Source organism: Lepisma saccharinum, chromosome 1 (genome assembly GCF_977018435.1).
Source record: "Lepisma saccharinum chromosome 1, izLepSacc3.1, whole genome shotgun sequence".
NCBI lineage: Eukaryota > Metazoa > Arthropoda > Insecta > Zygentoma > Lepismatidae > Lepisma > Lepisma saccharinum.
In genome coordinates, this window is record NC_139229.1 from 43,560,453 (window position 1) to 43,704,631 (window position 144,179).

The 144,179-nt window shown below is 39.0% G+C and overlaps 1 long non-coding RNA gene across 1 annotated transcript; it reads left to right on the forward strand.

Annotated features, from left to right (window-relative positions):
• The first annotated feature begins 24,289 nt into the window (after nucleotides 1–24,289).
• LOC145994860 (uncharacterized) lies at nucleotides 24,290–115,662 on the forward strand. Its single transcript, XR_014442398.1, has 4 exons — nucleotides 24,290–24,385; nucleotides 83,376–83,405; nucleotides 108,848–108,993; nucleotides 113,488–115,662. It is a non-coding gene; the product is annotated as an uncharacterized LOC145994860 (long non-coding RNA).
• Nucleotides 115,663–144,179: the final 28,517 nt, after the last annotated feature.

Genomic DNA, 144,179 nt, shown 5'->3' on the forward strand with positions numbered 1-144,179 from the left:
CGTCATTATTATTATTATTGATTATTATTATTATTATTCAACGTCACTTTATGCACGAGTCGGCTATTCGTCGGGCGTAAAAACCGATCCGGTCACACGTACCCTGGAATGAAAACCGTTAGCTGGGCCCGACACCTAGGAAGGGGACTTCGGTCTCCGGACTAAGTGTCAAACAGGGGTCATGTACCAAAGGTCCCGGTGAGAAAGACCTCACAGATCAGACCACTTTCTGCGCTTTCCAGAATCCACCTGTGGACGCGCTGGTGCACCGCTGATGCACGCTTTGGCTTTCCGTATTTCACAGGGGCGCACCAAAGCTTTCACCAGGTTAAACCATGACGTCATCAATTTACACCAGCCTCAAGAGCTGGTGCGGCTGGTGAATCAAAATGGCGTCGTCTGCACTGAAGCTTCTTCTGATTCGTGATATACGTTCTGTACAGGCACATATCCAGAAATTCTTTTTGGGGGGCTAAACATATTTTTTTTACAGGGGTATAGATAGAACCTCGCAAGGTTTAAGGTCGATGGTGGCGATTCAGTTCCAAAACGGAGGGGGCAAGAAAAGTTTACTTTCTCTTGGTAGACAAAGGTTAGCATTAAAAAGCCTACTGCTGGGCCAAAAACTGGCAACTGTCTCCTAAATCTGCCACTGTCTAAGCTGCTGTTTTTTTCTTCTTTTCTTTTTTCTTCTTCTTTCAGAACGTGATATCGGGACATTTTTTATCACTCGACTCTTCTGTTGCAATTAGTGTTGCCCACGGGACGAGACGGGACAGGCTTTTAAAAATTCGAGACGAGACGAGATTGACCATGTGTCATAAGACAAACGAATATTTTCGAGACGAGACAGCATTTCCACGAGACTCCACGAGACGAGACAGGCCAAAGTCTCGTCTCGTGGGCAACACTAGTTGCAATGTACGAACGTTGTGTTTGTGCCGAAACGATCTCAGTATATGTATGTGTGTCCGCTTCACGAAGCTGTTATGCAATGGACAATCCATTCGAATGTGTTCTCCCAGGTTTAGATATGATGCTTTATGGTGTTGTCGCCTGCCTTCGAAACGTAACCTTAACAAAAATCCTAATTTTCCATCCTTGTGACTTGGATCTTCAAGATTTAGGAAGAATTCAGAATCAACTGTCACACTTACTCGTGAAGTCTTATTGAATTATTCTGTTGTACAGACCAACTGTGAAATTGAATCCGCGTGTTTATATCCATATTCTATTCTGGAATGTTCCGCACTTTTTTTTGTAGTAATGCAATCGCCCGACTCATGGCGCTACCTTCAACAGTGCTTTGTTGTGCAACTTTCAAATGCTGACAAATCTTTAATACTCAAGTTCGTTGCGACAACACCGAAAGAGCAAGAAAAGTTTACCATACAATATTATCAATAACAGGGTTATCCTTCAGGGTTCTAGAACATTCTCCGCCTTTTCTCGATAATTATATTTCTCCTTAAATTATAATCACAATATTTTATTTCATACACACAAGCCAAAAACATCATTTTATCTAGTGTAAATCTAAAAATTTCGGGGGAGGTTCGAGCCCCCTGAGCCCCCTCTGGATACGTGCCTGGTTCTGTAGGCAATAGTACGGAATGTCACGCCGATTTTGTTGCACGGAGGGCGAATAAACTGGATGCAGACATAAACTGTCGACATTTTAAACACTAATTACTACTCCTTCACTCCCACGCAAAGTGAAATAAAGTATGCCGATGCATTAAAACATGCGTCCATCTTCTGCTGCTACATGCAGGAAATCATCCATTTGCGAAATTCGATATCATTACAAAAGAATACCACTTAAATTCGTACTGCACATGCAAAATAAGATGTTGTAAAATGAAAATATGTACTATTTATGAAATACATTCTGTGATTTAGTCACAATCAGTGATTTTCCCTATTAAACGTGAATGTGCGCGTGCATTTTGAATCTAGCTTTCACTTGCTGCAGCATGAAGCTAATGAAGCTTTCCTATATCACCGAAATTGACGTCATTTTTGGTGCACCAGTCTGATGCACGCTAGTGAAATTTGGAAAGCGCGGTTCGGATTGTACAGGTAACAGTGGCACCAGAAATTTTGCTTTGTTTAGAGCTTTGAAAAATCACCATGGACTTGGATTAAGGGAAATCGACAGAGAGTACGGCTCTGTCCGAAAGGTACAGACTTGAAGTATGGTCTTGGCGGAAGTGACGTCACCTAATACAGTTCGAAAGCGCCAAGAACAGAAGTACGCAAGTGCACAGCTCGCAGTGCAGATGGTTGGTGACTAGGTCACGTGGTTTCCACCAGTGGCGGCCGGCGGCAAGTATGATGGGTAGTGCCAACGTGATCAAGAAATCGAAAAAATAAAATCTCCGCAATGCCCCCGCTCCCTCCTTGAGGTTGCCCCACTGGCCAAGATGTTTATCCTCGTTTGGTAACGTGGAAAACAGAGTGGGTTTAAGTAATAACACACTAATACGATTCATCTTCACTCACTAACCTATCTTTATACACTACAGGACACTTCACTAAAAACACAATTACAAGAGGAAGGGAAAACAAATCTTCTCACCTTCTCCTCCTCCATGCACACGTATTCCAACTGGAAAATGAAAATATTCTAGACATTTGATGTAAAAAGAAATTGTCGAAATGCCAAAGAAAACTCGCATCACCATAGGATCTCTTACTTTTATATTTTTAAAAAGTCTGGATGGCCCTCTAGGCGCATCTATCTATTATCACTTAACTTTGGAAAAATACTAGGTTCGTTTCTCCAAAAGTTGGCAGAAAAGTTGATAGTACAGTGGGATCCATGAGTAATACCGTGCAAATTGTCCATGACTATTTTCATTAATTTTTCTCTTGCATCCTATGTGTTTTTAAGCGACGGATTTTTATGTATGCTGGTGCAGAAGTTGTCAACAGTTTGTTTTCAGTTTTCTTTAAATTCTTGAAGCTCTTATTGGGTCAAATAAAGAGTGCGAACATGGTGATGGACAATTTGCAGGGTAATACTCATGGATCCCACTGTACCTTTTTCAAGAATTTCTTCCCAAACGGGTCTTACAAATCCGTCGTATTTAGCGACTTATCTCTGAAGATGGCAACTGTATCAACACTGCGAAAGTTCCCTCGCTGTGCCAAAGCGAAAACGGGCACGGGGGGGGGTGTCTTATGGGCTAACCCCATTGGGTAACACCACCCCCTGTCACCTTCTTTCCGGCTCATGGTGGAAATGTTACTCGCTGAGACTTCTCACGTGTTTCAACTTGGTTAAAGCCCCTATCACACGGAACTGGATTTCTAGTTAGAATGCCCTAGTTGGCGATGAACTGACTTTCTGGGTAGTAATCATGGCCGCCTGGCTGACTGCTTGACTGATTTTGAGGAATAGGACATGTTCTAATTGCTACTAACTTCTTCGACTAGATTCTGTGGAACAGCCAATCAGAGCAAAGTTTGGCCATGTGAAGATAATCTGTGAGTTTGCAAAGTAGCCTTTTTTTGTCTGTGGCTTCCGAGTGCATACAACACGAAAGGCATGTTTAAAAGCTAAAATATTCTTCCATACGTGTATAGTAAACGTTGTAAAGTATGTATTTTATCAGCGCCGTTCTTCTCTACCTAAACCATTTAATGCGATGCGATATTCCTCTCGGTTGGATAGTTATCGTATTTTAAAAGTGTGAAGTGATACGTTGTTTACATCTCGCGCGGCCGCCATTATGGGAACGAAAGACTATCGACAAGTACGGTAGCTATAACAAGTACCGTGTGAGGCGACAACTAGCAAATGGGTAGCCAGTCCAGAATCAACTAGAGCATTCCAACTAGAAATCCAGTTCCGTGTGATAGGGGCTTAATCCAGCTCTTGAGTGGCGCGGACCCCTGCCTCACCGAGGGTACGAAACAGCTGGCGATGCAGTGAGGAGGTTGGGGCTGTTCATACCTAGTCTGTGGTTGGGGCGGTCGTCACGTCAGCTTGACCGATTGCAAGATTCGAATCTCCATGTCTGTAAACTATCAATGTATTAATTTAACAATACTTGGGATATGTATGCATTTCTTCTGAGGTTAGTGCCATGGCACGGCGTCTCTCCCCCTTGAGCCGCCGCTGGTTTCCACACTCGTTGTTCATTTGTTTAAAATCACGGAGGTAGAAAGCCAGCGACACAGGTAGATATACGTTATGGGCCAGCAAGTTGTTGGTTATAGTTCTTCTAATGTGTGGAAATGTATATGTACGAACATTTGAAAATGCTATGTGATTTCTATGGTGAAAATAAGTGTTTAAAACGCAAGGAAAGCAACGAGTACTCAGGTTTATCTCCTGATCGTATTTGGCGCTGCAGTCGAAGTGCAATTCGAAAGACATGTACTTCCAGTCCACGACTTGAAGACCGCACTCCAAGATGATACTCGGAGGATGCTCGCTTCAAGTACGGTCTTGCTCCTTTCGGACACGGCCTACGTTTCAAACACGTTTGTCATTGAATTTTTCGTGACCAAACTAAAGGAAGTATGCCGACCAAGGGACAAGCTTTTACATCCTTTTGTTTTTATCTTTTCGTTATCCTCCCCGATTTAACAAGTGAGGAATATTTTCTAAAATGAAATCGGTAGATAGTAAAGGGACAGAAATAAAACAAACGAACGCCGTTAACAGTCGTCTAATATTCTTCAACTTTTTTCAAGAACTTTAGAGAACCCATTTTAGTGAATTGTCGAAATTCCTAATGTTGCTTAACTAATGTATAATAAACAATCAACAACGCAGTTCACCACTCGAAAATAGCTGCGAATAGCGTGGACCTCAGCTTCGAGGTGAAATAAGCGTCACCGAGCTATGCTTCATTTACTGTCAACGTGCCATGCGTCTGGGACTTGTTTAAGCTCCCCGTTAGGTGAAGGCAAGCGTAGTGGTGAGTGTCACGTTTTTTCACACCCGACGCGACTGGAGCGCCGCCAATTGCTTTTCATATCGTTCAATGTGTGCTTTTCCTCTTAAGAAGTGAAAATAGCAGACATTCGAGACTTCGAGTGGTGTGCCCAGGATTTTCGAAGGGGAAGGGGTTACGTGTACTTTTTAGTAGTCATTCCTGAATTCCTCATTTTGCCATTTTTCCTGCCTTTTCTTCCATTTTTTTTAAAAGACTATTGAGCCTAAGCAGGGATTATGATCCTTACCAACCCTCCTTGAGCACGCCACTGGACACTCGGAAGAATGTTGATGACTCCAGAGAAACCTTGCCGTGGCTTTAAACATGAGGATGGGGGCTGAAAAAAAGGCCTATTATGACTGTAACCACCTTAAAACAAAAGAAAGATAGATACAAATGGTAACTACACTAGATAGCAAAGTATGGCAGTGGACCCATGAATATTTTACCAGATGTCTTGTTGTTTCATTAATTAAAACATGTATTTAATTTTGGATTATCTGCTTGTTTATTGCAAATATGATTAAATAATTGAGCCATAATTTTATTTACATTCCTTATGTATCATCATAATTTAACACAACTCAACGTATTCATTTACCTACAGACAAATAAAGTACAACCCATATAACCAACCTAGAATATATGTGTGCACTCTGCGGCTGCTCAGGAAGGAAGAACTCCGTAACAGGCGGAGCCTTTTCTCGCCGAGCAGAGAACGTTACGTGATCAAACAAAAGACAATCTATTACACGATAGTACCAGATCCTTTCATTATATTACCTCGTAACGAGTATGTTACATGACCCAGACCTTCAAGAGTGTGGGAAAGTACAGGTCGTTGGTTGGACCTTGTAGGGTGTCTGTCTGTTCGGAAGCGCTCGGTTGTTCTCGGCACCGGCAGAGACAAGAGAGATTCGCACCATTCTGCGATGAGCTGGGCCGTCGAACACGATTGCCTTCAATAAGAAATTTGGCGGGAGGGTTCGGCGCGAGGGGTAGTACTGGGGCCTCATTTCGATGCGCTAAGATTAGAGAATCTCTTGCGTATTTCGAGCTGTTTCATGCTGTCGCTTGGCTTATTTCGCACAAATATGCGAGTATTCTTTTATTTCTTCTCTAAAATACAATATTTTTATTAATTTGCTTGGTCATCGCCGCATCTCCCGATGACCGGACGCCTCGCCTCTGATAATAATAATTGTATAATAATAATGGACCCTAGCATAATTTTATCGCATTTAGAATAATTTAAGAGTTGAAACAGCACTTTTCTCTTATCAGGAGGTTGGTATTGGCAAAGCTGTTCTCAATCCATACACGACAGATAGGGATGGACGGCCTGCAGGCAGCTAACATTCATTATAAATGCAATGGCTAGTACAAGGTACACATACAGTCGATACGTGCGATTGTGCAATTGAGCGAATATTCCAAAACTTTCCTCAGTCTGTTTACCATAACTTCCTACACCCAAGAAAATCCACGAGTCGCTACTGAGCAACAGGCTGTATTCTGCTATTTTCAAATAGCCACTCGCTTCTGTTCACTCGGCCTTCCCGCGTACATTCGGGGAGAGATAGTCCCATGAAGGGTGAAGCGACTTGCACCCCTAGCTGGCAACCACATGGAAAGGCAGCCTTTGGTTTGGGTTTCCACTGCTATCGTGACAGTGGCGATCAAAATATTTGGGGGCGTTGTTTTCCACCTCCAAATTTAAAAGTTGTTTCATGGGCACAACGGTCAATTTAGTTTTCGCAGCAATTTTCATTAACAAGTATATTGAAGTGAAAATATTCTTAATAAATGAATGTCCATTGCGCGTCAATTGAGCATTCCAAAACCAACAGCGTTCAAAGTGTTGATGACCTTGAAGAAGCGTGCATATCATTGTAGCTGTTACACCAATTGAATCTAGAAGAATTTGTGGACCGTATGACAATGTGAATCGATTTGTTGGATTCTGTGGAGACTTATGATTTAATAAGCAATGTGCTATTCAGCGATGAAGCGTCATTCCATGTAAGTCGACCTGTAAACCTCCATAACTGTCGCATTTAGGCCGACAAACCTTCAACAACGGATGGCACTGAGTACATCAGAGATGGCGCAGTGGTAGCATCGTCGCTTTGTAATCAAGGGATCCGGGTTCGATACCCGATGGAGGCACATTGTGGTTCGGATCCCACTTTAAACTGTAGGTCCAGTTCCGATTAGCCTTACTGTGCATAAAGTGGACTTAAAACAACAATCAATCAATCAATCAAGATATCAGAGATAGCCTTTGGGCTGTGTGGTTGGGAATCAGGCAGACACAGATCTATGGGCTTGTTATTTGGATATGCTGGTAGAATTTCTGAAATCGTTCTCGCAGGGGAACACCCTGTAGACTCCATGTTACAACGGCAACACGTTCAGCAATGGTGAAAATTATGCCTGGTAATCACCCTGCAAAAGAAGGAAAAAGAATGAAAGTCCTACGTTGGCTGAAACACGAAAACAGTTACTTATTTTGTGGACACCCGTCCGAAATGGAACATGCCATTGAAAATCAAGCCTTACCAAATTAATTTACTGATATTGGCCAGAGGAAGCTAGAATATTCCATCAGGCCATGTCGTTTTCAACTAATGTAAACCAAATTTTATGTTTGTCACAAGCCTAGACATAATCGAACCAACACTCTCTATGATGCCATAATTTATTTATTAATATTAAATTTCAAGGGTACATATTAATTAACGTACCTGTACGTTAAAAAGAAAACAGAAAGCCATTTACGATTGTTGCGATCGGGGCATCGCCTCTAAAAGGACGAATATATCGGGCCCCAGGGTCACGAAGGTAGAGAACCATTGCATGTCTGTCGTTAGAAATTTTTATAGAGGGTCAGGCCAATGATATGAAACTTAAACAGTAGAAATAATAACTATAATAAAAATACCAGTACAGTCAAAAATAAGCGGAACTTTTATAGTAATATTTATTGCACATATAATACACCCTTTTATATCGCGTTTGTTAGAACCTATCCCGTTTCCCGCGCTAGCGATGAGTCAACAGTTTCGGTGCCAATGAGAAAAGAAGAAAAAGGCGTCTGCTGGGCAGCGAGGAGCGAATGGAAGCCAGAAAAGAGTCGCTTACGTAGGCGCTGTTGCCACGTTGCGGTCTAACTCCCACGTGTTTCGTTTGTATCTTGTTGAAGATGCTGGTTTTGTAAGCGTGATGCTGATTAGTGTGCGTTTCAAAACATCCAGGATGGAATTTATTCTGATGATATTAGCTTGTGTCCTTTTTGTGTTTAGTGTCATTTTAGCTTGAATATTCAGGAAGGGGAATTGTGTATATTTGTGCATTTCTGCGTATTTTATTCAAAGCCTGGCTTCGGCTTTCCCCAGCATGCAGTTCACGCGGTCTGCAGCGGCAATGCCGCGTGTTTCTGCTAGAAAAGCCAGCAATCAGCAAGCGCGGGATGCGGGACAGGTTGTATCAAACGCAGTTTAGAGACCACCACCACAGAGAAGATAATTAACTTCTCTGTGCCACCACCCTCAAAGTAATGACCTTGGGTAGTGACGCACTTCTGCCAGCGTTCATACCACTTGTCAAAACAGCACTGGAGGCCATCTATGGTCACCTCCTTCAGAGGGCGCGTAGCATATGTATTGACTTCGTCAGCTGAAGTGAATCTCCGCCCTTTGAGCAACTATTTCATCTTCGGAAAGAGGCAGTAATCAGTTGGGGCCAGATCAGGGAAATATGGAGGCTGCGGAAGGAGAGGAATGTCTTACCCAGCTTAACACAAAATTTGATGTTCACTCGCTGCTCTTGAAGCAACACAAGATAGCCTTCAACAATATTGAAATTATAAATCGGTATTTCTATGTTTTGACTCATTTTTGTCAAGTTATCGGAAGCTGAATTTTGTATAGCATAATAACATCACTCTTCTCGTCATTGGCGGGAAAATCTCCGAGGTATATCAAATTTGTAAACAAATCTTATTTTAAAAATTTTCCATGAAATATAACTCTACCATAGCCTCATTTTCAGTGAAAGGTGGTCATAACTTGGGTTGCCAATACATTTAGCATCATTATGTACACAAAAACGGGTGTGAGTATTTGAGAGGGGTGATAACACTCCTGGACGCGAGGCTAAAGTGCACACCCATAGAGCCAGACCAACAGCCGCCACTGCTGCTATGTTTGTATGCGTTTCTGTTTAAGTTTCAAGTGGAATGCGAATCACTGTGCAATGTGCTCCCACCTTGTATCGAACCCGGGACCCCAAGTAACCACAATCGTTGAGCCAACTGCAGTCTTTACATGGGAAAGGTTGGTTTTACGTTAGGCCGACGGTGGTTGCCAACGCTTGTCCAACCATGGGAAAGTTAGTCAAAAAAATCAGTTTTAAAAAATACTTTCTCCTGTTGAGACAACTTTCAAGAGCATGTTGTAAATTTTAGAGTGTGAAATAAATGACATGGAACAGTGTTTCTTTTCAAATATTTCAGTCACAGCACATACTGCAAATATAATATTTTGCTAATGAAAGTAGAAGCTACTCGTAACTTGCAAGTCAGTGATGTGCGTCTACGTGTAAACAACAAAAGTCTACATTCAACGCGTAGACAATTTTATACACAATATAACATAATCTATGTAAACAACATGGCAGAAGGCGCTAGCCTACTGTAGAAGCAAAACAGAATTGTACAACGTATCAATCGTTGAGGTGTGAGAAGTAACTTGTATAGCCTACTCTTCGTTACAATTACGAACAATTTCTCAATGACGAAAAAACGCAACATGTGAAATATTATAGTGGTTTATTGTGAAAACATTAATTTTGCCTCACGACTGCCATCTGCTGTTTGAATACAATTTAGCTTTTTTCCTACAGTTGAGAATGGAAATAACTTTTTTGTTGTAAATAGGGTCCTTGTCAGCTCGATAGGAACAAATGTAATTACAAATGTCACTTTCCTTTCACAAATGACTTGAAAATTATTTTTTTAGTGTGGTTTAAATTGTCTACGTCGTCTATGTAAACTGAAGTCAATGTAGACAACGTATGTAGATGTAAACTTATAGTCTACAGCACATCACTGCTTGCAGTCACTCACCAGTCCTTTTGTCAGCCGCCATGGATGAAAGATGTGTTGGGAATTGCTTATTGTTTGTATCTTTTGCTGTAGCTGAACAAGAACATTCTTACATATATTCTTGTGAAAGTGGTTAAACAATGTTGTGTGCAGATTAAATTCTATGAAAGGTCGAACTAAGTAAAGTCTGGTAAGTCTTTTTCTACCACTTGAAGGTACCTTGAAAACAATCATACCATATGAATGAGAAAGTGCTGCGTATTTTTTTTTTTATTTTACACAAATAATTTATACTGGAGTTTAATTTGGCCTCACAATAAATTACATATATCAGAACACAAAGCTATCTATACTTTAGTTTTCAGAACGTTGGAAGCACGGACAAAATTACCGTTGCCTAAGGGATGTTCTTATATTTGGCCAATCATTTTCAGTACTGTTGGGCCAACCACTTTTGGTTACTTGGGATCCCTTGCAAGCCGACGACGTTACCACTACGCCACCAGGGAGGTATTTTAGCAGAGCAGAATAACTTTGCTCATATTCCATGATACTAATTATCATTAAGCCTCATCCATAAAAATTAAACTGGAAAGATTTTTCATGATGAAATCTTTGGTCACAAAGAAAAGCAGTTTTCGAGAAAATCTGTTCCTGTTTATCACAAATGGTAAAAAAAACAAACGTTAAGGATCAATGGTGCCTTGGAAAGTCACAAGGGCTTGAGCGTCTTTTGTTTCCTTTGGACGTATTTGGCAACAGTGAGAAGCCCCACCAAATATTTCAATTGGAAAACATTTGAATGCAGCTGAGTGTGTATGCGTTGATGCGACATCCGGTCGTCCACGGTGGAAAGAGAAAAGAATCCTGACGTCAGGTGTTTTAGATGTCCCGCGTGTCACAGCAGAAAGGGAGCAGTGTGTAGAATATAAATCGACTCGCATCTGAGTAGAAGCTCACACTCCTTGCGTGCAATGCACTGGTCTCGCTAGACATTTCCACATTCTACCCCTGCAACAATGATAGGAAGGGACAGTCAGTTTGCGAATTAACGGGGGGATGCCTGGGATCCCCCCGGCAAAATAATTTTATTTTTATCCCTGCCAATGACATTTTTATCCCCCCCCCAAAACAAAATGACACTATGCTACCATTTCTTAATTTAGATTCTATCATTATTGATTGATTTAGTTTATTTTACTTCGCGTTTTGTGCCTCTTGGCTAATTTGCGAAGATGGGGATGACATGATGAAATTGATGAATGGACATTCACAAACAACCAAGTCCGAGCGGGATTCTAACCCGGGACCCTTGGCGTCGCAGCATGATGTGCTAACCACTTTTTTTTGTATAAAGGAAATACCCCCTACACGGAGGTATCCCCCCACACCATTCACACTTTTACACTTTTCAATTGTTACACTTTCTCAGTTTCTTATCATCTGGACAAACACAAATACCCATGCCTTACCCGGGATTCGAACCTGGAACCACCACTCGGCCTCAGGGTCCGGCCTATCATTATTGATATTTGTATCCATAAAAGGTCCAATCATTAAAAATATAACTGCCGAAAAGTATGCATGAAGCTTTGTGGATTATAAAAGGACACCATTCTGCAACTGACCAACCTGTTTTCCAAGGCTTTTTTCCAATTAAGTTTTCATGGCTAGTGCTGATATTTTACATAATATATACAAAATGTTGACAAGAAACATGTAGGTAGGTTAGGTTAGATGGACATTAAATTTCAGGTTAGGCAATAGAAATTTGGTCAAGTTTTCTCAGTGTTGAGTTCAATAGCTCTTTTTGTGTATGCGTGTGGGTTTTCTTAGAATGTAAATATAGGTGGGTTTCATGTGACATCAGGTTTCGCACCACCGCCATGTTTGCGACAAAGCTGCTTGTCGTCTGCAAGGAAATACCCACCACGCAGCGTTCGTCACACCTGCGCCAAGTGCATGTTTGTTGTTAGTATTGTGTAAAATGTCGGTAACATTGCATAAAAGTGCAACGAAAAGGCCAACTCTAGTTAACCTGTGTTTATTTACTTGAACCAGCTACATGGAATCAGTTTATCTTCGCATTTATTAGTGGTTCGGATTCTGCTTGAAATATTTACATCCAGTAAGCAACCTGTTTCCCGCTCTGTGTGGGAGAAAGTACAGATAAACTGAAAATTCCAAGACTCAGCCATTATTTTCTATGTTTCCTTTTAACGTTTGTTCAAGCGCAGTAATTTGAAATATTGAGTTGTTCAAAAACAGTAATTTCACTCCATGCTTTAACAATTTGGGATATGCAGACTTCAGTGACGGAGCGGTTAGCACAACGCACTACGATGATAGGGGTCCCGGATTCGAATCTCGACCTGGGCTAGTCAAATATAGCAGAAAAACGAAGTAAAATAAACCAAATAAATCAATCAATTTGAGATACTGTGATATATCATTAACATCATGCAGTGCTTTTTTCTGACAGTACGCAAAACGTACTACCAGCACATTTTTCCTGAATAGGATAACAATTAATAACAGTTTGTGTTAATGAATGGAATATAAAATAATCAAGTACAAGCGTGCAATTATCAAGATGAATTTAACTTTGAATGTTATCATTTTTATCGTCAAACGTATCAACACCTTTCTACCAAATAAAACAATAACAAGGAAACGCTATTTGCAAGTATGATAAAAAACACCTATAAATCTATGAGAAAGGGGATTGGCCACAAGATTTCACGGAGACTGTTTTGGTACCTCTGCAGAAGAAAAGCAATGCCAGAAAATGTTCTGAGTACAGGACAATCAGCTTGATATCTCACTCGGCAAAAATTCTTCTAAGAATTCTGAACAGACGCCTATACTCGAAGGTCAGTGGCGAGTTAGAGGAAGAACAGTTTGGTTTCAGGAAAGAAAGAGGTACAAGGGATGCAATTGGTTTACTGAGGACCATTGGGGAAAGATATTTAGAGAAAGGAAAGGAGGTGTTTGTAGTATTTGTAGACCTGGAGAAAGCCTTTGATAGAGTGAATTGGGTTAAACTTTTAGAAATTCTGAAGAAAATTGGTGTAGATTGGAAAGAGAGAAGACTTCTAAGCAACTTATACATGAATCAACGAGTTAAAGTGAGAACAGGAGATGAAATGACAGAAGGCTGTGAAATTGGAAGAGGAGTACGACAAGGATGCTGCCTATCGCCTACTTTGTTTAATATCTATTTAGAAGATATAGTGAAAACTTGTTTCCAGGGCACAGGAGGTGTCAAATTGGGAGGAAGAAGAATAAACTGCATAAGATTTGCTGATGACATGGCATTATTCGCTGAGGATGAAATAACCATAAATAGTATGTTAGAAGAGTTAAACAGCAGATGTGAGCAGTATGGAATGAAGATTAATGTAAAGAAGACAAAGGCAATGGTTATAGGACGGAAACCAAGGAATATTAATGTGAGAGCAAACAGTGAAAGAATCCAGCAAGTGGATAGCTTCAAGTACCTCGGATGCACTATAAGCAGTGACATGAGCTGCAACCAAGAAGTGAAAATGAGAATCGCAATAGCAAAAGAAGCTTTTAACAGAAGAAAAAATGTTTTTTGTGGACCCATGGACATAAGTCTAAGGAAGAGATTAGTGAAATGTTTTGTGTGGAGTGTAGCACTATATGGTGCAGAAACCTGGACGTTGAGAAGAAATGAAGAGAAACGACTCGAAGCTTTTGAAATGTGGACATGGCGAAAAATGGAGCGTGTAAAATGGACAGACAAGGTAAGAAACGAAGCCGTACTGAAAAGAGTTGGTGAAAAAAGATCTATACTGGAGACCATCAAGAAGAGGAAAAGAAACTGGTTAGGACACTGTCTAAGAAGAAACTGCCTGCTAAGAGATGCCTTGGAGGGAATGGTTGAAGGAAGAAAAGTCCGTGGAAGAAAGAGATATCAGCTTATGGATGATATTAAATTAACTGGGTCGTATGCTATTACGAAGCGTAAGGCAGAGAACAGGGAAAGCTGGAGATTGCAGTGAAAAACCTGCCAATTAGGCAGAAAACAATGAATGAATGAATGAATATGAACTTACCTGAAAAGAAATGTTCACCCCACCGTTCTGTACTGTTTGTTTTGTTCATTAATGTTGGCAAGATTTATTCTCGCCATGATGGCGTATTCTAATCAACAATCTGAAAATTCTGTGCCGTGAATTGCACCTTCTGTTCTTTCTCGGAAAATTCGGATAAACGTGAGTGCCTGTTAGACCTAACAACCTAATATTGCACGAAGTATACCATCGTAAAAAAGGTTCTAATCTCCCGCCCGCCCGCTTGAATTCAGAATGTTTACAAGAAGCCGCCACAATCATGGCTGCTCGATCCCACAATGCAACCGTTTGTGACGTAGGTGAAACTCACTAGTGTTTTAAATGACCTGCGAAGCTTTCATAAGATATAATGACCAAGTTAGAACCACTCTTCTAATATAGTACGTAGAACCGTAAGGCAGTAGTTTCAGTTATTGACTGGTGATATACAAACTTGCATATCACGAAAACGTACCTCACCGAAAATTAAAATACAAATACATCCCCCGAAGCAAAAAGCTTAATTCGCACAGTGGGGAGAAAATAATTTTTTAGCAGATGCTGATGCAGTGCCAGGGTGCAAAATCGTTGGCGGGCATGGGGGATTTATCCCCACCAACAATCCTGTAAAAAAAAAATTACCCTACCAAAAATTTCCGGGCGGAGAATTTTTGTTACATTTTTAGGTTCTAAAAATTGTTCCTAAAATAGGCTCTAAAAATCCTGTAGTAGGTTCTAAAAATCTTAAACTAGGTTCGAAAAATTCTGAAATAGGTTCCAGAAAACTTAACTGGCTTGAAAAATACTTGAAAAAAGAAAAAAAAAGAAAATGTCTCAACTATCTCTGGAGCAAGGCTGCGGACAGCGTCAGAGAAGCGGGGTGGAATCTAGTAGCCAGAGCGAAGCAGTACTCCCCTTTCACGCAATCCCGTTCCCTCTCACGTGATTACTTGTCACTACTTGCGCAGAGACTTGTTTTCGTTCGCCTGTTCCAGAGATTGATGGGACAGGGTATAGTCAACATTAAGTGGTGTTTTACATCGCTTAGATTTGATTTTGTTTATTTTACTTCGCATTTCTTCCACTTCTGTCAAATCGCGGAGATGAAGATGAGTGATAATATAATGAAATTGATGAAGACACACAAAAAACATCCATGCCCAGGCCGAGATTCGAATCTTGGTGCCGCAGCAACATCGCTTAGAGTAGGTGATTATTATCAACAAAATTTGCTAAATATGTAAATACATATTTGGTTACCAAAATATGGAGATAAATAGATATGGATTAAAAATTGTAAAAAAAAATACCTTTTTAATGCACGATATGCATAAAATACAGTACGCTTACACTGACATTAATAAATAAAACAACACAAAATGTGTTTTCATTTTTTGTTTCCAAAACAATGTGTATAACATAATTTTGTTGTAAGTGTTCGAACATGATTCACATTGACTAAAACTGCGTTCAGTATTGCAAGAAGTAATGGTAGTGTATTTGAAGTTTGTCAGTTATTCGCAAGAAATTAACCCAACACTTTCGATCACATAGGAAAATGTAGCCTATTTAACTTATTGTGCGAATATGGAGTACCTATTAGTTGAGAAATGTTCTAAAATAAGGAAATAACATGTAAAAATAACTAAAATACGTAGAATATGAGCCAAAACCTAATATGTGTACAAATATGGAAAAGAAAACTGAATTTTTCGATTCTACGATTCTTTACGTATGAAAGTATTAAAAATAATATGTGCTAATGAAAGTGAATAAAAAAAGACGTGCTACAAGAAAAAGGTCCACGGCAATCGTACTAAAATGCGAAAACTTTAAAAAAGACATATCGAGCCAGTATACAATTTCCAAATCGTCTTACGTACAGTTATTTTAGAATGTGGAATAAGACCCATTTGGACGTATTCTTAGAGCCTTTTATTCTAGGAATGTTGGCTGGAAATGACGTGGACGCTTGTGAACGATTCCGTTGCGAGGCAGACCTTCTCCTCTGCAATTAGCACGTGGGTGAAAATTCCTTTAACAGTCGCATGACTCCTGGGTACCTTCCAAGAGAAGCTGCTGGCTACACAATCAGACGTCCTTACTCTCATCATAATCTGCACAACCGGAATGGAACAACCTAATCATCATTTTGATTTTGGATAAACTGAAAAGCTGGTCAACATATTCGCTGTCACTTAGTACGTCTCTTTCGTTGGTGCTAATTAAGCTTTTGGCTTTTGGGGAGGGGGGATGCCCATTCAGTGGCGTATTTGTGATTTCATTATCAGGGGTAGGTTCTTTGGGTATACAAATTTGTAGTACCAGTAAACTAAATTATTGCTTTGTAGTTCTAAGTACCTTACAACAGTGGTTCTTACCTAGGACATTAATCTTGTGATAATATTTACACGTAATTTAGAAACACTTAGTACATTTACATTCTAAGAAAACGCATACACTCATGGGCGTCTGGAAAGGTGGGGGTGGGCGTACCCCACCTGGAAAATTAATGTTACCATATATACAGCACACATGCAAATAACATCCATGCCCAGGCCGGGATTCGATCCCAGGACCCCTGGCATCCGCCCCGGAGGTCTTCCCTTCTTATATATTTCCCGGTGTGTAAGGGGTGCTCCTTCCACGTAGTGCACCCAGTCAGAATATTTTATGATTTTAGTTATGCAACGTTAGAGTTGTTATGTGTAACGATAAGGAGCTGGACCCCGTATAATGTGACGGGTGCAAAATAGCCTTAGTGCTGACGCACCCAAAATTTTAAATTCAAATTCAAATTTTATATTTCCCTTTTCATTTCTCTCTTTTTCGTTCCTTCTTTTGCTTATCTTCTTAATTTCACAGATGAACCTTAGTCTCTTTCTTACTGTTATTGTGTGTTTCCCACTTTCTTACTATAAAACATCCAAACATCGTGAAATAATATTAAAATATTAATCAGTACTGAGAATATATTTCTCTTGCGCAGCCGTAGTAATCATCTCATCAATGTATCAAACATGCAAATCCCCAGAATTGGGCTGTTTTCAGTTTCCAAAGCGCCCCTGCATATCCTCTTAGTCCCCAGTCGGTACCTTGCATATCATAATTATGAAGAAACTGCATTATGCTTCTAAGCAATAAATGTAAGGTTCATAGGCGTACGCACGGGGGGTGGGAAAGGAGAGGGCACTTGCCCACCCTAATCATGGGCGTCCGCAATTTCTTTACACGCCAGGCCGATAATAGTGTTGCCCCTCAAAAAACACCACTTGAATTTGAAATTATCGCATTAATATAAATGAAATTATACGTGTGAAAAATAAACCTATCGGTCTATCGGTTGACATTCGATTTTTTACATTAGTGTGCTTTCACCTAGAAATTTAGTGGAGAGGAATCTTATCGCGGTTATTAAACGATTAAGCATTTTCAAGCCGATTAAAGTTCAAAGCAACTACGACGATGTGACATTGTCCCTCCCCAACCTTGGACGAAAATCAATTCTAAAGGGGCAAGGGGGGCAAACATTTAGGTAAAAACAGCAAGACTAGTAGAATCTAAGAGTAGCAGGACAAAAGGATTCTTAAGATGAAATTAGTTTTCGCGTCTTTTTTGCATTATTTCTTCCAGACTGGCAAGAGCACCTGCAGGGGGACACAAAGGGGCAATTGGCCCCCTCGATATCAAATTTTATACAACTAAAAATACATTCCGTAAAATGTTCTTGCTTGCTTCGCTCGCAACACCTGCTTTTTTTTTTTTACAGTCATATCAACTTCAGATCCGTAGCTAGAGGGCGTCGGAAGTTGGCCCTGGGCGCCGAACGACCTAAAAGAAAAGAAATGTAGAAGAGAATGCCATGGCGCCCCATGAAATTTTTTTGTCATATTAAATCAAATGTTGTTTTCAGTTAGCAAACATTTGGATCCAAAAATTTTCTTGCTCCCTTCGCTTGCAATTTTTTTGTTTTCTGTAATGCATTGTAAATTACCAGAGAAGTTACAACTACTAAGCACTTCAGATTCTTCTTGCTAAACCGTTTTGTATGAACAGAATTGTTTGGAGGAAAATTTCAGAGACAATTTATTTATTCGTTATGCTGCAAGCAATGAAACTAAAACAGTGATAAAATTATGTTTTTCTTTCCCTACTGAAATTTCATCAAAGCTTGTGCCCCCTCCCCCCTAATCAGAGGGTCTGCGCACGCCTATGGTAAGGTTTACAGTAAGACCAAGGTCGCGAGCGAAACGAGCGTGAACATTTTTAGATCTACAAAATTTTCTATGCAAAATAACAATACTATTAATTTAAAAGGTACTATCAGTTTCAAAAATAACTATTTTCCCAAATGATATTTTAGTGGTGTTTGTTCCACAGTTCCTTAACTGTATAACTTAACTGTACTTAATGGTGTATGGGTTCAATTTCATTTTCTTTGTAGAGGGGGGAGGGGGATAAAACATCTCTGGCAGCGATTAAAATAGTTTTCTTCGGCTGGGGATGAAAATTTGTGTGTGGGGGGGGGTGGGGGGATCGCCGGCATGTCCCCGTTAATTTACACACTGTTAAGAAAGAAGGAGAAAACGAACTCTGCTCATGTAATCAGTGTGGTGATTGGGCTACAAACCGAGGGGGGGGGGGTAAGGTGTCAAAACTAGGGGGGCAAGGAGAGTTTGCTTTCTCTTGGTAGAAAAGGTTTAGCATAGTGCGGGAGCAAAAGTGGCCAAAAGTTTGGGTGTCAACTACCCCCTACGCCTTCCTAATCACCGTCACTGTGTGGATGTATCTTTCCGACAATTTATTCACTAAACTACGTACATCCATATGACTGTGATGCAGTGGCGTAGCATGGACATTTCTGGTGGGAACGCCAAGTCCGAAGGAAGGGTCGGCCCTTTCTTGCTTAATAACTTACTTATGGTATTAGTCGCCACAGGTATTGTTTATTTGCCTGAAGTCAGCTGGGTTTTCAATAAAACATCATCCATGCATGTTTTAGCTAGACAATTAGATGTCTCACTATGCCACAAATGTTTTGAACTCTGGTGTTTTATACCTTTCTGCATGACGCAAGTCATTAGAAAACCTACCTGAATCACAAGCGCCTTTGAACAACAGCAGACGTCATTGTTGTGGTTGATTTGGTTTATTTTACTTCGCTTTTCTACCACTTTTGGTTAATCGCGAATATGAATATGAGTGATGATATTGATGAAGGGACACTGACAAAGAACACCCGTGCTCACGCTGGGATTTGAACCAGGGATCTCTGTCGTCTTGGCGCACTGTGCAAAGCAGAGTGGATGATCCAAATATTGTACACTCTACTGACGTAACAGTGCCGATTAGTAATTCAGACCACTGTTTATTACATCTTGAGAATGCTGATAAACATTTTAAAATAATTTTCTCCAGAGACCATTCGATGTTAAGAGTTTTCAAATGAATGCTAAACATTTCCATTGACACAATATTAAGCAGTTAGATAATAACGAAAAAAATACAATAAAAGAAAATAATAGTTTTGCGGGTTAAGTGGTAGAGCAGCAACACGCTGAATTTCTACCACGAGGACTTCACCAACTTACTTCACAAAAACTGTGTTGATCTTTTAGTTTCTAATGCACATCGCTGTTCGTGCGATAAATCATACAATGCAGTGACCATTAAGAAGCAGTATATTTGAGATTGGTAAAGTTACGTCAGTCAATATTGCGTATTGTAGCATCACATAGCACGAGTTGCATGAGAGCGAAGAACCGGGTAGGAATGCTACCGCTGTCGTCTGCTTCAGAAGGCAGGAAGGGTCACATGAACCAATCACGGTAGACCTCTCGTTCGCCAGCGTAAGAGAGTCCATTTACGCGCGTGCTGTAGAAATGGAAGCTTTCCCTCCATAAAGGCAGCAAGGAATATAGGAGTCCTGTAAGCCGAACCTGCTCGGCGTCCGGCCGGGAAAGGCATTGAAAAGAGATGCTGGAACGAGTGTTGAGAGTGGAGCGTTGCAAGCGGATCGCGAAAAATAGCTATTATAATGCCATGAAGGTCAAACATATTTGAAATTAGTCACGTTTTACTTTATAATCACAGCATTTTAGCATTTTTGAAATTTTAAATCTGGGAACGCCGGGCGTACTATAACGCTACGCCACTGCTGTGATGTTACATGCAACATCTTGTTTCATTGACAAAAATATAGGAAAAACATTAAAAGAAAATGCACCTGGGGTAAAAGGGGGTGACCCTTGCTCGAGACACGCAAATGTCAACCTCACTTTCATGTAATACACCCTGGACTGCATTTTGCAAAACTTATGAGGTTCTGGCGTATGGACCCATGGTCAGTATAATCCTCTGTGAGAATTGTGATGTGTGCTGTCTATATGTGTTTGTAAATTGGTTGAGTTGGTGTTTTAAGTCCACTTTATGCACAGTAACGCTAATCGAGACTGGACCTACAGTTTAAAGTGGAATCCAAGCCACTACGTGCCTCCACCGGGTATCGAACCCGTGATGTGTTTGTAATTGTCCCTTCATCTATTTCATCTTAGCACCATTCATCCTCATCCTCGCATTTAGCCAGAAGTAGAGACGCAAAGTAAAATAAATCATGTCAATAAAAAATGCACCCAAATTAACGCCAGAACAGGCTGAGACTGAATAGACATAATGGACTTTTAAAACTTTTATTTGTGCTTCTTTACAGGCAAATAAAGATACCAAGGTATTTGCATAATTCTTATTTTTCGTCGCTTTGGTTCCACTTTTGGCTATTTGCAACAACATAGACAATTGATTTTATTGATTTGTTTATTTTACCTCGCTTTTCTGCCACTTTTGGATAAGCGAGAATATCAGAATGGGTGATGAATTGATGAAATTGATGAAAGGGGACACTCACAAAAACATCCATGCCCAGGCAGAAAAATGTACGTACCCGGGACGCCTGGCGTCGTAGCACTTCGTGTTAACCTTTTCGCCATGAAAGTCGGTGACAATATGGATGAATGATAATTAATGAAATTGATGAAGTGATAAAAAGGGGGGAACCCACAAAATATGTCCCGCATACTTTCGGACGTATGCGCTTATGCCCTGGTACCTGAAAATTATCCCAGGGCGTCAGTTACGCGAATTATTTACAGTTTCTCCCGCTAATCTTTGATTTATCCTTTATTCTTCTATAGCTTTTTTACAGTAATTCACTGTGACATTGACATGAATGCCCCAATGTGAACAACCAGATTTGTTCGGTTTTCCTGAACAAAGTTGGTTTTACAGCATTCTACAAGGAAATAAGTAAGATTGAAGTAAAAGTTAGTAAGAGTAGGACGTAAATGTATGTTAGTGGTTAATATTAAAAATATTTATGAATACAGATACAAAATTACACAAATGCGTAGTTGTTAACAAGTGACACAGAGAAACACCAATTTCTAGGTCGCGGTTCGAACCCGAAATATTCGGTGGAGAGGGAACGAATGGAGCTGTCAACCTCTAACAGCCACCGAAGCGGCAAGGGAGAATGCAAATGACAAATTGCATGCTATTATATTGGCCCCTGGCTCTTCCACATGAACAGACTGTAGGCTTCCCCGATGGCGCAATGGTAGCGCCGTCGCCTTGTAATCAAGGTCCCCCCGGCTTCGATACCCGATGGAGGCACATAGTGGCTCGGATCGCACTTCAAACTGTAGGTCCAGTCCCGATTAGCCTTACTGAGCATAATGTTGACTTAAAACACCAACTCCATGAACAGACAGTAGGAATAAAATTGCTGGTGCACTTATTTATATACTGATAAAACTGATTGCAGCCACAAGAACTTGCGAAATCAGGAAATTACTCCTCATCCACTGATGATATCAGATGGAATCAGGAGGCGGTTCCACATCCAATCAGTCATTCAGCTCCTGAAACCAGGCTTGATAAAGTCCCAGGAATTAAATTACATTTTTTTTAAAAAATCCGGTCCAGGAGAAAAAATCGGCAAGTTTAAATAAGTTCTGGACCGCAAAGAACCTTTTTATCTGCAAAATATTTCAATCCGGTCCAGGGACCCTTTTTCAATGAAATAATACGCAACTTGGACCGAATTTAAGTTGTGGGAGAGAAAAAAAGTTCCGCTCCTGCAGCGGAACCTAATAGAACCCATTAGAATTTATGAGTTCTCGGACCGTTAACAACCCTGCCTGAAACAGACAAGTGTAACTCGGGGCTTGAAAAGAAACCAGAGCGCGCTACGACGCCAGGAATCCCGGGTTCGAATCTCGCCTAGAACATGAATCCCTACATCAATTTTATCATATCATTCATCCTCATCTTCGCGACTAGCCAAAAGTGGCAGCAAAGTGGAGCAAAACAAACCAAATCAATCAGTCAATCAATTGAAAATAAATGTGAGAACGTTTGCCAAAATACGAACTTGAAATGTGATATCCACCTTCTCGATCCTGGTGGCCTGACTGGCCTCTTTCTTATGGCGTGAAGCAGCGGCGGCGCCAGGATTAATCATCCAGGGGTGCTGAGGGGGTGCGGAAACAAATTTAGGCGGTGCGATGTTAAAAATAAAGAAAACATGAAACACGCATGCAACTACATAAAGTACGAATCAACTTTTAGTAGGCATCTAGGATATGCGAATGAAGCTGAAGAATACTTCAGTGTTTTTACTTGATTTTAGCACAACAACGACATGTCTTTGGAAATTTGAAAGGAACAGCTTGTTCACGGGAGGCTAATGGCATACATGGTCGTATGGAGAATTTTTGCGGGGGGGGGGGGGGGTCAAGCATTTCCTCCTCTCTAATACTGTTACCCTTTAGAATAAAAACTCCTTCAGTTTGAAGCTATATGTTCTTGTGATAATTAACATAAATTACTGGCTGAATTGAAACTATATGTATGAAATACATACGTTTATAGGTTAACATCGATTTTCAATGGGAGACTGTGCCCTTTTCCCCTTCTCCCCATCTGGATGTCCATGATGACATAGAATACTACGTCTTACACTCCAAGGAAGTGGTCATACATGTATAGTGTAAACATTCAGACACACGTTACAGTATTATCTATGTAGCAAAATATAAAATAAAATCACTAGGGCTGAGCCGATACCGATGCCGATGTATCGGCATCGGTATGGGAAAGTATCGGTTGGAATTCATCTACCGATACAGCCGATACTTTTCCGGCATATTGGTCTTTCACGGGGTTCGCCAAAATGCCGCCCGCCACTTGCGCGGGTTGCAGTTATTCTGGAAGTTATGCAAAATTCAAACTTTTTTTTTTGCACTAATTTTGCACGAAAAACTATATTTTGCGATTACATATCTATTTTAATATTCTGATGTAAGCCTTGAATATGCTAAAGCAATTTCTTGGTAAATTGATGCATATAATTGGAGAAGAATATTTACGCACCTATATTGATCAGTATTTTGAACAAATTTAATTATTGCTATCGTTATCGGTATCGGTGGGAATCGGTAAGTGTATCGGCATCGATATCGGTTCAAGGGAGTATCGGCTCAGCCCTAAAAATCACCCTTGTCTTTAAACACAGAATGTTTGCAATACAACCAATGCAGGTATCAGATATTAAATACATTATGCAAGCGACAAGAACTGCTGAGTGCTCACTTTGTGTGCATTGAGTAAAAGAAAAATTCGCTACCCAATCTGAAGTTCTGCTATCTACTAGGGATTGAAAGGGGGGAGATGAAGAGGTGCAGAAGAAAATTAAGGAGTGAGCAAGCACCCCTTCGCACCCTGGTGTGAAGTGATGCAATAAGGTCCTGAACCATTCTATGTGATGTTACTGTACGCTGAAAATGGAAACATATCGTTAATGAAAGTACTATAACAACGTCGTCATGGCTGTGGTTTTTCAATTTTGGTACGCAGTTGTTAAGGCACATAATGTCAAGTGGCTTCAATTTCATTGCGATTCGAGATAAAAACGACGACCTACTCCACACTCCGCATTCCATCGCCAACCCTTTTTCAACACAAAGGGAGAGAAGACCACCACACCCGTGGATGGTGACACTATGGGTTGTTGGACAGTGTGCACACGTCATCAAGTCAGGTGTCTGACGCGAAGTTCTTCGCTGGTGTTGACTGCTAACAGGCCACAGTGGTGGTCGAGGCGGTGAGAAGCAAGGACAGTTCTTTGCTGCTACGAAGGAATTTTAACGCAGCGATTGTTCTTCGGCAAGGGAAATGGAAGCCACAACACGGTAAGTACGGCTGTTTTTCATTCTGTAGACAACACCCACGCTTGATTATTACGTGCTTTTCTTCGTGTTTTAAGATCCAAAGAGATTGCGAACGAACACCACAGGAATGTGCACACAGGCAGCATGTTACAAATGCATCATACTACAGTGGCGGCGATTGGGTTCCAAAACTGGGGGGGGGGGGGGGAAGGGCCGTTTGCTTTCCCTTGGTAGATAAGTGTTAGCACAGTGCGGGAGCAAAAGTGGCAAAAAGTGGGAGGGGGGCAACTGCTCCCCCTCTACACCCCTAATCGCCGCCACTGATCATACAAATGATGTAATCAGGATACGAAATCATTGAAGACTGGTGGTGGAGGAAGATCTTAATCTACACACAAATATATACGATATGGATATTTATTATTATATATATATATTAAATATAAAAGTCAATTAATTACTAAATATTTAAAGAAACATTATTATTAAAGTGATTGCTGCTACAACTGTTTTAAGCATTGCCATTGGCTGGTAGGTTTGTGGGGTCTCACTTATTGCACACAACTTAAATACACATGGTAGTTAGGTTATGCTTATTGGGTTTGGTTCTTTTAGAGGAAGAAGACAACGAAAAAAAGTTGTAGAAGCGATACTACAGACCATTATTTAATACACATGAAGGAATATTAATTCATTTTTTTACATATATCAGATATTTGTAAAGTAGCAAACTAACTAACTGATTGAGGATGCCAATAAATTACGAAATAGTTTTATTATGTGTTTAGTTTTTGCTCTCTATTAATATAAAACTATTAGAATTTATAATTATATTTGACTTGCATTCTTCTTATACTTTACTTGTTATTGGTTCATCTGTTAACGGACCGTAGAGAGCGAGAGAGAGAGAGAGAGAGAGAGAGAGAGAGAGATCATTTAACGCTCACAACCACACTACTTTGTGTGTGTTTTCGATATTATCCTTAGTAAAGTATATTTGACATCAAAATTAATTGCTTATATTTTGTTGTTACTACAAAAACTCTTCCCCCCCCCCCGGGAAATTCTTGGTGGTGGAGATTTTTAAGGCCAAGATTGTTAGTGGGGGAAATCGCACACTGGAACGAACACTACAGGAATAACACAAGAAGCGTGTTACAAATGCATCATACAAATGACATAACTAGGCACATGTCTATAAATATGTCTCCGGGAGGTCCGACCCAGTGTCTTAATAATAATAATAATAATAATAATAATAATGCCTACATTAAAATAATTACGTTAAATCAAATTAATACTAATTACAATATATACATTAATATTATTATTTTATTATTACATGAATAGGGAAATAGACGGTATAACAATAGAGATGTAACAGCGCAAATTCATTATGTAGCTTGCCTGTGGTTAAGATCGGAATAATTTATAAGCAAGTGCCCTGAAATTAATGTCAAATACATGAAGAATTGAATATTTATTGAATAACAAAAATTATGTTAGGTGGAGTTGGAAAAAAGGAAAGTTTGTGATTAATATTTCATGCATATTATTATGAGTAGTGGTGTGCATAAATCTTCTTTGTAATGTCATTCAAAGCCGTATGATCCCAATATAATCCTTTCCTTCCAATAAGTTCAGAGGAAATTAATGCGGCGATGACAAAGCAGAATAATAAAAATATTGCTTTTTAAATATTTTAGGGATGAAGAAAAAATTAATCAGAATATTCGCATATTTGAGCGAAATTAGTCAAGTAACACCATTAAACAGCTAGAAATACGCAAGAGATTCGCCAAGTTTAGAGCAACGAAAGGAGAGCCCAGTTCTACACCCACCTCCCCCCGTGTCCAACCGTCCCGCTGCGTTTCCGTTGAGTGCAATGGTGTCAGGTGGGCCAGCTCATCGCAGCAGGTAACAGTGGCACCAGACATTTTACATTGTTTAAAACTTTGAAAAATCACCATGGACGTGGAGGAAGTGAAATCGACAAAGAGTACGTTTCAAACATGTTTTATCAATGAATTTTTTTGTGACCAAACAAAGCAAATGTTTGTGTGACATAAAAATACTGTAAAACCTTTAAAAATATATAAAAACCTAAAAAAATGGCTTGATTAAGGCGCATAAACATAAAATAGGTTCTAACAAGCAAAAGTTTTTTAGGCACTATAAAACTTCACCATAACTTATTATTTCTTACATACCTGTAAAGGAAAAGATAGGTGTTTTTAACCATAACTAAAATCCAAGGTCTATGCAATATTGGATCACGTAGAACACTATCACCAGGTTCAACTATTTCGAATTTTTCTCTTCACGTTACTGCACTATTCGCGATTAAAATTAACCGATATGCCATCTGCCGGGATTTTCAGGAAGTACTCTAAGTAGGATACGTTGTGTTGAAGTCATGGTGAATATGCGAGAAAGTAAGGTCTACTGTTCAGGTTTTTGTTGTTGTTTTTTTTTGCTCTAAATAGTTTTATTGGTCAGAACAAATTAAAAGTTTTCATGTGTTTCCACCCCGTGGAATCAACAAAATGAAATTTGTTAATAAATCAGGGAAAACGTAATTGACAGAAGATTGGTATGGGGGATATAACATTGTAATTCGGCAAGGAAATTACGAAGAATGCACGAGTCTGCTTACGTTATTTATCGAGAGATAAATATATATTTCCATGAAAGTAAAGTTTTAAATTGTACTTTATAAATAAAGCTTTTTTTCCGAAAAATCATGAAGCGTCTTAACCAAATCGTCCATGTATTACCGGTGTTACGTATGTGTGAAATTTGGAACAGGTGCAAGTCGATTAAGAGGGAAGATGAAAATAGTTTGAGAATGAATTAATGTCAAATGTAACCAGAAAAAAAGTGGATATGCTAATGTTACTGTTTCATTCAGTACGATGTCCTTTTTCAGTGAGTATAGCCCGGTCATGAAATCGTGAATATTATTATTAAACCAGCCTTTCTCTTTCGAGAAAGAACTGCAACGATATGTTCGCAATTTTCTCCTGTCCCAGCTTTTCAAGTACAGGTCAATTTCAATTCCTTTATTTTCAAATAATTTCCGAGAACCCCAGTTACAACATGACGTGCAGATGATACAGCACTGCTTTGGACAACCAGAGCGTATACATAGTTTCGTCTGCATTTTTCGTGTTATTTTTGCCTATCATAATTAAATGCTTCGTTCTCAGTACAGCTTCACGTTTGTTAGAGTACCTGGAATTCACATCGCATTCGCAATATTTAAAAATAATGCGTAATTTAAACGTTTTCTACCATACCAGTCATGACAACACGCTGCTCTTTTGTACTACTGCTGAATGTAAACAAAGATCTATCCTACTTAGAGCGGCCATATTGGAAGCGACACTAGCGCTCAGGTGGTAATTTTAATCGCGAATAGGTACAGCTAACAGGTTCAATCACGTCATTCGGACAGTCTAAATGACATATTAACGTCATTTGTTGAATTAACCATGTAACTACTTGGAAACAGCAAATAGGCCATATTGGATACTAGGCCATTTTTGGTTCAGTTACCTTATGATCTGAAAGCATAAGGTTGGAAATGGAATCGGAACACATGCTGCATTACAACCAATGACGTCTCGGTAGTTTGATGGAGGTTTGCATCTACCCCTTTTCATTTTGGCTTGTGTATTCTGGGCACCCTTCTGGCTACATCAATATTAGTGCGTACGTTTATGATGGGCACTGAGATGACGCAGCAACTTTTGTCTGGATGTCGACCGAGACAGGGGGAAGCAGTATCGAGAAATGACACGTAAGCCTGACACGGGAGATTTCTGAGAATCGTCACATTAGCAGTCAACTTCGTATCTTCTGCTTCCCAGATTACTACACTGACCTACATTTACGAGATTCAGATGCGTAACATTCCATTGCGTGTCTTTCTTTCTCATAGTCACTGTTGGTTACGACGATGATAATGCACTTTAATCAAGAGTTAATTTTAATCAAAACACTTTGTGTGTGTGTTTTATTAGTGACACCTGGCCTATTTTTTAACGTGAGTAGAGAAATAGCTTCAGAGCTGACCATTCTGAATTATAACCCCGGTCTGCATGGGTTTAGATGTCTCGCAGATGACTGTTGTCTCTGAATAATTTCAGCATGTTGATTCCAAAAATGAAATCCATTTTTACCCATTACGTCTAGTTTCTTCAGAAAACAGCAACGTATTAACTGCCTTCATTTCACAATAAAATGTGTAGTTCCATCATGTTCCCAATAGATGGCTCTGTTTAGATGGTGGTAAAATGTTGGTTTTCTACATACAATCCTCCAATCTTGAACTATAAATTGCACATAGAATAGTAAGCATTTAATACACCTTCCACCTTCACAGGATACATTGGCATGAAAATTGTATGAATTTTGATTACGTAAGTTTTATTTTCTAAATCCCTCATAAAAATTTCCTTCACGAAATGTCCAAAACTCAATATTATAATGTGGTGGGTTGATTGAACTTACTGACGTGCAGAAAAATCCTGACGTGATCAGCATTGATGACGATTTAGTGATTGATTTCCTTTATTTTACTTCGCTTTTTGTGCCACTTTTGGCTATTTTGCGAAGATGGGGATGAGTGGTGATATGAATGAAATTGATGAATGGACACACAAACAACCATGATCTGGCCGGGATTCGAACTCGGGACCCCTGACGTCGTAGCACGATGTGATAACCACTCCACAACGGCGGCCGGCATGTGACCAGCATTCAAAATACTTTCAGAATCACCTATTGGTTTGTAAACAACCGAAATTTCACGTGTATAAATTTCCTTTGTTGGGTTCTGTAATAGTTGTAATGGAATGGCGAATATGAGAATTTTGATTGAAATTATGAAAAATCCTAACGTGAAGGGAAGAAAATGATCACCATTCAATATACTTCCAGAATCACCTATTGATTAAAATCATCCATCTTTTTTTTTTTCAAAAGTGCAGGGCCGTGTAATTTAATCAACTATACTTCTACGTACATTTAGACGCAACCTTATATCTTTATACTTTATACTGATTGATTGATTTGATTTATTTTACTTCGTTTGTCTGCCACTTTTGGCTAATCGTGAAGATAAGGATGAATGATGATAAGATGAAATGATGAAAGGACAATCACAAACACATATAGACAGCAAAGATCACAAGTCCCGCAGACGATTATACTGGTTGTGAGATCAGACACAAGAGCCTCGTTAATCTCAAAATGCAGTCCAGGATCTGCTAGGTGGATGTAGTGATGACATTTTCGTGAAGATCTGATTGTTGGTTTGTGCTTTCAACATTTCCGGACACAGAATCGAGAAATTTTACCGGTAAGTAAGTCGAATTTTATATAATATTTGGAAGCAGAAAAATTTTAGATAAGCATATGATAGTTAAATGAATATAACGTTTCTGCCAAACAGGCCACTCCGAGAACCTGCCGATGAGAGTTTAACTTTCAGTAATCCTCCATCCACAAAAAACAACTTCACCCTGCAATTGTTTCTTAACACGGCCACCAGAGTCCGCTGGTGCTTGGAAGATCTGGACTCGAAGGGAATGGAGTAGGGATCAAAATCAGTGTTGCCAAGTTGGCCCTTTTGGGGCCAGAACTGGCCCTTTAGAGTACGTACTCAGCCCCAAAATTCAGCAAAAGCCCGAAGGGGCTTTTTAGCCCTACACAGAGAAATCTTGCTACAAATCTAGCCCTTTCAGTAATGAAATGTCTTTTTGGTATTTCAGTAAACTGCAAAGAAGAATTCACTTAACCGACCCTCCTCTGCACCTGCAAGCTCGTCCTGCGACCCCTTCTGGGGAGCAGGTAGCAAGTGCACATTGTCACTTTATCCCCTTGTTTCTGGTTTTGGTATGCTGTGTAGCCCGAGGCGAATTACGGATAGCTTCGATTCCAGAAAATGCGAATCTTCGTTCAGTTGCATTGCATTTGGTCCTTGAAAGTTCACAGAAGTGCGGTGCGGAATCGACGAATCGTTCGTAACAGTGAGGCTCACCCAAAGACTAGTTCGTGCGTGCGGCCGTGTGTGTGTGTGTGTAAGTGTACGTGTGCCTGCATATATACGAAGCAAGAATATTCCGAAAATGTGTAATGCTTTTGTGTAATCTACTGCACCACAATTTAAGGGAGAAATAAATTATTTAAGTTAAGAAAATTTAATTTGCTTGAGCGTATGCCCCTCATCTTGACAGTTGATTAGTTGTGGTTCTTGAGTTTCAGAAATTTTGCACCAAAACACCCAAGAATTAAGAACCAGATTTTTTTTCAGTGCGCAGCCGCACCTTTGTAAATCTAGCCCCTTGGATGTGAATTTTAGCTCCATTTTGGGTGCGATTTAGCCCGTTTTTCTCTCGTGCTGTTGGCAACACTGATCAAAATGTACTTCGCAGTGTATGGCCCGGCAAACCAGCGTAGCGTACTTGCGTAAATACGCAGCACATTTACGTCGCGTATTTGCACGTTAGTATTTGGGCCTCTTTATCACGTGTCATATATCTCTTTACCTTGGGAGCCTCGTGGTGCACAGGGAACTCACACTACTATTCTATAACATATATGTTACGTGAAGAGTGGCCAAATTTTTGCAGATGGTTCGGAAAAATCTTATTTAGTGATGCTGTTATTGTTGCAATTAATACAAACAATTTAAAAAACGTGGATCAAATTAATAGATGTATGGCTCACAGCATATTAGGTAATTCTTGTTTCAAAGCATTGTTATTGTTTTTTCAATCATTGTTATTGTTTTTAAGTATTGTTAATGTTTTTTTCTGAGTATTGTTATTGTTTTTTTTCTGATCATTGAGTCTCTTGTTATTTGTAACATGACTCTGCCGTATACTCTTATATCGATAACGTTCGAGGAGCTGGCCAGCAATAATTCAAGGTCAAACGAACAATCGAAAAAACTTAACACAGTTCATGACGAAAAAAGTTTTTTGTTTACTTGTCAGATTTATGTGAAATTTAAAGGCAAAAATATATGTAACAGAAGTTAATGTACGTACATGTCGGGTACCGCGTCATAAGTACTGGACTAGTAAAGAAGTTAAGAAATCCGGTTAATGCTACAATGTGAATTTTAAAAGATCCTAGTTTACGGAATTTACGTGGCTGTGCTCCTCGACAATTCTGCAGAAATTGTTTTGTTGGCCATGCTTGCTTTTTACCAATAAAAATATAACGTCTGGAATAAAGACAGGCAATGGGAGAGGAAAGAAGAGTTTGCAGGATTCTTGTTGGGAAACCTGATGGTAAGAGACCTGTAAGAGAACCACACGAGAGGGATAACGTTCAGATGGATCTAAAGGAAATCGGTAAGGATGGAAAAGATTAGATTGATCTTGACCCGGATATTGACAGATGGAAGACTTGTGTTGCTGCAGCCATAAACCTTCGTGTTTAAGAAGGCTAGAGAGTTAGTTATCTGGAATAGAGAAGGATTCGCTGACTTCCTGAATATAACGTGACCACTATACAAACATTCACATTCTACTTAACATTTTAAAATAAGCATGTGTAAACTACTGATCTATTTGTTTTCTATTACCCCATTTTTTCCTAGTAGCCCTTCACCTACTTTAGAGCCACCAGCCGCCGCTGAATTTTTGTGGCCACATTCTAACCAGTCTCCTCGGAATGCGTCTTATTTTCGTGACTAGTAAGTCCTGTACTACAGGGCGTCCACAAAATCATTCTAATATTACAAAGGTTTATTACAAAGAAACTATTGCAGCTAGATGCATGGCTCGAGGCAAAATAAAGAGAAACTCATGAATTCATGAAAGCACACTTCTGGTCTCCACAAACTTGTCATTCGACGCAAAAATGCTTTTGTAATTACGTGGTGGTCGTACATATTCCCTCCTAAAATTTCACTGACCACTCACCTCACTTAGTACTCCGGAAGTTTGTTTCTTTATACAGCATATTCGCAGAAGATACAATTCAACATACAAGTGTATCAATATACGCTGTATAAAAAACAACTTATTACTAACTTCGTTGACTGTACAGGAATCGGTGGCTTGGGTCATGATACCATAAAACACATTGAGCTTTCTTCTGCACTGGCCGCGCCCGAAAAGTGCAAGACCGTGCTTCAAGCGAAACCCTCCGAGAATGTTCTTGCAGTTCGATCTTAAGAGTCGTGGACTGGAAGTGAAAGTCTTTCGAATTGCACTTCGACTGCAGCGCCAAATAGATAAAACTGAGGACACGTTGTTTTCCCCGCGTTTTAAACAATTATTTTTTACCATAGAAATCACATAACATTTTCAAATGTTCTTACACATACATTTCCACACTTTAGAAGAACTTCAACCAACAATTTGCTGGCTTTCTACCTCCGTGATTTCAAACAAATGAACGAGTGCAGCAGTCACGTGATCAAACCTGCAACGATGTGTGCCCCGCTCTGTGGTCTCTATTGTTCGTGTACGTGGAGCTTTCGAACTGCACTTGGTGACGTCAGTTCCGTCAAGATTATACTTCAAATCTGTTCTTTGTAGCAGCCTAGACGCCATTTTCAGTCCCAGCGATTGCAATCCTCCTGTACCAATTCAGCCTCTATCATGACACAGGCCATGCATTTGTAACTGTAATAGTTTCTTTGTGATAACCCTTTGTAATGTTGGAAAGACTTTGTATTTTAGTCACATTCGTTATTAAAGATTTTCAAATCAATGCTACATTCCATGTACGATTTCTCTTTCAAAAAGTCTTCGTTGATATGGAAAACACGAATTTTTCTGTCTTTGTGGTCCTATTTGGTATTCTCAGGGTGATGTGTTACATGCTTCCCTTCTTCTTCCCTTCTTGGCATGACTTGTCGCTGAGTAGTGCACGAAGAGGCATTCTTTCGTCTGATACCACGAAGTTCTTGGAATAGGTTCCAAACAGCAGTAGCGTACGCAGGATTTCATCAAGGGGGGTGTTATTTCGAAAACTTTCTACAAATTCAGATTACCATTGTTTTATTATAATACTTTATTTAATTAATTAATTAATTAATTAATAATAAATTAATTAATACTTATTATAATTAATTAATTAATTAATTAAATTACTAATAATAATTATTACTAATGCAGCTGCTATTTATGAAAGAAATAGAACAAAATTACATTTCTTTTGTTTCTTTGTTACAAAATACCTGGTAATTGTCTAGTCAACGGTTATTTGTATATGATAAGTCATACATTTTAAGTGTGAAGAAAATCCATAAAAACAAGCAAATATATTAAATTTATTGAAATAATCGAAATATGAAACTAATTCAAGGAGCCGCGCTGGTCTAGTCTGACAACTTCGTGGGATATCCGGGTTCGATTCCCGGAATTGGTTGGAATTTATCCAGCCTTGTCTCCGCACCCAGCCTCATAGCAATGGGTACCTGAGAGCAACCCTGGGGGATGAAGGCTGCCGGAGCATGGTGCTGATCACATCACCTGCAAAATAGTTCGAGATCGAGAATCTTTGGGGCCCACCACACCACTACGTGTGCCTTCATGGCACGGTGCTATATGCACGGGGGAATTTACATTACCTTTACCTATGGAACTCGCCCAGGATGATGATGAAGCGCGAGAATACATGTTGCTAAATTCCACTGAGTCTATGTTTTAGTTGAAAAGTAAGTTTATAGACATTCCAACACATTTATCACTTCTAGGTGATTCACAAAGCACTTCTTCAACATTATTTAATGATGTGGATGTAGACTCAGCATCACTTGAGAGTTCACAAGGGGATGCAAAATCAGTACCGGGAAGAACGTTTGCAATAAGGTCGGCAGAATGCGACGAAGCAAGGAATTTTCACAATTCTCGCGAGAGTCACTGCGCGACTTTTTGCAAAAAAAATTGCAAAATTGAACTTTGCGGCCGCTTAGATTGTGTTTGGAATGTTGTGTTTTTCTTCATGCTGCATGGGAATAATAATTCAAATTATTATTATTATTACTGTCGCAGATCTTTGACTGTGATAAATTAGCCATTTTTAATTTTTTTCTACAGCATTTTCCATAATATTTCAAAAACTCAAGGGGGGGTTAAACCCGGTAACCCCCCCCTTGCGTACGCCACTGCCAAACAGTGATCGAATTGGACCGGTATGAGCCGGTATGGCATACCGGTAGAAAATTAAGATGCCAAAAAGCACACCGTCAGTATTTTTTTTAAAATTGGTGCTTATTTATTGGAGCTGATCGCACAAGTAGTTACACAATGGCCAAAAATGGACTCGCTCATTTCTCTCTCTCTCCCTCTCTCTCTCTCTCTCAAGCACGTTTAAGTAGTACCGTACAGCAGAGGTTCCCAGCCATTTTCGTTTCACGGTGCCCTTAGTGTTTCAAAATTTTTCCGCGGCGCCCAAGTCAGAATGTAGGCCAATCTAACACTTGCAACGCTCAGTTAGTGTGGTTAGGTTGCTTGTTTGTCCCTTTAACAATTATTTAGTGGTCAAAAAAAATAATTAAAATTATGATAAATGTTATACGCATCCGGCATATAATCATACTTATCGTAACTGCCCACGCGAATTTTCAGTTCATCTCGATTCTTGTGGTCGTGGATTGAAGTGTAAAAACAAACGCTTTAAGTTGTTACTGTATAAAATATTTGTCTTTCAGTCACGGGTTGACTTGTGCGACATACTCATTTTGATTGTGAGTGCCACAAGTGAAAAACGGGTTTAGTTTTGTGACTAAAACGAACATCTTCCATCAAACGCGATACAACTGAAGTTGAACTTCAAAGTGCTGAAAACCTAAGTACTGAAAAAAATCTGACAATTCGTGCGTGCCACAAATAAAAAGGGAGCACAATTTGTGGTGATAAAAGAGAGAGAATGAGAATCTATGCATTTTTTAAGGAGCAAAAAGAAAGAAGATTTATTTTTTCAAAGAACAGGTCTGTGCATGCGTGCATACCGGCAGTAATTTATTTCCAATTCGGTCACTGGTTCCAAATCTTCGCGACTGGTGAACCCCATGTTTGTAGTTTCTTACTGTGGTAGCTTTTCTCATGAAACTAGATGAATACACTTTTCCAGAAGGAAATTTCCATCATTTTTTTGTTAGCTATGGTGGGTCTTGCTCAGGGTTGGTAAGGTAATTTACTCGTTACATTTTTTACGTAAGTTACGCGTCATTTACTACTAATTCACTTCACGTAGAAAACCAGTTTTTTACTCAGATGTAAAAAAATCATTTTCTTTCGAAAATTAGTAATACAAAATCTACTTTTATTAAATTACATTTTGGACTTTAATTTTCTTACATATTTCAGCTAAAAAAATCATTATTTTCTGAAGATAGTTTATTCAGCCACTTCACGCCCACCTCCTCACCAGTGACGGCGCCAGCCTAAAATAATAAAATAACCACACCAAGAAACTACGATAAGGTACGTCTGTTTTTATGAGCATCTACAACCTTGTTTAAATCCAAAGATTTTACAAGCTCTTTCTCAAAGCACAAAATAGATATAGCATTCAACCTCTCATTACCATTTCGATTATGAAGGCAACACTTGATTTGCCGTAAGCAGTTGTTGATGCGGGTGGGCACATTTCAATATCACAAAGCTTATAAAGTTCGTAAATGGCAATTTTAAATATTTCAACCATTGCAAGCAGCTGCTGAAGGGTCTTTATTTTGAGTTCCTTCCTGCCTCAGTGTGCCATAACTCTAAACTGTCCAAATTACAACAGTAGGGAGCGGCGAAAGTTTGTAGCTTTTCGTACATGAGAATAGTGCGGTTGGAAAGCAAGAAAAAATGGAAGAATATTTCACTTCCGACGGAGAACTTGCCCTTTAGGGGGCAGATACCACATTAATTCCAAAACCTAAAACGCTCCAGACCCCAAGTTTTTAAGCTCTCGTTTGTCTGTAATGACGTCTTCAAAACGAAGACGAAGATTCTATACGTGAAACCTGTTAGTTTATGCAGTTATTTATCACCATGCCAATATGGCTGCTAGAAGTCTAAAAATAACCCTTTCAGCTATTTGATCATGCTTTGGATCAAACCTCATGCTTTGGATGTGCTAGAATTCTACGGTAGCATCCAAAATAGTGTCAGATTAAGCCCATGAATAAGAATAGTTCATTTTTTTACAATCTGTATATGTACGGGGTGTTTCAAAAGTCTGACACCATAGGACAACTGCGTTATTAGTCCAGATGACGAAAAATGGAAAGAGGGGAGTTGTTGGAAACATGAGGTTTTCAATATAATGTGCTTGAATTTTCAACGTTGAGACTGTTCGCTGGTACGAGCCTCAATGAGAACTGACATTGCCTTGTTGCCACATACTTCGTCCTTAAGAGGGCATTTACGTTATCGCAACACCGTACTGTACTCGGAAAATTGAGAATGATGACGCAAAATTAGAGGCAAAGTATGAAGTGTGTTTGGCGCACACATACGCACAAGCACACAACTACAAAATCTGTAATTGTGGCTAATGTTATCTGAAATAGAAGTTGTTCATTAGGGCATAATGATCCGAGGATAACATTTCGTAACGAAAGGGGTGTCAATTTTTTTCTTCTAATCGGGGCAGATCACCACTAAAATATATTTGCGCTCAGACAACATCTTCTGTTGGCGCAAACCGGATATGCCAACAATAATGACGATTAAGAGGGCAACGGTTCACGCAGACTTCGCCTTCGGTGGTCTAGGTTAGCCGTATCGACTAAGCTGTGTGTCTCAATGAATAAGGAAATACATCTAATACCGTTCATCAAAAGAAAGGAAGCAGTGGAGTGGACCAAAACCAGCAGAAAAAAAATATTAAAAAAATGTAATAATTCGTGTGTTACTGGTTGCTATCTTCCGTCATCACGCTGCTTCTCCTCCAGACAGTCAAATGGCCAGTGGCACGCATGGAGGGCGTCGATATCCATATCTAATTTTTAGTCCCATTTTTGGAAATACTCTGGCCAACTGGAGACCTTAACCTTTGCTGGTCACGTTGTTTTTCCTTGTCACCACACCTTGCTTCTCTGAACTAGAGAAAGAAGCATGGGATTGCTGTAGTCTTCATGCTCTTGAATGAATCAGTCCATCGAAAAATAGGTACCTCGTTTTCCTTCGGAAAAGTCAAGTAAATGTTGATAATATTGTTTTGAATATGCCACTGGTTTATATAATCAGGATTAGTAATTTTTTACATGTACCTGTAAACATGTGTGTGCTACTTTATACTGCACTGATGTGGCTGAAAGTTGCAGTATTACATATTTATACCAAATCAAAGAGTTGATTTTGTGTAGACAAAAAATAATTGAAGTTACTGCTGCATGGCATAATAAGTATATTGCAAAACCATGTAGAAATTTAAGCTAAGAGACTTCTGTTATTTTTATATCAACATACGTTAAATGAATTCTTTGACATGAAGGCATTGAAATAATAAGCCTATTATTTGCTGAAGAGGTTTTCTCGGGATATCAACCACGTGATTTCGTCCTTTTCATAGTTCGTCTCCGGGAAAGCTTCAAAAATTATTTCAAGGCTATTATTTATCGTCGTTACGATACGACTCGGTGCTGGCCTTGAAATGGTGACGATCAAATCTCGGGGAGATTTTCTATCGATTTAGCATGTACAGGGTGACCCAGAGATGTATACCAATTTTGGAATGAACATTACACAGTTAATTGTACATCAAAACTCTATTATTTTTGTTGTATAATGTGTGTGATCTATTGCCATTTATTTATTTATTTATTGCAGTTACCATGGGGTCGTGGTCGGTGGAACATCACGTGTTCATGTATGATGCCTATGTTGCAGCTCAGAGGTTCAGCACCTGGTGGTGTTTTTGGAGTTACAGTGCCTGTGGTTCGAAACTGCTTAACCCATTTTAAGATTGTTTTGCACGTTGGAACTGATCCATGCCGCCTTACGTGGAAGTGCCGGCGGAATAACCTCTGAGCTGCAACCACTGAGTCGCCGTTTCTCACATAGGCATCGTACGTGAACACGCGATGTTCCACCGACAACGACTCCATGGTGACTGCAATAAATAAATAAATAAATGTAAAATAAATTACAATATATCACACACATTATACAACAAAAATAATAGAGTTTGGTGTACAATTAACTGTGTAATGTTCATTCCAAAATGGGTATACATCTCTGGGTCACCCGTTACAACATAGTTCTTTCTTTATAAGCATATAGTTTTGTAAACCTCTAGCCCGAACACCCTATATATATATATATTTGTGTGTGTATGTAAACAAACCTTACCCTCCCGCAAAATGGAAGAAATCTGAATTTGTGCTCTTTTAGCTTAGCCCCCCAAATCTCGGAAGAAATCGGCGCCTATGATCGTTGCACTTGTTTTGATCCCATTTCGAGCCATTTTCCTTAGTTATTCGTTTAAAATCTGAGCTTTTCAGCGATATAATTATTTTTTGTGATGATGCACGTTGCGAATTTCTACAGTACAGTACGTTCATGCATCGATGTGTACATTTGAATCTTTTCCTTTTAATCCGAACTCCAAGGGTATACGAAAAATGTTTGAATTATCCAAAATTTGAATTAACGGAACCGTGTATCATTAAAGATGAATTTAAGGGCTATAAACATTTGTTGGAATTACCAAATAATTCGAACTATCAATTTCCTATTAAAAATAATCCACTCTATATTTAAATTTTATTTTTGTGGATAAATTGATGTAGTTTAAACTTTAGCGAAACAACCTGACACTTGTTCTTTTGATATCTTTGTTGGTAATAAATAGACCTCAGATTTTAGGTTTTTAACTTATAAAGTTATGTCAGCGTTTCGTTCATAAACGCAACAACTGATGAAGTTTTATAGTGCCTAAAGAAAGCTATTTTGCTTGTTAGAACCTATTTTAGGTTTATGCGCCTAAATCAAGCCTTTTAAAAGTGTTTTATATATTTTTAAAGGTTTTACAGGATTCTTATGTCACACACAGGCATTTGATTAGTTTGGGCACGAAAAAAAATCAATGGACATGTTTGAAACGTCTGTCGATTTCCCTTCCTCCAAGTCCATGGTGATTTTTGAAAGCTCTAAACAAAGCAAAATGTCTGGTGTACAGTCCAAAGTGCAAACGTCTGATCTACATGGTCTTGCTCACTTTTTTTTCGCGCCACTTCGGTGCTTTGTGGCATTCACACCTTGCAAACTAACATTTCAGCATTGAAGTTTGCAGCACTCGCTATGTTTTTGTTGTGCGGAGTTGGACTGTGGATAACATGAAAAACGATTGTTGCCTAACTATACGGCGAAGAGTGGATTTTAGTAGCAAATTTCCAATGGTAAGTTCTGCCGTCACCGCAGGTTAGGCACACACATAACGTTATGTAAGATAGTGTGTATTTCAGGACAGAACCTACTTCAGGATCTTTCGAGCCTAACTTAAAGATTTTTAGGACCTATTTTAGGATTTTAAGAGCCTATTTTAAGAACCTAAAAGCACACATTTAGAACCTAAAAATCCGAGGTTTAGTAATAAATCTCTCTTGAATTTTTTACACCTACTTTTAATAGACCCTGTATAAAGAACGTGCATTTCAATTCAGCCTATACTGTAATAGAAAATTGCCACCGCGCTATTAGTGATCCCAGTCCGGCCCTGCTTTGATCCAGAAATGTATGGCATCTCTCTCGTTACCCCCAAAAGGAAACGTGATTTCTACTAACGTTTGCATGCATTTTGCATTACCCAGATTACACATAGGAACGCTTGTAAAATTTCTCTGCCCCAAATGCTTTAAACAAACGGTAATCGTCACGTGACAGCTTACTAACGCAACGTGAAAATTGCGTCAGCTCTTCGTCGAACACGTTGGAAAACAAGGCGTTCTGGGAGGCGGCCAGAGGGAAGCAGGCTCTAGTGAATAAGAAGCGGGGAGCTAGAATGCAAGGCACTCAGTAGGTCGCCACAGTAGCGGCTGCTGCCTATTCGCGCACTCGCAAGTGCAGACCCAAATAAATGTGCAATGTAATTGATTTTTATTATATTTATTCATTGAAAGCCATTTCTTCAAAACAGCAAATGTTCCCGGGCCACATTACCTTCCTTACGTCAGCTTTTCTATCTGAGTAACTCGCGTCGGATGAGCCGCATGAACACAATTGGGAAGTGCACACAGCTGCACCTGGCTGCACATTGAAATGGCGCTGTGTTCGACGGTGGGTAGAGGAAGCAGAAAGGCGCTTATGGCTTGGATCAAGGGCTTTTGGTACAGCGCCTTGAATAACTTGGGGTGCGTTCCGAAAGTCTTAACGAAACGAACGCATTCAACGAAAATAACTGGGCTCGTGAATCTGGTGAAACCAGTTATTTTACGGACTTATGGGACACTCTAGGCGAAAGCGCAGGCGCAGCGTTTTGTTTAGAGAAAGTTTCCGCATGGCGTCAGCGGAAGGAATGTCCTTATGGCAAAAATAAAGTCTATTATGGCCACTGTTACTCATTTTAATCACATTCAAAGAACGGTCAAGGCATGCTTATCTTGTGCATGTTGCTTCATATCGCTATCTGTTAAAATTATAATAATAATAAAAAAGACTTTTTCAACTAGTGCAGTTTGAATCCATCAGCACGCGCTTTGTCTGCAAGGAGCAGACGATTTTCACGGAACAAACCAGCATCCTGGCCCGTGCGTTTGGTGAATCTCGTTCTTGCACGAAACGCACGGAATGCGACTTTTGGGACAGCATAATGAAACTCACGAAACGCACGGAAGCACTTATGGAACGGTCAGTTACCATAACTCGTTTAACGCGTTAAACTCGTGCGACTTTCGGAACGGGCCCTTGGACTCGCTTCGCACATAGAATTGTGATATAGTAGCAACGGACATGCGCTGTTCCCTCTTCGTCATGTAGTGTTGCAATCTTTCCACTTCTTGCCGTATGACGGAGTCGAGAACAACCCATGCATCATTGCAAATTGAGGGATTTTTTTTTCTCAGTAAGGGAAATTTTGATCTCTCTCACCTCACGCGGTTCTGAGCAACGCATTGAAATCCGAATAAGGGGAGGGCGTAAGTGTCTCGAATAACACGCATTTGAAGATGGCGTCAGAAGTGCATTTTGCCTCCTATTTACATTACGTTTATGTTTTTATGAACAAAGCTAATAGCTATAGAATATTCAGAATACCTTAGGGAACAATGCAATTTACGTATTTTTAATTTTTAATAAAAGTTTTCGCAGTTGAAAAATTGAAAATATAGAGGTGGTAGGCCTGACAACTCCCCTCTCCTAGGGTATGCTAGGGTTAAAAGGATTCTAATGAGGCACGTATTAGAAATTTATTTGGGGGGATCCAATTCAATTGCCCCAGAGATAATTATAATAATAAAATAAAAATAATAATAATACGAATTTTTAAATTAAAGTAATTAAATTATTATTAATTAAAATATGTTCATTTATTATTTCATTTTTATTAGTAAATGAATACGTAAAATATAGTATTATAATATAGATATAACAGCACATATTTATCATCTAGTTTGCGTGTACTTATGATCGCAGAAATTTGTATGAAAACAAAGGAATTAATGTCAAATAGATAAAGAATTGAATATTTTTTGAATGATAAAAAAGGATGTTAGATCCAGTTGACGAAAAGTAAAGTTCCTGATTAATATTTTATGCATACTTTTATAACTAGTAGTGTAGATAAATCTTCTTTGGTACTGTCCTTTAAAGCACTATGATATCCACGTAATAATCCTTACCTTCCAACTTCAGGGAAAATAAATAACCATCGATTATACTGCAAGTGCTAAACAAGTACATTTTCATTATTTTATTTTATACTTGGTACGTATTTCCGGGGTCCGAACCCCCTGGACCCCTAAATACGTCCTTGGTTCTGATCCCTCGATAACCATTTTCTTCAGCTCAGCAGTTGATTTTATATTTTGTCCCATCATCTGCCATCGGGTTGAAACTTACGAAACGCTCTTCTTTCGAATCTTTCAATTCTTTCATTATTTCTATAGTTTTCATTTGTTTCTCCCTTGTTTGTTTTCCTCAGTTCGTTCTTCAATAAATCTTCACCTCTTAAATATTATTCTTGCAATTATATTTCCTGTTACTTTGTCTGAATTCCTCTATGTATTTATTTATTACCCATGAATTTATTTATTTACTTTACTTCGCTTTTCTGCCACTTTTGGCTAATCTCGAAGATGATGATGAGTGATGATATGATGAAATTGATGAAGGGACACTCACAAATAACCCCCATGCCAAGGCCAGGATTCGTAGCGCGACGTGCTAACCACTCCGCCACGGAGGCCATCTTTTAATTTTGTCATTTTTATAATACCATGTATTTTGTTTTTATAAGCCTCCTTCCCTAGTCAAACTATTAAGTTATACACGCAAAACTTTTATTGACAGTGCTTTTTAATTGTAATGCAGCACAGAAAGAAAGACTCTCTCTCTCTCTCACTCCCTATATATACAGGGTGAGTCACCTAAAATTACCACCGGAAATATTTCGTGAACAACAATAAATATTGAAAAACTGCTTTCGCGGATATAAAGGTATGAGAGGGGCTTATGAAATTAGTGGACACAATACGTTCAACTACGTAAGGAAGTATGATTTTGAACACAATCTTAGTTTTTTTAAAATGGAAACCCCATTTTATTTTTAGCTCATTTGAAAGTACGGAAAAATTCATTAAGAATGGCGTTTGTTGCATTGTAATACGTCAAGTAATTCTCAAGTAATTGTAACGCGGATTTGACGCTTGAAACAAACATTCTCACAAGTTGATTCATGTGCCGTAACATGCACATCCCCCTTTTGATGCCATTCATGTATCGTAACAAATATGTTACTCTAATGCATACTATGCGTTGTGCTCAGGAAAGTTGTTACGATCCAACAACTGCGGGTTACAATGAAATGTTTAGTTTGTACTTAAGTAAGCTTTGACAAATTATCTAAAAGGATCTGGTACATCTTTCTGAGTTAACAAATATTTCTACATTAAAAAGTATAAATTTTAAACATTCCAACATCAGTTACATACATAAAGATTAGTACATTAACATCTTTCTAATTTTTAATTGGCGTCCATTCATTTACGTGATAATTTTTACTACACCGGAACAATCAACTCTTCTCGTTTGGTCATGACAAATCTTTACGTTTTCAACTATTAACCTTTGCATCTTATACTCGTACATTTTTCTCTCTTTCTATCTAATTGATTTATCAATTTTATCAAATGAAGCAAGGGCGTAACAATGTACACGGTTTAACCATACGTTTTTTCAAACTCTGAAAAGGCTGAGATGATACTTATCTATGGCGAGTGTAGGAAAAATGCAGCACAAGCGTGCAGACTGTATGCACGGCGGCATTTGTGCTCGCCTCTGCCGACAGGCATAGTCGGGATACTCCTTCTGCGCTCAACTTCACGTTACAATTACTTGAGAATTACTTGACGTATTACAATGCAACAAGCGCCATTCTTAATGAATTTTTCCGTACTTTCAAATGAGCTGAAAATAAAATGGGGTTTCCATTTTAAAGAAACTAAGTTTGTGTTGAAAATCGTACTTCCTTACGTAGTTGAACGTATTGTGTCCACTAATTTCATGAGCCCTTAAAATCTAACCTGTATGTATGCAACCCAACAAGAGCAAACGATCTCTGTGACGTAACTTCCACGAACGCGTGGCAGGGTTGCCACTAGCGTCTCTTGTCAAGAGAGGACTTCAAAACAACAACTTGAGAGAGTTACCTGAGCAAAATCCAAAACATTAATGATATTTGCGTTTCCATGTTGTAAGAAGCATTTACAGTATTTACAAACTGAACAAGACAAAGAATAGGCTGACTGAAATTCAAGACTCTTCATTCTAAAATGTCTCCCTAGTTGATTAATTTATTTTGTTTATTTTACTTCGCTTTTCTGCCACTTTTGGCTAATCACGAAGATGAGGATGAGTGTGATGAAATAATAAATAACAATCATGCCCAGACCAAGATTTGATCCCGAGACACCTGGCGTCGTAGTGCGCTGTGATTACAGCATAACCCCGGAGTGTTTCGAGTGTCATGCAGTAAACTCGTACCACAGATAACCGTGCTCGTACAGACATCTCATACAGGTTCGTTCGCCGAATTCCTTTGTCGCACGTGTCCCTTGCGATTATTGATGCTGTATGACACTCGAAGGACTCCGGGGTGGACGTCCGGAAGGAGGGAGGCAAGGGGGGGACCACGCTCCCCTCCCAGGAAAATGGAAGTCAACAAAATTAATCAATCAACCAAAAATGGAGACATTTTACAATGAAGAGTCTTGAATTCCAGCCCGCTTATTCTTTGTCTTGGTCAGTTTGTAAATATTGTAAATGTATTTTACAACATCGCAAGTATCGTTGATGTTTTGGATTTTACTCAAGCAAGACTCCCAAGTTGTTGTTTTGAAGTCGTCTCTCTTGACAAGAGACGCTAGTGGCAACCCTGCCACGCTTCCCTGGAAATTATGTCAGAGCGATTGTTTGCTGTGTTAGGTTACATACATACAGGTAAGATTTTAAGCGCTTATAGCGGAAGAAATAAGCGCTTTCGAGGTAATGCTTATAAGGAAAAGTTACTTGTTTTTATGATATCTACCAGCACCCAACAGTTGTTGAAGTTGTTTTGCGACAACACCCTGTGTGCGTGTCTGTCTGTCTGTCTCTCTCTTTATATATATATATATACAAGGTGTACAACTTTGCTTCCGCCGTTTTTCCCCAAAAATATGAGGCTGGAATGAAAAACATTGCTTACCCAGGCATTATTCAAAGTATTGTCCATCGCTGGCCACTACTTTCTCCCATCTTTCGGGCAGCGTACGAATGCCGCGTCTAAAAAATTGTTCATCTTTGGAGGCGATCCACGAATCGATCCACTTTTTGACTTCTTCATAAGATCGGAAGTGTTGGTCAGCCAGTTCATGAGCCATTGATCTAAACAGGTGATAATCAGAGGGAGCGATGTCTGGAGAATAAGGCGGGTGGGGTAGGACGTCCCATCTTAAGGTTTCCAAGTACGTTTTCACCACTTTGGCAACGTGGGGTCATGCGTTGTCATGCTGAATCATACCCATGGCTTTCAGACGTTTTGAAATGGCTTGCTGTGTCACTCCCAATGATCGTGCCAATTCTTCTTGAGTTTGACGCGAGTCTACACTCAGCAATGTCTCCAATTCTGCATCTTCAAAAACTTTCTGTCTTCCACCACTATGCCGGTCTTCGACGTTAAAGTCACCGTTCTTGAAGCGTTGAAACCACTCACGACAGGTTCTCTCACTTATAGCGTCCTCACCATACGTAGTGGAGAACATTCGATGAGCCTCAGCCCCAGTTTTCTTCATATTGAAACAAAAAAGTAGAACCTCCCGCAAATGGCGAGAATTTGGCTCGTACACTGCCTTTTTCAATCGCGAACAACTTCACGATGCACACACCACTCGACTAATGTTTGAATGGGGTTATCTTGACAGAGGTCCAAGCTAACTGCGTGACGTCTGCGATCTGCTTCTTTCGACCGCTACTTCCTGTTGTTGCCACCTGTCGGAAAACGTCGGAAGCAAAGTTGTACACCTTGTATATATATATGCACATACATACATATATAGGCTACACACACACACACACACACACACACACACACACACACACACACACACACACACCCACACACACACATATATATATACACACACACACACACACACACACACACACACAGGGTGTATCATAAGTATTGGCGCAAACTGACACAGTTGAAAGTACACGATAATAGAAGTAAACAAGTCTCAGTAAACATGGGTCTGCAAACGAGTCGTTTCCGAGATAATTGCAAATGTGTGGTTACAAGCCGCCACTGACTTCATTGTTTGTAAACGTCACCCTAGAGCGCTCGGAATGCACAATGGCAAAACACAAGACAACACAAATTATGCAGTGGCGCCTTTCATCCAGGCCGGAACTCGCATCCGGAACCTTCGATAGCGAAATTGTGTGTCGATCACTAAACGTATTCGCTCACCGACCAGCTCAAGAATATTCTTCTGCTGTTTTTTGTGTTACTCTATAGTTTTTTCGCAACATAGAAACTAGAGTCGAGTGGAGTTAAAGGTAATATTTGTTTATTTCCTTTATGGTAACGGACGTCAGGAAGGGAGGGTGCAAAGGAGGACCACACCCCCCTTAGAAAATAAGAGTCAACAAAAAGTATATATTTCACACAAATAATTTCATTTCAGTCAGAGTAATATATGTTAATTATTGCGAGGGCGTTGCAGGAAAATGATGAATTCAAACTGAAGCATTGAGGTCAACAGTATTATGGGGAAAAATGAGCCTCGTTTGTCCCCCTAGGAAAACATACCCTGCTGATCCCAAGGACCTATTTAGGGAGTCCAGAGTTTCCCGACCCCCCCCCCCCCCGAAAGATTTACCAAGTACTAAAATTAAATAACGAATATATACTTATTTAACACTTCTTGTATAATCGAGGTTTATTTATTTCAACCGAATTTACTGGAAGGCAAGGATTATATTGGCATCATACGACTTTGAATGGTAGTGCCAAAGTAGATTTATGCACACTAGTAGTTACAATAATATGCATAAAATATTAATCATGAACTTTACTTTTCGTCAACTAGATCCAATAGTCTTTTTTTTTGTTATTGAATAAATATTCAATTCTTTATGTATTTTACATTAATTTCCTTATTTTTGGCGATTTATACTATATGTAAGCTAGATAATGAATACGTGCTGTTATTTCTATTCTTATATCGTCTTTTTACCTACTCGTGTAATAAAAATAGAATATAAATTAATATACATATTTAATAAATTGAATATAGCTACTTATTTTAATTTAAATTATTATTATTATGAGACACTTTGTTCGGATCCCCCGAAATATATTTCTAGATACATGCCTGGCTGGCCCCTCCCTGGAAGAAATCTTGCGTACGTCCATGTATATGGTGTTGCCTCTATGCCGAATTACTGACTTATAAGTTTGGACAAAAAATCTTAGTTGAATATTTCAACATCAATTATGGTAAATACCTTTGATTAATTATTTTCATTAAAAAATGTAAATTGTGTACTGTGTCTCGTTAGTACGGATAATGGATAGATAGACGAAGGGCAAATGGGAATATTTTTAGGTTTTCTTGATTGTTGGAGCAGCGGAAGGGGGAGGCGGCCTAGTCGATCTGGAATATGTACGCTCCCCGCCCCTGGTCCCGCTTAGCGCCGCCTAACTGTGACTGTTCCACAGCAGACCCTCAGTCACATTGTAAAGCTGCATACACATATTAATTGACACCGAAAGAAATACAGGGTGATTGGTAATTGGACCTATTCCTGAAAAGGGGTAATACTTTTTGATTTTTGAATTTGATTTGTTGTTTTAAGTCCACTTTGTGCACAGTAAGGCTAATCGGGACTGGGCCTACAATTTACAGTGGGTTCCGAACCACTATGAGCCTCCACCGGGTATCGAACCCGGGATGAAAGGGGTAATACTAGAGCACATTTGTAACAAATTTGACCCTATGCACCAGGGGTCGGAAATCAATGCGTTTCGAGTTATTGCAGTTCGTAGATTTTCGTGACATATTCCAACTTGCGACCAAAAAACTAATAATTGTGAAAAAACTACTACACCCTGGGCACTTAGTCGACACGTTGCTAACAGCTGACGAATGAGTGACTACTGGGAAAAAAAATCATGCCCAAAATTCCCATACCCACAGAAAGAAACAGTCATTGGAGCACACGTCATGAAGAAATTTGGAAATTATCGATTATCGAAGAGAATTACTCAAAAAAATGGTAACACACTTAGCGTAAAAATTCCTAGTTTCATAAGCTCTCCAAAAAGATACAAATGTTATCAACTGGCACACGGGTTGGGGAGAATCTGAGTAAAAAACGGAGAAGGCGCGTTGTAAACATCTTTGTAAAGTGAAAATAAGTTGTCAGTTGTGAGAAATAAAGGAACGAAAATGAGTGAAATAATAATGTTATTTACCATTCTCATGATTCCAGATTGTCAACCACCTTTGGAGAAAGGTGGTTCGGGTCCAAATTTAAGCTGTAGGTCCATTTGCGATTAGCCTATCATGAGCATAAAGTGGACCTGAAAAAATACCTCGACCTTGTTAAAAAAAATACAGGAACCATGGGCGTAACTTGGGACCTAATTTTGGGGGGGCAGAATCGGACTTGGGCTTACTTTCGAGGGGTGGAATGAGACTTGGGGCCTAATTTTGAGGATGTAGAATCAAACCTGAGGCTTAATTTTTGGGGAAGAGACTCGGAAAATTTCCATCCCATAATAGCAGTATTCAGGATTATTTGCTAAAGAACTGACGTTTGCGAAATCACAAATATTACTCTATATTACTTTGCTCCTTAGGTCCCCTAATTTGTAAATTTCAATAAACCTGCATTTGGAGGGGGGGGGGCAAGTGCCCTTCCTTTCCCCGCCAAGTTACGCCTGTGGACAGGACATTTGAGTATTCAAAAATATGAGGCATATATCCAAACGCCCCTATCGTCCTCCATATGGACCCGTGCCTGCACAGTGACCAAGCTATCCGTCATTAAAACATGTTAAGGATTCATCCTTATCTTTATTATTGTCTGATAAGATCACATGTTCTGTTCCTTGGCGATAAATAATTCCCACTCTTGCCAAGTGAAAAATTCGTCGAGATGAAAGCTTAAGGTTGTTTTACCAGTGAACCACACTTATCGCAGATCTTTTTTCCTTTATTAACAATGGAAGGAGTGTTGATTGCTAAGCAACAGCACTGAATCACCTGCCTCCGTGACTTTTGTTTCAATCGCAATCTGGCTGCAAACAAGTCATTTCTCCCTTTGGTATTTATGTGAGTCATTCCAAGCTGCTTAGAACGAGACAAAAAGAATGCAGCACGAGCTGTCCTCTAGGGATTTTGGAGTGTTTAACTTGGGGTGGGTGAGATTCATGTCAAAATTAATTTTCCCTATCCACTAGCTACCCATCTTTGTGAATGTGCGTTTTACACACGCATATTGCATGTATGTATGTATGTATGTATGTATGTATGTATGTATGTATGTATGTATGTATGTATGTACAGGGTGTCCCAAAATAGTGTTTACACTTTTTAAATGTTAATAACAGGGAAATTAATAAAGATGACTGGACGTTTTGTATTTGAAGCTGCAATATATACATTGAGTGTGTGTGTGTGTGTGAGCGCATTCTGTTGTTTTAGTTCCATCATAGCCCAGCAGGTGGTAGACATTTGTGTACCCAAAGTGGCAGAGGTGAGCAATTTTTCATTTGAGCAATGTAAGAAGTCAGGGTGCGAAATCATTGAAAACTGGTGGAGGGGAGAAAGTTCTTGATCTTCAAACCCCCTCAAACATATGCGTATATTATACGATATACATATTTGTAATGTTATTAAAAGTAAAATAAATTACTCAATTATAATATTAATAATAATAATAATAATACTATTATTAATTACATAAAGGAAATTAATTTGATTTTTATACATATCAGATATTGCAAAGAAGCTAATTTGTTTACAAACTGGTTAAAGATATTAAATAAATTATGAAATAGTTCAAGTGGTTTTATTATGTGTAAGTTTTGGTTTAGCTTTGCTTTGTGTTAATATAAATCAATTAGATTTTATAGTTATTATTGTTTTGCATTCTTGTTTTACTTTTATTGTGCGTATTGATGTAGATTTGTTAACGATCTCTTGAGAGAGAATGCATTCAATACTGACAACTACACTAATTTGTTTGTTTTCGACATTATTCTTAGTAAAGCCTATATTTGAAATTAAAAGTAATTGCTTATCTTTTGTTTGTTATAACAAAAACTCTCCCCCCGGAAAGTTTTTGGTGGGGGGATTCTTGAGGAGAAGATTGTTGGTCGGGGAAAGCACCACCGTTCCCCCCAGGATTTCGCACACTGTAAGAAGTGTCAATTTAACACCGTTCGATTTCTACCTCTGGGAAACTGAAGATCGATCTGTACCCCACAAAGCCATGGTTACTGGATGACATGAAACATGCGATGGACGCTACCTGTGCTTCCTTCCCATGGAAACCATATCTGCTGTTTGTTGATTTGTTGAACTGTTCTGTAGCATTGCAGACAATGTATTACTGCCACGCAGAAAAGTTTAGACTTGATGTTATTAGTGTTCCCATTATTAATGTTCAAAGAGTGTAAACACTATTTTGGGACACTCTGTATATATGTATAAAATATGTAGCTATGCATAGTAAGGCTGAGATGAAAACAATTTTAAACCGAACCGATACTCTCATCGATTCCCACCGATATCGATACTTGAAAATTTTAATAATTAAAAGTTATTAAAATTTTCATTAGGCTAACAATAGTGTAAGTATTCCACTCTAATTATATGCATCAATTGGCCTAGAATTTTGTTTTAAAATCTACAAGAATTACATTACAATATTAAATTACATGTTATGTCATCAAAAAATTAATGTTTTTCGCACAAAACTGATACAAAACAAAGAGAAACTTCTAATTTTGCATAATTTCAAGGGTAAGTTCCAGGTACACTCTGCGAAAGTGTATGGTACATTTGTACCAAGGGTCCCGGGTTCGAATCCCGGCCTGGGCATGGATGTTTGTGAGTGGCAATTCATCATATCATCACTTATCTTTACAAAGTAGCCAAAAGTGTCACAAAGGCGAAGTAAAATAAAGCAAATCAATCAATACATACATACATACACCATACCATACACCAAATATATATATATATATATATATATATATATATATATATATAGTATATATGTGTGTGTATATACGTATATGTGCGTGTGTGTGTATGTGTGTGTGTATTCCAAGCTTTATGTGCCAGAATGCCAGGTTAGAGAGAATGCGCTGATAGGCAACAAAATTCGAATCCTGTCTTTCAAGTTTAAGAGATTTTTCTTGCAATAAAATGTATTTAATACTGCGTGTTACTAACTTAATTTTGTAATTTTATTGTGAATATATTTTATTACAACCAACTTATAAAATAACGTAGGAATATTCACTTAGAAGTATTACACCTTTCAGTAGCGGAGGAACGTTTTTCATTTGAGGGGGTACAAAATTCAAGCTCTATACCCTCTCTCTCAAATGCCTTTTCAGAGCGTGTCAGTCATATGTGTCAAAACATAACTCCGAAGAGAAAAGTGCCAAACTCCTGCATAGAATGTCCGTAGATCTACCACCATGAATCAGCGTGGCTCTAAGTTCCGTCAACTGCGCACGTGAAAGCTTCTGCGTTGGTTCTTAAAAGGGGCATTCGCATTACGAAGTCCTTAGAGGCCGCCGGCACGTAAATTCTCTCCCTTCTACTTCCTTCTCAGGCACTTTTGCTCTTGCGTCATTTCCGTTCGTGGGCAACCTGCAATCGGATTTGTCACGTCGTTGTCGATCGACAGTCATTGGTTGCCCACGATATAGTCACGCAAACACCCGGAACTTTAATGTCAAATGCGTTTCCAAATATCCATGCTAGACTTCTCGAACGCTGGAGTCATAGTCTGTACTGTTTTTTGATATATATATATATATAAAACACAAGTTCTGATAATAGCATTTTGAATGCAAATTAACAAATGGTGCCAAATGTTCATATGTCTTAATTTGGTCCATAAACATAGGCCTGCGCAGACCCTCTGGTTAAGGGGAGCAAATGCCTTGACGAAAGTTCATTCGGAGAAAGAAAAACCTCATTTATCTCAGTTTTATTGTCTTGATGGGTACTAAATAGTGGGTGTCCGGAGCCGGACCCACCGAAATCACTCTATTAAAAGAACTCCAGCTTTCGTGGCACAACTATCTCTGTTCCCCTCCCTTTATTTTCCTTCTGTGGTTCAGACTAAATTACATATAAACATGATATCTACAGCAGATTCAAAATATCTGCACGTAATTTATTCATTTCCAATGTGTAACCAATTTATTCTGCGACCACATGGGTGTAACAGAACTAGGCTAACGAATAAAATGCGTAAGTCTTAATAACAAGTAATTTGCTGGAGAACGAAGTGAGATTATGAGACGCAGTAGCTCAGTCGTAAGTGGGAAAGTGGTAAAGTGGTCAAGAGCTGGCCGAGTTGTCTGAACGTCGCAGGTTCAAATCTCTGTCGGCCTCCGTGGCGGGGTGGTTATCTCAGCTCGCTACGACGCAAGGGGGCCCCGGGTTAGAATCCCGGTTAGGACATGGATGCTTGTGTTTGTCGGAGGATACTACCGCATAGGAGTATTCCTTAAAAAAAATAGTCGTTAGGGCGTCTGTCTACCACGCTAGAAGCCCAGGTTCGATCCATGGCTGGGGAGAACCAGGGACGGCGCTACAGGGGGCTAGCCAACCCCCAAAACAGGTCTCAGCCCCCCCTGTAGCCCCCACCTAGATTTTTGTAATACGGTAGATGCATGTCGATCGAAAACTTAAAAAGTAGAAGTGTACATTTTCCATTTAAAACTTCCATTGGGGCAAGTACGTACAATGTTCAAATACATTTTCTAGTTCGGTTAGATCGCAAGGTTACCTTATTTATGATGTGTTGTAAAATCAAAAAAAGGGAGGGATCAGCTTCAGATATGCCTGGATAACAGCGGCTACTGATAATTTATTTGATACTAAGTAATTGGCCAATCGAGTCACCAAACTTGATACGAAATCTGTTCCCTGTCTGGTAGGTGGACGGATACAGTGGCTGTGAGATTGTCCTTGATTGTTGGCATATACAGTTTCTGAATAGGTCTAGCAGGTGAGACAAATGAATTTTACATGAATAGGTAGGACGACGTTCAAAATCTAAAGAAGCGTTATGTTTCTTTTCTGTTTGTTAGTTCCTCATTGGAGTACCGACAATTGCCCGAGTGTTAGGGATGTTCTCTCATTGGTTTCATAATTAATATCGCTGCAAATATTCAAGAAGGACAAATCCGACGATAAAGAATCGAAGAGTACACAAACTACCTGATTCTTAAATGCTAAGACGAAATTGGGCTCCCAGCCCCGATAGTCTAACGATAAACCTTCGGATTTAACTAGAAACTGTAACTCTCGTCCATAATGTAACTCCCTGTGCATATTGTGGACCTTAATACAAATCTAATCAACTAATCATTGCAATACGGTGTGAAGAACAGCATGCTTGGGCAATTTTATTGCTCGCAGTCTTTGTCCTACATCTTAAATAATTATCATTTGTGAGGTTAGAAACAATTTCTGCTGTACCGTCATAGTGGTATTCGTGTAGAAGAATCAATCTTTGATCCAATTCTGATCAGCATTTATTCATAATATATTCTGAAATAAAATTATTATCTTCAGCAGTTACTTTCACTGATCAAAATGCTCAGTGCAAGGGTTACAACTCTATTAATTGCTTTATGTCAATATATTTGTCTCCTAATGGTGAAAATATGTTTGTTCCTTGAGAGTGGTACATCCTAAGTGAACGGTATTTATCGTATCCTCCCCATTTTTAGCCCTAAGTTGTGAATTCCAGTCGTTGAACAAGAAACCGTAAGATATTTAATCGTGGCAGCAGAGAAAATAATATCATTAACATATTTTCTACTCAAGGGTGGTGGTGTTTATTGGCGGCGCCAGAAAATTTTGACCGGATGGGCAGGATCCATATATTGATAAATTAGTGTGGACAGCCCCTTCCCCCCTAACTTCGTTTGCATTTCTTTTCCCATTCTTTTTTGCTGGTGTACATTTTCTTATTTTTCCTCTGCTTGTGTTCCCCCTTCTCTATCTCTTTCTCACACACATATGCGCGTGCGTACATAAATTCTTCTAATCAAATTTCTCATCTGAATTTTCTCTAATCACTCCACACTAGAAAAAGGTGGCGAAGGGACTCGATGCAGTCACCTATTGAAAACAACACTTGACAGGTTTTGGTCCAGGCCCGTTTCCAGTATAGTATTTCCAAGGGAAGCGAGGGGTTCATCCTTAATCAGAAGCCGCCATTTAAAAACGAAGAGGTTGGGAGGTTAGAAGCCCTGAAGATGAATTTCTCACTATATTACAACTTATTACAGAAGATGATTAATCCTGTTAAGGAAGTAAAATTAATTTCCACTATACACTATTTAAATTAGATATTTCTAGGATTTCAGGAGGGGGCTTCATCCCCCGTAGCCCTCTTTCTGGTAATGAGCCTGTCTCGACTCCTCAAAGAACTGCTGCTGCTCAGGGTTTTCTCCTCTCTATTATTTCTTGTGTCTATCCTGTGTCAGTCTTGCTTGACATAATCTCCCTACTTCTCTCTCATTTAGGTCCCCTTTTCTTTCATTGTATCTGAGTGACCATGCTTTCAACTGCTCACTGTGTACTTCGCTTTGTGTGGTGGATATATTGCCTTATCCCTTCAAGTTAAGAAGAAATTTTTCACATAGCCTACTACTTCATTTGAGGAACGTATAAATAACAGCAGGGCTGTACCACAGATAAGTTAATTTATTAACTTATCTGTGGTTGTATTGTTTAATTTATGCGAAAGTTATGAAACTTGTGGAAGAAGTTATTTACAAATGCAAAAGGTGGCGAAAGTTATTAGGTTACAAGAAGTTTATAAATGTGAAACCAGTGCCGTCCATAGAAGGTCAAGGCTTCGCGCTACACGGAGGGAAGCTGCCTAGTAGCAAAAATATTTGAAACGTAATTTTAGCATAACAGGTGGAGGCACATAGTGGTTCGGATTCCACTTTAAACTGCATATCCAGCACCCATTACTTAAAACAGAAACTCAAGAAACTCAATGTAATTTTAGCGTTTTAGATTCGGAAAGCAAGTTATACTAAATTCTACTTTTACAGTTGCGCAAGTTTCAACTACCCTGTTTTATATACTACCACTATTAACGTCCTTGACAAAACGATATATCTTGTTTCTTCTTTCGATACAAGATACATGCTATGTGTACAGTGGTGGAAAAAAGTTCTTCCCCATAAGACTTTAATGGCAGTAAATAATGCAGGATGGTAGGCAACACACATTGCACCTTTAGGTGATCGGGTGATTCTGTCTGTCTCAAGGGCAACTCGTCTCTCACGCAAAAGCCAACAGGCCCAGGAAATGCAGGAAAGTCACGTGACTTGTCAGGTGGAATGTTGTTCGTCAGAAAATCGCCTCTTCTCAAGCCAAGTCCCAGAACTGAGAAGAGATACACTTTATATGTCAGAAAATGATTCGCCTAAATACGTAGAACGAAACGCTAAAATAACTCGCCTTAATTACAAAGGCTATTATACTATATGTGCCGCGGTAGCTCAGTCGTTAGGGCGGGTGTTTGATGCCATGCGAAAGATCTGGGTTCGATCGCGACGAGGGAGAATCGGGAATTTGTTCACCTGTTCAAGCGGTTCCGGCGCTCAGTAAGCGTCGTATAAAGTGAGTAACTTCGTAACTCACTCTGGAAATGTAGTTTTTTTTTACAATTTGAACCGACATTCATAATATTCATTAACGATTCCAATGTTGACTAAAGAATAATTAGTCGTTCTGCTACTTTCAATTCTTCATTAGTGTAGTCACCGTAACTCGATCTCTTAGCCTTCCCGATGGCTCAGTAGTATCGGCGTCGCCTTGTAATCAAGGAGTCCCGGGTTCGATACCCGGTGGAGGCACATAGTGGTTCGGGTCCCACTTTAAACTGTAGATGCAGTCCCGATTAGCCTTACTGTGCATAAAGTGGTCTTAAAACACCAAATAAAAATAGAAATCCCCGTAACTCTCTACAGAGCCAGAAGATCCAGGTTCGAAACCTGCCGATGCTTAAATGTAGAATAGCATTCGTATCATGTTCATCGTCGCGATTACCGCAAGAGGTAAAAATGCGACGCAAAATAAACCAAACAGAAGCTTGAAATCAGCACATATGGGGGACGAAGTTTGAGCTTATTATCTAAAAGTCGCAGAGAGGAGTTACCCTGCTCCGCGGATTTTGACATCTTATTGCGTTCTTATTAAGCTCGCATAATTGAAAATTTTTCGCGCACATAATCGCACATGTTAGCACATACAGCACGCAAAGTCTCGACTCATTCGGTAACGAAGGGGGGTAAAGAAGCTCTTTTCTTCCCCTCAATGGGAATATATCTTTCTTGCACAGAAGCGACTGTCCTGCCTGAGGTAACTTCAAGGCCACGGCTAGAAAGTGTTCTACGCGACCAAAACATACGTCTCTAGTTTGATATGAAAGCTACGTTCGTCCTCATTGATAACAGGAACACGTGACATCGTCTGCTAGTTTGGTAGCTAGAGCAGACACCTCCTTGTCACCCTTCAGTTCAGTGACCTTCGCCCGTAGTTAGCAAGAGTGAATGACTCACCAGATACCTGTTGCTTGTGAGCCTATACAAGAATAGTTATTTCGTTAGTACTGTAAGTATTGTTTCATCTGCAGTTATATCAGTTAACGTTCGAATTATTTCCTAATGGTTATGTTATTTATAAATCGGTTCTCGAGATTGAGCCTTTTATCTATTTGCACGAAGGGATTTTTATACAGCCTGCATATATTATTTTTTCCTGAAACAAGAAGAATTTCGAAGACACAAAAAGAGTCGTATAAAAGTAGTTAACAAAAATAAACAAGAAAAAGAAAACGATAATGTAAATGTTGAAATACATTATGGTAAGAATCGAGTGAATACCATTTTGTCACGGGGCCTCCTCGATGGTGTAGTGATAACGTCGTCGCCTTGTAATCGAGGATCCCGGGTTCGATACATGGTGAAGGCACGTAGTGGTTCGTATCCTACTTTAAACTGAAGGTCCAGTACAGATTATCTTATTTGTGCACAAAAAAAAAACTAAAAAAAAAAAAAAATTGTCACAGTGTAAGAAAATGTCATGTTCAACCACATATTCCAGGTTGAAGTTCGCATCTGTAGCATCTAACCAACACTAATATGAATCGCTACATATTTTCTCAGATTCATTTTAATTATACACGTATGATAAAATAATAGAAGTAGAGGAAAGAGAGAGCCACTCGAAACACGGATGCATTCTCCAGAATTTCAAACCTCGTAAAATAAGGTTCTGGGATGGAGTCCAGGGCAGGCATGACTTTCTTATTCTTGCCCTTTTATCTGGTTTATTTGATCATAAATCGTTGTTATGATTTACCTACAGAGGAAGAATAATGATAATAATTGCCAATAACAAACAGAACAACTCGATGAGGGAGGTGTCAATAAGAAACGAGACTTATCAGTGTCTCGGTCTCTCGGTTTCTCGAATTGAAAGTTCTCTCCCGTTCTCGTTCTCGACTAGTTAAATATAGAAATCGAAAACGTGTGTTAAGATACATATATTTCATATATTCCGGGTTTGTAGGAGATTTCGTGAGAGATGAAATAAGTACTCTTCCATGATGTTTACATTTAAAATTTTTGTTACTTAACATCACTTTTCTTTCCCGTTCGCTGATGGCGAGGATAAAGACGAGCCTGCTTAATTATGATTGTGTCTGGTAATTCGTAATAACTGGCAAAATCCCATATTCATTATCATTTGTTTCATAATTTATTCTATTGTTGTGATTAACCTAAAGTCAAGGAATTAGTTGAAAGGAAAAAAGCACGAGTGAGTGTCTCCAATGTTACATCGTGCCAAATAATATGACGTGATATAATGATATGAATATGTATTAAAAATAATATACCTGGTCATTCCATTGATTGATTCCAATTGATCACACAAAGTATGGTATAAGTAGACCTAGTGTCCGGGTACTGAACCCTCATTTGCGGCTCGAATCATCATTTGCGGCTCGTCGTAGCCTTAATGGATTTCTCTCGTAAGGCATGATCTCCACTTGAGGGGTAGAGTTGGCAACACTGTGGGGGCTTACTGTAGCCTTTTATGAGGGGGGTCTATTGTTTTCTGTTTACATCTGGTAACACTGCCGTAGTTTGACAGTGTTGTTAACCTACTGGGTTTTTTTCACTGAGGCTCGAATCATCATTTGAGGCTCGTCGTAGCCTTTTATGATGTATATTTTGAGGGGCACAGAGTTGGCGACACTGTGGGTTTTTACTGTAGCCTTTTATGAGGGGGGGGGTCTATTGCCCTCTGTTTACATCTGGCAACACTACCGTAGATTTTTTGACAGTGTTGTTAACCTACTGGTTTTTTTCACTGTAAATTTTCATCATAGGGCCTGAGGGGTCCATGTATTTTTTATGTCTGGCAATACTGTTGGGGGCCTAGTGTTGGCGACACTGTGGGTTTTTACTGTAGCTTTTTATGAGGGGGACCTATTGCCCCCTTTTTACATTTGGCAACTCTATTGGATGTTTCTTTTTTGAGGCTCGAAATTATTATTTGAGGCTTGAAATCATCATTTGATGCTCGTCGGTGTTGCGTACCCACTCTACAAAAATTCCACTATGTGATTTTTTCACTGGCTAAGCTAACCTACAAATAGGAGTTGGCAGCACTGACTTATAAACCCATTGGGTCCTCTTGACATGTTTTTTCATGATGTGTTGCTAGGCTATTGGGCATCTTGGCGTATACAATGTATATATTTTGAGAGGGGGGTTATAGCTTTTTATGCTGTACGAATACTGGAAGCTTGACAGTGACAACCAACAGAATAGGTAAACCTGCATCCAGGAACTGGCAACACTAGTTTCTGACAGTGAATTTGAAATAAAATATTAAACAAAATACATGAGTAAGCACTGTGATTACAAATAGTACGAGTGTTGTGCCCCCAACTCCAACTGGGCAACTGGGGAAAATAATTGTACAACAATTTGTACCTAATTGTACAATACTTGTACCTAATTGTACAACATATACACAGACATAAAAGAGAGAGCCTTCCCGTAACTTACTTCATGTACAATTTATATGATTTTACAACTGTGAAAAGAAAGCATATGTGTTCTGTATGCACACATTTATTCTTATTTTTCTAAGTTGAATGAAAGCACATGTTTTTACGCTCTCGTAATACTAACCTTGCTCCACTGATTTTAAATTGCTTCCATCCGCTTTTTTTTCTGTGTTATTTCCGTATGCACGCAACATTCGCTTTCAATAGACAGAAGGAGTGTTGGTATAGCAGGCTCCGAGTTTACAATTTATTAAATTAAACAATAATTTATGTAAGAATATACTTGTACTTACCGAACACAAAATAATAAAAAGCACATGTGAATATTTGCGTGTGTTCATGTTATATGACGACTGAGTAAAAAAATAATGTTGACTCCCCGAAAGATAAAAGTTCCCAGTTCGACATCAGATGCATGCAAATTTTATGTTTTGCTCTCCAAAATCTTGATTTTTATGTTTGTGCTATTTGTCATACAGCAGAGGAGAAGAGGGGAGAGGGAGGGGAGGGGGTACTATTAGCGCCATCTATTAGCAAACAATAGAAATAAAAAGTAGGGTCAAACTTTTTCAACACCCAAATATTTTAAACGTCCTCGCTTAGTAATACGATCTAGCTGAAGATGTTTAAAAGAGTACTCTTAGTCGACGAAGCTAATTGCTAGGGCCCTTATATTACTAAAATATTCTTTAATTTGCATATTTCTCATACCGCCATATGTTGTTCTATTTGACTTCTTCCAAAAAAAAATGCTAATTAGCGAGAGTTAATTAAGCAAGGCAAGTAAAAGAAGCAAAATAGAACAATGTGTAGCGGCGTGGAAATATGTAAAAAATTCGATTCAGAGGTGGATCGAATTAAAGTTGGGGGATATTTTGCATTTTTTCCCTATAATGTACAAAACATTTACCGTACATAATTTTTTCCATTTACAACAGTATAAAATAAGAGGAATGTGTGACAATATCCATATTAATTAGGAAGGTATGTTGTATGCCAGGTTAGCTAATTGTGTCTTTTACAGCTTCACTGTATAGAGGGAAGATGGAAAAAGAGAGCTCTACGGAAACTGACGCTCTTAACAATATTGTACGTCCGTGAAAATTATATATAAATAAGGCATAAGCGTATTATCTGCTTTCATGTCAGATTTTACCAACCTGTGAGCTGTAGTGTTTAGGTGACAAGCGACCTGCTCAAATATGATACTGTTGACAATATTGTACGCCCGTGAAAATTATATATAAATAAGGCATAAGCGTATTATCTGCTTTCATGTCAGATTTTACCAACCTGTGAGCTGTAGTGTTTAGGTGACAAGCGACCTGCTCAAATATGATACTGTTGACAATATTGTACGCCCGTGAAAATTATATATAAATAAGGCATAAGCGTATTATCTGCTTTCATGTCAGATTTTGCCAACCTGTGAGCTGTAGTGTTTAGGTGACAAGCGACCTGCTCAAATATGATACTGTTGACAAATATTGTACGCCCGTGAAAATTATATATAAATAAGGCATAAGGGTATTATCTGCTTTCATGTCAGATTTTCCCAACCTGTAAGCTGTAGTGTTTACGTGACAAGCGACCTGCTCAAATATGATACTGTTGACAAATATTGTACGCCCGTGAAAATTATATATAAATAAGGCATAAGCGTATTATCTGCTTTCATGTCAGATTTTCCCAACCTGTGAGCTGTAGTGTTTAGGTGACAAGCGACCTGCTCAAATATGATACTGTTGACAAATATTGTACGCCCGTGAAAATTATATATAAATAAGGCATAAGCGTATTATCTGCTTTCATGTCAGATTTTCCCAACCTGTAAGCTGTAGTGTTTAGGTGACAAGCGACCTGCTCAAATATGATACTGTTGACAAATATTGTACGCCCGTGAAAATTATATATAAATAAGGCATAAGCGTATTATCTGCTTTCATGTCAGATTTTCCCAACCTGTAAGCTGTAGTGTTTAGGTGACAAGCGACCTGCTCAAATATGATACTGTTGACAATATTGTACGCCCGTGAAAATTATATATAAATAAGACATAAGCGTATTATCTGCTTTCATGTCAGATTTTACCAACCTGTGAGCTGTAGTGTTTAGGTGACAAGCGACCTGCTCAAATATGATACTGTTGACAATATTGTACGCCCGTGAAAATTATATATAAATAAGGCATAAGCGTATTATCTGCTTTCATGTCAGATTTTGCCAACCTGTGAGCTGTAGTGTTTAGGTGACAAGCGACCTGCTCAAATATGATACTGTTGACAAATATTGTACGCCCGTGAAAATTATATATAAATAAGGCATAAGCGTATTATCTGCTTTCATGTCAGATTTTCCCAACCTGTGAGCTGTAGTGTTTAGGTGACAAGCGACCTGCTCAAATATGATACTGTTGACAAATATTGTACGCCCGTGAAAATTATATATAAATAAGGCATAAGCGTATTATCTGCTTTCATGTCAGATTTTCCCAACCTGTAAGCTGTAGTGTTTAGGTGACAAGCGACCTGCTCAAATATGATACTGTTGACAAATATTGTACGTATATTGTATTGTATAGGAGACTAGAAGCATATAATTTGGCGAAAAAAAAACCCCGGGTAAGGTCATAGAAAATAGTTAAAAAAAAGTGAACAATTATATTTTGCATTGCACAGCATTAGGTATTAAATAACATACCCCCAAAAAATCTCTGCATTATGCGTTCTGAAAAAATTGCCCTACGTGCCAAATTACTGTGTCAAGTAAAACTTTTCAAAGGCACTGTCGTACTTGTGTGCCGGGAAAGCGAATATGTGCGACCAAACTGTGCTCTAAGTGTGGAAAAAATTTTTGTATTGCCAACTTCAAGCGACACCAGCTTACTTGCAAGAGCACTGGAACATCTCTACCGCAACCTTCCAAGCGAAAGGTAGAAGTAACCTCCCTCGATGCATCGCCACCTGCCAAACGCGTCAAGCTGGCGAAGAAAGCAGACCGATTTGCGTTTGAGCATTTATTAGAAGACTTTAACATAACATCAGACAGCTTCTGCGATGTGCGTAGTTTTCTGGAGAGCGAGCGAGCTAAGATAATATCCATCCTCAACGATGCATTGGCTACATACTCCACTAAATTCTATGCTGTGCTATGCTGCAAGTATAAGAAACCGTCTGATGAAATATATAAATTCTTCCATGCCACAAAAGCAAAAACACTGCATCAGGCAGATATCACTGACCTCGACAGCATCTACGACAAGTTTGTCGAGGAGTTTGTGGCAAAGCACGAGGAGCATCAGGCTGAAGGCTCGGGCGGTTCGCTGTGTGGCGACCCCCACGAACTTCGTCTGAAACTTAGCAAGTCCCTGCCACTGGCAGGGTCTAGCTATATTGCCCTGCCACCCGAGGTTGAAGCAAGGAAAGCTGTTCTCAATATTCAGAACAAAGACACCAAATGCTTCCTCTGGTCGGTGCTGGCAGCATTGCACCCTATACCTAGGGAAAACAATCCACGCCGTGTTAACCACTACACGCAGTATGAGTCGGAACTGGAGGATGCAATGGCCGGGATTGCCTACCCTGTAGAAGTCTCGCATATTCGCAAGTTTGAGGTTCGTGCTCGTGACTTGTTGGGCCTGCAATTAGCCATCAATGTTTACAGTCTCACCGAGAACGAAAATGAGGTCCACCCCATCCGGGTGAGCAACGTGAGCAACAACAACGAGGTACGAGAAATCAACCTCCTGCTCATCAAGGACGAGACCCATCACCATTACACCCTTATCCGTTCCCTCTCTCGGCTTGTTTCGAGCCAACGGAGCAAAGACAAAACCCACGTCGAGGTGTGTCGCAGGTGCTTGGCTACATTTAATAATCGAGAACAGCAGGATTACCGGCGCATCAGAGGTCCCAACATTGCTGCTGAGAAGCTAGCTCGCCACATGTTCTACTGTGGTACCAACAAGCCTGCACGAATTGTCCTGCCCGAACCTGGTGCAGTAGAGTGCTTTCGCATGCACAGTGCTATGGTGAAGCATCCTGCCTATATTGTAGCAGACTTCGAGGCCTTTCTTCAACCTCTGTCTAACTGCGAGCCCAACCCCGAAACATCCTCTACCATTCCTTTCCAAATCCACGAGGCCTCGAGTTACTCCTATATTGTGGTGTGGCGAGACCAACATATTGCCTCCGAGCCCTATGTGTATCGCGGTCCCGACCCGGTCAAACACTTCCTGGAGAGAATGCAACAGGAAGCCATCAAGATAGGGAAGGTGCTGTTGGCCCCCAAACCCATGCTGCCTCTGTCTCCGGAAGACAAGCATCAGCACGAAATAGCTCTAAATTGTCCTGTTTGCAACTCGGTCTTCACTGACGATAACAAAAAGGTCCACCACCATGACCATTATGGGACCGGAAGCTACATTGGCCCGTGGTGCAACAGATGTAACTTGAGAGCCAGGGACCCGCGCTTCATACCGGTCTTTTTTCACAATGGCTCGGGATATGATTTCCATCACTTGGTCACACATCTAGGGTACGACAATGCGAGAATCAATGTCCTGGCACAGAACGAGGAGCGTTATATTAGCATCAGCAAGTGGGTGCCGATCCCCGACTCAAGCAGCAGCATCGAGCTTCGGTTCCTCGACTCTCTGAGGTTCCTCCAGGCAAGCCTCGATGCTCTTGCTGGGAAGCTCAGAGACGACCAACTAGCCATTACCACATCAAGTTTCCCGAACTTAGATGTCGCACTCATCAGACGTAAAGGGGTCTACCCCTACGAATACGTCACAGACCCTTCCAAGTTCGAAGAAGAGTTGCTGCCTCCCCAGGATAAGTTCTACAGCCAGCTGAGAGGTTCTGGTATTACCGACGAGGAGTACAAGCATGCTCAGTCTATGTGGGTCGAGTTGGGTTGCCGAACTTTCGGTGATTACCACGATGCATACCTGAAGCTTGATGTGACGCTTCTTGCCGATGTGTTCCAGGCGTTTCGGGCGACTGCGATAAACATTTACAACCTGGACCCTGTATATTTTTACAGCCTTCCTGGACTGGCATGGTCGGCCATGCTCCTGCTGACTAAAGTTAAACTTTCACTTATCTCCGATAATGATATGATGCTTTTCATCGAGAGAGCTATCCGGGGCGGCATGGTCCAAGTGTCGCAACGCTTCGCACACGCCAACAATCACCACATGGCCACTGGTTACAACACCTCCCAACCATCAAGCTACATCATGTACACTGACGTGAATAATCTTTACGGGCACTCCATGATGCAGCCACTCCCAACAGGACAGTTTAAGTGGGTTGATCCTTTATACCACGACATCGAAAAAGAGTGCGACGAGTTTGGGTTTTTTGCCGAGGTGGACCTTGACTTCCCCGAGAAGCTGCAGGATACATTCTGTGACCTTTCGCCTGCTCCGGAAATCAAGTGTCCACCTGGCTCGGATCAACCGAAGCTCGTCATGGACTTGGAGCCCAAAAAGCGTTATGTGCTACACTACCGGAACCTCCAGTGGTTAATGCAGCAAGGGGTCTCGGTCAAAGCAGTTTACGACGTGCTCTTGTTCAGCCAGTCTCCATGGTTGAAGCCGTACATCGAACTGAACACCAACCATCGCACTGATGCCACTTCGGAACTTGATCGCGATTTTTTCAAATTAATGAACAATGCGGTATTTGGGAAGACCATGGAGAATGTGCGAAATCGCGTTGATGTGAGGTTGGTGACGAAGAAAACACAGTGTCGTCGACTTGTTGCAAGCCCGCTGTTCAGGTCTCGAACAATTTACAACGAACAGATGTCTCTGATTCACATGAACCGGGGCAAGGTGCTACTCAACAAGCCCATCTATGTGGGAGCTGCAGTTTTGGATCTGAGCAAGTTGTGCATGTTCGAGACATATTACGGCATACTACGTGCACACTACAACCACAATATCTCGCTCCTCTACACAGACACAGACAGCTTGGTATACCATGTTCGCACGGCCGATGCATATGGTGATATAGCCAAAGTTCCAGCTCTTGTCAAGCTCTTCGACACATCGGGCTATCCCCAGCTAAACCGGTATGGAATTCTGCCCCGGAACAAAAAAATACCCGGCAAACTCAAGGACGAGAAAGACGGGGATGTGATTGTGGAGTTTGCTGGACTTCGTGCCAAAGCCTATGCGATCCGGGCTGAGGGTTCTGTAACAAAAAAGGCAAAGGGTGTAAGCAGGCAAGTGGTTCGGGAGCACCTCAAGTTTGAGGATTACCTCGAGTGCCTCAGAACAAAATCGCCCATTCTACAAAAAGAGCATCGTATCCAAAGCGTCGATCATGTGCTTACAACTAATATTGTCAGGAAAGTTGCTCTGGATGCACACGACGACAAGAGGTGTATTCTTGAATGTGGGGTCCATACACTTCCGTGGGGCCACTATCGCCTCCAAACTAGTAAGACCTGCCCAGAGTGTAACAAAAAGTAATAGGCAATGCGAAAAAAACAATTTTAATTTACTTCCACTTCCTCGATTACATGCATGCATGGCACAGCAAAATTAAACTTCTGGAAACTGCTAATTACAATTTGTACTTTCATTCTTGACGTCATACACAAATGTTTTCTCTGCAATAAGAATGACACTGCACAGAGTATCTGCAGGCAAGGCATCGTGGAACTCGCATACAATCTTGATGTTGGTACGATCGTTGACCACCACTTGCTTCCTCTTAGATGTGTTGATGACGGTCATGGGTCTCCGTGCTTTGAATTCGCTGGGCGCGTAGTACACGTCCACGCTTCCCTCGGTCACGCGTTTGTAAGCCGTGTAAGCTTCGTAAAGTTTGAGGTAATCGTCTTTGGTCACGTCGAGGTTGTAATTCTCGCGCGGGAACACTTCGTTCCTACCGTTCTTCAGATAAACGTTCTTGATCTTGCAGTCGTCGAACTTGCTGGAATCTTTTTCCTGATCGTTATCGCGTCCGGTCTGAAAGAGCACAACGACGAAATCTGGCATGTCGAACTGTATGTTGTTGAACTGCGTCGTCACGTCGAATTCCATGTGACTTCCCGACGCCATCTTCTGCACGCACTGGTAACCGTGAAAGTGAATCGGCACCTGCGGACTTTTCAAGATCTCCGCTTTGTACTTGAGGGCGTAGTTCGTTTCGTATTCTACCACCGGCATTCTCAATTCCATGCTCCGGATGACGCATTTCGCTGCTTCGGGTAAAGTGTTGGCTATCGGCGTGGTGCCGTCCGGACCCAAAGTAGCGTATCGCATTAGTGCGTCGTTGTCGTTGGCCGCTCTTCGAAACGTGATCCTCAGTCCTCCCTTCCACATGATCTCCTTGTAGTCCGAGAAGAAACCAGGCAGCAGACGCATGGGAAAGAGCACCGTGTGACTTCTCGTCGATATTTTGGCCCCGGCTTCGAATCCCCCGGCCTGGTAGTACGCTGCGTCCGTTTTGGATAATTTCAACGTTCCCACTGCCGTCGACGTGATGCCTGGATAATCTATTCTGTCGATGACGGTGTTGTGTTTCCTCACCTCCACCTGCGAGAACAGGTGAGGCACGAAGTTGTCCACGAGTATCAGGTTTGCTGCTGCAGGAAACGCGTCTCCGCTTTCCTTCTTCACCACGTCGAATTGAAGGTAGAGGTCCGCTCTGTGAGGATGAATGAACCCGTCGCCTACGTCCACGTCGTATTCGATCTCCCTGTTCGCTTCGTTCAGATTGGCGAACGTGCGACGGTTGGGAGGGAAAGATTGCAATTCGTAACTTTCGATTTGCTCCATTTTACATGTATGGTTATTTATTATACGTTGATCTCCACGATGGCCGTCGTAGTGGCACCTGCAAAATCCACCACGTCTCCTTTCTCGTTCGTCACCACCAACTCTATGTCGTCTATGCGGTTGCGACATACTGGAAAATAGATCGGCGAAGAGGGCGTGTAGATGATCGGTTCCATGAACTCGGAACTTGGTTTGAAAGTGGCTATGATTCCCGTCTGCTTGTGACTTCCTAACAATCCGTCCGAAGATTTCGTGATCATGCCTTCCGCCACGTTGCAGTGTACGTTCAGAGTCTCTATGGCCAAGAATTTAGGAATGTTGGTTGCCACGTGTTTGATGCCAGCTTCGAGTTTTGGGTGGTTGTTCTCGAAACCTAAAAGTTCTCCCATGGTGCCCAGGTCCACGGTCTCCGTCGCGGATAGGATTTCCACTCTGTGCGTGACCGAATTTTGAGAAAGGTATGTGCCTTTGGGTAATTGAGCTTGCAAAGTGGAAAGATTGTATTGTCCTGGCGTGACGACGATGTGTTCGCTTCCGACGCTAATTTTGTTGTTGTGCTGCGTGACGTTAGGTATGAGGTACATGCTGTAGAATGCACGCAGAGCCACGGATTTAGGATAGACGATGTCGTCGTGCAGCGTGAGTTTCAAGATTGAAGATTCGCTCGTGAGATGGAACACGCCCATCCTAGTGATGCTGTTTGAGGTTCCACAGTCCTTTCTGGAAATCTTCGACCGTAGGGTTATTTATTTTAGAGAGAAACGCGAGCACGGAGAGGCAGAGATGACCGCAGTTCACGTCTCCGAAATTTTGAATGCGTTCGTCGTTGTAGTATATAGAGGTTTTGTTCGTTTTCAGATAATGAATTAAATTTGTAGGTGGAACACCTCCGAAAGAATCGAAAACGAATGCTTTATCATCATTTTTGTGGTAACATATCCAATGCGTGCCTGGATTTTCTTGACCGTCCAAGTTGACTACTCCGCATTCTCTTCTTTTAATGCTTGAAGGTAACGAGTCGGACATGAAAACTCCTCTGAAGTGTTTGATTTGTAACGGTCCGATCAGAGATTCAATGTCTCGGTTGGTGAGTGCTGTTGTTTCTTTTTTTTAAACTTCTTCATCACGCCCTTCCCCCCTTTCTTCTCCATGGCCAGGTTGTGACGTTTCTGTTCTTCCGACTCGGCCTTGTTCTTCTTCGAGTCGATGACGGTTTTCGCGATGGCGGCACTTCCACCGGCCAAACTTCCAACGGCCCCCAATGCTGCTAGGATGGCCGGGATGCTGAATATGAAACCTCCGATCTTTTGCTGTTTCCGCGAACGCTGCAATCTTTTCAATTGAGGTGTGCTGAGCAGCAATTTCATTCCGTGTCCTTTCGACAAGCAAGAACGTTTCTTCTCGCGTTGTTTCTTGGTGAGTAACCCATCGAGGGCACCTAGATTTTTAAGATTGGAGTATGGTATCTGGTACACGACACCCTTGGGCTTCATGTTGATGCTCTATGTGTTATTTTCACGGTATGTTATTTATATATATATTCTGAGATTTTTTCTTGTGTAGTTTTTTTACGGTATGTTATTTATATACCCCACCCCAATTTTTGTTTCGTGTTCATGGCGATGGTGGTACCCAGTGCGGCGACCCGTTCACCCAGCGATGCGTCTCTGCTCACGAACCTTTCGAAAGCTGCATGTTCCAATTTTTTGTCTGCTTCGTGACGTGCGTCCAGATCCGTCTGCGTGGTGTTGTAAGCGATGTCGTGATCTTTGCATGCCGCGTCCAACGGATTCACACCCTTGTCTCCTCTCTCCAATCTTTTCTCGAGTTTGGTACCCGGTCCGCAGTACTGGTAGCCAGGTAGATGCATCTCGAAAGGTAACTTGTTGATGATGTCGTTCACGAGTCCCTTTCCTTCGGCCACGTTCCAAAATTTCGGAGGCAGCGTGTTGATGATTTTGATCAGGTAACCTATGCCCTTGTCGTCGTTCACGATGAAGTTGGAAAGTTTCGTGCTGATCATGTCCACGATGCCAACCTTCTCGTTGTAGAAATTACGGTTGCCTGCATTCTCTTCGCCGGCTATCACCAACAATCGGTCCACGAGTTTCCTAACGTCGTCCACCCAAACGAATTCTTTGGGTAACGTGTTGTAGCGTTTGACGCCGCTGCCTGTTTTGACCTGGTTCCAAATCGGTTTGATGAGATTCCTGTACTTCTCGCCGCTGCTCGATTAAACCCTATTCTGCGAGGCGTCGTTGTTCTGGTACAAGGCATCCGTCATGATCAGAATTTCCTTGTAACTTTGGTAATCTTCGTCGGTGTAATCTTTCGGCTGCTTTTTGGCGACGAGTTCCCACAGTCCCACCGTACCCGGATACCTGTTCCAACTATCCTTGTCGCCTAAATTGACTTTAATGTCGTTGCCTTCGAAGGTCACCTTCGATTTCCCAATCTTCCACACCACACCGCCGCCTTCGCTGGTTTCCATGCTGGGATACAATCCGAACACTTCATCCTTGTCGAATTTCCCCGTGCTCAGGTAGTCTCGTGCCAAAGGTCCCAACTCGATTTTATCCGAAGACGTGCTGCCTATGGCTCGACGTCGTGCCGGTGCATCCTTCAGTTCGAACGGCGTCGAAGGAATGCTCGAAATAGGCGTGGGTACGGCGTAACTTTTAGTTGCGAGCGGTACGAGTTCGTTGATCAAATTTTTATTTTGTTCCGTGACACTTTTAATTTCTTTACCTAGACTGCTGATGGCATCGATCACGGGTTGATCCTGACGTTTCTTCTCTTCGTAGAATCCGCGATTCTCGGATTTCCAACCTTTGAAGCGTTTCGCGAGGTAATCGCGAAGCTTGAGATTTTCGTCTTCGATTTTTCGTTTCGTCATGACGTTATTTATACACGTCGTTTCTCACAACGTTGCAACGTTTAGAAAGTCGTTGATTTTGTTTCTGTATTTTCCGTCGTTGGGTTTCCTCGTCATGTCGATCGTCGCGAATCCGAAATCGTCACCGTTCCAGCAAGTAGAGCAGCAGCGTTCCGAAAATTGATTGTAGTTCATGTCTCCGCCTACGTAGTCATCGTACGCGTGCTTGAGGTTGGTGTGATCTTGACGAAACAAACATATGAAATTAGCGTTGTCGCGTACTAACTGTTTTGGAATTTTGGAAAACGTTTGAGCTAGGTAAAAGCAATCCATTTCTTTGTGACGACCTTGCGTGAAAAAGTTGCGAATTTCATTTTGATTTTCCAGGATGGCGTCGTCGAACACAACGACTGAATTTTCACGACAATCGTCGAGTGGTTTTATTTCCGAGGCGAACGTTGCAATGTCCAGACCATCGTACAGTTTCATCAGTTGCTGGTATTTGGATTGCTCCAAACTTTTCGAGAACACGTACAGGTGCCTGTTCTTCCAATCTAACCAATTCGGTGCGAGGAGAAAATTGTCCACGAGCAGTGTCGTTTTCCCACACCCCGAAGGACCTACGATCAGACAGCGGATGCTGTCGGGAAGCAACTTACCGTTCTTTTTTTTTCTCGTTTGACTTTCCGGATCCGGTAGACGCTTCACCACGTTCCACGTACTCACAAGATCACTTCGTTCGCGTCGATCCAACTCTTTTCCGGAAGTCCCAGCCATTTGACAAACAGTTTGTCACCTTTCCTACGCAATACTTTCTCGATGAGGTACGTGTCGGGGTGTTTTGTTTTAGAGAGTTCCTCTTCGTAAAATCTTCCTTTCAAAATCTCGCCGCTACTATCTTTTATTATATACGTGTGTCGGTTTCCGGGTAGAACTCGAACCACCGTAAAGAGTTCCGTGCTCCAATTTTTTGTGAATCCCTTCTCGAAGGTGCGTTTGAATTTGCTGATCCTCACCTGGTCTCCAATTTTGTATTTAGCTTTTTTTGTCGTGGGTGTGTACTTTGGACAGTAAACGGTAGAAATTAAACGTTGCTCGTCAGATTTCGTAACGTCAGCTGGCTTCATGCCTATCGTTCTGTGTACCGTATCATTATAGGTGTCGACGAGTTCCGGCAGGATGTCGACCCATTTGTAATTTCCCCGAAGCGTGAATCGTTTCCACATGTGAGTTTTCAAGGTTCGATTGAATCTTTCCACGATGCTGGCTTTGATGTGACTGAAGGTCGAATAATGTTGAATGTCATGTTTTTGAATAAACTTTTGGAATACAGCGTTGTAAAATTCCTTCCCCTTGTCTGTTTGCAGAAACCGTGGTCGTCTGCCACCGCTTTCGCGAAAAATTGTCTTGAATGCTTCCGTGACGCATGTTCCCGTTTTCGCCTTCAAAGGTAGAGCCCATGCGAATTTCGAAAATGTGTCTATGACGGTGAGGAGGTACTTGTTGCCTTTGTTCAATTTATGTATGTTTTTCAAATTGCCGCTACTCATCTCCACGAGGTCACTTTGCCAGAGGTCGTCGATGCCCTTGGTTACCACAGCCAAACGTTCGTAGTTACGTCGTGCAGGTTTATGCAATTCTTCGACGATGGCTTGCCTAGACATTTTTTTTTTAGAGATTACGTTTCAAGAGAAGCACAAGCGTGATGGGATTCAAAGAGGGTGGCACTTCGCTCGTGTTTTGAATGATCAGCTTATCGCCGGCACTCACGTCGAAAACGGTAAGATCTTCGTCTTCGTGTATTTCATATATGTTGCGCGTTTCGTTCCAACGTGCCAGAGGAATGTTTCCTGCTTTCTGGACACCACGATTCGATATCAAAGTCATGGTAGGAACGCTAGCTTTTCTGCCGTGAGACCAGTACGAAAATTCGTTTATCTGAATCGTGCCATCGAGGAGAAACTTGTAGTACGGATGATAAGGATGCAACATGTACAGTTTGTTACCTTCGACGAACGTGGAGATTCTCTGTTGATTGGGAACGCTGTTGATTTCGATGGCTTGCAAGGTGAACAATTTGGCGAATTTAGTGTCGAAGGTGACGAGATTACTGTGAACTTGTCCGAGTTTATTTTCGATGGGCAGCAAATGCTCGACTATGGCATCCGTTACGGCAGAAAACGACGGTTTGATTTTCACTTCCACGTTCAACTGCTTGTAGTTTTCGTTGAGTTCTTGCAACTTGGCACCGAAAGAGGCCAGCGTCGATTCCTGCGTGGATTCCAGCACTCCAACTTGATCTCTGATGTTGACGACAATGTTCTGAAGGTTCTCGACTTGATTCAATTTCGAGCTCTTCTCAGTAAGATCGTTCACGATGCTTCGCATCTCTGTAAACTGCGTGTGAAGGTCGGCGACGCTCTGCGAAGTGGGCAGCGTCGACACCAGCGAACTAATTTCGTCTCGAATCTGTTCCACGTTCGCCGTTTCCGTTTCTAGTCGTTTCAGCATTCGAGATATGTTTCTTTTCAAAGCGTGCAATTCTTTGGAGGTGGGGAGATTGGCCACCCTACTCTCGAGATCGCTCAATGAACTTTTGATGTCGCTCGATTCGGATAGTGCCGTCACCGCCGTTTTCAATTTTTCCAAATCTTCGCTCGAAGGCACGCTCGTCCGTAACGATTCCAAGTCACCCTGTATGTTGTCCAGTACGTGATGAAAATGAGCAAGATTGGATTCGACGTTTAAATTTTCTAAATATTCGATTTTATGCTGAACCGTGCTCAACGTGTCTTGTATGCTCGTCAGCGCGCTCGCTTCAGCGTGAATATTTTTAATTTCTTCGTTGATCAACTCCAAGGACGCCTGAAGCGTGGCGATGGTGGTTTGAATGTGTTCGAAATCTTGATAGGCCTCCAATTGAATTTTTATGTTCGCGACGCTTTTACCGATGACCTGCAGTTCGTCCGACGATGGTAGGTTCGTCATGGTATCTTCCAAAGTCTGTAACTTGGATTTGATTTCTTCCAACGTGCCGGTGAATTCTTCTTGTAATTTGGAAACGACGACATGCAAGCGTTCTGCGTCTATATCGTTCACGACGGTTTGAAGTTCAGAGAAATTCTTTTCTATTGCGGAAGTTCGTTCTTCGATTTCGAGTTTCAATTTTTCCAAATCTTCATTTTTCGATTGAAATTGCTGTAATTTGGCCAAATCATTTTGAAGCGAATCCACGCTCAACTGTATATTTTGAACGTTGTCGTAAGAAGGTACGTCGACATAATTTTTTATGAGCGTTTTCAGTTCGGAATCGATTTTCAGAATGGGGTCGAGACATTGCGTTTGGAGCGTAGCGATTTCCGACTCTAAACTTTTGTTTAAGGTTTCCTGCAAAGCGATCAAATCGGTCCTCAACTTCTTAACTCGAATGTCCAACATGAGAATCTCTTCTGCGTGGTCTACACGCTTGGTGTTGCCGAAAATGTCGTTAGGCATTTTTGGTTAACGGTTATTTATAATAGGAGACGATTCGTAATTCTACAAAGAGAGGAATAAGTTTGTCGTAATCTCCGAGGAGTTCCATGTAAAGATAATCTCCTGCAGACACATCGTACGTAATGTTAGAAAGCATCTTGTCGTGCTTGATTCGAAAAATATTCTTGCCGGTAGAAATTTTGATTTCGCCTGCGTTTTCCGGATTCACGGTGATTTGAAGTTTCCCGTCGATCGGAATTTCGTAGAAATGTAAATTGTTATTAAAAACATAAAACATCTTGCCCACATCGTCATTCAGTTTGGTCCAAATGCTGTTGAGATGAACAATCAGTAAACCATTGAGTTTGGATAACATGGAAGGTAAGAGGTTATTGGAATTTGGTGGTGCACTTTCCATGTTGATCTGTTTCCGGAAACCAAAAAGATTCATTGTCCTTGTTAGTTATTTAAGAATACGGTCAAAGTTTTTTTTGTAATAACAGGCAAAGTTTTTTTTGTTTGCTTGCGTCACAATACAGGCACGCGCGCGCGCGTGTGTGTGTGCGACACATTGTTCCCGAAAGAGGTTTACAAAGGTCACGATATATAAACATTTGGTCCCACAGTTGGAAAATTACGATAAGGTGCATTCATCCTTCAAGGATGAGAGAGTGCATTCGTCACAATACACGCGTGCGCGTGTAAAAATTATACACCGTGAAAAGCTACGACGAGTTGGAAACACTGCTGGTAGGGTTAACATACACCATAAAAGGCTACGCCTCGCCCCGAGTTGGCAACACTGCTTGTGAGGTTAACATACACCGTGAAAGGCTTCAAAATATCATATAGTGGAATTTTTGTAGAGTGGGTTGCCAACACTGACGAGTCTTGAATTATCATTTGAGGCTCGAATCATTATTTGATGCTCGAAATCATTATTTGAGGCTCGAAATCATCATTTGATGCTCGTCGGTGTTGCCAATTTCTATTTGTAGGTTAGCTTAGTCAGTAAAAGATCATATAGTGGAATTTTCTTCGGATGGGTTGGTAAAACCCAAGCCTCAAACAAAACATCCAATAGAGTTGCCAGATGTAAACAGAGGGCAATAAACCCCCCTCATAAAAGGCTACAGTAAAAACCCACAGTGTCGCCAACACTAGGCCCCCAACAGTATTGCCAGACATAAAAAATACATGGACCCCTCAGGCCCTTTGATGAAAATTTACAGTGAAAAAAACCAGTAGGTTAACAACACTGTCAAAAAATCTACGGTAGTGTTGCCAGATGTAAACAGAGGGCAATAGACCCCCCCCCTCATAAAAGGCTACAGTAAAAACCCACAGTGTCGCCAACTCTGTGCCCCTCAAAATATACATCATAAAAGGCTACGACGAGCCTCAAATGATGATTCGAGCCTCAGTGAAAAAAACCCAGTAGGTTAACAACACTATCAAACTACGGCAGTGTTACCAGATGTAAACAGAAAACAATAGACCCCCCTCATAAAAGGCTACAGTAAGCCCCCACAGTGGAGATCATGCCTTACGAGAGAAATCCATTAAGGCTACGACGAGCCGCAAATGATGATTCGAGCCGCAAATGAGGGTTCAGTACCCGGACACTAGGTCTACTGGTATAATATCCACTATAACTTGACAAGTTTAAAAACAAGACGCTGCAATCCATTGTTTGCGCACCTCACATCACATTTCCCCACTCCATTGTCTGCGGCGACGTTCATTCGCAGTGTTGCAAACTGGAGGGAGCTGAATCCTCTGAGAATTTTCAACGAAATTTGAATGTGAAAGGCATGAATTAGTATCCCGTCACCTACGCTACCTATTGATTGCGCTAAATTCTAAATACATTTTGATATTTTCCCTTTAAACCTTAAATGAATTAAGTTATATTAGGGATATTTCTTAACAGCATAAGAAATGTATGAAATAAAACGATGAAATATAAACGATAGAACTGAGCTCACCTTCTAAATATTTTCCAGTTCTCCTTCACCAGTTTCACTCTCCCACTCATCCGAGTCTGTGTCTACCGATGAATCTGTGTCCGTGTCTGAATCGGCTTCACCAAGTCTAATTATCAGTTCATCTACACGCTCGTCCATAAGTCCATCTCTTTCAAAGTAAGAATCTTGCAGCCAAGAGTAAAGAGCATGAACATTTCAATGCTTTAGAAAAGAACACAGGCAAGCGTGTTATCAGATTGCCTTCCCGTGGTGATTGTTGTACGATAAACAAACGAACCACCACCCCACTCGGTTTAAAAAATAAAAAAAAAACAAAAAAAAACTGGACGGTGCTCGATGTCGCATTCAGAAAATGAAGTCATTCGCCCTGTAGTTTCTCTTAGTTATAAACCTTAACGCACGTGCGTAATACTACAGTTTACGATCGGCGCACCGCACGCATTTTCAAAGGCCGGATTAAATAAAATGAACCACTGATATAATAGGAGCCTGCATGCACCGTCACGCTAAACAGTGAAAATTGTTTGTCATATTTGTTTTAGCTTAATTTTGCTGAGTTGGCACCACTGGTACTCTCAACGCCAGACCAGTGAGTAGAAGAGTGGTGGGGAGAATGACGTAATACGAAGTGCTCCGCAGCGATCTGCGCATATCGGGACTTAACTTGTCAGGCTATAGTATCAGACCTCCGTGGTGGAGTGGTTAGAACAGCGCGTTACGACGGCTTGGGCCCCTGGTTCGAATCTCAGCTTAGGCATGGGTTTTCTTGGTAAGTGTCCCGTCATCAATTTAATCATAGCATCACTCATCACTCATGTTCATCTTCGCGATTTGCCAAAAGTGAAAGAATAGCAACACCAAATAACAAACATTCAATCGAATCGAACATCCCCACCGATCTAGTTATATGCCGTACCAAAATCTCACCTTATTACTGCATCTTAGTTCATTTTACAGCATCTAAATTAATTTCCGATTCGAAAACAATTGGAATGTTGTTTGGTGCAGTTGACTGATTGATTGATTTGGTGTTTTAAGTCCACTTTATGCACAGAAAGACTAATCGGGACTGGACCTAGAGTTTAAAGTGGGATCGAACCACTATGTGCCTCCACTGGATATTGAACCCGGGACCCCTTGATTATAAGGCAACGACGTGGTGCAGTTGATTGTGTATTGTTTAAATGTTGTAATTAACATTGCATTAATTAGTATTAGACCAATCGTGACATAGGGAAGCGAGACCACAAAGGAAGGGAAAAGACTAGGGAGACACTGCGGCTCTCTTTAAAGGTAGCATCCGTAAATGCGACTGAAGTGACTGCAAAATATTATGGATAACATTTGTTTCGCTTTTTCCTTTTATTTCTGTTTCAGTTATTTTACTTCGCTTTTCTTCTACCACTCGCGTTAATATTGTCGGTGAGGAAGAATTATAAACTCGTGAAATGAACGATGGGCAAAAAATCTATGCCTCTCCCACGGTTCGAACCTGTGACCACAAAATATTGTCTTATCTTAAAATTTACGGCCAAATATAGTAAAAAATTACGGCGAAATATGGTTTGTCACGTCGCAATTTTCGCTCGTCTCCTTTTCAAGGCGTTCTATTGCTTCCCCGAAAGCGTAATTTTAACGTTTTCGCCATGTAATCAAAGGCTTCCGAGTTCAATACCAGATAGAGGAACATATGATTCGGATCCCATTTTAATCTGTAGGTCCAGTGCGTAAACTGGACTTAAACAACTCATTTTTTATTAGCGTGTGGTCTGTGGTGAGAACTCGATGTAAACCATCATTTCAGTAAACCTTCTTGACATCGACTCTAATATCAGTCAGTATATTTCCTTATGAGTGGCTGTTGTTAAGAAACCAAGCTCCTGACATTTTCTTCTGGAGGCCTCGTAGCACCCAGCTGTTTGTTGTGGCTGGCGCATGAATCATGTGACTCATGCTATCAAAGCTCCATCCTTCCCGAGAACTCATATCCACCAGGCAAACTTAAGCGAATATTTTGTTATTTGGGTTGCATACACAACAGGCTTTAAGACGTTACGAGATTCTAGGTCCCGTGGCCCAGGTAATTCTTTCTCTGACTGTACATTATATATGCATTTAAGGATGGCGACAGAAGTTATGTAAACACCAACAACAGTGAAGATTTGTTTTCTCCATAATTCAAATGAATGAGCTTGAATATCTAGTTATAATATTGGTAGTTTTTAACTGGGAAGAGTGTTGGTTCCTGAATGATCTTTTTACTTAGCTCACAGAAGTTTTCCAAATTGTCAAGTGCGTATGAATCTTTGCATTTAATTAATGCCTCAATGTGAAAGTTTTAAAACACACATGGAACGCACATTGTTTTTTTTTTCATTCTATATTAAACATTCCCAGCATAAAAACGATAAGTAAAAGTAAAGGAATTTGCTCAAAATGAATATTGAATAGTGATACGATTTTATATAAAAATAATTGTTCTCAATCTTGCACCCTCCCCCCAAATGTTTATGTGGAGTTGCCACCCTCTGATTATTATCATGCTATCGAAGTAAAACACGCACTACCCAAAACGCTAGGATAAGGAAGCCTCGAAGTTCATTATCATACCATATAAAAGTAACGTGCTTTTATTTACGCGTTTGGTTGTTTGAAGATATTTGTTCCATTCTGTATGATTTTGTACTCTTCGCTTCGTAAAACGCGTACTTTGGCTATAGCCAGATATTGCACGACTTCTAGCCATAGAAGAATTAACTAGATCATGTTTCAAGTTTTCAATAAGATATACATTTGACAGGTATAATTCATGAACATATTTTCTAACGATTTTCATTTTTTAACTCAGTAATGTAATTCCAAAAACAGTGAATGAGCGAATCTTCTTAGAGGATAATCTGTGACTCTAGAAGGAATAATATTCATAAGAAAAATGTGCACGGAGTAAAGACAATAAATTACTTTTTGTTATTGAAGCACTCACATTTTCCTAAACAATTACGTCTTGATTTTGTTTGGGTGGGCAATCGGGTGAGCAGAGTAATTTTTGGGTGAGCGCTTGCCCACCCTCGCCCACCCGCCCCTATTAACCCTATGCCACTTTTATGAATCACGAAAAGATGCAATCTATTGCCGCTCCCTGTTGTTGTTATTTGGAAAATTTAGAGGTAAGAAAGGAACTAAAAATAAAAACCCTTCAGCACCTCCTTGCAATGGTTGAAACATCAAAAACTGCCCTTTACGAACTTTACAAAGCTTACTTAGTTATTGAAATTTGCATACCTCCATGAACGGCTGCTTGCGGCAAATCATGTGTTACCTTCGTAATCGAATTGGTAACGAGAGGTTGAGTGCTACATCTATTGTCCCTTTAAGAAAGAGCTTGCAAAATCTTTGGATTTATACAAGGTTGTAGCTGCACATAAAAAAAACAAAAAAACATACGTACCTTTACGTAGTTTCTTGATGTGGTTCATTTTCTCATTTTAGCAATAAAAAGTACTCAAACTCTTTACATAGAAATAGTGTTATGTGTATATTATATGTTTATCCGTAGCTTTTATGGTGTATTTTGTACTGTTCATATGGATAGTAATTAATAAGTCTGTGATATTATTCCACCCAAAAATGGCTTTGGAAGAGAAAACAATATAATTATTGCATTTTACTTGACATGAGAGATCCGTACCTAAAAGTACTTTTGTGTATGATGGACCAAAATGCAGTGATTTATCTTTGGATCTGACTGTAAATATGTCACTGGTAAAATTATACCATAGAAAAGTATTATAAACCTTTTAGCCAGTATTAGTTAACCCCCGAGAATTTGACTCCGAAATCTTTAGCTCACCCCACTTATTCCAGGCTGGCACCGTCACTGGGGACAACCGGTCTTTTACCTCCTGTTCAAGCGGCTCCTGCGCCCACCCAGCGTCGTATAAAGTGGGTACCTGGAGGAAAGAGGGTAAAGGCGGCCAGGGACGTGGTGCCGATCACATCATCCCCCCATCTTCGACCGTGATGACGAATGTGTGGGTCCCTAACTCCACACCCCCTATACGCCTTCATGGCGTGGTGCAAAGCACACGGGCACAATTTCCTTTTTTTACTTCACGAACTGAGATTGTCCAATACCCGACGTAGTTGCTTGGAACTTTCGTCGGCTTGAAAATACTTAATTTTTCAAAGATAATAATACTGTTTAATAATGGTAATAAGATTTCTCTATAGTAAATTTCTAAGTGAGAGTATTGATTGATTGATTGAGGTTATTTTACTTCACGTTTTGTGCCTCTTGGCTAATTTGCGAAGATGGAGATGAGTGATGAAATGATGAAATTGATGAATGGACATTCACAAACAACCAAGCCCGAGCGGTATTCGAACCCGGGACCCTTGGCGTCGCAGCACGATCTAAGTGAGAGTATTAGGAGGGGCAACTGCCCCCACCTGGCCCCCCCGTGTGCACTCCTACGTCCATAAAAATTTAATTCAAGGAGAAACTTCTAGAAACTTGGTACGAGTGAGACAAGGAATCTATGTTAAGATGGACGCAGGTAAAAAAGAGGATATAATAGACAGAAGACGGAGGAAAATTTAATACGTACGATTTGTAGCATTATTCACACTCGTGTACGATAAAGACACGGATAGATAAAACCAAGGGCGTCCGCAGGATATTTTCTCAGGGAGGTATAGTCATAGAAACTTTATTATTGTTGTTGTTATTATTGCTATTATTACTGTTATTATTATTATTGCTATTATTTTTGTTACTACGGTTACTGCTGCTGCTGTTGCTGCTGCTACTACTACTACTACTAATTTACATATCATACAATTCCAATTGAATTAAAAATACTTTCGCGTTGTATACAAGTTCAGACTCGAGTCTACTATTTAGATAGAAACTGGATTCGCTTTTCTTCCTTTCAATAAACATCCATCACTTTGTTGATGAACAGTTCTTTGTATTTTTGCACTTTTTCACAATGCACAGATATCAATCAGTGGCCACTTAATCTATTGCCCTTCATGGTACCTCTGATCCGTGTTTTTACAGGTTGAATACTGTATAATAATAATAATAATAATAATAATTCAATAATGTAACTCACAGAAAACAACATTTTTTTTGTTATAAGACATCGCTACAATTTCACCATTCGAATTACATTAACTCTTTCCAGAAATCTCAGAAGGAGCACTGGTCCCACCTTGCCTCCCTGCGGGCGCCGTTAATTATATAACGCAAGTTGGAGATGTTTTTACTATGTAACCGCGATGTGCTGTTCATAGAGTTTTTAAGAAACTGCTATTAAAATACTGTACGGTCCATCGTAATTAATTAACATTTGAATTGATTTCATTACATGAAATTTTATTTCACTGTGTATGTACCATGCGTAGTTTCCTAAATAGCCAAAAAGAGATGACTAGTATTTATTGAAAATCATATCGACATTTCAGCCACAAAATATGTTTTAAATTTTATTTGTTACAGATTACTTGTCACATTCTCACCACAGCAAATGTAAGAAATATAATTCCTAAAATGCAAAATATTTTGTTATTCCTAAATAATATGCAACTTAGTATTAAATCGCTACAGGGTCATTCCACATCAAATCAAGAGCAAAAAACTAAGATTTTGACACCCACCAACTCCGATTTCCATGAAATTTGGTATACACCTTTCCTTCATGGTTGAAAGAAACCCACTCATTTTTTTTTCACTCAATCTCAAACGGTTTTCATTTTACAGCACTTTGAAATGTCATGAAATCAGTGTTGTCTGTCACTCTTGAGACCCTCGACACAAGATACCCTTTCTTTCATTTTATTTATTTTCTCCTTAACCAATCATCAGATCTATTTGAAATTTTACACAAAGTTCAATGAAATAATGAGGATTTCAGAAAAAAATACATCAGCACTCAAAAAATTTTACAAATGCCTATAAAAAGACTAATAATGGATTTGTAGCCTAATTTTTGTGGTGGGAAAACTAGGTTACGAAAATCTGAATTTTCATCATGTGGGTATGATGGAACCAAAAACTTTTGATGTTGAAAATCATTGTAAAGACATGCTCTTTCTCTAAAAAAAATAACATTTTTGTTTTTTTTATTCCTTCTAACGAAAATTTTAAGTTTTTTGGAAATTGCCTAAAATTTCAGGGTCAGTCCCTACCAAATGGTCCAGCACTGGTCGCTCGACCATTTTTAAAATGTTTCATTTGTTTGTCGTTGTAACCCCTGTACAAGGGTAGTTCAAAACAGACATTCTTTTTCTGAAACTAGACTTCATTTGAAAATGGCGACCATTTTTGTTTCATGACTTGCAACATTTTTGGCCTATGTTGAATACCAGCCAGTTTTGACCCTAAATTTCAGCCATTTGCATTAGATGCGGTGAAAAAAGATATCGAACATAAAATGTAGCCTGAAATGTACTGAAAACAATGTTTTTTAACCCAGATTTGTATATTTTTTCTTACCTGAGTTATCATAATTGTCGCAACTGTCTGCATAGGCCAAAAATGTTGCACGAAAGTCATGAAACAAAAATAGCCGCCATTTTCAAACGAAGTCTAGTTTTAGAAAAATAATGCCTGTTTTGAACTACCCTTGTACAGGGGTTACAACGACAAACAAGTGAAAATTTTTAAAAATGGTCGAGTGACAAGTGCTGGACCATTTGGTACGGATTGACCCTGGAATTTTAGGCAATTTCAAAAAAAAAAAAAAAATTCGTTAGAAGGAATTAAAAAAAATGTTATTTTTTGTAGAGAAAGAGCATGTCTTTGCAATGATTTTCAACATCATAAGTTTTTGGTTCCATCATACCCACATGATGAAAATTCAGATTTTCGTAACCTAGTTTTCCCACCACAAAAATTAGGCTACAAATCCATTATTAGTCTTTTTATAGGCATTTGTGAAATTTGTTGAGTGCTGATGTATTTTTTTCTGAAATCCTCATTATTTCATTGAACTTTGTGTAAAATTTCAAATAGATCTGATGATTGGTTAAGGAGAAAATAAATAAAATGAAAGAAAATGGTATCTTGTGTCGAGAGTCTCAAGAGTGACAGACAACAGTGATTTGATGACATTTCAAAGTGCTGTAAAATGAAAATCATTTGAGATAGAGTGAAAAAAAATGAGTGGGTTTCTTTTAACCATGAAGGAAAGGTGTATACCAAATTTCATCGAAATCGGAGTTGGTGGGTGTCCTGACCTCGTTGAAATGGCATGGAATGACCCCATAGTTACAATAACGTTTAACATTACGTCTCTTATTTTTCTGTGCACGGTTTTCCCCCACCGTGATGATACAAAATCTTAGCGAAGTGTAAAGTTTTTGTTATATTTCTGCTTTATTTGTGCCAGATTGATGGAATCATTATTAATTTTGCTACCAGAGGACAATAGAATCGGTTAGGCAATGACGTTATTGAATCGGTGCGATTAATCTAGTGAGGTTGAAAATCCACGTACTTGGTACTTTAAGTGAAAGAAGTTTCAGTGAAACATTTCACGTGTGGAAGTATTGCAGTAAAATCCAATGCAAACAAATGACTGAGTAACAGAGTGCTTGTCAAGTAAGTACATCCGTAGTACGAAGACAATTTATTGATCAAAATCATAAGAAAGAATGTGTAAAAACAACTTTCATATTATTAATCGAACTCTTCGCATTGTGCCTGATAATTATGCATACCTACTATCCTATCAGTTTTTTTCCAGATATTTCGCAGTTTTGTTTTAGTTATGTGCTACGTAGACATATACGCATGCTTGTTTAACATTGAATAACAAAATTGTTTCTATTTCAGGCAACGTCTTCCAGCCAAGACTCAAAATAAGTGAGTATAAAACATTTATTCTATCAATAATCTAGAGGCGTATGTTACAGTTTTCTTTAAAATAAATACTTAACTCGTGAATTCTAACAATTTCTGTAAGTATACTTGTAATACAAATTTGAATATATGTCAGAAGCAGTGTTGCCAGTGTAACATATTTTTTTAAAAGAAATATGGAACATGGAGGACATTTTTTTAAAAAATCCTCCCCAGTTACACACAAAAATATTGCAATTTTCAGAAATTTTGAGATGGGTGTTTTTATTTACTTATTTAAATAATTGAAACACAACAGGCGCATGCCCAATTATAGTGTTCAATATTGGATGCCACCATTACATTAAAAAAGGTAAAGTGCTCCCCTGTGCATAGCACCACGCCATGAAGGTGTATAGGGGGTGTGGGGCGTTGTATGTGTATGTGTGTGATTGTGATCGAACCCGGGACCTTTAGCATGGTAGTCAGACGCGTTACCGACTGAGCCACCTCGGCCACTACTATTACATTACCAAGATTATAATAAACATAGGTCACAAGAAACATGAATGCCTTAATATACAATTTGCATTAAATAACAGCAAGGACACTAAGATGCTGACCAAGGCAGTTTATTAAGATGTAAAAACACTTAACATGTAACGTTTCAAGCCTGTATCAGGGTCTTCCTCAGACGAAGAACTAAACTAAAATGATGAAATTCACACACAGAAAGACTACATACACATAGCAGGGTGATTGGCCACACGAAAACAAATCAAGTTGACAGTCCTTATCTTGGAGGATAAGCGACTGAGCTACATAGCAAAACTCTTCACTTTTTGAAAAAAAAAATTAACTTTGAAAAAAAATCAAAATTTCATAAATATGTTCCTTAATAAGGTTTTGGAAGTACTTTGAACAAGCTTTCAAATAAAGGAAACCTTAAGTTTCTACCATTTTTTGTAAGGCTGAGCCAATACTGATGCCAGTGGTATCGGTATCGGAAAGTATCGGTTGGAATTTATTAACCGATACCGGCCGATGCTTCACCGGAATTTAGTCTTTCACGGGGTCCGCCAAAATGTCGCGCGACATTTTCGCAGACTATAAATATCCTTTAAATTATGCAAAATTCGAAGTTTCCTTCTGTTTTGTACCAGTTCTGTGTAAAAAGAACTTAATTTTGTAATAATGTAACATATAATTTAATATTGTAGTGGTATCTTCTTTGCCTTGTAATCAAAGAGTCCCGGGTTCGATATCTGGTGAAGGCACATTTCATTTATTGGAATTCCACTTTAAACTGTAGGTCAAGTCAAGATTAGCCTATCTATGCATAAAGTGAACAATTCAGTTCAAACAAAAAATATTCTCATGTAATTCTTGAATATTTTAAAGCAAAAATCTTGGTAAATTGATGCATGTATTTAAAGTGGAATACTTACATATTAATATTAATCAATATTTTGAACAACTTTTAATTATGGGAATCGGTGAGAGTATCGGCATCGGTTCAAATGGGTATCGCCTCAACCTAATTTTTTGTTTTTGATTTATAGTGATTTGAATATTGCATTACTTTCCTTGCGTAATTTTTTTTTTATCAAATTAGTGTATTTCTTCGTGAGCTTGTAGAACTGTAACAAATCAACAGAAAAGAAAGATATTTTATCTTTGGACATCTATCGTGTGGTCCTATAACATATATTTTTTCAGCAAAATCTGTGAAGGTGAGTTGTCAACACCTTATGATCTGGGATGAAATCGCCGCATATTCGTCGCAGATTTTATGCCAATTTTTTTTTTTTTTTTCAAAATCATGGGATGCGACCATTATGTGAGGCATTTTTTAAAGAGAAATGTGCCGGTATTATCGGTACTTAAAATTCATTTATTACTTAAATTGACACACATTTCTTCGTGAGAGTTTAACGAATTTTTTTTCGGTCAGAAAAAGAAACAATTTGTGCATTACAGTCGAAATATGTTACTTGAGGAAATTTACTACTGTGTTAAAGAGTAGGCCTACGGATTTTCAAATTTTCATCTTCTGTGTTTGAAGATTCTGCGCCGATATCATTGGTTTCGTTATCTGACGCGCAGATGCAACGTTTACGTTATGAAAGATTACAAGCCAATTTTTGATGTGAAAAAACAGGGTGCGACGATTATGCGATATTTTCCGCTATTATAAATCACTACTTTTGTGATTTTGTGCATGATTTTTCATGTTTATACACGCTAATTTTTCATATATGTACCGATAACTCAACAAAAGGCTAGAAAATGCAAAATAACAAAGAATTAAAAATTCCATATAAAGCCAATGTTTTCTAGATCTGACTATAGTGAAACGGACCACTGCTAACATCGTCTTCAACGTTTCGAAAAAAATATAAATTTTCCTAAACTTCGGAGCTGGTTGTCACTTTCAGCATTAATGAATTGGTGTTCAACGTTAATCAAAACACAAGACAGGCTAGGACGTATTTGGGGGGGGGGGGGGAGGGTTCAAGGGATCCACTTACTTACTAAAATTAAATAATGATACGTTTTTTAGCGTGTATTGTATAAATGAGCGTTATTTCTTTCATCCGAACTTATTGGAAATAAAGGATAAGATTGGGACCATAGACTTGAATGAGAGTACTAGGCCTACTTATAATGTCCTCCTCCGTGGTCGTGCGGTCGAAGGAGCTGTGCTTTGGACTAATATACATATACATATATATATATATATATATATATATAATATACATACACACATATATATATAATGTGTGTGCGCGATTTGTAATTAATTAATACTTACAAGGGAGGTCTAAGTCTCCCCCTCCGATTTCCATGAAACTTGGCAGGTGTATAGAGGCCCCCCTCAAATGTCAAGATGAGGAGAAATTGAAGTGGGAATCTGACCCCGAAACCACGTAAATATGGCATACGAAGAAACAGGGGGCATAGGGCCTCTCTATACATCTGTCAAATTTCATGAGAATCGGAGCGGGACACAGGGGTCAGATGATCCTCACGTCAATTTGTCCTCATCTTGACATTTGAGACGGGTTTTGCCCCCTAAAACAGTTTTTTAGCCGAAACAAAAAAAGACACGTATTTCTTCCTTTGGGCCCCTCTATACACCTGCCAAGTTTCATGAAAATCGGAGGGGAACAGAGGGGTCAGATCCCCACTTCAATTTGTCCTCATCTTGACATTTGAGAGGAGGTTGCCCCCTAGAACAAATTTTTGCCGAAACAAAAAAAAACGTATTTCTTCATTTGGGCCCGTTTATACACACACCTGCCACGTTTCATGGAAATCGGAGGGGGACACATGGGTCAGATCCCCACTTCAATTTGTCCTCATCTTGACAATTGAGTGGGTTTCGCCCTGTAAAACCGTTTTTTAGCTGAAACAAAAAAAACACGTATTTCTTCCTTTGGTCCCCACTATACACCTGCCAAGTTTCATGGAAATCGGAGGGGGACACACAAGTCAAATGCCCACTTAAATTTGTCCTCATATTGACATTTGAGGGGGGGGGGGTTGCCCCCTAAAACAGTTTTTTAGCCGAAACAAAAAAACACGTATTTCTTCATTTTGGCCCGTTTATACATACACCTGCCAAGTATCATGGAAATCGGAGGGGGACACAAAGGTCAGATCCTCACTTCAATTTGTCCTCATCTTGACATTTAAGGGAGTTTTTCCCCCTAAAACAGTTTTTTTAGCTGAAACAAGAAAACACGTAAGTCTTCCTTTGGGCCCCATTATACTGCCAAGTTTCATGGAAATCTGAGGGGGACACTTAGATAACCTCCCTTGTTAGTCTTACACTTTGTAATTATTTAACACTGCATATATTATAATGTTTTTTTTTAATTTGTAAAACTGTAACTGTAGAACAATTGTATATTTTTGTATAACATTTCTATCTTGTTAAATGTGTTAAAGGTTTCATCCTGGAATGGAATGTCTCACATTTATGTGTGTTTTCATTTCCAATACATTCGAATGAATACATATTCGTTTCAATGGCATTTACAAAATCTCCTCTGACATGTGTGCACGAGTGTGTTAGCCGATGCGTAGCAAAGTATTTTAGGAACAACACTTGAAAAAAATTCTTGTAGGACTAACGAAAAATTTCTTTGTAATCGAAGATCATAATACCTTTTAAGGTGTGGTAATATTATAATGGGATTGAGATACGAAACTCTCGGATCCGGATCCAGATCCAAAACTTTCAGACCCGGATGCGGATCCGGAATTTTCGGATCCAGATCCGTAACTTTTGGATCCGGATCCGGATGATCCGGATTTTTCGGATCCGGATCCGTTTGGCCATCCCTACTCCACACCTCTAGGTAGGATTGTGGGAGGGAGACTGGCAGTCGGGAGATTGCCCTAGGCCCTTACGGGCTGTAGAGCCACGGGTTATTATTATTATTATTATTATTATTTAATAACATCAATAAACTATTAATCAGGAACTTTACTTTTCATCAACTGGATCTAGGTTTTTTTGTTATTTAATACATAATCGAGTTTCTATTTATTTTACTTTAATTTTCTTGCTGGGGTAGTTGTTAGATAATGAATAGATACGTGTTGTTATATTTATATTCTTATACCGTCTTTTTACCTATTCATGGAATAATAACAATACAATATTAATTAATTTAATACATAAATTTAAACATTTATATTATTATTATTTTCGAGACATTTGGTGCAGAACCCCCTCCCCAAAATCTACATCTAGATACGTTCCTGAGTGTAGATATTTCAAATCGTACTCAATTTCAACAATTAAGTCCTGTACTTTAGAGTGAAATGGTAACCTCGTTTCTCACAGATCATCGAGGAAAGTTAAGGATCATGGCCCACAACCCAGACGAGCGCAGAAAGCTCTCTTCGTGTAAATTCCACGGCATATTAGTTGTTCGTTAAGAGCCGAGCAGAGGCTGTGTTGGCTGTTAGGGCAGAAGACCTAATGCGAGTGAAAGGCCGCCTGTCCTCGCTTTCCCAAGGCGTGTGTTTGAACAGTGAATTAGCAGCTTCGAGTTTGCTTAGGATCTGGTTCTCTTCTACCCCCTCCTCCCTCGCCTGTTTCCTGCGCTATTTGAAACAACGTCCCATAAGAACCGTGACAGTTCGACGTGCGTACGCGAATGCACTTTTTCTACGCAGCAGGGCCGCCGTTAGGAAATGCGATACCCTGTGTGAACAAAACTCGCGAGGCCCTAATGTTATGAAAATTTAAAATATGTACACCTTCAATTCTTCGTAAAATTCTTCACTACAGTCTACAACCAACGAAATTATTACCCCCTCTCTCTCACACACACACACCTTTCGTGTCTTCCGATGGCATAGTGGCAACGTCGTTGCTTTGTAATCAAGGGTTCCGGGAACTATAGCAGTAATGAGAGGCGTGGCGTGCATGTAACCGGTGTTTGCAGATAACAGCAAAATGTGAAGAATTAAAAATTGTTTCAATAAAATAACAACATTGTTAAATACGTTAACCAATAGCGTTGCCGTCGAGTAGATATTGCAAAGGACCTTCCTTCTACAGCCGACAGAAGCGAAGAAGGAGGCCGTTCCGCTACCCTGAAGAGGTAACAAGAAGAGAGGGCGCCAATGCAAGAGAAGAGTGGGGGATGACTTTGGGAAAGTGTGCTACGGGGTTATATATATGCCTGTTCAGGGGCTCAGTTACAGGTGAGGCCTGCTGGCACAGGCCAGTGTCGTCACATTGGATTGGCAGAGAAGAGCTAAATCCCGCCTAAAATGGGGATACCATTTCTCTGAAGCAACTAGAGCTAGACTGCAAAGCCAAGGCTGGGTTGAACTACAACTGAGACCTGTCGGATAATAGACGAAAATATAGTTCCTTGGTGCGGCTCGTGATTTGGAGACACCTTGATCCAAAATACTAAGTTGGCAACAGTAGTACGTACACCTTGGCCTGGGCTTCCCTTCCACAATTTGGCTGTCGCTGGAGGAGCTGAATTCTGTCGTCTGCTCACTGACTGGACATACGTCAAACTGACCCGAGAAATGTGTGGTTCTTCTTCTTCCCTTTTCCACCTCATTTGCAAAGAAACAAACGAAGAATTGATAAGGGCTCGACCACTATACATTGAATTTTCGTGGTAACTGTCTCATGAGTGGTAGCTTTTGCTAGGAGTGTTTGTGGCTAAATCAGTGAGCGGATTGCAAGAAAAAGACCGAAATTAACAAAAATCTAGATTGAAGGCGTTTGGGGGGGGGGAGGCCGGTAACACTTTTGAAAAAGTCAGGCCACGCCACTGGTTCGAATCGAATTTTAAACTGTAGGTCTAGTCCCAATTAACCTATCTGCCCCCCCCCCCCGCCAATCTTTTCAGAACAAGGACTCCCCGTAAACTACCGACGAAATTTTGGCAGCATGCAAAGGATAACATGACTAACAATTTTTCTTAACATTTTGATAATTCACCCCTCGAGGAACAATATTTTACTCTGTGTGTATGTAGCCATGTACCACAGATTCATTCTTGCCACTGACTTTTTTTTTTCTGTCAGATAACATACTAAAGACGTTAGTACTATGTGGAAGCAAGATCATGCTAGCAGAGAAGGCGCTAGGATTAAACCCCTCATTTTAATCCTTTCGCTCAATTCATGTATTGTTGTTTATCGTATTTTATACCTTTGATTAGAACCTCGTTAATATTTATTTGGAAATATTCATATTCTGATAGCGATCCTTTCCTATCTGTACATTGCGTACTAAACATTTTGTCATTTTTCGGCAGAGAGAAATTGCTGGGTAGCCGTGAATGTGATACGTGGCTGCAAACATACAGGATAAAAATGCTGTTTCTTGATGGTTTGTAGAGTTGAAATGAGCCCTCAACGATCAAACTGTTAGCAAGAAAGAATCGTTCACATTGATGTCCTTTACATACCGTGAAAGTTTTTCGGTGGTTCACAGCAAAACCCTGAGTACCTGCATATCTAATTATATACGTGTAAAAATGTGTGTGTGTTACATAAAATATTTATAGATGCTCTAGGTGGGGAGATGGTATTGCACCAGCTTGGAGATTTTATGTAAAGCATCCCCTCAGCTACCCCCAAGGTTTAAAAACACCCCCAACCCTTCCACACACTAACAATTCCCACTTCGAGCGCTGATCTTGACACGCTGGTATTCTGAAAGTATGAACATTTCATATAGGCCTACATAGTATGGTATGGTAGAAGGAAATTCCTTAGAGAACACAAATACAATGAAGAGAAAACAACCTAGATTACCTGTCGTATGTCAAGGGGTTCCGGGTTCGATACCCGGTGGAGGCACATAGTGGTTCGGATTCTACTTTAAACTGTAGGTAAAGGAAACAAAATATATGTACTGATGGGGTGAAGCTCATACGAAAGGAAATGTAATATGTGATCTGTAAACACATTTAAATTCTCTTCATTTTAAATTTAAATCATAATCATAATAATCATAATCTTTATTTATCCGTTGACCCATTTTTCCATGGCTATGGATATCATCAGATACAAGATATAGTATAAGAGATATTACAGTATGAAAAGATGTTTACATAACGCACATATGCGATACACAAATTTACATAAATTGAACATTTACAATATTAAAAACAATGATAAACAAGTATGTCCATACTAAAAATATATAGTCTATGTATGATTTTTTTTAAGTTAGAGATACAATATTCCTTAAATGTATGTGATAATATTTATACACTAAGGTCTATGAGATTAGTAGATTTTTACATATTTGACAGTTGTGCCCAATCTATGTTACAATTCATTTATGTCATACAGCGCTCTTTCTGCGAGATATTGCTTGATTAACTGTATTTTTTTTCTTAAAAGGAGTGATATTTTTAGCTAAAAAGGAAGTTTGTTGTAAAATTTAACACCCGCAGTCGGGACGGCGACAGGGGTGGGCACGGGTGGACAAGCGCCCACCCAAAAAATCCTGTGCCCACCCGATTGCCTACCCAATCATATTCACTAAGTACATATACTTAGAGGTATGTGAATGATGCAATAAATAAGCGTATTCTGTTGTTTATTACATGTATATTTTACTAATTAATATTATCTATACTAGAAATGTTCATATATCATCATCCCATAAAAAGCTGATTTAACTTTGTAATTAGAAAGCAAAAGGGGTTACTAGAGATCTTGAAAGAAGAAAACTGTACCAACTGAATACTTCTATGATTAGAAGCAGCTAGTGGGCTTAGGAGGCGCCAAATTATGCAGGGTATGGTCAAAATGAGATCAGGGTTTAGGGTGAGCTTGAGGGCTGCCACTCCGGGCCTTCAGTGGGGAAAAAACTGCTTGGAAAAGTACCACATAAAGAAAAAATTAGGTACTTCGGATGTGATGAAAAATGTAGAAATACGTATAACTAACCACCTCATGTAGCTTGGCGAATAGTTATAACTATTCGGGTTGGGGTGGGGTCGTGTTGTTGTAAGCTCCAGGTCTTCACATATATAAATCCCGGCCTGCGTATGATTAAAATAATCTCTAAATAAACAAATAAAAACCTTAGCGTTGCTTCCTCCAACAACACAATAAGTTATTTCGACTTTTTAATTAGGTCTACATTGAAATTCCAGAAGTGTCTATTTCTTTATTTCATTACAATTTTTTATATTTATATTTATATTTCACATATTTGTCATTTTCAAATATGTACATGGTATACAAAATAACAACTTTGTATGCGTTCTACTAATAAATACTAATACGAAGCAATCAATAACCACTACAATACCGAGGTTTATTAATTTTGATGTAACAGTTATGTGGGTTTGGAAAAAGCAACAGAATTATTGAATTGATAATGGACACCATTATCTCTCTAGTACATCCAGATAATTTACATGTTATGCAGCTTGTGTCAGTACATATTGTGTCAATACATATAGTAGATACGACAAGTCACATGTGGTACCTAAAATCATAACCGCATGAGGGAAATATGGAATTACATAATTGTCCAATAGGAAATTCCATCACACATGGAATTGGCCTGCTGGGAAACGATTCAAAGAAAAAAGAAATCTGGGAGTCTGGTGCTAGGAAACGAATGGTTGTGTTTGCAGCTCATTGCTGGGTTCTTGGTCAAGATGTTAATTGCCAGTTAAATTCTTTTCAGCCAACCATTTCAAAGAAGGACACCTGTTTGAAAATATAGTACGCTTAGAAACATTATTTAGCTTGACTCGCATGGAATTACATTTTATTGCCAGAGGACTGAAGTAGATAATGTAACGGACGCCCGCAGGATTTTTCCCAGGGACGGGTAAGCAAGGTATTTTTCCAAAGGGGGGGGGGGCGGCAAACGAAGCACATTTCTCCCACAATAATATTGTCCCCTAAAAAAGAACTTATTCAGTCTGAAGTTATCAAGTTCCTGAACGCCATGTCCATTCGTATTTGAAAGAGTGACTAAGGCATACATGCACGTTTCATTTTTTCCATTATTTTCAACAACGCACCCCCTCAGCACCCATAGATATTTAGCCGTTGCTTGTACCGTCACCATACCTACCTGTGATACGAAAACATACAAAATGGTTTTGATCACAATAATTGTTTTTCTAATAATAAATTTGGTGTTCGTCGCTAAGAAACGTCTTGTCAAGATGGCGAAAATTGTGAAAGCAGCCAACCAACGTACCAAATATTGCAGCTGCGTTCGTCAGCGCCGGTGGGTGAGGACGTCTGTGCAAGGTTGGACCCCGCACTTCTGCGTAGGTGGTAGCGTAACGTCTGCGGAATCGACGGGCCGATGTGATTCCTTGAGCCGCATCCCCGCGCAAAGCAACTTCCAGGTGTAATAGGACACCTTTATTTCCGGACGTTCTTACCCCCTCGGTAAAAATATCCTAACGCAGAACTACCTAACGGTAAAAATATACTTGGACGGAACAACCCCCCAATAAAACGATAATTTTTATTATCTCTCGTTTTGAATTAGGGTAAAGACATCCAGGGACAAGTTTACGCCCAACCCAAAAATTCGATATTACATGGTTTTGTGGTTAAAGGGGGTATACATATCTTAGGACAGGTTTACCTCCTGTCTAAAATACTCCTCATTACGCTAAAGGGGGTAAAGGAGTAAAAATATCCTATTAATAACGAATTTTTGGGTAGGGGTAAACTTGTCCTATGATATATTTACCCCCTATCACGGCAACATCACTTATTAGTGAGTTTTACAATAGGAGTAAACTTGAGTCTTCTAGATGGCGCAGTGGTATCGTCGTCACTTGTAATCAAGGGGTCCCGGGTTCGATACCCAGTGGAGGCACATAGTGCTTCGGATCCCACTTAAACTGTAGGTCCAGTCCCAATTAGCCTTACTGAGCATAAAGTGGCCTTAAACACCAACTCAACAACAATAGGGGTCAACTTGTGCTAGGATGTTTTTACCCTCATTCAGGACGGAAGATCATACTGGGAGTAAACAATAATATCCTGGGATATTTTTACCGAGGAGATAATAACGTCCGGGGGTAAAGATGTCCTGTTACACCGCCGGACTCCCGAATACTTTGACTAGAAGCTGCGCGGGGAAAGATGGCGTCACCTGCCCGCTGGTACCGGGTTTCGGCACCGGGCGCTGTCTCTTCGACCCCATCACTCACTCCTTGGAGGCTGCAGGTCCGAGGGGGTTTGACTCATGGCGGGAGCCTAAACAAACGCCAGTGGTCGTCGGGAGTTTCTTTTAGCCCTGCGAAGAACCTTGCAACAAGACCGTATCGTAGTGTCAGAAAGTTTGCCACCGTTAGCTGTCTGCTCAGTTGTAAATAGATAGATTGATTGATTTAGTCGGTGTTTTAAGTCCACTTTATGCACAGTAAGACTAATTGGGACTGGACCTACAGTTTAAAGTGAGATCCGAACCACTATGTGCCTCCACCAGGTATCGAACCCGGAACGCCATCCTGGAGGCCAGTTGTAAATATAAATTTTAGTCTTGTATATATCTGTAAATAAGTTCTGTGAAATGTAAATAATTGTAAATAGGTACTTTGTAAAACTGTAAATAATTGTAAACAGCTGTACATGTGTAAATATTTTTGTAGAGTGTAATTAAAGATACACATTGAAAAAATGTAAATTTGATGTGAAGCGTATGTAGAAATAAACTTTGTAAAAAACAATACTTTTGTAAAATGCAAATGCTGAAAAATATTCCTCAATTCCAGTATAAAAGTAAAAACCATTGACCCCGTCAATTTTAGGAGCCAAACTAGTGTGCAGAAGGGTAACATCTGGCTCAAGAAGAGATGACCTGGCAACAGTGGCATGCAATTGCTTTATTTCACTTGAACATTCGAGAAAATCCACAGCGAATCATGTTGCCCAGTTTACAGTGGGTGGAACTGCTAAAGAGCAACAAGAACAATAGCAAGCGAGCCATAATGGGAGTAGTTTTTGTTCCCGGATCCTGGTACCGCATGGCACTCACAAACAATCGCTAGAGTTCCGTGAAAGACAAACGAGGAACGTTTAGTTTTGTGACGGCATAATATTGCCATTAATATGTGCGCTACATATTCTGCACGGACTTTCTGTTAGTTTCAGTAAAGGGAGCGAGTTTGAGTTGCTGTTTTAAGTCCACTTTATTCACAGTAAGGCTAATCAGGACTGGACCTACAGTTTAAAGTGGGATCCGAACCACTTGTGCCTCCACCGTGTACCGAACCCGGGATCCCTTGATTACAAGGCAAAGACGCTACCTCTGCGCCATGGGGGAGGCCCTAAAGGGAGCGAGAAACGTTCTCAGGATTCCGATTTTCTTGCCTTCATTTGCGATGAGTTTTTTTCTTCTTTTTTTAGCTATGCCACTTTATTGCTTTGCTCTAAAAACTAAAGGATTTCGATTTTGCATGTACGAGGATGGTACTTTAGGTACAGTTAATTCCATTATTTGATTTTGATTTGATTTGATTTAGTTTATTTTACTTCGCGTTTTGTGCCTCTTGGCTAATTTGCGAAGATGTGGATGAGTGATGAAATGATGAAATTGATGAATGGACATTCACAAACAACCAAACCCGACCGGGATTCGAACCCGGGACCCTTGGCGTCGCAGCGCGATGTGCTAACCACTCGGCCACAGGGTCGGGCAGTTAATTCCATTATGAATAACTACTTTGTCAAATATTTTACCAGTCTTTCAAACTCTGACCTCTCGCAAGTCGATCGGGAACTATGTCGACTGTTTTAAAAATAAAAGTAAAATGCCAAACGACCTCAGAACGAAGTCTAGAGCTTTATATCTTTCAGAATTATTATCATTTAGATTCTATAATGTATCACAAAATGAGTCTCAAAATTAATTGAAAACAATCCATCTTAGTCCTGATTCCGGAGAATGATTTCCCGATTTTCAGTGATCCCTAGTGTCCGCTAAATTTCGAATTATTGTGAAATTAGAATTTACAGGATAGTTTAATTTTCCAAGCATTTTCCAACACAGGCATCAAAAACTTTCGAAAATTGTACACTTTTCTTGCCAGAAATTCAAAAGCAATTGTGTTGGGGAGAAATCCTCAAAAATTTCCCTTTCCCGTCCTGTCTCACCCACACACCTAAAACCATGGTTGTTAAAGGTCTGGGAACCCATACATTCTAATGGGTTCTATTTGGTTCCGCAACAGGACCGGAACCTTTTTTCTCGCACAATTTAAATTCGGTCCAAATTGCGTATTGTTCCATTGAAAACAAGTTCCTGGACCGTATTTAAATTCATCCGGAAAAAATGTTCTTGGACCGAATTGAAATACTTTACAGATAGAAAGGTTCTTTACGGTCCAGAACCCATTTACGCTTGCTGATTTTTCTCTCCTGGACCGGAATTGAATTTATTTAAAATTCCTGGACCTTTAACAACCCTCTTCAATAGGAATATTTAGTTGTTCAGCCAGTCTGTCTTATCGAAACGCACTAAACAATCAAACTTGGTAGGTAATTCATGAAATTTACCAACTAATACTTATTTGAGGTGTGGTACTTAAAATGTAACTTACCACCAAATATTTTCCAGCAGGCCTCAAGCCATTTTCATATTCAAATAAGAGGTAAGTTAAATCACCCACTTTGTCCACGCCTATTATGTGTTACACGCAATGTGCGAATCAAGGGTGTGTGTGGGGGATTTTCCCCTACAAAAAAAATGTATCCCTGCAAAAGAAAATGACATTTATCTCTGCCAGGGATGTTTTATCCTCCTCAAAGAAAATGAGAGTTAACCACATACTTTACCATTTCTTAACAATGTAACGAACGCGATTGAAAAATGTTTCGTGCGCACTAACGGTCCAGTCATCAAAGATTTCCCTGCCGAAAAGTATGCAGCCTTGTGGATTAAAGAAGGACAGGACAACATTCTGAAACTGACCAACGTCACCAAGCCGAGACAATAAAGATCATCGCATCCCACAGGCTCTTTTCCACTTAAGTTTTCATGGCATACTGCTGATATTTTATATGCATTAAAGTGCTCACAAGAAACACGTAGGTAAGTTAGATGGACTGGACATTAAGTTTGAGCTTGGCAATAGAAATTTGGTCTAGTTTTCGGTGTTACTAGTTCGATATAACTCTTTTTGTGTATGATTGTTTTGTTGATTTGCTTTATTTTACTTCGCTTCTTGTGCCACTTTTGGCTAATTTGCGAAGATGGGGATGAGTGATGATATGATGAAATTGATGAATGGACACTCACAAATATCCATGCCCAGGCCAGGATTTGAACCTAGGACCCCTGGCGTCGTAGCGCGATGTGCTAACCACATTGCCACGGGGGTCGGATTTTTGTGTATGAGTTTAGGTTGTCTTAGAATGTAATTACACGATTTTTATTTAAAAATTAATTTTTGTTTATTTTTTAAATTTAAATCGAATTTTTTTTATTTAAATAGATTTAAAGATAAAACATACTTAAAATTGCTGGTGTGGGTTTTCACAACACCTACATTCTAGCTATGTCTTTTTTATAGAAAGGCTTCTTCAAGTAAACACCTGTAAAATATTTGAATAATTTGATTAGAGCAAGGGGCCTCCCCGATGGTAGCGTCGTCGCCTTGTAATATAGGGGTCCCGAGTTCGTTGTTTCGGATCCCACTTTAAACTGTAGATCCAGTCCCGATTAGCCTTACTGTGCATAAAGTGGACTTAAAACACCAACTCAACAGCAACTTGATTAAAGCTAATAATTTTTTTATGGAAATATACATTTTTCTGTTTCTGATACTAGGCTATATATGTGAACCTATTATGGAAATGTTTGATGACTGTCTACGAGGGGGGGGCTGGAAAGTTCGTGAAATCACCCAGAAGGAATACAGCTGGAACAACCATTTTAATACATTTTTCAAGGTATTCCCCCCGAAGCTCAATACACGTTTCACAACAATGTTTCAACATTTGTAACCCTTTCAAATAGAAGGTTTTGTCCTGCCATGCAAAACAGCCCTCCACCTCCTCAACCAGTGCCTCTTCGGACGGAAAATGTGTGCCCTTGAGATGTTTTTTGAGGTTTGGAAAGAGGTGATAGTCGGATGGGGCGATATCAGGGGAATAGGGTGGGTGGGGTACACAGGTAAAGCCCAGATCCGCCAGCAATTGCATGGTTTGATGGGCCTTGTGCGAGGGCGCATTGTCCTGGAGAAATTGCACACCACGGCTCACTTTTCCCCGACGTTTTTCCTTCAGAGCCGCCTTCAATTCAATCAAATATTGGGAATAAACAGCAGCACTGATGTTTTCACCCTGTTTAAGATATTTTATGAGGATGACACAGTCCTTATCCCAAAAGACCAATGCCAGAACCTTCCCTGCTGACCTTTGACTTCGGAACTTTTTCGGTCGAGGAGACCCACTGTGGCGCATCTCCATGGGTTGCTTTTTAGTCTGTGGATCATAATGGTGAATACATGTTTCATCTTCAGTCACCAGACAGCGCAAAAAATCATAAGGGTGTTGAAATTTGCGCACGATCTCCCGTGACATCTGCACTCGTGTTCTCTTCTGGTCATCATTCAGACATTTTGGGTTCCATTTCACACTGAGCTTCCGAATGTCCAGATACTCTGATATTATGACATCCACCACACACTCAAGCAATATCCCCAGATACGCAGCAATGGTTTTGGTGGATATGCGCTTATCCTCCATGAACATGTCGTGCACTTTGACAATGTTTTCCCTAGTCACTGCACTTGCAGGCCTGCCAGAGCGGGGTTCATCTTCAGTCTCACCATGTCCAGTCCTAAAACGCCTCACCCATTTGGCTACTGTTGTATATCCTGGGGCATGTTCCCCCAAAGTCTCATGCAAAGTTTTATGGATATCCATGGGGGATTTGTCTTGCAACACGAAAAACTTGATGACACTCCGAAGCTCATTCTTCTCAAATTTCCTTAGGTCCTCCGCCATCTCTTCTTACTGAACGTGAAACAAAAAAAAAATAACAATGACAAAAGGATCATATGCAGGATAAGAGGTTTACAATATATGCTCTTTCTAATGGCTACAACAATTTGTTTCAATTTTTATTTCTTCTGGGTGATTTCATGAACTTTCCAGCCCCCCCTCGTAAATGAAACTATAATAAATAATTTCAGTAACTTTTCTTCCAGTGAAAATAAAACATTCTGGATGTAGTCTATAATTGTAACTTAAAATATTTTTTTTTAAATCTTTGTAGCTGAATTTTGGCATTTTTTTAATGATTGTCTGCAAATTCCGGCTACCATGTTCAAAGGTTTGCTAAACACATTTTTGCTATCGATTTACACGAGAAGTTCGTACCTTCGTTGAAAATAACCTTTTAATAGCCATCTTATCGCTCTACAATGTAAAGCTTAGGGCAACACAAGAGGAGTGGGCGCCTCTAGCGGAAAAGTTTGGCAATGAACAGCCCCATTTAATAGGTGTTTTTTTTTAGCGATTTAACTGCCATGTCCAAGAAATAACTAGACACCGTTTCCACAATAGACATTAGAATCATGTTGACTCCCGTTACCGAGCGATCTAAATGAAAAATGTTGTTAAGGACAGAATACCAAGGCGCCCCGTGAAATTATTTTCGCCCTATTAAATTAATATTGCTGTTTGCAAAACTTGGATCTAAAAATTTTCTTGCTAGCTTCGCTCGCAATGTCATTCTTTTCTGTAATGCATTGTAAATTACTAGAGACAGAAAAAAGTAAGACTAACTATGTAAGGTGGGTGTGCGCAATTTCGCCATGTTTTCAATTCTGCCAGATACCTGTATTTCCCAACACGTCGGCCTAAGTCGGCAGATGGTGCTAGTGTATAGGTAGGTAGCGCACGCTGATCGTGTTTTATCTCATTTTGATGGGGAGGAGCTAGACGGAAAAGACAGGCAGCCATCGTGTGTGCGAGACGTAGCGTTGTTATAAGATCGAGAGCAACAAAGTGCGGTCCTTTTGTCCAGGAAGGAGGGTTCGAAGCTATGTAGCAAGTATTGCATTGTGAAGACGAACGCTTTCTGCCTACAATGATATGTGTAGTGTTGTGTCGTATACATTGAAAGTCATATTTTCACCCCATTTGTGTAGTCATTGGAAGTGCTTGCAATTTCGCCATGTATCGCATGCCTACCTTCCTATTTACAAAACTGGACTTGTATCCAAGATGGCGGCTTTCAAGATGGCTGCCGTCAAGGGCACCCCCCCCCCCTTATGACTTCCCCCTAGGCCTAATGTGGTCACACATGGTTGTTATTCATCAATTTCCACTAAAACGATTTTTACAAGGGGTGGTAAGGGACTTTTGGCCCACCCTGTATATTATGTATGTCATTACTATCTATACTTTTTTCATTATATTCATGGGGTGAAAATATGTTTGTTTTGTAGCGCGGTTTGTCCTGTCCCCTCTGTTTACAGTGGGTGGCAAAATTGTGTACAGGGTGTATGCAATTTCGCCAGTTGCAAGGTTTTTTTCTTTTGTCTTTTGAAGTACCTGATTAATAGCGCATGAACGTGATTTTTTTCCACACATACCGTAACATATATACTATCAATTTCCAGTACAGACGTTATCATCATACTTACCAGGAATTTGTAACGGTCGTTCAAAGCTTAACGTGGCGAAATTGCGCACACCTACCTTACTTCAGACTGTTGCTGCTAAACTGTTTTGTTTTAAATGTATGAACAACTGTTTTGAGGAAAAGGAGCACACACTTGTGAGAGACAATTTATATCATTTTTGCTTTTGGTTTGTTATGAGCAGGGTCGGAATAAGGTGGGTGCTATTGATGCTGCAGCATTAGGCCCATTGCTGAAATAGGCCCAGATGAAAACAGACGAGAATTTTCCGAAATCTGAACGTTTTTCTTTTGCTATATTAACCTGAAAATAAATCTTAGAATGAAATTTGGAGCCGCAGTTTCGGACGCCTAGACACAGCGTTACTTATTATAGAGGTAGTATTATTCTTTGCGCTGTGACGTAACTATAACGTCGTTGTGTTTATTGTTCACCGAAGATTTCAAGCATCAGGCCCAATTTCGTCTTAATCCGGCCCTGCTTATGAGGTGGATGAATTGATTATGTAATGTATTTTAAGTAATATATATATATATATGTATTAGAGAAACATTGAATACGTGCACAATTTACTGTTACTCGTAACATGTTGCATATGTATTTTCTTATTTTACGTCGCTCTATGTTGCATAGTGTAAGACATTATGTTCTACATGGAAGTTACTCATGTCATATGTACAAAAATGAATTTCTCATTTTTGTCTTTCAAAATATAGTTTGTGTGCTTCTTTTCCATTATTAGCTAGTGTGAAATTGAACGTGTTGAAAAAATACCAGGAAAATTCCAATAATAATGAAAATAATGCCATTATTATTATTATTATTATTATTATAATTATTATTGGCACGTTTATCCGCCTGGTACCTGCCTCGCCCCCAGACAAGAATTCGTGGTTGCCCGTGCGGAGAGGAAAAAGAAAATTAGTGGCGACAGGATTGAGAAGGAAATTTGAATAATTCTGACATTCGGGACAGAAAAAAATTCTCCGTTTCCCAACCAGGTCCGGAAATTTTTTGAAAAACTCGAATTGAACAGACTATTTCCCCATCAAGCGATTGTTTGGCATTTCTGGAATACAAGCTGTTAATTTCAATAAATTTCAGACAATTATGCTGCAGAAAATATCAAGAATTGACCTCTTTGAAATGTGATTCTTTGAAATTTCTCAACTGTTTACGTAACTGTTTTACGAAAATTTAGGAAATAATTTCCCGAAGTAGGGATTAGACAATGATAATTCACATTCCGTCATTTTGAATAATTACTTTTTTTTTTCTACCGTTCGACGCGTAAAAACATAAATCGGAGAAACCATGAAGAACAATGGATTAACCCTTCACGGGTCGGGCACGGTCTCAGGGACCGGGTTTTGGCTTGGTGGGTGTGCAGGATCCCGATAAGTCGATGAAAGTGGGGAGGGGGGGGGGTTGCCATCACGATTCTGATTTCGGAAGTGGAAGTTAATTTCTTATCCGTTGTGACTACGAGGGTGGGGGTACCGAAATATTGCAGGCCTCCCCACCCCTCTGAAATCATGAATGCTCATGTACGTTTTAATATCTTTGATATTTTTTTCCACTAAGGGTCCTCAATATTTTGCTTGCGGGGGAGGGGGTCACAGAAAACTGCGCTGAGTCACTCACACAATGTTTTGCAAAATGATTTACGTATCCAGTTCAGTGTCTATATCGATGCAAGAGTCCTTTACAGCAAATCGAGGAAGACTCTGAGGCCCATGTTCATTGTCTACCTAAGAACAAAAAAATATTACCTTCGATTTTCTATAATATCCATTTAATATAGCGTACACTCTAAAAATAATGTAGTACACAGTGGCGACGATTAGGGAGGGCGTGGGGGCAACTGCCAGTTTTGGTCACTTTTGCCCCCACACTATGCCAAACCAAGGGAAAGTAACCGGTCCCCCCCCCCGCCAGTTTCGACAACTTGCCCCACCAGTTTCGGAACCCAATCGTCGATACTGACATTACAAAATATGATTCGGAAACTTTGTTAGCAATAAAATTTATTGTATCAAAATATAATGTTTTCTTGCTGAACATGTTTTAACACGAACAGCGGTTTTCTCGCTTATCAGGTAAAAAATTCTTGGATTCTACTTTCGGAGCAAATAACTATACGGGATTATTAATTAACAAAACAAATGTTTTATGCTTTCATAAAGAGACGAAAGCATTGTTTCCAATCACGTTCCAGTGACACTGACGGGAAACACGAATAAATTATATCCAATGACCAATTGTTCAAAGTCAGCATTTCCATTGGAACCACTTCTCATAGATACGAGCAATACAATTATGCATTTGGCTATAAAATAACTAAAGTCTTCGTATTTTGAAGTGAAAATAAAAACGGGTATTTAACCTTTGATGTTGGCTGTGCCTAGCACCAGAAATCTTAATGCAGCACAAAGCACAACCCGTGCCACTCAGTACGATGTTCCTGCGTGTAAATCAAACATAACGGCAGTTTTTCTCTTCATGAAGAAAAATATTTCTCCTTTCGAACAATTGCACTGTTATCGCAGTGCAAGTTATTGCGTGGTTTGTAAAAATGGACAGAGAGTATTAGTGAGAAAACTGATCTTGTAAAATCTCTCGCATTGACTTCGATAAAATATAAATATGTTTTCAATGGCTAATATGAGGGGGAAAGGCCCGTACCCAGGGGAGGGGCCATGGGGAACATAGCCCCCATCGAAGTGTGAAATAGCTATATTAATGTTACTCTTATAAACATACGAAAATAACATCGATTATATTCAAATTAGTAATGTTTTGAATTTGTCCTTGCATAAATGAATGTGTGCTCTTTTATCAACTTCATCCTCGTATCATCGCTCATCATAATCGTCGCGATTAGACAAACTTCGCAGGAAAGCAACGAAAAATAACCTAATTCAATGAACAGCACAGCATTTCTGTTCTTCTCTTTGTTACACATTTTCAAATCTACCGCCCCTCCTCATTAAAAAAAAATTCTTGGTTCGGGTCCTGTAGCAGCATCTACAAAATAAAGATAAAACACGAATGTAAGACTAATATAAGTATGAAATCTTATTGAAAGCAAGAGTTAAATAAAATCTAACAATAAAAAAATCAATTATAGCCCCCTCCCTTCCTCCCTCTCTCTCTCTCTCTCTTTATATATATATATATATATATATATATATATATATATATATATATATATATATATATATATAAAACGATTCCGTCTATTTCTCCTCACACCGATGATGCTATGAAATTAGCGAAAATTTTGAATTTTTTTACTGTCCGGTGAGTGTTTCCTTTTACCTTCTTTGATTTTTATATATACTATATATATACACACACACACACCCACACGCACACACACACACACACACACACACACACACACATTTTCGGATTTGGCCCCTCCCTCACACAAATCCTGGATACGGGCCTGATGAGGGCCTCCCCGATGGCGTAATGGTAACGTTGTCGACTTGTAATCAAGGGTGTCGGGTTCGATACCCAGTGGAGGCACAGGATGGCTCGGATCTCACTTAACTGTAGGTTAAGAAATGAAAAAAATAAATGAACAACTCTCCCAACTAATCTAATTCCCCAAACTACAAATACATTTTACCCCACCTCTTAAATAACTTTTTTTCTAGTTCATCCACTTTATATTGCTTAAATTCATAAGCATCACTCATACATGTAATTTTTATTTGGGGGTCTTTTTCTTTTTATGTTGTATAAGAATGGGAGTATATAACCATTTACATTAATTTGTATTACAGGAAACTCTAATTTTCTAATAACCATAAATAAAACTAAACAAATAATTTCTAGAACCGGTGGAGCCACATAGTGGGTTCGGATTCCACTTTGCCCAGTCCTTATTACTTTAAAAAAAATAATAATAATAAATAAAAAAAATCAAATGTAATTTTAGCATTTTGTGTTCGGAAAGAAAATTATACCAAAATTCTACATTTACAGTTATGCAAGTTTCAACTGCCCTCCTTTATTTGCCAACAAAACGAAATACCTTTGTTATTTCTTTCGATACAAGACACATGCTGGGTGTACATTAGGTATATATTCAAGGATGGCGATAGAAGGTATCTAAACACCAACAACAGTGAAGATTTTTTCATCCATAATTCAAATGAATGGTTTTGTATATGCAGTTTTAATATTTTAAATTTTTAACTGGAAAGAGTACTACTTCCTGGATGAAGGTTAATGAATGATCATTTTACTTGGCTCACGGGGAATTTACAAATTAGTGTCTTATTGTGAAATTTTTAACACACACAAGGAACGCAAAATTTTAGTAAATTCTGCATTAAACTTTCCCAACATAAGAACGAGAATTTTCACACAAGATATCACTGAAAAATGGTAAAAGTAAAGGAATTTGCACAAAAGGAATATCGGAAAATCGTTGCAATTACGGAACCGATCACTTACTGAAGTAAACCTTCATGTGAGCAACGTAGAAAAAGAGATTTCTCGATAGTGTTCAATATAATAGAAATATTCATAACGCTTTGGAAAACAAATACTTTTACATACTATATTTTGGAAAGTAATTTAGGCCAAAGAATTCATCAAATTTGATCATGGTACCTACGTAGCAATTCTTCTCTTGTTCACAGCGCATTAAAACTCTTGGAAAAGTTCCATACAATTATTACCATAGGCGACGACCTTAAGAGGGACAATGCACTTTCTGCCCTCCAAATTCTTCAAGAAGTATATACGAGGGTAAGTCAAACATTATCTACACTTTTCACCATAACTTTCTTTAGGTTGGCCACACTGTCCACAGCTCTCGTATGCTGATAAGTGGTACTCTTGTGGTTACGTGGCCGAGATTTCATATTAATCGCTCTATTTTTCTTCCTCTTCCTCTTCTAACATGACCGCTCTGCTGGTAGTGTGCACCAACGCAGAATAGAGAACAATGATCCGTTTCTTCTCCAAAGGTGTGCCAGGGGATGTTTTTCACCTTAGGCTTTCAGTACAATACGGGGACAGTGCTCTCTCTTCTCCGTAGAAATGTATACGAGTGGATCGAGAAGTTTAAAAATGGCCGGACAAACGGGAAGCACGAAGCGGGAGCAGGACGCCCATCAACCTCCACCACTGATGGGAAGATTCAACAAGCTCAAGAGATGATTCTGACGAACTGATGGGTCACAGGGTGGATGCCGATGAGGTGGTATGCTCTCTGCAAATTTGTCATCGGTGGCATGCCTGAGGCGGGGAGGGTTGGTTGGGGTTATAACCCTTCCCCTCTGGCCCGGTATTCTTCAACAAAAAGAACGTCAATGACAGGGTAAGATGGCAAAATAAGGACCGACTACTAAAAAAAGTGTACATAACCCTTTCGAAAATTCTGGGCACCCCCCCCCCCCCGTTAGTCATAGTTCTGTGTGCGAAATCGTCCACGACAAGCTTCAGATCACTGATCTCTGTTTTTTCCCTTGGTGCACATTACCAACAGCACGACCATGTTTACTCTGTTATAAAAGAACGAAAAATGGAGCGAATAATATGAAACCTCTCGGCCACGTAACCACAAGAGTACCACTTATCAGCATGCGAGAGCTGTGGACAGTGTGGCCAACCTAAAGAAAGTTATGGTGAAAAGTGTAGATAATTTTTTGACTTACCCTCGTACATTAATATAACAAATATTATTGTCAATCTTGCCCCTCCCTCAAATGTTTATGTGAAGTTGGCGCCAGGGTTGTTAAAGATCCAAACCCATACATCCTAATGAGTTCTATTTGCAGAATCGGAACATTTTTTCTCGCACAATTTAATTTCGGTCCAAGTTGCGAATTGTTTCATTGAAAGAAGGTTCCTGGACCATGTTTAAATTCATCCTGGAAAAAGGTCCCTGGACCAAATTGACATACCTTAAATATAAAAAAAAATAATTTACGTTCCCGAATCCATTTACGGTTGCTTATTTTCTCTCCTGTCCTTGACAGGAATTGAATTTATTTAAAATTTCTGGACCTTTAGAAAGTATCCATTACCCAAAACGGTAGAATGAGGAAGCCTCGAAGTTCTTTTTCCTACCATATTGAAGTAACGTGTTTGGTTGTTTTAAGATATTTTTTCCATTCTGTATGATTTTGTACTCCAAGCCTCGGAAAACGCCACTTTGGCTACAGCCAGATATTGCACTACTTCTATCCACAGAAGTATTTACTGGATCATGTTTCAAGTTTTAAATAAGACATAAATTTGACAGGTATTATTCAGCAACATATTTTCTAATGATTTTCCTTTTCTTACTCAGGAAAGTAATGTAAATCCAAAAATAGCGAATCAGTGAAACTTCCTGTAGGATAATTTGTGATACTTTCTAGTGTGGATAGTATTCATAAGGAAAAATGTGGACGGAGTCAAGACAATAATATACCTTTCTTATTGAAACATTCATATTTTCCTAAACACTTACGTCTTGAATTTGTTCGGGTGGGCAGAGGAATTTTTGGTCGCCTCCGTCGCGCCGTCCCTGCTTCTCCATCCACATAGGGTAGACACTGCTCGTTCGCGGTCATCAATTTGTAAGGCAAAATTCAGAGAGGTTACAGCTTTCCACAAGCAGATGGTGGGAGTTCACATGGGCCAGGGGCGATTCCTCCATGTAGGAATTTACTTATTTCCAGTTCTCTACCTTTTAGGAGTTTAATGCGTGTTATAAAATTATGAGCGCAATGTACATACAATTGACTAAATTATATACTGTCAAGAGTTGAAACCAAAACCCTTGTTTATTTAAGGTACCTGAACCTAATATAGACTAGTACCCAATATATCCTATTTGCTGTTCCCAAGTAGTTACATGGCAAATTACGTTAGTATGTCATTTAGACTGTTTGAGTGATGTGATTGGACTTGTTGGCTGTACCTATAGTACAGTTAGTTGAAGACAAAGAAGCAAAATAGCTGAACCTCATGATTGTGTTCTACATGATCTAATATTACATAGTCAAGTTATTACTTACTACATCTTCCAAGTGATATCTCCAGTAACGTTTGTACATTACAATGTACTCTGTTTAGACTTTAATCTAAAGTACCATTTGTAATGAAGGAAAAAAAGAACACTATGTTGTATTCAATATGACCTACTTACATATATATCGTTAAAAACATGCACAAATGTGACGTAGTGTGTATGGAACTCACTAAGGATGATAAAGGACCTTTCATTTTTCCAGACTGAGATGTGTAATTCATGGTCTTCTGGTAACAAATTGTGACATGTCAGTCCCTTGTTTATTGGTTTGTAAACAATGTTATTTCTTTGTGTAAATCTCATGTGTCATTATGTAAATAAAATGTAAGTGTATCAATATACTTATCTACCTATAAAAATAACATAGTTGTACTTCCTTTACAATTTCTGTTTCATGTTTTGATGTGAAAGAACAAAATATACGTCAAAACGTTACTTCTTAATAAAATCTTCCCTGCACCCATGTTATTATTTCGAATTGGCTCCAATTTTCAGTAAACTTCCAGAAATGTTCCCTCTTTTGAATTTTGCCACTAGTTTTAACTTTCTGACTTTGTACATCAGTAGAAAACATTGCAAACCTTAGGTAGACCATATTGGGTTCAGGTACCTTATATATTCTCAGATGCAAAGGTTGTTTTGTTGTAAAAGAAGTGGTGATGTTTTCTCTGTGTCATTATGTATTTTTCTTCTCTCAGAGTTTGTATTTGATAATGACAGGAAATGGTTGTTTAAAACTGAAGTATGAATGCTCCTTTGATTAGGAAAATGGATAAGGAAGGAATCACTTAAGGACGAAAAGAGATTTCTCACATTGTGGAAATAATTTTATGATTTCTTTTCTTTGAATTTCTAATCATTATTTCTTGACTGGTGATCTCTCTCTGAAATACCTTTTTTCATGGAAAAGTGTTTGAAGACCAATCAAATCACGTTTTCAGCTAAGGTGTATTGACAAAATATTTTTGCAGTCCCTTTGTGCCATGTCACCATTGTCTTAAGTTCTATAGAACAATAAGATTAGTAGATGAAAGCCCACATTAATTGTGGTGGTAACAGGAAAATCTATAATGCAGCTGCATACCCAAACCAAGTGTCGTATTGACTTGTACCAGATGGTACAGTACAGTCTTTTGTGTTCAGATTTTTTTTCCTTCTTTATTCACAATGCAGTGCCTGTGATCAATTCATAAACAAAAGCTGTACAATGCAGGCGAGATTTTATGTTGAGTATGTTTTGCAAATGCCTCGAATTAAACAATGCATGTTGTTCTCAGGTGGCACGTAGGAGGGAGATGTATATATAGAGGAAGAAATATGCTAGTTGCACACTGAGGACATTGTCATAGAAGAAAGGACTTCATGCTCTGCTTGGATCCCTGGACAGGACGAGGGGAAGATGTTCTTCAGTAGCTTTACAATGGTGAGTAATACTATAATCATATTTCTTCATTATTTCCAGTGATGTACTCAACCCTTTCCAGCATTCCTCCTGTGGTATTTGGTACACACGTGTCACCATGCTCCCATTGTGGGATTGAAACAGTCCATGAGGGCCAGGGACTACCTACCGACTGCCGGCCTCACTCCCACCTGCCAACGTGAGATCATCCAACCAGTTAAGGAGTGACATGTGGTCAGCACAACAAACCCTTTCTTTGAGGTTGTAGTTTTCAGTGACTAGGTTATGCTACTCATTCATAGCTCCCAATTTCCTCACAATGATGAGGTCCCATACACAGGTCGAAATCTCAGAAGAAAAGCTGTTACTCTTCTCTCAAGAAGTGGGCCTCCCCGATGACGCAGTGGTAGCATTGTCGCCTTGTTATCAAGGGGTCCCAGGTTCGATACCCGGTGGAAGCACATGGCACAGTGGTTCGGATCTCACTTTAAACTCTAGGTCCAGTCCCGATTAGCCTTACTGTGCATAAAGTGGACTTAAAACACCAACTCAAACTCTTCTTCCAGGAGACTCGAACCTGTGCGCATCCCATAGCCGGAACCCAATGCATGATGCCTTAGACTGAATGGCCACAATGCAGGATTATACTACAGTATACTATAGTACACAAGTATAACTAGCTGCAAATCATGAGAAGATGTTTGAACAGTCAATTTTTCATAGCTTACACCATTAACAAGAAGTTCATAATCTTGGTTATTAGGAGTAAGTCCCACACTGTCTAGATGGTCTTCAAAATGGTCTTCTTACCTGCAATTGTCTTCATTTGTCTTACAAACATTTCAGATTCATTATTCTGCAGACCATTTCCTAAGGTCATGCATTCAAATATAAATTTAATTCAGCTAAAATGCGCCAGGTTTTGGTATTCTGATTTAAACCATTGAAATTTATATTTCCAGCCAAAACCTTAAGGAATGTTCTATGAAATTTTGAATCTAAATTATGGCAATTTTAATATACACTTAAACCTTAAATCATAGCACCACTGAGGAAAGAAGGATTCAACAATAGATTTCATTTTAGGCAAATATGTAATCCGAGGTAAAGCCACCTTGATGGCCAAACTCATGTAGTGTTAGAGTCACAATCTTTCCACCCAGGTTCCGGGTTCCAATTCGAGTATAAGTATGTGTGTTCCATTGTAATGTCCCTTCCTCAGTTTCATGTCATTAACTATTTTCAATATCTCAATTAGGCAAAAGTGGCAGGAAAGCAGCGCAAAATCCAAGGACTGTTTAAAAAGAAACTGAACTTTTACAAAATTGAGAAAATGGTAATATTCACCAGTTATTTGGACCTGTCTCCTTCAAAGTACTCCCCTCCACTGTGCACACACTGCTCCCACCATTTATTCCAGTCCTGGAATGCCTGTTGGAACTCCAGTTATGGAATGGACTGTAGATCCCATAGTGAATTCTCATTGACCTTTCTGTTGCCTGGATTCTTTGACCTTTGAGGGTTGATTTCCACTTGGGGAAGTAAAGAAATCTGTAGGTGCCAAATCAGGGGGTAGGCAGGTTATGGAACAACATGTGTGTGGTGCTTTACCTAAAGCTCTCGGACAACAAGTGAGGAATTAGTATGTGCATTATCATGATGAACCATCCAAGACTTATTCTGCCACATCTGTGGCTTATTGCACTACACTTTTTCTAGAAATTGCTGCAAGACGTTAATGTATCCCATACAGCACACAAATGTCCAAAATACATCCATTGGATATCCCTTGGATATTTGGGTGGGAAGTTCTGGTTATCCAATAGATATCCAGGAATATCCCATAGATATCCATTGGATGTCCCCGGGATGTCCATTTGTCAGCATACGTGATATCTAGAGGATATCGAGAAATGAATATGTTATCAACGTTTCTGGATCATTTTTGGACATGTTTTGGGCATCAAGGGAGACATTATATGCTTAGATATAGACAGTTTTTGTACTTACTGTGGATATGAAAAGTGCATTTTTTAGATTAGATTTGGATATTATCTGGACATAATTTTTAAATTTTTTTAGTAAAAAAATTTTGTGAAGCTAAGGGGACTTCATAGATTTGTACACATATGTTTGTAACATGCACCCCCTCTTCTCTCTCTCTCTCTCTCTTTCTGTCTTACACACACACACACACACACAATCACACACACAATCACACACATACAATACACACACAACACGAATGCACACACTCCCAAAAACACACACTCGAACGTCTACACATCCAAAAAATATCTTATATTCACACGCATTTCCATGATAAGCAGAGTATAGACAGCTTGTTCTTCACTGCCACTGTGCCACATGTACATATCGCAACTTCCTGAATTCAAACTGGCGACAACCAGTGAGACACAAAGCACTTTCGCCTGGACTTGCACGTACTTGCGTTACTCGCTGGGACACAGACAATGGCCCCACAAGTTATCCTCTGAATATCCAGGCCATAAATTGCTATGGAAGTAAAATGGATATCGCTAATATACATGGATCTTATATCCTATGAATATTCCTTGGGTATTTGTGATGCTACAAGCAAGCATTTACCCAATTATTGTCTGCATTGTATTGTAGCGTTTCTGATTCTAAGATTTTAAAAAGTTTCAATTGCTAATAAAAATACATAACAAGATGCTCACCAACAAGGAAAACAGTCACAAGCTTCTGATTCACTCAGGCCTCAGGTGTAAAACAGGCGAACTGAAAATGATTTGCATTGTTACTGAAAAAAGGTATAAAAAAGGTAAAGTGCTCCCCTGTGCTTAGCACCATGCCATGAAGGTATAGGGGGTGTGGAGGTAACACCCCACACTTTCTTGATCCGGTCGTTTGTGGGATCAAGAAAGTGTGGGGCGTTGTGTGTGTATGTGTGTGATATCGCTACTGTCTATACCAAATATAAGGAACAGGTTTTTCTAGCTTGATGCTAAGCAGGATTGACTCGATTTTAGTTTCGATTGTATTGTAGCGTTGAGTAAGGCTAAATCGAAATTTTCTGATGCTAAGAAGAAAAAAATTAAATCACTAAATAACAGGTAAATAAGTTTATAAACACTAATTCTTCAATGCAATTATTGTTTCAATTAGATGATAAAGTATAGAAAAGTTTACATAACAGAAATACTATGATCATTTTCTAAAATCAGAAACAGAACCAATTTATTTTTATTGTTGGGTATTCAGTTTTGGACAAGATCTAGCAATGTATTGGATATCCAGAATTGGACGTGTTTTGGATATCCCTTTTTGGACAAGAAATAGATATGTTTTGGATATCCATAATTGGATGTGTTTTGGATATCCCATTTTGGACAAGATCTAGTGACGTATTGGATATTTGGAATTGGACAATGTTTCTGACAGACAGTTCTATAAATGTTTGGGATATGTATTAGATATCTAGAATTGGTCGAGTTTCAAATGCCCAATTCTGGATATCCCATAGACGTCCAATGGATATCCAGAATTGGATATCTAATGAACATCCAATGGATATCCATAATATCCATGGATCTGCTCTGGACATTGTGGAAATCCAATGGATATCCCTTGGAGATTTGTGATGTGTGGGTACTTCATGTACGGTGAGACGACGATTTGCACTTGTGACTTCCCGCACCCTTTCCACGTGATCGATGTAAAGAGAGGTGGATAGATGGGCATCCAGATTTTGCATCGTTCTCGATGGAGGTTTGAAATCTCTGAAATATCTGTAAGACTGTGTTTGACTGAAACATTGCTCGGCACAGGCTTCATGTAACATGTCGTACTGCAATTTCACACAGAATATTTCACACATACTCACTGCTCCTAAAAATCCTTCATGGTAGGGTAGCTGAAAATTGCTGCATCCACTCAACGAAATCTACTGTCTTACTGCATAGAACCACTTAGTGGTATAAATTAATTCAGTGCAACAGCTTTGAAACTGGGCCAAGTTAATAACTAAGGACACCGCTAGGCTGTCGGTTCTCTTCATTGAATTTACATACCAACTTTACAAAAGGAGTTCAGTTTCTTTTTTAACAAGCCTTGTAACAAAAAAAAATACAGTAATCTGAGGTTATGTTGTAGCTGTCTAATGTTTGTCATTTTTTCCCTTCTCTGTCCACTTGGAATGCCACAAATCTTCATTTTTTCTGTAATTTATTCTTTCGAAAACACAAATGACTGAAACAATTTCCAGGCAATGAATTTCTACCTTCCTTACTCCTCTCCCCAATTCCAGGAAGATCAAGAGTAGCCTTGTTATGAATCACTTACTTGCAATGGAATTTTAGTAATGGAACAGTTTGGATTAATATGTTTTAGAAATTAATATTAGTTATATTATAAAAGAAGTCAGTGAAACAGAATAATCAAAAAATACCTTTTGTGTATCACACAATCCATACGTATTTTTTGTTATTGTGATATATAAAATTTAGACTGAAGCTACTTTTGTATTTTCAGGTCAATTGATTACTACTTTAACCAGAAGAAGAGAAGGCAAGATGTTGCATAGCCGAGGGCATATGAATCGGCTGTGTCACATCGGGCCACCTTAGCTTCTGGAATATCACCTTGGGGCTCTGAAACATTAGGATATATATTTGAATGCAGTGCCATGGAACAGGGCCATAAGAGAACTTCCAATATCAGTTGCTGCATGGTGCAAGTATTGTAGTAAGTCAAATATTCACAACTAGCATAGTGTTTTATATTGAATTGAATTTACTCATGAAGAGAATGTAGAATAATTGTGAGTTCATAATATTCATTATTATATGATGGCCTAATAACTAGAGCTACACATTTATGGTGAATAGAAGATCAAGATTTCGGTACAAAAACTGGGCACATTTCGGGATGAACGGTATATAATATTGACATTTTGGTGTTAAAATGATGAATATAATCATAAATTTGATTAAAAAACTACACTTATTACAAAAAAAAAAAATAACCTTTTCCCTTGTAAGAACACATTTATGTAGTTGTCAGAGTATTAAGTTTATTCCTGCATAATGGAGTCTAGTTTTGCAACTCAAATATTTACAGCAGAATTAATTAATTTTCTGTGATTTGCATAACTCACAGGATAATTCAGACTTCAGAAAGTGTTGTGTCAGTAAATAACCTCTAAATTTCATGGTTAAGAGTTTTTTTTTCTCATTTTACACTTCATTTCGCATCATTTTGTGACAAAACATGGTAGGAAAATGCTTGATTGATTGTTTTAATGTATTTTACTTTGCTTTTCTGCCACTTTTGGCTAATCGCAAAGATGAGGATGTGTGATGATATGATGAAATTGATGAAGAGACACTCACAAACACCCATGTCCAGGCTGGGATTCAAACCTGGAACACCTGGCGTTGCAGAGCACTGTGCTAACTACTCTGTCACAGAGGCTGGCAGTAGGAAAATGCACCTCACACCTTTGCAAAACATGAAAAATGACCATTACAATGTGTTATTTCACATTTCATGGTTCCGTCAGAAACAAAATATGCATGTCTCTACTCATAACCACTTCATTAACAATAGTTTTTTCAACTCTAGAAAAATGATATGGTGCCTGAAGTGGAAATTGTTAGGTATGCTTTAGCCTTGGGAATAGCTGGGTGGGTGCTTCTATGTTTAACACAGCGACAGTGAGACCGGCAGGGAGACGCTTTGCATAAATGTTCCTAGCTGAAGGGATACCATCCTCCCGTATTCCCCCTCAATTTGAGCACTGCTAATGCCAGAAGTTAAGCCACATATTTCACTCAATTACTACAATTGAACATCCCTTTACATCAAAACTATTGTTATTGTTCTCAATAATGACAGTGGTGTCAACAAAAAATTTCCATCATAATTTAGAATTTATTCTTATTTGGTTCAATTGCCAAATGCATGTGGGAAGAAATTACATACATAATGCCTGAAAATAACAGAAAATCCTGTTGTTAATCAAATATAAACAGTGGGTATGTGTGTGTGTGTGTGTTTTCATCTTACAGTTCTTGTAACCTTCTTGCATGATCATAGTTTCTCACACTTTAATTACAAAATATCAGCTAACTTTTTTTTTTTAAGATAGTGACCATAATTTTCCTCTCTTCCATAATAACTACTGAGAGGTACTTGAAGTCTACAAACTTAGTTGCAAATATTTGGCAGGATGAATGCTCATATTATAGTTTGGCACTAGCTGGTAGCTTTTTAGTGATTTTTAAATTTCTGTGACATAAATTTTAACCTTTAAACCCATTTCATGTTGTTTTGAGTCCAATAACACATTTTTATGAGATAAAAGAAGGTAAAGGTCTCCATGCATATATAGCACACTGCAATGAAGGCTCATTTATGGGATGTGGGAGCAGGGGCCCACATATTCTCAATCTCGGCCATTTTGAAGGTGATGTGATCAGCCTTTACCCCTCCCTGATTGCCCCCCCCCCCCCGGTGGCTGTTTATTTGAGGCTGGGTGAACCACAGAGCTGCTCAGTGACGTGCGGTGATGTCAACACTTGGGATAGCAATTAGTGGCCTGCCCAAGGGAGGTTGGTGTGGGTCATAATCCCCCTCCCCCCTTTAGGGCCCAGTATTCCTAAAAATAGGACGTCAAAGAAAGGAAAGGATTGCAAAATGAGGAAGGACTACTGAAAAGAAGCACGTGTTAATCCCACCCACTTTCGAAAATCCAAAACATGTTGATTTGACTATTAAGCCAGAGATCCTGGGTTCAAACCCCGACCTGGGCATGGGTGTTATTTGTGTTTGTCCCTTCATCAATTTTATCGTACCATCTTGACGATTAGCCAAAAATGTAGGAAAAGCGAAGTAAAACAAAGCAAATGATACAATCAATCAATGATTTGATTTATGCTACTTAGCGTCGCTGTCACATTTGGTTAATCACGAAGATGGTACAATACAATTAATGAAGAGACAAACACAAAAGACACCCATGCCGAGGTCGGGGTTCGAACCCGGAACTCCTGGTGTCATAGCGTGCAGTGATAACCACTAACCTGCGGTTGGTTGATTTGGTATTTAAGTCCACTTTATGTACATAAAAGCTAATCGGGACTGGACCCACAGTTTAAAGTGGGATCCAAACCACTATGTGCGTCCACCTGGTACCGATCTGGGGCCACTTGCACTCCCCCACGGAGGTCGGCCAACAACAAAGATGAGTGGAAATCTCTAACTATTCGGATACTTGCGTATCGGTAAAGCAAACTGCGTATTTACGCAGTGGTACGTAAATTTCAATTGGATTTTTGAAACACCATATTTGCATATGATTAACGTTTTTCCAAAAAAATTGCATTGCTTGATTTCCCTAATTTCTTCATCTCACGATCTCGTTACTGAAGGATCCGGGCTCGAGCCCTGGCCTGTGCATGAGTGTTCCTTTGTAACCACTTTTCATCCGTTTAATTTAATCAACGTTTATCGTCATGGCAGAAGTTAGGTAAAGTGATGGAAAAGCAACGCTAAAGAAAGTAAAAAAAAAAGTAAAGTAAAGTGTTCCCCTGTGCATAGCACCACGCCATGAAGGCGTATAGGGGAAAGGAAAAAGAAAATACAAATAATTTCCTCCCAATGCATCTGCAGGGCACTGTGAAATCAGGAGTCCAGAGTTCTCTGTTTATGATTGTCCCTCCTGACTTCCATAAGCTCAGTAGCTACTTATCGCGATTAAATCTATACAGCTAGAAAAAGTGATGGAAGGTGGAAAAAATTAAATATATTAGAGGGGATGAACAGGTAACAAAACACACTTTTTTGTAGTTTCTTCAACAATATTCATTTGGCTTTTTTAGTTCTGGGATACATTTTACATTCCAAAATATTTCATTATTCACTGCCGAGTACAACACATAGGAACAAGAATGCCCGCTCGTCACGGGTTCGAATCCTGGCCTGAACTGTTCTTTGTGAGGTCCCGTCATCAATTTCATTATATCATCACTCATCCCCATTTTCGCGATAACCAAATGTAGCAGAAAGGTGAAGTAAAATGAACCAAACCAACAACAACAAATAGAACGCGTGTTTTCTTGTCCAAATTAATACATCAGTATTTATGACTGCTTAGCTTACCCATTTTTTATTGGAGGCCAAATTATTAGTATATTTAAATAAAACACTACTAAAACGAGAGTGAGAGAGAGCGTGAGCAAATATTTGTTATTTAATAAATATATATTCCATATTTGAAAAAAAGAGAAAAGAAACCATAACATTTTTGTCTGCACATAATACAAGTACGTTCCCATTCATATACAAATAAAACTACATCCCATATTATACATACATATTGTATGTTTAAAAGGTTGTGTAAATACAGAGAACATAAGTACTGCAGAAAATTTTCCCCTGAGTTCTTTAGAGGATTTACAAAGGAATCGAAGGGAAACCTATTCCCTATCTGTCCTATAGGAGATAGACTGGAGAACCTGAAACAACAGGCTTTCAACCATGGGAGCGGAGGGCGAGGGTGCAAGGGAGGTACAGGCAGAAATCTTCCCTTTCCCTTCGGGCAGTTGTTTATACCTGGATCTGGTAAGGCGGAAGAAGAGCCAGCTAGGGTATTCAGCCTTGCCAGCTGATCACATCAAGGGACGAGAAGCACGTGGAAAGAAATGTTGCATATGAACTGAGGCTTCAAGATAATAAATATTGTGATTTGAAAATAATTAGAGACGTGAGATTGATTGATCTATCTCTGCTAGACTAGCTACTCCTCAGTGCACGTCACTGGAGCTGCTTTATGTGAGGACAGGGACAAAAAAAAATTCGACCTTTACTCTGTGAACCGGTAATTATTTTCTAGTTTAAGAAGTCTCAAAACTTTAAAAAAAGGGCAGTTGTCAAGACCTTTGAGTAAGACTTCTTGACTCCAGCCAATGAAGCAATGACAGTGCAAGAAGGTAGCAGCAAAGGATACAAATGACCTCCCCCATCCTCAAAGAATATTCCCCAAATTCATTTTGCGGGTGTCATTTGGTTCCTCCCAAAATGTATTACAGTGCAACACTGGATGAAATGTCAATATTCAGGTCACCAAGCTCTTGAAAGAGAGTAACTCAACATGACATGACATGACGTTTATATGTTGCAATGAACTTAACAATACTCAGGAAAGGGGTCATTTTTAATTTACAAGTTTTAGAATTTCATGTTCACTTCATACCATTTTTTTACAGTGCATTTTAAAGATTCTTTTTTTGTCATACGTAATTTGTCCATAAGAATCAATTAACATGGACCAGGTTAAAATAATTCTTAGTTATGCCTATGCTTTTGTCCTGTACAGTAGAAAGAACATATTGAAAATAGAAGAACATTTTAACAGGAACTAATGGAAATTTCTAGACATAAAATGTAAAGTTGTCCTCCTCCGTGGCCATGCAGTGTAAGGTACTGTGATTTGGACTCCAACTGCGCGATGGCATGGGTTCTAGTCCACCTGGGTTCAGTCTCTGTATAGGACTGGTGGCAACCCACCATCGTGGGGCAATTGGGGAGCTACGAGTGAGTAGCGTAACCTGGTCTTGGAACACTCCTGTAATGGCTGAGGTTTCGACGTGCTGACCACATGTCACCCCATTACTGGTTGAGGATCTCCACACCTCTAGGTAGGATTGTGAGAGGGAGACTGGCGGGCGGGAGATAGGTGAAGGCCCTTACGGGCTGTAGAGCCATAGGTTATTAAATTGTAAAGTTAATTGAAAATAATGATCTTTCTTGGGAGGCAGGATGTGTTGAGTGGACGACCAATGATCTTGCTAAACAAGGAACCACATTGAAGGCCCAGCCCAGGCATTCCTTTAAGAGTGTCTCTTCATAAATTTCATATAATCATCATTACTCATTATCATTGTGATTAACCAAAAATAATAGAAAAACAATACATAAATTCAAGTTCATATCTATTGCCTACTATATAGTTTTTTTTGTGCTTATAAATCAGCTTCTCAGTCATACCCATAACTAATTTTGTTACTCAACACATAGAATGCTAATTTACTTGTAAAATTTAAGTAATATTTGTATTTTCATAACGCTAATTGTTTGTCCAAGCATATGTTTCACTCAGATATTTTGTAATATTTGAAAAACATGTGGATGATATGATGAAACTGATGAAGGGACGCTCACAAAGAACACCCATATGCAGGATGGGATTTGAACTGGGAACCCTGGTGATGTAACATGCTGTGATAACCACTCCACCATGGTGGTTGGCTTTTTTGAAGCTGTTGAATATTCATAACCTTTTTCCAAAATATTTATTGATTCAACTGTCAATTGGTAAAAGGTTTCTGGTTTGTGTTTGCATATAAGTAACACTGTTAAGCCTTGTTTCCATGTTAATAAAACAATCAAATGCTGACCAAGGCAAAATTTATTGTAGAAAAAATTCTACACGAAAACATAACATTTCCACCCTCTAACAGGGTCTTCTTCAGACAAATTTAAATTATTGTGAATCTTTTGTCTGAAGATTCCTGTTAGTGCATATAAGCTGTGGAATTTTGCATTTGATACCTACACTTGGTGTAAAAAGTTGTGATTCATCAAAGGGACTATTGTGAACCTCAATACATTGCAGATATATTGGATTACATACTTTCTGAGGATGTAACGTCATATAAGATGAACAGAGACAGAAAATTTAACTCTCTGTTCCATTTTCTGTTGCTGAAAAATGAGAATATCTGATGGTAAATGTACATTTCATTTATTACATATAAAAGGATAAACATTTCAAATAGGCTTACAATACAATATATTTACTTTATTCATACCAACTCTAATTCACTAAAAATTAGAAACCAATTAATTAACTGATAATGGTACTCATAAGTTTACAGATAATTTTAATCAATACATATAAAAACTTGTTACTGACGGAGATTATTATGTAATTCTATACTATTTTTTATGATCTGGAGAAAAATATATTTATAAATTGACAGAAACATTTCAGTTGTTAATTTAAGTAAATGTAAATATAAATAAGAGTAACACATAGAAATTATACAATTTAAACCACTTTGATACTCTTGTTTTGTTACATAATATTTATAATGTATTTTCAAATTGGGCTAGTTCTTCTTAGGCAGGTTATTAAAATTTTTTGCTAACATCATATAATTATTATTATTTTATACAGGGAGACACATGGTCAACTTTTCTGCAGAGTGGAGGCTAGTATGAGGGGCAAAGAGAGCTTGTCTGCCAGCAAACAATGCTACATCAGCATAACTGAAACTGCTAGGTGCATAATGAAATAAGCTCTTACAATTACATGGACAGCTACAATTAAAATTAGCACGTATCTGGTTACAAGAGGTGTTGGAAATGTTGTGCTCCTGCTTCCACACATTTATGACATTTTTTAAGGAAATTTTCACTAACATGCATCAGTTCCTCTTCTGAAATTGCTTCAATATGTCTGCTGATGTTTTCTTTCAATTCTTCTAATGTATGGCTTCAGGTTTAAATGTTTGGTAGCTCCCCACACAGACATCATGGAAATGTCTGTTTCTTCTGCAAAGGGCCTGAGAGATTTTTGAGGAGAGAATTCTGATTGTGCTCCAACATCGTCTAATTTGTCCTCAGTAAGCACACACAGTTTTACCCTTCACTTCTTACCAAGAACAGACGCTGTTTCTCTTAATTTGTTCATGAGTATCCGAACACCGTATCTGTGTGAAACAGGAACATCTGGGAATTCTGCTACAAAACGCCTTCTAACTTCCCTACAAGAATTCGTAATGACGTAAGAGTTGTACATAATTGTTTTTGTTTTAAATTGTACGGATAGCATGGAATTAAAGGGCTGCAGATAGCACCAGTAACTAAAACAAAACAATCTAAAACACTTGTTAACACCTTAACACTTCACAACACGTGCTAACTGGACACCAGCTATCTGGATAATGGTCAGCGTACAGCTGTGTGTGTAAATGCCGGCAGATGCGATCTCACTGTCCGACACGCTGGCCACCACTCTGTGGCCAAGTTGACCTTGAGACTCACTGTACAAAAAAAATGAATAAAAATTAACCTTTGCTTGCTAGAGATACTGTGTCTAGCAGAGAGAAATTCCATATATCTCCTGTATGTGTGTGTTTTAATATTACTTATATTCCACAGATCTATATTAAATTTCAAACATTTAGTTAAGACTCTCAATGGCTCATTCACTACTTTAGTAATAAAAAGCGAACCACTGGAACATTCTCTATTTGTTTCATTAGTTGTCCATTAGCAGGGTAGGTGGGGAGGTAGGACGACTCATTCAGTGAGAGTGGTTCAGGAGCATATTCTCCCATGTTACCTGGTTTACCATTAGTAAACCAACTTTTTTCATATACGAGGTGTGGTTAGAAAAAAAACGGATTGATGTTGCTGTCGACAAATGGCAAGCGCATCAAGGATAAGCAGTGCATGGGTGTATAACGTGATATCTTGCCTACCGGCTGTGTGATTGCCCAGGGTGCATGGCGCTCATTTCTTCTGTAGTTTGTGGATGAAGTGAACCATCCATCTGTGCTCCGTCGGAAAAGAAATTAAGTGTGAAATTGGAACAGCGTATCAATCTGAAGTTTCTTATCAAACTCGGAAAATCTGCCACAGAAACTTATGGTTTGTTGAAGGAAGTGTACGGAGATGTGTGTTTATCATGCACTCAAGTATTTAAGTGGTTTCAAAGGTTTAGAGAGGGACGAGAAGTGACGGTCTTGCACGTCAAAAAAGGAATCAAAATGTCGGTGAATTGATTCGAATTGTGTACCCGAAGGTCAAACTGTCAACCAACAATATTTCATTACGATGCTGACGACCCTTCGTGGGCGAGTAAGAAGACGACAACCTGATTTGTGGAAAAGCAAGTCATGGATTCTTCATCATGACAATGTTTCTGCCCACAGGGCATTGTCAGTCAAGGCTTTATTGGAAAAATATGGGATCCCAGTGTTAGAACATCCACCCTATTCACAGGATCTTGCTCCATGCACCTTTTTTTAATTCCCAAAGGTCAAATCAGCACTGAAAGGAACCAGATTTAAGACCATAGAATGCGTGAAGATAAAAGCGACGGAGGTCATGAACATGGTTTCGGAAAATGATTTCCAGCACTGTTTCCAGCAATGGAAGATTTGTATGGAGCAGTGTATTGATAGTGCAGGGGAGTACTTTGAAGGGGATAATGTTCATATTGTACAAAATAACCAATATAAGATTTTGTAGCAACAGTCCGTTTTTTTTTTGAGCCACGCCTTGTATATAAAATTCGATGGAAAATATCAAGTTGTCGGACTTCTGTTTTTTTTCTTGCATTCCTTCATTGGTGTTTTATTTCTATTATATCTAATTAATATATTATATATGTACAATAAATAAGAATTTTTGCAGTAAACCAGATCGCATTTTCCGAATACGCCACTGGAGTCTATGGAGATTAGTTCAGTATGGTGATACAAAGTGTCATTGGTACAGCACCATATGAACACAGACTCAACATACCTTTCGAGTAGATTTAAGATGTATGAATGTACCATCTGACAAGTCAAACTCAGTGGTTCAATTTAGTACATTATTGGTTTCTGGTTCAATTCCAGGTTGTGACAATTTTTCAATTTGTTATTTCAAATCCTTTGTGTACACAAAAGATATTTCTTTTTGCTTATTACTGTAATTACAAGTTAATTGAAAAATAAATTAAATAATTTTCAAAGATGAAGTATTTTTTTATCATTAAAGGTATTCAGTTAATCACAGACAATCGATGGAATTGATTGAGTTTAATTTACCTCACTTTTCTGTTAATCTTTTTGACTAATCGCAAAGATGGGGATGATTGATGATATATGGAATTGATGAAGGGACACTCACAAACACCCATGCCCAGACCAGGATTCTAACCCGGGACCCCTGGCATCATAGCATGCTGCACTGACCACTCTGCCATGGAGGCCAGCTAATCAAACACAAACCTAAACACATGTACACAAGGTGTAACTAAAAGTTTCACTAAACTATGTTCCACAACATAGGAACAAGAAAAACCGGTCAACATGTAAGTCTTGAGTTGAGTTGGTGTTTTAAGTCCACTTTATGCACAGTAAGGCTAATAGAGACTGGACCTACGGTTTGAAGTGGGATCTGAACCACTGTGCCATGTGCCTCCACCGGGTATCGAACCCGGGACCCCTTGATTACAAGGCGACGATGCTACCACTGTGCCATCAGGGAAGCCCATGTAAGTCTTGAAACTTTCCTGGTGGCGAATGATGAAGAGATTATCTTGAGCTATCAATCATGTGAGTTCTGGTGAATTTGTGAACATGATCTGGAAATGCATATTTTCTACTCATGAGGAAGAGATAGTTCGATCAACAAGAAACCTATATGACAACAGTAAAAAATGGGCTCTATTAGTTATATTTTGGATGTGACTACAAGGTGTTGCCTTGGGGTTATCAGTCATACAACCAAAGGTTCTGGATTCAAGCCCATGGGTGTTTTCTTGTGTTGGGGCATAAGTCATAGCAACAATTTTTTTGCAAGAATTCGGGACCGGCACAAAAATCAGAAAAATAGAATTTAAGTTATAGAAATTACACACGTCTCAGTGTATGGTACTGTCCCAAGTAACCACAACCGTTGGGCCCAACGTAAGTTTTTACGTGGGAAAGGTTGGCTTTATGTTCATTGGCAAATTGATGTTGGTCTTACATTGGGCCAACGGTGGTTGCCAACGTTTGCCCAACCATGAAAAAGTGAGTCAAAATCAGTTTTAAAAACAACTTTTTCATGCTAAGATAACTTTCAGGAGTATTCTGTAAATTCTAGAGTGTAAAATAAGTGACATGTAACTGTTTCTTTTCTAATATTTCAGTCACAGCACATACAGGAAATATAACTTTTAATGAAAGTATGAGCTATTTTTAACTTGAAGTCACTCACCAATCCTTGGTCAGCGGCCATAGATGAAAGATGTGTTGGTAATTGCTTATGTTTGTCTCTTTAACTGTAGTAGAACAAGAGCATTCTTACAGGTATTATTATGAAGGTGGTTAAACAATGTTATGTGAAGACTAAATTTCATGAAAGGTGGAAAACTAAGTAAACTCTAGAAAGTTTTTGTGCTACCAATTGAAGGTATGGTGCCTTGAAAACAATGGTACCATGTGACTGAGAAAGTCCTGTGTATTTTTTTTTATTTTCATAAATAATTTGTACTTTTGTTTCCATTTGGCCTCACAATAAATTATATATATATATATATCAGAACACAAACCTACATCGGGCAGCCAACGTAAAAACATATGTTGGCCCAACGTAAAAACCACACATTGGCCAAACGTAAAAACCACACATTGAGCCAACCACGGCCAAAATTGCCGTTGACCAACGGTATGTTTTTACTTTGGGCCAACCGTTGGCCAACCATTTTCAGTACGGTTGGCCCAACGTTGGGCCAACCCCATTTGGTTACTTGGGGTGGAATGTATGAACAATGCAGATCGTATGTACGTACCAGGTGCAGGATAGAGGCGAGCAAAACATCCTTACAGATAGCATCGTGCCACATGTGTTTACAAGTCAGAAAGCATACAAGATTTACAGGAACAAAAGAGGTGCATACTACGGTAGGACACTATTCCCTACAGTTTTAACAATCTCCCTATGGCATTTCTCCCCCAAAGAATGGCTATTTTGATATGCAAACACTGCTCTCTGCACAACAAATAAGAATAATACAAATGTGGCTACAAGAACGAACTGATCCTACACTCTGCAAAAATCTCAATGGAGCTTTTGATAACAACAAAGTAGTTAAAGGATAGAAGCAGGGCTTTGTCTATGGACTGAGAGTGAGACTAGTTATAGAACGACCACAAACAAAAGAACCTTCGGCCAAAAGGTTTCATGCATCTTCCTCTGTACCAATTCAACTTAGGGCCACAAGGAAGAATGCTCCACCGTACCCCTCCCCTCCACATGTAAGTATGATGCACAGGACATGTGGTTTTACACAGGTCCTTTGCCTGTGGTCCAACTATAAATAACAATTTCAGATTTCTTATCCTCATTGTGTCCCCTTTATAGTTATCCTACCCTCTTCCACGACTTTGACAATTTGAAATCACCACTTTATTCACTATTACAATACTGTATGTGTTTAAAGCCGACTGCTCTTTACCACAACCATTACATGACAAATACGTATTTCTACCTATAAACAGGCATAAAGTTTTTGCATGTCTAGCTGTAGAACATATCTTCCCAATGAAGCATTTGATACGAGGGTCACTATTTATATTTTGAGCCTTGGCAACACTGATTGAAGTTAGGCACGATTTGATGTTTGCACGGAATCGTCTGGCATTATTGACCATAATGTACTTCAAATGTTTTGTCAATAGCTTCATTTGTGTTGTTTATGTTGCCTTGGAGATTGCGCGACAACAATAAAATGGAATTAACTCGTGAACATTTTCGTGCGATGATTTTTTACGATTTTCGACGTGGATTATCAAGACAAGAGTGCATCGATCAACTTACTTCCACATTTGGCGATGAAGCCCCATCCTTTGCCACTGTGAAACGCTGGTATAACGAATTTAATCGTGGCCGCCATTCGCTCACCGACGAGATTCGCGAAGGTCGTCCAAAATCAGTTGTTGTTCAAGAAAACATTGATGCTGTGCAAACCCTAATACTGCAAGATCGTCATGTGACATACTGTGAGATTGAGGCAACCATAGGCATTAGTTCCATCAGCATATATAAAATATTACATGATCATTTAGCTGTGAGAAAGTTATGTTCTCGTTGGATCCCACACAATTTGACAAAAACTCAAAAAGATGCTCGCGTTAATTGGTGCAAACAAATGCTCAATAAATACAATCGTGGTGCTTCAAAAGACGTATATAAGATTGTAACAGGTGACGAATCATGGATATATGCATATGAGCCGGAACGTAAACAGCAGTCGACTGTATGGGTGTTTCAAGATGAACCCAATCCAAGAAAAGTTGTTTGGAGATTGCGCGACAACAATAAAATGGAATTAACTCGTGAACATTTTCGTGCGATGATTTTTTACGATTTTCGACGTGGATTATCAAGACAAGAGTGCATCGATCAACTTACTTCCACATTTGGCGATGAAGCCCCATCCTTTGCTACTGTGAAACGCTGGTATAACGAATTTAATCGTGGCCGCCATTCGCTCACCGACGAGATTCGCGAAGGTCGTCCAAAATCAGTTGTTGTTCAAGAAAACATTGATGCTGTGCAAACCCTAATACTGCAAGATCGTCATGTGACATACTGTGAGATTGAGGCAACCATAGGCATTAGTTCCATCAGCATATATAAAATATTACATGATCATTTAGCTGTGAGAAAGTTATGTTCTCGTTGGATCCCACACAATTTGACAAAAACTCAAAAAGATGCTCGCGTTAATTGGTGCAAACAAATGCTCAATAAATACAATCGTGGTGCTTCAAAAGACGTATATAAGATTGTAACAGGTGACGAATCATGGATATATGCATATGAGCCGGAACGTAAACAGCAGTCGACTGTATGGGTGTTTCAAGATGAACCCAATCCAAGAAAAGTTGTTTGGGCTCGAAGCACATCGAAACAAATGGCCGCCTGTTTTTTCTGGAAAATTGGTCATGTGGCAACTGTGCCTTTAGAGGAACGTAGAACGGTCAACTCTGAATGGTACACAACAATTTGTTTGGCAGAGGTCTTCGGTCAAATACGGAAAACAAACAAATGCCGTCGGATCATTCTTCATCAAGACAATGGCACATGTCACACATCTCGTCTAACAACCGACTTTATGAACAGTCAAAAAATCGAATTGATGGGTCATCCGCCGTACAGTCCTGATTTGGCACCCAATGACTTCTTCTTGTTCCCAAATGTCAAGAATAAATTGCGTGGACAACGATTTTCGTCGGCGGAAGATGCCGTTGATGCGTTCAAAAACCATATTATGGAGGTGTCTCAAGAAGATTGGAAAAACTGCTTTGACAAATGGTTCGAACGAATGCAAAAGTGTATTGACCATAAAGGAGAATATTTCGAAAAACAATAAAGCAGTTTTCAATGCCAAATTCCTGTTTTTTCATTGTTAGGCTCAAAATATAAATAGTGACCCTCGTATGTACATGAGAAGTTGTATGTGTAGTGACTATACAGTCAAGTTCAAAGCTTCACGACAATTTTCATTCAATTTTATTTTGCATCTTATGCACTTACATTGATGGTAACACTCTTAAGCCTTGAATTTATTGTGAAGTTTCGTCTGAAAAAACCTTGTTGGAGGGTGGAAATGTTAGGTTTTTATTTATGTTTTATATACTATAAAAGTTTGCCTTGATCAGCATTTGAATGTTTTATTACATTGATGATGTTACAGGGTACCCTCTGCTTAGTCAACCATTCTATTTCAATTCTGGAACCTCAAAGTGCACAACACAAAGCCACTATATGTGGTAATAGGAAATTTGAGTACACATTTCTGTGAATTTGACTGTACATTTGATAACAAAATGAAAAGGCAAGTTAAGCTAAAGTTATTTGCATTTGTTTGTTCCTGTAAAACGATGTGTATTCAAAATATTAGGATCATTATATGATGAAGGCTGAGGATATTAACTTGAGCTAGTATTGCTCGGCAAATTGTCCATGACTATTTTCATTATTTTTTCTCTGACATCCTATGTGTTTTTAAGCAATGGATTTTTATGTATGCTGGTGCAGAAGTTGTCAACAGCTTGTTTTGAGTTTTCTTTTTATTCTTGAACCTCTTATTGGGTCAAATAAAGTGCACGAACATGGTGATGGGACAATTTACATGGTAATATTCATGGATCCCACTGTACCAACACCATTTCTGATACTCCGACTTCCACCAATACCAATACTATAGAGCATTATAACAATTGAAAGTTGTTCTGAAAATTTACAAATTAAAATACAATTACTCTATTGCAACTATGGAATCTACCAAAATTCTGCTTAAAATTACACACATCTTCACAAATTAGATGTTCACAATATCCAAAAAAGCTGTCACTTAACTCATGATTGCTTCTGCCTATAGTCATCTTGTTAGATTTTTCTAACAAATTATATATTTTTGTGTTTAATGGTTTCTATTTGCATAATTGATTGATTTAATGATTCACTTTATTTTACTTCGCTTTTTGTGCCACTTTTGGCTAATTTGCGAAGATAGGAATGTGTGATGATGTGATGAAATTGATGAATGAACACTCACAAACATCCATGCCTAGGTCAGGATTCGAACCCAGGACCCCTGGCATCGTAGCACAATGTGCTAATCACTCTGCCATGGGGGCTGGCTCTATTTGCATAAACAGATACATTAACATACAGATCAGTTCTGAATAATTACCGTTATATTTGTAAAGAAACATTTTTTCTTCATAATTTTTACCAAATTTTTTTTAAAAAAATTGATGAATTATTATAGTACCCTAAGCCAAATACAAAAAACACAGTACTTGAAAACTCGTTTTAAGAAAACTTATCACCATTAGCATACCTCTTATCAGCCTGTCTTACCCTGATGAATGCAAGAACTTGCATCATTAGAAAGCATGTAACAACACCACCACTTATATACTACTACTACCAACAAGTTTGTTTTGACTTGGAATACTTTCTTCAGTTACAGTAAAGTAGAGATGTGATAGAAAGCATAGGCACCATCTTCATATCCTCAACAACAATTATGATATAACAATGAATTCAAGATTGTTACATGTTATCGAAAAGTGTGAACAACTTAGCATTAACCTTGTCGCAGCTGGAAAAGTAACACGATTGGTTGCGCTGTATCTGTCAGATACACATATGGTTTTGCAAACGTATTCATAATTACTTTTTAATATTCACTTTATTTCATTTTAGCCCCATATGTAATGATTTTTAAACATATTAAAAACATTTCTTTACCACTGCATCTGACCACAGGCGGAGACCATGGTCGTCTGCATTCCAACAATGAGATGAAGAAGCTACTGAGAAGCTTAGAACCACTTGCCTAATCGTTTCTGAGAAAATAAATAATTTTAGTCCCATCTATCTGGAGGTACAGCACGACCGATGTAGAGTTAAGTATGGAGTTAATTGAAGCCATTCAAAGTTGGTGCAAAAATTAGTGAAAATTGCACATTCAGACTCCATGAAAGTGTAGCATGACATTTTGTGGACCCTGTGGGATACTTTAACTCTGAAAAAGTACGGTGATTAAATTTGAACTGATAGTTGATTGATTTGGTTTATTTTACTTCACTTTTCTGTCACTTTTGGCTAATTGCGAAGATCGGTATGAGTGATGACATGATGAAATTGTCACAAACACCCATGCTCAGGCTGGGATTTGAACCCGGGACCCCTGGCATTATCAATACACAAGTATCAGTCACAGCTAAGCCTCAGATATATGTAACCAGGCTGAATAATTTATTACGTAGCACTTTTAGCGAAAAATGCAGGTTCGACCAGGACTCGAACCCAGGTCTCTTGCATTCCATGCCATTGTTCTACCACTGAGCTACTGAACCGGCCTGGCTTCACTCGATTTTTTCTTCTGCTGTTTTACCTGTGTGGAATAATCTCTGGCATACAGCAATGGCACGGAATGCCAGAGACCCAAGTTCGAATTCTGGTCGAGCCTGCATTTTTCGCTGAAAGTTCTACTCAGTACATCTTCTGTGTGTGCCTAATTTAATGAATAATTTATTGTTTTGCATTTTTATATAAGATCCCATTTTCTAGCCCCAATACAATGAACATTAGAAAATCCCCATTTTTTTCCCCACAGAATTTCAAAAGCATAGGTGGTTTACAAGTTGCCTAAGTGCAAGGACACATGATCTTCTTTTAATGCTACATTTACAGAAATTTAAAATAAACCACGTGTACTGAATACTTTTGTTATTTGCCTTGATGAGGTGAGGAAATTAACTAAATGCATTGTTTATATTTGATTGGCTCTTGAGTTTGCTAAAACTAAATATTTTCGTTTAGTTGTTTCTTTAACCTTTAGTGGATGGATGGTTTTTCCACCACCTGTAAACCTGTTGAAGATGTATGAGAGGTTTTCCCAAACTACGTGGATAGCAATTAAGGTTACCATTTGAAAACTACACACGGTATTTTAGTTTCTGTCTGTTCATTAGTATACATCGAATTGTTACTAATGTTAACAAGCAGAGTTTGAAAAGTTGTTTCCCTATGGGTATTATGGGATACATCTTATAAAATTGGCTAACTTCTCAACCACTACTTTTTACTGATAAAGTATTATTTACATGTAATAATGGGAACAAAAAAACACTAACAACATGCGACAATTAGCAGTCCAGGCACAAAGGCTCAATTTCCAAAATTTCCTGAAAATTACAACTCTCGAAAAATGTTGCATACTTTATTCCCCCCCCCCCAAATTGGGCAAAGAGCATTATATCCTCAAAAAAGTGATCTTTTGTTGTGCTTCACTCCAAATTTGGTCCATCCAGTGCTCATAGGGCCAATGCTACAAGCAAAACTCTGGAAATTGTTTCCGTAAGCTTGTACAGTACACTGCTGCTCTTACACATGATGATTATTATTATTTCCACAAGAAGTATCAACCTACTTTCAACACAATTTTGTGTGGTTATAGAAATGTAGCATTGCTCTGTACTACATATTTTCATTTACTTTGATCCAATGTGGTGGGCACAGGGGCATGCTAGATACTATTTTTTTTTTTTTTTTTAAAAAAAATCAATTTTCTTCTTTCATTAATTGACATTATTGGGAGGTACAACGTATAAATTTCACCTCCACTAAAAGCCTTGTCATTCTGAAAGAAAACCAAACTGATTTAATCTCTCTACAACAATTAGTTCTCAAGCCACAGTTTTTTTTGTCATTACGGCAAGTTTGAGAAGTTCCTGTCCATTAGCGCGAGCCTCCATCCACTAAAGATTAAATCAATTCTGATATGGTATGGCAAGTCAAAAATTATCTGCCCTTTCACCATAACTTTCTTTAGATTGGCCACACTGCCATCAGCGCTTGCATGCTGAAAGGTGGTACTCTTGTGCTAATGTGGCCGATGTTTGATCTTATAACTCCATTTTTCTATATTTTTTTACAGAGTAAACATAGCTGCTTCACTGGTAGTGAGCACCAAGGAAAAACAGAGATCAGTGATCTGAAGCTTGTCGTGGATGATTTCGTGTACAGAACCAGTGACTAACAATGACATGCCCAGAATTTACCCTACCAACCCCCTTTTTTGGGAATGCCACTGATGACTAATTTACAGAGAGCATGCAACCTCGTTGACTGTGACCTGTCCGTTCATCAGAATTATCTGTCAAGCTTGTTGCATCTTCTCGTACATGGTGGAGGTTGATGGACATCCTGGTCCTGCTTCGTGCTTGTCCAGTCATCCTCTCGATCCACTCATACACTCTCCTACATGGTAGAGCACCGTCTCCATATTGTACTGAAAGCGTGCAATGAATTTCAGCCCATGACATACCTTCAGAACAGAGAAATCAGATCACTGATCTCTGTTCTCCCTTGGTGCACACTGCTAGTGGAGTAGCCATGTTTAATCTAGAGCAAAAGAAAGAAAAATGGAGCGATTAAGATAAAACCTTGGCCACGTAGCACCTTTCAGCACGAGAGTGCTGACGTCAGAGTGACCAACCTAAAGAAAGTTATGGTGAAAGTGCAAATAATTTTTGACTCCCTCTTGTATATATAGGTCAGATGATGATCATTGCTGAATTTTGAGTGTTTTTCTCCTCTGTACACACACAGACAGACCAATGGAGATAATTAATTTCAAATTACAGTACTATTTGGATAGGTCTCTCAAGGAACATTAACTTCCTTTTATTTTAACAACTGTTAGGTTGTTGCTCATATATCAATTGGTGACTCTCACTAGCGCACAGATGGACCAATTGGGTCAGCTGTTATCTGATAAGTCTATGAACCAATTAAATTTTATATTTGTATATCTGGTAGCTTCCAAGAAAACAGTACATCGTTGGATAAAATCTTGCATAAAGGAGTGTTTTCATTTTTTAATTAGTGCAATAAAACTGACGAAAAAGTTTATGTTGTACAAATGCCATCCCAAACTGCCACAGATGTCAGAAAATGGTAGTGAGAAACAACTTTTGCAGCAATGGAATTATTTTATCCCTTCGGTAATTGATGGCGATTTTGACAGTTATACACATGCTTCATGGTGAAAATCTCATCATCAGTTAAAAGAACCGAAGCAAACATGTTCTTTCCAACTACTTTTGTTTCGTTTAATCTTAAACAAACATTTAAATAACACTTTCTAGTCTATAAAATCAAATTAGGAATTAAAAGACAGTGAATATATTTTTTTAAAGTAAATAACAGAAAAAAATGCTAAAAAAGTATCTGAACTCTTTTGCCACCCTGTAGATAATGACTCAAATTCTCATCTAGAATTTACGTCAAGAACATGTTAGAAGAAACTGTCACATGGTTCAATACCAATATTGTACTTGTTATAAAATTAATTTGATGCCTTGTGCAAGAGATGTTTTTATTAGAACTGAGTTGATATGATGTATCTGTTGAATTTTCTTCGCCGATACCATCCGATACCAATGATCTTGAGTGGTTAGAAGAGCGGCCACGAGAAACAACTTATTTGTCAAGATTTACCCTTTTCAAATGTTCATTTACCCTTCCTTGTGACTTGGGTAAAATCTACAGGAAGTTCCGTGTAGATTTCCAAGAAATGCTGTACCCTCCTGGGAAGCAGATGACAAGATGAAAGGCAGGACTGAAGAGCTGCACCCTAACGTGACTGAAGGTATTGGTGGTCAACACTATGTGGAAATAAAATAAACCATTCACTGCCAATTCTTGTTTGCAAACTCATGAAGTAAGAACGTGGACGTTTTCAAAATCAGCATTACCATCATGCGGGACCGATTCTGGAGTTCTTGGGAAAAGGATGAATGTCACTGTGGGGAGGGAGGGTTTTGGATTCCTACCATTCTGTGTAAGGACTGCTGGCTGATATCGACACTGCAGACACTTGCTTTTATTGGAAATGACAGAGAATCATGGACAGCAGGGTATGAACAGAGCCAGCCAAATAAGCATTATTATATATATATATCTGCATTTGTATATATTTTTACATTCTTTTCCTCCCTCTCCAGATTAACCCAAATGACAAAAATGTTGTTTACATGAAATTGAAGCAGGGACACTTTACAATAATCCACCAATTTTTTGGTGTAACTGCAACACTTTAAAAGGGCTTGTAACATTTAAAAAACTTCTTCTTCTTCTTTCTTTTTCTTCATTATCTGGGTCTAGAAATTAGTTCACATCAAATGTCACAAGACATTTTAATGTGCCATAATGCTCCACGAGAATAATTTTGGAGTTATTTAATGTCATTAATATAATGTGATGTGATGAGTAGTTATGATTTAACCTTTGTTAATTTAAAGTGGAATTATACAAGTACCAGTATCGGTTGGAATTGGTCAAGGTAATGGTATTGGGTCAGCCCTAGTTTTTATCAAGGAGAAAGTGCAACTTCACTGAGAAAATCTCTTATTCAGGGTGGCTACTGTACGACCATGATAAAATTCAAGTATAATTCCCGGTTTTCAAGGTGAAATTCAAGGGTACAAGCAGATGTTTTCTCTATTTCAACCTTATGTATTACTTACTACCTCTCACCACCCACACACAGACACACACAAATGTATTAACAATAAATATAAAGGATCTGTGCGATTCCAATGTATCCGAAAAGTCCAATTCAATTCAATTAAATGGTATAGTACATATTTAAAATATTTAATTTAAGGTGCGGAGTTTGCATTTGCCATTTCACACACAGAGATTCGACACACATCTACAAACACAAGTCACAAATGTCAAGGGATATACAAATCTACTAAAAATTGTTCATTGTGTGGGAATAGTGCTAGGACCACGTGTGAAACATAAAGTTATAGCAGTGCGTTATGTGGATGACAGGATTATAATGGTGAAACTTCAAGGAAAGAAGAAAGACTTAGTGTTAATTCAAGTGTATATGCCACATAGTGGGTTGTCAGAAGAAGAAGTGGAGGAAAACTATGAGAAGATAGAGGAATTGATGGAAAAAGAGAGAAAGGGATCGTGCATTATCGTAATGGGTGATTGGAATGCTGTAGTAGGAGAAAGGCAGGATGGAAGTACAGTAGGAAGATATGGATTAGGCGAGAGAAATGAGAGAGGGGAAAGCCTGGTAAATTTCTGTAAAAGAAACTCCCTAATTGTTGGCAACACACTGTTCCAGCAACATAAGAGAAGGAGGTACACCTGGATATGTCCAAGAGATTGTAAAAGATACCAGATAGATTACATACTGGTACAAGAAAGATTTCGAAATTGTTTGAAAAATGCGAAGACATTGCCAGGAGCTGACATTAATTCAGACCACATCTTGCTAATAGGAGAAATCAATCTTACATTGAAGAAGATAACCCAAAACCAGGTGAGCAAGAAACCCCACTTAGAGAAGCTAAGGGAAGAAGACGAAAGACAAAAATTTGCAGAACATTTCCAAGGAAACTATAATAAGTTTAAAGCTAGTTGTAACAATAAGGATGAGATGTGGGATGGAATAAAAAGCTGCTTACAGAAGGCAGTGGATGAAACAATAGGCTACAGGGAAAGGAAAAGTGCAAAGAAACCATGCATTACTGAAAGGAGGAACGGAGAAAATGGAAGAATGTAAATACAGAAGAGGGAAGACATAATTACAAGATACTGAATAACCAGCTAAGAAGAGAAACTGACAGGGCAAAAGAACAATGGATGAAACAAAAATGTGAAGAAATTGAAGAACTGGAAAAAAGAGGAAGGTATGACTTGATGTATCGTGAAGTAAACTGCTTGGGCTTCCAAAAGAAGAAATGGAAAACAATGTGGATGATAGAAGACGAGGAAGGATGTGAAATCACAGACAAAAAAGGAATATTGAATATGTGGGGAAAGTACGTTGAAGAGCTCAACCAGAAAGAGAACCGCCCAGACAGTCTGAATGTAGAAAATGAAGACGACGTGCCTGATGATGAGAAAGGATACTATATCCTGAATGAAGAATTTGAGCAAGCACTCAAAGAAATGAGGAATGGGAAAGCAACGGGCACTGATGAAATTCCTGTTGAACTTATCAAATGCCTGGGAGATGGAAAAAGAGAAATACTGCATTTATGCAATGAAATCTATGAGAAAGGGGATTGGCCACAAAATTTCACGGAGACTGTTTTGGTACCTCTGCAGAAGAAAAGCAATGCCAGAAAATGTTCTGAGTACAGGACAATCAGCTTGATATCTCACTCGGCAAAAATTCTTCTAAGAATTCTGAACAGACGCCGATACTCGAAGGTCAGTGGCGAGTTAGAGGAAGAACAGTTTGGTTTCAGGAAAGGAAGAGGTACAAGGGATGCAATTGGTTTACTGAGGACCATTGAGGAAAGATATTTAGAGAAAGGAAAGGATGTGTTTGTAGTATTTGTAGACCTGGAGAAAGCCTTTGATAGAGTGAATTGGGTTAAACTTTTAGAAATTCTGAAGAAAATTGGTGTAGATTGGAAAGAGAGAAGACTTCTAAGCAACTTATACATGAATCAACGAGTTAAAGTGAGAACAGGAGACGAAATGACAGAAGGCTGTGAAATTGGAAGAGGAGTACGACAAGGATGCTGCCTATCGCCTACTTTGTTTAATATCTATTTAGAAGATATAGTGAAAACTTGTTTCCAGGGCACAGGAGGTGTCAAATTGGGAGGAAGAAGAATAAACTGCATAAGATTTGCTGATGACATGGCATTATTCGCTGAGGATGAAATAACCATAAATAGTATGTTAGAAGAGTTAAACAGCAGCTGTGAGCAGTATGGAATGAAGATTAATGTAAAGAAGACAAAGGCAATGGTTATAGGACGGAAACCAAGGAATATTAATGTGAGAGCAAACAGTGAAAGAATCCAGCAAGTGGATAGCTTCAAGTACCTCGGATGCACTATAAGCAGTGACATGAGCTGCAACCAAGAAGTGAAAATGAGAATCGCAATAGCAAAAGAAGCTTTCAATAGAAGAAAAAATGTTTTTTGTGGACCCATGGACATAGGTCTAAGGAAGAGATTAGTGAAATGTTTTGTGTGGAGTGTAGCACTATATGGTGCAGAAACCTGGACGTTGAGAAGAAATGAAGAGAAACGACTCGAAGCTTTTGAAATGTGGACATGGCGAAAAATGGAGCGTGTAAAATGGACAGACAAGGTAAGAAACGAAGCCGTACTGAAAAGAGTTGGTGAAAAAAGATCTATACTGGAGACCATCAAGAAGAGGAAAAGAAACTGGTTAGGACACTGTCTAAGAAGAAACTGCCTGCTAAGAGATGCCTTGGAGGGAATGGTTGAAGGAAGAAAAGTCAGTGGAAGAAAGAGATATCAGCTTATGGATGATATTAAATTAACTGGGTCGTATGCTATTACGAAGCGTAAGGCAGAGAACAGGGAAAGCTGGAGATTGCAGTGAAAAACCTGCCAATTAGGCAGAAAACAATGAATGAATGAATGAATGTATGAGAATTTCAAACTCAAATTTACCTAAACAGCTTCAAATATCTTATCTTGCAATAATATTCAGTCTTTCAGATAGATTGTTCTACAAAAGGACACTAACAAATCAAACGGACTGAGAAAATTCTGTTTGTTCTCCACACAGATTTTGTTTCTTTCCTCCATAAACGTAAAAACTAAACTGTGAAAAACTTGTATCAGGGTATTTATAAATATGTATAAATGCAATGAATTTGGATTAATAGAAGTTGCAATTTTTCACGTCTACGGGGGAAAATTCACGCATAATTCCCGGAATTCTTGGTGAGTAGTCACCCTGTCATTTGAGGAAAGTCTGTAATCATACTGCAAATTTTATGGGTTATATATCTCTTAAGTGTATTCTGAAATTAAGTTCATGATATACACTTACATAAATAAAATATAATAAAAAAACAAGCATATGTCTTGCGATTGGTGTATTTATTTGCATTTATGCAATGATTCACAGTAACAATAAAGCAATAACACTTAATTAAAAAATCCATTTTCACATGTTCATCTATCACACAATAATAGAGAACTTTCTCTAACGTACTACAAAAATTCAAAACAATACTATCTATCAAGGAATGTTCTACGTACTTTCGGTGCCATTAGCTATCAAAACCTTTGTTTTCTCATTTCAGTAACAGTCTTTAACTTCAATTCTGACAGATTGTTGTCAAGATTAGAGACAGACAGGAACTGTTTGTATTCTAGAACTAACAAGCTAACCACTAACAATAGAGATGACTAAGAAACTAACAATTTACAGCTTTTGTGCTCTATTTGATTATCACTAGTTAGTTTTATCTATCAAAGAAAGAATAACAATGGTAAATTTCTCGTATCGGACAAACGGCTGAAATTTGCTAGTTCATTTAATTTGAATATTCGTACTTACGTATTCTGCATTGAGAAACATCGCTGAAGGTGGCATTTCAATTATTTCATGGAAATAAGCTCTATTTGCGACATATCGAGTAAGTTTTCTTCGTTTCTTTTTGCCTTCGGTAACACGCAAAATGGCGGTCACAGTTTCTCTATCGTACTCGGCATGCAGTGTTTCCACCCCACTGCACCCAAAAATACCTACGTAGCCCCACGAACCATTCATACATAGCCCCACGAACCATTTCCGGTAAGGTTAGGTTAGGTAGGGTCACGTATAGGTTACAATAGTGAAAAATTGGTTTCGAAAAAAATATGCGTAGCCCCACACACCATTCTCGCATAGCCCCATGGACCATTGACACATATCCCCACAAACCATTTGCGGAAACTTACCTTCTTCAGTTACAAAAACACGTGATTGGAAACATTGACCAGGATTACGTCATCACACACAGGCTACATCCACCTGGAAGTAAATGGATGCAAGAGCTTTCGTGCATCGGTCACACATTTATATCGAAAAATAGATGATTTACCGGCCAAATTCAATTAATGATGCGAGAAAACACTTCCAGAAGTATAAAGAAACTGCATTCGGTAAGTAATTTCTCCTGTAAATTTGAAGAAATCTGTTTGTCCGATACGAGAAATTTACCATAACAATTTCTACAATGATTTAAGCAAAGGAATACTAGTGATATTTTTTTTCAGATTATCAATTTTACATTTTGCTTGGAAATTTTCGAACTGTCACTGCAAACTCATCATAATAATATTTTTTCCTCAGCATCTGTTTACCATACAATAATGAAATGTTTGTATACGCAATACTGCACCATTTTCTTATATTTTCTATTTTTTAACATACCATACTTCAAATATGTAATGCTGCAGTAGGTCAGTTTCATATTTCAATAGTGTATAATGGCTCTAACAAAAAAATATACATACAAATAATAAATAACATTAAGTTTCTGGTATAATATGTTAAATTATATTAAAGCATTCAGTACATGAAAAGTCTAATCTATGTCTTCATTTCACTTCTATAAATGTAACTTGAGGTGACACACACTTAACACAACTGAATATACTCATAATTTACATTATGACAAGAACTGATAGGTAAGGTAATATCACAATAAATGAAAATATCTGTAATTCAGATTTTTCTTTCTGAACATGTTAATTTCTTAACACTTAAAATTGTACATTATTATTCCTTACAATTGTAGAATGGTTGCATGTTTTTATACTGCACATTGTTAAGACAGAAAAAAAATGTTTCTCTAATTTACCATAGCCATATGATGTGATGCTCACAGATATTCCTCTTATTTACAGGAGTGTGGCTTTAGACACACACATGAAACAATTATGGTGAACATTCGTTACAATAAATAGGGATGAAACAAATTCAAAATACAGGAGTGGAAACTAGTCAACGAGTCAAAATTACTGACGAGGCCCCTCTTAAGGCATAAGGCCTGAATACCGAGCAAGTTTTAATTTAAATAATTTATATCTTGTTAACTATGAATGCTAGTTATAAATTACAGCCATTTCTTTTATTTTTCAGTAGGCTACACTATAAGCCTATGGTCGGAAATTTCCAAATTTTGATTTACCAAATAGAAGAAGAAATCACAAAAATCTATTATTTTGATTTTTTTTTTATGAAATTTGAACTTCGTTGTTCCCCCACGTGGGCAACACCAGAATGTGAGGGTTCAAACACTACCTGTGTATTGCCTGATATGTCTTCCATTCTCATGGCAATAATTATACACTTGCTGCAGATACTTTTGAAGAAAAAAAAATTCCAATGCAAGAACTGGGCTTTTTTATCTGAGGAAAATTTAAAATTCTGCAAGGTTTTCAATAAAAATTGATATCTAGGTAACTACGAATGCTAGTTACAAATGATACCCCGTTTTCTTCAGTACAGATCAGGCTATAAGACTGTGGTCGGAGGAAAAAAACACTCATTCATCAAGTAGTAGAAGAAGATGAATTTTAAAAATCTGATTTTATTTTACGAAATTTGAACTTTATTGGGTCCCAATGTAGGCAATGCAGGAATAGGATGATTCAAAATGGTGCCTGCATATTGCCTGATGTGTGTTCCATTCTTGTGGCAAGAATTGCGATACTTTCAGAGGGGGGAAAAATCTAATGTAAAAGCCATGGTCTTCTTTCAGTGGAAATTTGCCCCCTCCCCACTTCCCCTCAAATATAGCCAGAATTAAATGAAACTTTATTATGTAGTAATAGGCTGCCTCTGGGCTCATGCTGTGCTCAAAACATGTATATCCGTGATTACCCTGGGTCACAGTATGTTCCAAGAGTGAAAAAAAAACAACAAATGTGACACATGACCAGATACTGACCAACGAAATTACAGCCTTTTTATAATTTAGATTTTTTTTTTAAATTGAGATTTGAAAATCTTCTCGACATACCCATAGCCAATCTACACATGTTTCTTTTATTGAATATAAAACTAACTAACTAGCTAACTCTCTAGCCTTCTTAAACCCGAAGGTTCATGGCTGCAGCACCACAGGCCTTTGAAAAAGAACTGCAGATTTATACATCTATACAAAATTAACATATGAATTACATGTTTGCATTCATAAAAATTATAAGAAAATGACAGGATTTTGTACTAAATTATAAGCTATTTATGGATATAGTTTACTGATAAAATTATACACTGATACCCTTATATCTAGCTATTCCAATTAATCTGTCCCATTTCTATTATATATCATCTGTATTCACATCCTGCAGTCACAGTTAATGTAGAGGAAGGAGTTCAAAGCTCAGGACCAATTTTAATTACCGTATTTACGTGTGTATAGTGTGCGTGTGTGTATAATGTGCACTCTGGTTTTGGATGGGTAAAAGTGACAAAAAATTATATCTCATATATAATGCGCAGTACAATCTAGTCTCAAGAAATGGCTTTCTTAGTTGTAGGTTGTAAATCTGTTGCTATGCTGATCAAGAGTGAATGATGCCATACCTATTCAATTGCTCATTCCTTTTTTTTCAAAATATATACTTTTTCTTTCCATGGCTAAAGTAACATTTATACGAGGCACATTCAGGACCTTCCAACTAGCAGTTAGCAGCACAAGATTTCTTCCATTAAGGAATTTAAACACTCCATGTATGTCATATTATTTGGCCAGTAATACATTTTAATTTTTATTATCTTTTTCCTTGTTTTCTTTCATCCAAAGTACCATAAAAATCAGAACGTTTATTCATTTTTTGATGAACTTATTTCAACTGCATTTCACATTAGTATCGTTATCTTGTATGGAATACTGTTTCCATATTCAGAAACTGCAGGATTCAAGCTTTACAACGATATATATATAACATGATAGGGTTCCGTAAACATGAAAAATCAATGCAAGTGTCCCAAAATCATGGAATGACCCTGTACGGTTTCATGTTGGCTATCTGAATTATTCCATGCATAATACGCACCACAGTTTTTGGGGCCAAACATTTTGGAAAAAAGTGTGCATTATACATGAGTAAATATGGTATACTATTTTTCTCAGTACTCTGTCTCACATGTTTGGTTCTTACTGAGATGTAAAAAGCAGCAAGAAAAAATGCAGTTACAAAAAATACACTATTAGCCATTAAAAAACTGAAAAAAATACAGGGCACGATGAATAAAAATGGCATTTACTGACAATTTTTGACCCTCTGTAAGTACTACAGGTGTATCAGTGCATTGGTAAAATTTTACAGGATGTATTTTTTATGTAAACAGCATGTAATTTAGTACAAAATTCTGCCATTGTGTTGTTTTATCACTACATACACACATGCCTCCTAGTTTTATGAAATAAAAGTCTGAACACCGTTTGTTTTTCTTATTGCAGTCATTTGGTTGCAAGGACGTAAATGAACAATTTAGGTTCTTCTTGAAATTCTGGCAGTTTTTCATCATCAAGATATGATGTGATATGATATTGGTTATTGATACAAGTAAATATTATATTGGTATTTGATCAGTATCAGAAAAAAATGTCATATCAGTTATAAGCATATAGTGTAGTATGGTTCATGTGATGACATCAAGTAGACTTGTATCATCATGTGACTAAAGCAAGCTCTGCCATAGGCTAGCCCTCGAAGCTGTATGAGAGAAGTGTTTGGTGTGGCAGAACATTGCCAACTTGGGAGACTGGACAAACACCTCCAACACACGCTGAGTATATCGTAACTCTGGGTGTTTATTTTTCAGTCTGCATGGCCTTGTAGTGATTTGCCTTAAATTTACAAACAGTTTAATAATAATTGTTCCGTGAAGGTAGATTACTCCGGGTCATGTTGGTCAGATGGGTTTTATGCTGGGTTGCAATACTCGATAAAGCCATATTTTCTAAAGACTGATGTACTGCTTGACTGATTTGTGTGGACAAACATTTCTTTACTTGTTATTCCTCCTAAAAGAATGCTAATTGTAATTAAAGAAGTGAAAGTAATGGAAGAATGATACATGTATGGGGTTGTTCTTGTTGCCTGTGGAAAAATGAGGTTGAACTTTTGTTATAATCATATAAATTTGTGATGGGTTGTGTAATTAAAGGGTTATGGTATTTATAGTTACTCAAAAGAATTGTTAATAACATTTGGGAGTAAAACGAAGCTTTTGAATTGACCACATTAACCATCTAAATTAATCAAGTTGAAAAATTTCACTGCGTAGATAATTTAATCCCCTCCCCCCCTTATTTTAAAATTATGAGGGGGAATAAGAGGTAAAAGTTCATCCCTACTAGCTTAGTTGAAACTTGTTTCGTGGCTGCTGTGTAAAATGAAGTACTGTTATGGTTCAATTTTTCACGTGTGTGTACAAAGTTCCACGTTAAATCTCTGGCAACAACTTCTGGAAGTCAAGGAATTCCTGTGTGCAGTATTTCCAGACTGCTCAAAACATTACTTGTAACTTGAATTCTCAAATAGTCTAGCGGCTAACACTCTCACTTTGCAATCAACGGGATTTTATTTCCAGTCTAGGTACCTTCACACTGATATAGATTCAACTTTCAACTGTGGTCCTATGCGAGCATAAAGTTGAGTTAAATCCATTTTGAATTTTTTAATCTACTTGCAGCTTTTTTCTATTGTACATAACAATTAGAAAAAAATCCTCTTTTTATCTTGTGCTTTCAGAAACATCCAATGGGAATTCAAAGTACATGTGCAGCTGGAACAGAACAATTGACTATAAAAATATCCAAATATTTCTTCCACACAAACAAACATCTTCCTTTGACCTGTTTAGATGTTAACATCATACATGACATTTTTTCTTAAATACAAATGTTACCCTGTTGTAATATGCAACTGCAAAACGATAGTCAGTTTTTGAGTGAAAACCACAAAGATATACAATGTTTAAACAGTTAAACGCACACACTTACAACATGTCATCTTTATATATCTTAAACATGAACCTTGAACATGAAACACCCTAAATAACAACAAGGTAGAAAATTAAATATAAATATTTTGGGTCTTAGTGTAGAAAAACACTGTACAAGGAATGGCACAAGTGATCCTAAAGAAATTAAAAAGTTTGTGAATGGTATTACAAGGTGTCTACCAAAATAACAAATCCAAAATTCTTGACTTTTTATTGACCCTTTATTTTTTCATTTTTCTTAACCTTTATTTATACGACGAAATTAGGAATTAAGAAAATAAATGTACATTTAATGAAAAACTCCTACCAAAAGGTCAGTTAAGATGACAACTGAAGTCCCATTTAACAAGAGGATTAGAATAGCTTTATCTATTAACCCCTTCCCTGCAGCGATGTTGAAAAGAAGTACGACAAAAAAAAAATTAAAAAAAAAAATATATATATGGAACCACAAATTCGTGTCATCATAAATAATGCAAAAAAATAATTATAAAAAGACTTGCCACAAAATGAAGCTAAGACAAATAATCAAGATAGAGAGACTGCCGCAAATAAACATTCCACATTAGGTAAGGTTCCCCCTGCATACAGCAAATTTAGGGTATGAGAGGGTAGGGTCCCACACCCCCACTACATATTCTCGATCTCGGCCATTTTGGAGGTGATGTGATCAGCACCATGCTCCAGCTTCCTTTACAGAGTTGTCCCCAGATACACATTGATTTGAGGCTGGGTGAGCCCCAGAGCCATTTTATGCAGGGAATAGATTGGTAAAGTTCCAACCTAAGAACACCCACCCCAGGAATCAAACCTGGGTTTCCCACATGGTAGTCAGACACCCAACCAACTAGACCACCATGGCTCTAATTCCATTTTCAAAAAAAATATTTTTCAGGAACTGAGAAAGCATCAACAATGGATTTTTTGATTGCCAATAGCTCACATAGGCTAATAGTAGCACAAAAAAGTGTTGTCTCTAAAAATGACTTGCCGCAATACAAAAACCGTATATAGATGCTCTGAAAAAAAAAAAAAAAGGCCCAATTTTGGAGTCTATATATAGT